At 42.0% G+C, this 144,179-nt stretch overlaps 4 protein-coding genes and 1 non-coding gene across 6 annotated transcripts in view; all 5 read right to left on the bottom strand.

Annotated features, from left to right (window-relative positions):
- GLIPR2 (GLI pathogenesis related 2) overlaps positions 1 to 3,015 on the bottom strand; it is a 23,858-nt gene extending 20,843 nt beyond the window's left edge. Inside the window, exon 1 of the mRNA XM_047767915.1 lies at positions 2,891 to 3,015. Coding sequence (XP_047623871.1) covers positions 2,891 to 2,903 — 13 coding nt within the window. The 5' untranslated portion in view covers positions 2,904 to 3,015. The remainder of the gene's footprint in view (positions 1 to 2,890) is intronic.
- Positions 3,016 to 24,554: 21,539 nt separating this feature from the next.
- On the bottom strand, positions 24,555 to 101,143 carry RECK (reversion inducing cysteine rich protein with kazal motifs). 2 transcript variants are annotated; one of them, XM_047767913.1, is made up of 21 exons: positions 100,946 to 101,143; positions 89,618 to 89,676; positions 84,896 to 84,970; positions 83,714 to 83,750; positions 80,917 to 81,002; positions 79,164 to 79,211; positions 63,632 to 63,665; positions 61,754 to 61,951; positions 56,790 to 57,057; positions 53,328 to 53,507; positions 49,157 to 49,369; positions 47,297 to 47,433; positions 44,068 to 44,208; positions 42,112 to 42,300; positions 39,759 to 39,881; positions 36,741 to 36,912; positions 31,264 to 31,456; positions 29,805 to 30,015; positions 27,741 to 27,814; positions 26,597 to 26,752; positions 24,555 to 26,186 (listed from the first exon to the last, which is right to left on the bottom strand). In XM_047767913.1, exons 1-21 carry the CDS (start codon positions 101,043 to 101,045, stop codon positions 25,965 to 25,967), a joined length of 2,916 nt encoding a protein of 971 aa, XP_047623869.1. In that variant the 5' UTR covers positions 101,046 to 101,143; the 3' UTR covers positions 24,555 to 25,964. The 2 variants fall into 2 exon arrangements, with proteins under 2 accessions (XP_047623869.1, XP_047623870.1); XM_047767914.1 differs by lacking the exon at positions 42,112 to 42,300 and having other exon boundaries at positions 100,946 to 101,125.
- A 20,075-nt stretch (positions 101,144 to 121,218) lies between these two features.
- LOC125121305 (olfactory receptor 13C7-like) lies at positions 121,219 to 122,181 on the bottom strand. The gene has a single exon (XM_047769560.1). It carries the CDS (start codon positions 122,179 to 122,181, stop codon positions 121,219 to 121,221), a length of 963 nt encoding a protein of 320 aa, XP_047625516.1.
- A 6,297-nt stretch (positions 122,182 to 128,478) lies between these two features.
- Positions 128,479 to 128,610, bottom strand: LOC125121746 (small nucleolar RNA SNORA69). The gene has a single exon (XR_007133610.1). It is a non-coding gene; the product is annotated as a small nucleolar RNA SNORA69 (small nucleolar RNA).
- An 11,326-nt stretch (positions 128,611 to 139,936) lies between these two features.
- On the bottom strand, positions 139,937 to 140,896 carry LOC125121304 (olfactory receptor 13C7-like). Its single transcript, XM_047769559.1, has one exon. It carries the CDS (start codon positions 140,894 to 140,896, stop codon positions 139,937 to 139,939), a length of 960 nt encoding a protein of 319 aa, XP_047625515.1.
- Positions 140,897 to 144,179: the final 3,283 nt, after the last annotated feature.

Here is a 144,179-nt window from a genome sequence, read left to right as displayed (position 1 = left end):
CAAGCCTGCCACACAGTAGGAGCTGAATAACTGGTCATGCTTCTTAGGGGCTAGAGGTTTCCACTGAGGCCCAGGCCATTGCCTTTCTCCGCTCAGCTGCAAACTGAAGCCTAGCACAGAGATCAGGGCCAGGAGCCGGACCCGGGAGTCTCTGAGCCCTGGGCCAGGTGACTCCTGGAATGTGGGCTGTGTTGGTTATGTGACACTTTTCCAGCCATGCTTGATACCCCAACAGCTCTGGGGTACATCTGAGGTTGACGATTAAAAAGAGCCAGGCTCCTCTGCAGTGATGAGGAAACTGAGGCCCAGAAGAGGCAGACTCCTTACGAAGGTTTTTATGGAACCACAGAAAGCCCCTGTGTGAATATGCATCTGTGATGCTGCCTGTCCCTTGGGCACAGACAGCCTCAGGCTGGTGGCCTGGAATGGCAAGGTGGGGCCTGTGTCATCCAGAAAAGTCATTTTCTCTTGGGGACCCTTAGGGGAGCCAGATACCATCTGGGGGCTCAGAGTCTTGGAGGGAGACAAATAAAATGCATGTGGCTATGGGCCAGCATTCTGGAAGGTCCCTGGGCATGCAGATGGAGGGGGAGGGCATGGCAACTGCCTGAAACGACTCTAAGCTGCCTTCCACCACCATCCGTCTCTACTCTGCAACTTGTTCTAGAAGCTCTCACCACCTTCCTGCACCTACAGTCACACCACTGATCCTTCTTATTTACACATTAGTCATCAAGTCACCATCTCGAAACCCCCCCCAGTCCCTTAGCTGTCTCTGTCATCTGTTGCCTGAGTAACTGCCACAGCCTCTCCCTGACCACCCCCCCCTCCCCATCTGATTCACCTCCACCCTAGCACGACTCTGGTCCTGCAGCTTCCAGATTGAGCCTTTCCACGGCACCCAGGTCCTACAGAGCAAATCCAAAGCTCCAAGACACTCTGGGATTGAACCCCCTCTTCCAGGAGCCTTCACTGGGTCCCTGGGCCAGAACCTGCACTCTGCTGAGCTCCCACGGCTCTTCACTTGCATCTGTCTTATGGCTTGGATCACTTTCCACCTCTTACTGGAACCATGTGAAACCTGTCTATTCGCCCCGGTCAGCTTTATGATTCATTTCTCAATCCTAAAGAACACTCCGAAAGATGGGGCCATAGCTTCTGTGGCACTGGGTCCACAGCTTGGTCAAGAGCTGATAGGTGTGGGATGGAGGGACAAGTCGGAGGGAAGAAAGGATGGATGGAGGGATGAATGAACAGACAGAAGAATGGGCAAGGAGCAGTTCTTAAAACAGCAAAACAAAACAAAACAAAACTGTTTCTTAGGGAAGAAGCCCGAAACAACTGATTAAAGTGCAGCTTTAGAGAATGTGTGGGTTTTCTCCTATCTATAGAGAAAGGAACCGATTTCCCAAGGAGGGATTTCAAAGTGCCCTTTCACATCTGCCAGGCTCTTGCCCTACCACCACCTGCCATCCTGTTCTTTAACTGCATGACAATTCTTTATGTCCCCTTTCGGTCCTGTGAAAGACCCTGGAGATGATACGGGCCATTCTCACTGTATAAATGAGGCAACTGAGGCACAGAGAGGAAAGGGCTTTGCTCAAGATCACACAGCAAGTGATTAGCAGAGCCAGGGCTGAAAGCCAGACCTGTCACTACAAATAAGGCAGATTAGGACCGATGCCAGAGAAAGCCAGGTACTCCTAACACTGGTATCTCATAAATGCAGATCTCAAGAACAGATTCAAGAAGATCCCCAGCCTTATCCATCTGAGGCTGACAACCTCAGCTTGCCCTGAAGCAGAACTTTTGAACACTGTTCCAAAGCAGTTCATTAAAAGCCTCCTGTGAGGCAGGAACTATGCTGAGATAGACATGCCCCCTCACTGCAAGAAGCCAGGAGTCAGTGGGAAATAAGTCTGTGGCTGGGTAGTGTCCCCATCTGGCTGCTGGGAGGGCTGCAGCAAAGACATCAGGTGGGAAAAGAGGGGAGGGGCTCCCAGCCCAGGAATTGAGCCTAGAAACATGGGGAGGATTTTCAACTTCAGAGAAATTGGAGAGGCAGAGTGGTGGTGGTGGTCAGTGCCAGGAAAGGGAAACCAGGGGAAGGGACCCTGTGCCAGCCTCCGCACAGCTGAGTGCGGGGGAGGAAAGGTTCCATGGAGGCAATGAAGAGTTTGTATCCTTTCACCTGCAGACAATGGGATGGAAAGTGTTAGGGAATGAGAGGCGGAGATCCGTATCTTAGAAAGTTCACCAGGACAGTCACGGCGGTGAGGATGGACCGCGACAGGCCAGAGATAAAGGGGAAGCCCTTGTCTGTACCCAGGTGGAGCCTGACTGAGCCTGGCTTGCAGTCTGACACGGGGAGGTGCTCAGGAGAGGAGGGATGACGACAGAAGGATGCTCAGAGTGTCTTTCGGAGGGGGTGGTGGGCAAGCCGCTTTGCAGCAAGAGATGCTGTCACAGTTCTGTGGCTTTTTCCAACTCTAACTGTCCTGAAACAAAGCAAAAGCCACGCCTGGGCTGGACGCCGAGCGCTAATCCCATCAGCGCCTGGAAACCCTCCCTGACGCAATCTCTGGCTCGCAGACAAGAGGACCCTCCCTCAGTCTTGCCTTCCTTCCCTCTCTCCCAGTGGCCTGCCAGCCACCCGGGTTTCCTGGCTGCCCCGGAAACTGCCCGTGTTGCGCCTCGCGGCCCTTCGCCCCGCGCGCCCCTCCATCCTGCACCCAGAGGTCCCACAGCGCGGCCGGAGCCGTGTCTCCTAGGCTTAGGTGGTCGACTGGCACCCAGGGGGATCCAGGACGCCGCAGCAAGAGTGACAGCGAGCACCCCGGAGCTCCCGTGCTACCCCCGCACCCTGGCCCGGCTGGCCGGGATGGCTTACCTGACTTGCCCATGGCCGGCTCGGCGCGCTCTTCTGCTCCCGCTGAGCTTCGCTGCGCTTTCACCCGCCCAGCGCCGCTCCGGGAGCCGAGGAAGGAGGCAGGGCGGCCGCAGCCCCTCCCCCGGCGCCGCCCGGCCCCCGCCTTATAAGGCAGCGGCGGCTGCAAGGGGAGGCGCCCGGGGCCACCCCGCCGGCTGCCTGGAGGAGGCCCCGGGCGCCCTGCGCTCCGCGTGCCTCCCCGCCTGACTCCGGAGGACTCTTCCCGCGTGGGGATCCCAGGGACCGTCCACGTTCTCCCAGACCGGGAGCCCGGGGCCTTCGGGATCTCTGCCCCGAGCTGCCCCTCTAGGGACGCGGCTTGGGGGTGCAGAGGGAAGCCCCCGCCTCCCACGCAGTTCCCGGTAGATCTCAGCGGCTGACGCTCTCTAGCAGGGCCGCGGGGCTCCCTGTCCTGGTGAGACGAATTGTTTCGACCCGCGTCACCGTGCTCTCCCAGATGCGTTCTGACCCCCACGAACACCTAAGGCCCCGAGTGTGCCGCCTTCCCCTCCCCAGTGACAACGGGGCTCCTCCGAAGGACAGCTCCCTCTTCTCCCCAACACACCCCCTCTGGGGCAAGTTAGGGTTGGAGTTGGGCACCCTCTTACCCTCCTGCGTGGCTGTCCCAGGAAGGCTCCTGCAGCCCGGATCTGACCTGTCCTCGTGTCACACCAAGACAAATCCCCACCCTGAAGTCTGGCCTCAGACCTGTCTCAACTCCCTAACTTCATCTCCTGCTCCAGACAAACTAGACTTTTTTGATATTCCCCAAACATACTCAGAGATGCCCCACCCCAGCTGCCTTCCTTAGGCTGTTCCTCCTCCTGGGCTGCTGGCCCATTTCTGACCATTCAAGTCCTACCCACCCCTCAGTCCCTTCAACTTCCACAGGCCCTGACCTTTGCTGACCTTGGGACAGTGGTCAGTACACACCTGGCACTGGGGAGACATCTTGGTCACAGCCCCACCTCTGTGTGAGAAGAGTGCTTGTGCAAAGACATAGCCTGGGGCACCTGTGTGAAACTCCTCAGCCTAACACTTTCCTGGGGAAGGGGCTCAGTAAAGCCTCATTGAAGGAAGCTAATGTTAAGACCTTTCAATAAGTGGGCACTGAAGTGAACTGACTTGCTGATTACAAGGGTAGAATTTGTAACACGAAGGGCTTCAAATGTCCAGTAGGGCAAGTGCAAGGCTGGCTGCTGCCCTTTACATCAGGAAAAATACACTTACTGTAGTTTCGTACTTTCAAACAGTGATAGAGTGGGCCATGCTGCTGCCCACTCTTAATCCAGAGCCTTCTGGTGCTAAGAGGGGATCTAATCCCCTCTGATCAATTGCCATTTTGCCAACAAATTCCCAATGAAATGACCACATGAACCCACTAGGAGGAATTCCTTATTACCTCTAGAATCTCTAGCAGGTGGTTTCCATTGTAAATAAAACGTGAAGGCAGTGCCTGGGCTGAGATAGGTGAGCACAATGGAGCCACTTTATAGAGAGGGAAGCCCAGGCGGGGACCAAGTTTCACCCACATCTCCTTGTATAGCTTGAGGGCTAGAAGTGAGAGAGAAGTTGAGAGTGGGTAGGGGACAGCAGAAGTTGAGAGTGGGTAGGTGGCATTTCTGGAGTCTGTGTGGGGTGGGATGCAGTGGGCTTATTTATTTATTTAATTTTTTGTTCTTTTACCTTTTCTAGGGCTGCTCCCACAGCATATGGAGGTTCCCAGGCTAGGGGTCTAATCGGAGCTGTAGCTGCAGGCCTATGCCAGCGCCACAGCAATGTGGGATCCGAGCCACGTCTGTGACCTATACCACAGCTCACGGCAATGCCGGATCCTTAACCCACTGAGAGAGGCCAGGGATTGAACCCGCAACTTCATGTTTCCTAGTCGGATTCGTTAACCACTGCGCCACGATGGGAACTCCTTTTTATTTTTATTTATTTATTTATTTTTGGATGCAGTGGGCTTTGGAGTTGGCCTTAGCAGGAGGCATTTGGAAGGGACAGTGTGCTGAATGGGGTTAGGGCAGTGCCAAAGCTGACCCCTACCAAGACCCATGGGCTGGTTGGACGGAGAGTTACTGCCCCGCTGGCCCCAGAGACAAGAGATATGGCAACAAAATCAGAGAGAGTGTTTGACATGTTATTGTTTTTTATTTGTTTCATATCCTATTTAAGAACACCTTACCTACTTGAAGATCATGAAAAGTTTCTATCTTTCTTCTAGGATTTTACAGCCCCCACTTGTGGCATACGGATGCGGCAACGCAGATCCTTAACCCACTGAACCTAGCCAGGATTGAACTGGTGTCTCTGCAGAGACAAGCCAGATCATTAACCCATTGCACTACAGCGGAAACTCCTTACGTTTTGGTAATGGTATGGTGGGAAGTCAGGGTTGCAGTCCTCTCTGTGTCTGTGTCTCTCTTTTCCTATTTGGCATATAAACATGCAGTTGCTCCAATACAATTTCTTGAAAAGATTATTGTTTCCCGATTGGCTCCATGTGTGTGTCTGTGCGTGTGTGTGTACCCTCTATTCTGTTTCCTTGATCTATATACCTATATTTACTAATACCACACTGTCTAGATTACCGCAGCTTTATAATGTCTTGAAATCAGGTAGGGTAAATCCTCCTACCCCCTTTTTTTCTTTTCAAAGTTGTTTTGTTCATTTTAAGTACTTTTTATTTCCATGTAAATTAAAAAATCCTTTTGTCAAAGACTGTTTAAAACAATAAAAAAAATAACCTGCTGGGATTTTGATTGGGATTGCCTTGAATTTATAGATAAACTTGGGGGCGAACTGCCCTCTTAACAATACTGAGCTGGCTGATTCATCAGTATGGTATATCTTTCTGTTTATTTATATCTTCTTTAATCCCTCTTGTTATGTTTCATGGAGTGTTGGTCTATAGTTAGTTTTCTATTCTTGTAATGTCTTTTTCAGATTTGGGTATCGGGGTAACGTTGGCCTTATAAAATAAGTTGGAAAGTGTTCTCTCTTCTGTTTTTTGGAAGGGTTTGTATAGAATTTGTATTATTTATTTTATTTTATTTTTTGTCTTTTTGCCTTTTCTAGGGCCGCTCCTGCGGCATATGGAGGTTCCCAGGCTAGGGGTTGAATCGGAGCTATAGCTGCTGGCCTACGCCACAGCCACAGTAACGGGGGATCCGAGCAGCGTCTGCAACCTACACCACAGCTCATGGAAACGCCAGATCCTTAACCCACTGAGCAAGGTCAGGGATCGAACCTGCAACCTCATGGTTCCCAGTCAGATTTGTTAACCACTGCACCACGAAGGGAACTCCAAGAATTTGTATTATTTCTTAGATATTTGCAGCAAATCTTCGGTGAAGGCATCCAGGCATGGAGGTACTCTTTTGGGTGGCAGAGGGAAGATTTTAAATGATAAATTCAGCTTTATTAATAGATATAGAACATTTTAGATGAGGTATTTCTTTTTGTCTTTTTAGGACTGCACCTGTGGTATATGGGTGTTCCCAGGCTAGGGGTTGAATCGGAGCTATAGCTGCCAGCCTACGCCACAGCCACAGATATCAGAACTAGCTGTGTCTAGGACCTACACCACAACTCATGACAACAGCTGGATCCTTAACCCACTGAATAAAGCCAGTGATCTAACTTGCGTCCTCATGGATGCTAGTCAGGTTTGTTACCTCTGAGTCACCAGAGGAACTCCAGAGCTATTTCTTCTTGAGTGAGCTTTGATAACTTGTATCTTCTAAGGAGTTTGTCTGTTTCATTCATCTAAGTGGTAGAATTTATAGGCATAAAGCTATTGATAATATTGTGTTATCCTTGTCTGATCTGTGGTAGTGTTTCTTCATAATTTCTGACTTGGGGAGTTCCCGCTGTGGCACAATGGATTAGGAATCCAACTGCAGCTGCTGGGATCACTGTGGAGGTGCAGGTTTGATCTCTGGTCCAGAGCGGTGGGTTAAAGGATCTGGCATTGCTGCAGCTGTGGCCTAGGTCACAGCTGTGACTCAGATTCAATCCCTGGCCTGGGAACTTCCATATGCCATGGATGAGGCTGTAAAATTAAAAAAATAAAATAAAATAAAATGACTTCTGATTTGGTATATTGTATCTTCTAGAGGTTTATCAATGAGTTGATCCTCATTATTTGTGGATTCTACATTTACAAATTTACCTACTCACTAAGACTTATTTGTAACCCCCAAATCAATTTCTTTGATGCTTCCATGGTCATTTGAGGACCTGCTTAGAGCAGTGAAAAATTTGAGCTGCCCAACACACAAGTTCCCAGCTGAGGTGGAACAGGAGACACTCGTCTTGTTTCAGCTCCCATATTGTAAACAAACATCCTTTTCATGATCTATTTAGCACATGTTTTTGCATTTGGGGGGGGGGTTAGTTGTTGGTGGTGTGACTTTTCTGCTTAAAATGGCCCCCAAATGAAATGCTGAAGTGCTGTCTAGTGTTCCTTAAGTGCATGTGAGAAGGCTGTGGTGTGCCTTATGCAGGAAATGGATGTGTTAGATGAATTGTAGTGCTGAGGGCCATGAGTCCAACATTGATGAATCAATAATATGTATAAAATAGAATGTCTTTAAACAGAGATGCACATAAAACAAGGTTATTATTGATTGATGGGCAAAAATGTTACCAGAAGCTCGCAGGAACCTAACTGTGGTACTTCCCCTAGGAGCAACAGTTCAGTGTTCTGTAATTCAGTATTTCTGCAACTTTATGAAAAACATGATTAGTGCAAAAAACATGACTAGTGCACTATTGATCTAAAAAACCCCCCAGCTTCTGGCCTAATTGATTTTCTCAATGTTTTCCCATTTACAAGTTTGTTGATTTCTATTTTTATATTATTATTTCCTTCTGCTTTCTTGGGGTTTAATTTGCTTTTCTTTTTCCAGTTTCTTAAGGTGCAAGCTGAGGTCATTAATTTTCAGCCTTTAAAAAAATTTTTTTTGAAGTATATTTAATTTACAATGTTGTGTTAATTTCTACTGTACAGCAAAGTGACTCAGATATACACACACATATTCTTTTTCCATTATGGTTATGGTTATAGGATATTGAATGTAGTTCCCTGTGTTACAGTAGGACCTTGTTGTTTATCCATCCTATATATATTAGTTTGCACCTGCTAATCCCAAACTCCCAATCCTTCCCCTCATCTTCTTTTCTTTTCTGTTTGTTTGTTTGTTTGTTTGTTTTTGCTTTTTAGGGCCACACTCACAGCATAGGGAAGCAATGCAGGATCCAAGCCACATCTGCCACCAACACCATAGCTCACAGCAATGCCAAATCCTTAACCTACTGAGTGAGGCCAGGAATTGAACCCAAAACCTCATGGTTCCTAGTCAGATTTGTTTCTGCTGTGCCACAATGCGAACTCCCCACCTTTTTTTCTAATATAAGTATTTTTAGTGCTATGAATTTTCCTCTAAGACTGTCTTTAGCTGCATGTCACCAAATTTGATATGTTGTTGTTTTCATTTTCATTCAGTTTGAAATAATTTCTAATTTCCCTTGTGACTTGTGCCTTATGGGTTATTTTTAAATGTTATTTACTTTATAAATATTTGGGAAACTTCACTTTAATTCTGAGTGGACAGAGAATATAGTTTAATGATTTCAATCCTTTCTTACACTTACTGAGAATTGTCTTATGGCCCAGAATGTGGCTTATCTTGGTAAATACTCTGTGTACACTTGAAAAAATTGTGTGTTCTGCTACTCTGGGTAGAATGTTCCATAAATGCCAGTAAGGTAAAGTTGACTGATAGCATTATTCAAGCCTTTTATATCCTTACTGAATTTTTGTCTTTTTCTTTTTCTTTTTTTTTTTTTTTTTTGGCAGCATGTGGAAATTCCTGGGCCAGGGATCAAACCTGTACCATAGCAGCAAACCGAGCTGCTGCAGTGACAGTGCCAGATCCTTAACCCACTACACCACAAAGAAATTCCTTTTGTCTACTTTTTTAGAAAATCAAATATTAAGAGAGGCATGTTGAAAGTTTCAGCTATAATTGTAAATTTGTCTATTTCTCCTTTATGTTCTAATCAGTTTTGCCTCATGTACTTTGAACCTTTAAATAAAAAGGTTATACTCCAAATAAGAAGCATAAATATTCACAATTCTTATATTGTTTTGAGAAACTGACTGCTTTATCATTATGCCTGGATCTAACTCTGGCAATATTCCTTCCTGTGAAATCTACTTTGTCTAATATTAGTATAGTCACTATAGCTTTCTTTTATTTATTTATTTTGGCCACGTCCACAACATGTGGAAGTTCCAAAGCCAGGCCACAGCAGTGACAATGCTGAATCCTTAATTGCTAGGCCACCAGGGAACTCCTAGCTTTCTTTTAATTAGTGTTAGTAGGGTCATGTAATATCTATCCTTTAACTTCCCCCCCTTCCTTTCAGCAACTCAGAAGACTACTCTTTTTTGTCTTTTTAAGGCTGCACCTGCAGCATATGGAGGTTCCCAGGCTAGGGGTTGAATCAGAGCTGTAGCTGATGGCCTACACTACAGCCACAGCCACTCCAGATCTGAGCCATGTCTGCAACCTACACCACAGCTCATGGCAATGCTGGATCATTAACCCACTGAGCGAGGCCAGGGATTGAACCTGCGTCCTCATGGATGCTACTCAGGTTCATTTCTGCTGAGCCACAACTGGAACCCCAAGACTACTCTTTTACATAGTAAAACACCATTTTGCTTTTGCATTTTATAGAATTATAGCTTTCCTGGCATAAAGCTTGATTTTGATGTCATTTGAAAGTTATATATATTGACTGGTATAGAAATATGTAAGATAAAATTTGCACACATAGGCAAAAAGATGTATACATTTTGCTTTATTGCAACATTAAATCTCCTGTAACTGAATCTCTGTAAACAAATATAAAAATACAAACTGCCTTTGTCCACTATGTGACTTTGGACAAGTTAATTGACTCAGTTTCCTCTTCTGTAAAATGGGGATAGTAATAGTATCTCCCTCATAGGATGACTGTGAAGATAAATGAGGTCATACAGGTAAAGTCCTTCATAGTGCTTCATATTAAGCACTGTAAAATATTTACCACCACTCCATTCTTTAACTTTTTTTTTTTTTTAGGGCCACACCTGCAGCATATGGAAGTTCCCAGGCTAGGAGCTGAATCAGAGCTACAGCTGCCAGCCTACACCACAGCCACAGCAACGTGGGATATGAGCCCCATCTGTGACCTATGACTGGACCTGTGGCAACCCTGGATCTTTAACCACTAAACAAGGCCAGGGACTGAACTACATCCTCATGGACACTGTTGGGTTCTTAACCTTCTGAGCCACAAGGGGAACTCCCATTCTTTACCTGTTGACATAGCTGTTTTCTTACATTGAAAATGGCCAGCTTGGATTTCCCATGTGACACAGCGGGTTAAGGATTATCATTGCAGTGACTCGGATGGCCAGTTGACGAGATATAGTTGGGTCTTTCTTTTTATCCAGTCTAACAAAATCTGTCTTTTACTTTGTGTTAAGACTATTTATGTTTAATAACATCATTTTCACATTTCTGTGGAGCAAGAACAAAAGTTCACCAAATATTAGGTGTTAAACCATGATAAATCTCTAAAAGTAGAAACTGGTCAAAGTTTTTGTATACAATGTAATAAAACCAAATTTAACAAAAGGTTAACTGAAAAGTTTTGAACTATTTAGAAATTAAAAACAAAAGTTCCTCCTAGAGCACTGAAAGGCAAAATCAAAACTGGTGTTTAGAGATGAATGACAGTTCAAATACTCAGTTAAAAGCCTGGGGCGTGGACTTGAAGTCGTGTGGCCCAAGTCCATGTTCTGGCTCTGCTGCACACTGACTACGATTTTGATCCAAGTGTTTGAAACAAAAACAATAATGCCTATCTTAGAGGAATTTTTTTTTTTTTTTTGTCTTTTTAGGGCCGCATCCAAGGCATGTGGAAGTTCCCAGGCTAGGGGTTGAATCGGAGCTGTAGCTGCCGGCCTACACCACAGCCACAGTAATGCGGGATCTGAGCCATGTCTGCGACCTACACCACAGCTCATGGCAATGCTGGATCCTTAACCCACTGAGCAAGGCCAGGGACTGAACCCACGTCCTCATGGATACTAGTCAGGTTTGCTATTGATGCGCCATGACAGAAACTCCAAGAATTTTTTTTTTTTGGTCTTTTTTTGCTATTTCTTGGGCTGCTCCCGCGGCATATGGAGGTTCCCAGGCTAGGGGTTGAATCGAAGTTGCAGCCACCGGCCTATGCCAGAGCCACAGCAACGCTGGATACGAGCCGCACCTGCAACTATACCACAGCTCAAGGCAACGCTGGATCGTTAACCCATTGAGCAAGGGCAGGGACCAAACCCGCAACCTCATGGTTCCTAGTCGGATTCGTTAACCACTGCGCCACGACGGGAACTCCACAAGGATTTTTTTTTTTTTTTTAATTAAATGAGATGGGGTTCCCATCGTGGCACAGTGGAAACAAATCCGACTAGGAACCAGGAGGTTGTAGGTTTGATCCCTGGCCTTACTCAGTGGGTTAAAGATCCGGTGTTGCCGTGAGCTAAGGTGTAGGTTGCAGACATGGCTCAGATCTGGCATTGCTGTGGCTGAGCTGGCAGCTGTAACTCCGATTAGACCCCTGGCCTGGGAACCTCCACATGCCACGGGTGTGGCCCTAAAAAGCAAAAAAAAAAAAAAAAAAAAAAAAATTAGATGATAATTAAAAGCACTTTTTAAATCTCACTTATTTCTATATCTACACACACAAAAATAAGTATTATTAGGAGTAGCATTTGGTAGTCACAATTCAGATATGTAAAAAGGTAACTGTTTCTCTGTATAGACAAATCCAAATTCTGCTGATGGTAGAAAACTTGCATATTGATAGAAACTTAGTCATATTTACTTCAGTTTCTTGGGGATAAATATCCAAGCAATCCAGAATCTTTCCTGGCCCCCTGTTCACCTCTGGGTCAACTCTTCCAGACTCAGATTCTTGGGCAGGAGCACCTGTTTGGCTGAGCCTGGGTCATGTGTCCTTACACAAGCTTTCAGAAAGAGAACAAAGGAATGTCAGCCCCACTTCAGCTTCCATAGTTAGATACAGGATCTTTTACACTCAACTAGAGACTTCTCCACATGCTGAACAGCCAAACACCAGCAGATATCTACAATTATCTCCCTTTTCAGAAGAGGGAATTTTGTTTCTGTCCCAAATGTTTCCCCAGAATGGGCTACACTCCATGATTCAGCCCTCCTCAGTATCTAAAATCTTATACTATTATGAATTCTCCCCTAAACTATGGCTGAAGATATATATATAAAGTTTTTGGAGCTTCTACTATGGCTCAGCAGGTTAAGAACCCAATTAGTATCCATGAGGATGCAGGTTCGATCCCGAGCCCAGCTCAGTGGGTTAAGGATCTGGCGTTGCTGTGAGCTGTGGTGTAGGTTGTAGATATGGCTCAGATTCTGCATTGCTGTGGTGTAGGCTGGCAGCTGCAGCTCTGATTCGACACCTAGCCTGGGAACTTACATATGCTGCAGGTGCAGCCCTAAAAAGAAAAATAAAAAACACAAGTACAGATACATACAGTGTTTTAAGCCTTTTAGACTTTGGGTCTTGATCCACAGAGTTTTCTGGAACAAAAAGTTCATTGTAATAGCTCAATGAATACCAGGGCATGACAATGAGAAAAGCAGGGGAAAGAAGAACCGTGGCAGAAAATCTCCTTATTTTATTGGGTTATGTTCTTTGTATTATTGTTGTAAGAAAATACATGGGATGCAGACAAAGCTGTACTTAAAGGAAAATACACAGTAAAATAAATATGAGCATAGTTTTTTTAGACCTAAGTTCAAAATACTCCTGCTCTGCCACTCAGCTTTATGACCTTGGAGAAAATTATTTAATCTCCTCAAGCCCTAATTTCATCAACTATAAATGGCATTACTAATATTATTTTATTTGAATTTTTTCTTTTTACAGCCACACTTGCTGCATATGGAAGTTCCTGGGCCAGGGGTCGAATGGGAGCTACAGCTGGGGCCTATGCCATAGCCAAAGCTACATCAGATCCAAGCCATATCTGTGACTTAGGCCACAGCTTGTGGCAACACTGAATCCTTAACCCACTGAGTCACAATGGGAACTCCTACTAATACTATTTATCTCAGAGACAGGCTGTAAGAATTGCATGAGCTAATTCATTTAAAATACTTGTCCACTGGAGTTCCTTGGTGGCCTAGCAGTTAAGGATTTGGTGTTGTCACTGCTGTGGCTTGGTTTCAGTCTCTGGCCAGGGAACTTCCACATGTCATGGGTGTAGCCCAAAATAAAACAAAACGCTTGACCATTATGCTTGTGTGAAAGGAATCTTCAGGATTATCCAAGGATTCCCTGGATATCCAGTAACAATAACACTATTCCAAGTTCATCTCTCATTGTTTCAAATAAGAAAGAAAAGCTGTAGTTAGATGATATCACTGTCAAACTTAGATAAGGAAGAGGAAGGTAGGAAGGTGGAAGGGAGAGAAGAGGCCAGCACATCATGTCCATGGGCTAAACTCTAGATGAGCCTCTTATTGTTCCCCCTTCTTAAGAGAAGGGATGCATCTGCCTCTCTGCCCAGAACTTGGAAATCAGTAAAGAAAGATGCTTCACCATCAAAGGGCTGAGAAAAATGTATAGAGGCTGACTTATTACTTTGATTTAAAAGTAAGGGGACTTCAATGAAAATCCCTTCTTATTATTACTTGTATTGCTGTAGACTGAAAGTTTGTGTCTCAGTGAAATTCATACGTTGACACTTAATCCCCAGGGTGATGGTATTTGGAAGTGGGGCCTTTGGGAGGTGATTCAGTCATGAGGGTGGAGTTCTCATGAATGGGATTAGTGCTCTTAGAAAAGAGACCCCAGAAAGCTCCTCTCTCCTCCTGCCATATGAAGATACAACTAGATGTTGGCAGTGCAGTCTGGAAGAGGGCTTGCCCCAGAATCTGACCATGCTGGTATTCTTATGATCTCAGACTTTCAGCCTTTAGAACTTTGAGAAATGAATTTCTGTTGTTTCAAAGCTACCCAGTCCATGGTATTTTGTTAGAGCAAACCAAACTGACTAAGACATGTATCTTAGAAATCTGAACCATGTTGTCTTTTTAGTTGGATTCGTTTCTACTGCACCACGACGGGAACTCTGCATTTGTTGACTTATAAAAACAATCTACTGGAGTTCCCGTCGTGGCTCAGCAGTTAACGAATCTGACTAGCATCCATGACGTTGCAGGTTTGATCCCTGGCCTTGCTTAGTGGGTTAAGGATCTGGCATTGCCGTGAGCTGTGATGTACTTTGCAGATGAGGCTTGGATCCTGAGTTACTATGGCTGTAGCAGAGGCCAGCAGCTACAGCTCCAATTTGAGACACTTAGCCTGGGTGTGGCCCTAAAAAGCAAGCAAGCAAGCAAACACATAAACAAAAAACAATCTATTACCTAATTTGGGGCCTGGAGGAAGAAGGCTCTCCCTAAAATGGTCTGAAACATGATAGATGGCCAATAAATCTTTAATATTATTTTCCAATTATTTAAAAAGAGAAAAATCAGTAAACACTAGGCAAAAGGAGCTAGACAAGTTACGAAAAAATAAAGAACCATAAACGAATATTGAACTCTAAGGAATGAATGAATGCTAAAATATTTAGGGGTGAAATGCGTCCATGTTTGTAACTTACTTAGAAGTGCATAAAATATAAGATGGATGGATAGAAGGATAGATGGAGAGATAGTGATAAAGCAATTAGCAAAATGTTCATTGTAGAATCTAGATGGTGGGTATATGGATTTTCACTTTCAAATTGTCTATAGGTTTGAAAACTTTCATAATAAAATGTTTAAAATTAATTGAATAAAAGGATTAATATAAAAACAGAAGAGGTAAAAAAAATACATCCTAGAGCTTGAAGACATCAAAGAGATACATTTCTACAAAATCAATCAATAAAGAAGTCTCGAAGGAGAGAAAACTCAAATGTACTACATTAATAATAAAAAGAGGGTGTAACCTCTTTTTTTAGAAGTGTTGAGAAAAATAACATCAGCTCCATTGAGAGAGTTTTTCTGAATTGGGCAATTTTCTAGGTAAATACAAATTATAAATATTTATTTAATTAGAAGAAAAAAATCAAAACGAACTCATAAACCATAAAAAAAGGAAAATATTACTGCTTACCTAAATAGAGCTGGACACAGGTAAGTTTGCAGGTGAGTTCTCTCAAAGCTTTCAGAGACAGATGCTTTCAGTACTATTTATATATCCTGAGGCATAGAAAACCTCCCCCTTTCATTTAATGAGGCTAGAATGATCCTGATTCCACAACCTGAAAAATACATTTATGAATATAAACACCAAAGTCCTAAATAAAATAGCAGCACCTGAATCTAGCAGTACTTTATTAGAATAATACATCACAACCAGATAAAATTGATTTCAAGGATAATTAAGAAATATAGTCACGAGAGTTCCCTTCATGGCTCAGCTGTGTAAAAACCCAACTAGGATCCATGAGGATGCGGATTGGATCCCTAGCCTCGCTCAGTGGGTTAAGGATCTGTTGTTGTAGTGAGCTGGGGTGTAGGTCTCGGACACAGCTGGGATTTTGTTGTTGCTGCAGCTGTGGTGTAGGCCAGCAGGTGTAGCTTCTATTTGACCCTTAGCCTGGGAACTTCCATATGCTGTGGATGTGGCCCTAAAGAGAAAAAGAAAAAAGAAATATAGTCACAATTCATGTCAAAAGACAAATGTTGTTTAAATGGATGTTGAAAATATCTTTGATACAATTCAATATCCATTACTGAATTTTTTTAAAAAAACTCTCTTGTTTTCCCTTAGCAAGCCTCCTGGAACAAACAGTAAAACATCATACTTAAAACAAACATCAGGGAGTTCCCGCAGTGGCGCAGTGGTTAACGAATCCGACTAGGAACCATGAGGTTGCGGGTTTGGTCCCTGGCCTTGCTCAGTGGGTTAAGGATCCGGCACTGCCATGAGCTGTGGTGTAAGTCACAGATGCGGCTTGGATCCCGAGTTGCTGTGGCTCTGAGGTAGGCTGGTGGCTACAGCTCTGATTAGACCCCTAGCCTGGGAACCTCCATATGCCACGGGATCGGCCCAAGAAATAGCAAAAAGACAAAAAAAAAAAAAAACCAACCAACCAACCAAACAAAAAAACAAACATCATGCTTAACAATGCATGTAAAACAATGGGGGACATTCCCACTAAAATAAAAAACAAAAGGTTCCTTGTTAACACAACTGTTACTCAATCAACACTATTTTGGGAGTTCTAGCCAACACTAGGACAACAAATAGAGATAAGAAATGTATAGTGGAAAAAGAAAAGCAAAGTTTTCATTATGGCTTCTCCCTGGAAAAACCTAAGAAAATTCATTAACCTAATATAAAAATATTCAAATGATAGCCAGGACCAAGAATAATATTTTTAAGAATGAGTTTTTTTTTTTTTTTTTTTTTAAACATGGTATCAATACCATGGGAGAAACTGACAACATCGACGAATGACCCCTTTTTTTTCCTCTCTCTTTTGGCCACACCTGTGACATATGGAAGTTCCTGGGCCAGGGATCGAATCTGAGGTGCAACTGTGACCTATGCCACAGCTTCAGCATTGATGGATCCTTAACCCACTGCACCACAGAGGGAACTTGGCAACCAACCTATTTTAAAACCACTGGAGTATATAGACTTATTTCACTAGACACATGACCAAATTCATTTTATTATGAGGATTCTGTGCCTTTCTCACATGTGACAGCCTGGGTTCTTTTGGGAAGAAACTGAATACGCACCCCAAGGAAGGTGCTTGCTCTTGGGCTGCTCCTTGCTGATGGGAAAGGTGAGCTGGATCCTGAGCCAGCTGCCGGCGACCAGAGCCTGGTCCTCTGCTTTGGAGCCATCACAGCCTGGCAGGAGAAAGTTTCTGCCAGGCTGAACTAGTGCAGCCTGTAGCTCTGCTCTAGTGTGAAGCACTATAGGATGAGAGCCGCGTCTGTGGGACTCAGGCAGGGGCAGAGGGCTTTGGGGGTGGAAGGGTGGGGATTCTCGGGGAGCTGGGGAGAAACTCTGGGGCATGTGGGCATGAAGGCAGGCTATGAGAGGAGGATGGAGAAGAACTGAGGAGACTGAGTGAGGTCAGGAAAGGAGGAACACTCAGTGGGACACCTCCAAAGAGCCCTTCCCATCCTGGGTGTGTGCTGGAATGAGTGGGCCAATACTGTCACATCTCCTGTCCTGTCATTGCCCTGGCCTGGTGGGGCATCTTCTTTGGTTCCACTTCCTTCCCTAAATTGACTGTACACTGCTCTCCACTGGGAAGGCTGACCTATGTAGTTGCCACAGGCTCCCTTGTCCTCTGGTTTCTGACCAGGTTCAGCGACAGGAGGAGACCGGAAGGAGAGGAGGAAATGCCTGCTCCATGCAGTGCTTCCCTTGGGTTTTGGTACCCACCTCACTGCTTTAGGCCTCTGGGTGCTAACAGCCCCACCTGACAGCTCATGTCCTGCATACTTCCTGTGGTTTCTGACATCCTGCTCATACCTTTGTAAATAGTCCCTTCCTCAATTTATCCTGACTGGGGTGGGCCACCTGTTTTCCTGCTGGGTGTAGGTCCAGACAGGATCTCACGTTGATGTGGCTGTGGCATAGGCCAGTGGCTGCAGCTCCAATTCCACCCCTAGCCCGGGAACCTCCATATGCCACGGGAAGCAGCCCTAAAAAAGACGAAAGACAAAGAAAAGAAAAGAAAAGAAAACAATACTGGGAGTTCCTGTTGTGGCACAGTGGAAACGAATCTAATATCCATGAGGATGTGGGTTCGATCCCTGGTCTCGCTCAGTGGGTCAGGGATCTGGCATTGCCATGAGATGTGGCGTAGGTCAGACACAGCTTGGATCCAGCGTTGCTGTGGCTGTAGCTCTGATTCGACACCTAGCCTGGGAACCTCCATATGTCGAGGGTGTGGCCCTAAAAAGCAGAAAAAAAAAAAAGAAGAAGAAGAAAGAATACGAAAACAACACAGCAAACTTCACTTAGGAACAATGAAAGAATGGGTGGCACTGGGGGCAGGGGTGTTAGCGTCCCTGTGTGGAGGCTTCCTGCCTCACCCTTACCCCCACCAGCCTAACTTCCTGAGAAGTTTTAAAGTTTGTTTGGAAGCACAAAAGACCCAGAATAGCCAAAGACATCCTGAAAAAGAAAAATGGAGCTGGAGGAATCAGGCTCCCGGACTTCAGGCTATACTACAAAGCAACAGTCATCAAAACCGGATGGTACTGGCACAAAGACAGAAATATAGATCAGTGGAACATGATAGAAAGCCCAGAATTCAACCCACGCACCTACAGCCAACTAATCTATGACAAAGGAGGTAACAATATACAATGGCGAAAGGACAGCTTGTTCAATAATTGGTGCTGGGAAAACTGGACAGCCACATGGAAAAGAATGAAAGTAGAACACTGTCTAACACCATACACAAAAATAAACTCAAAATGGATTAAAGACCTAGATATAAGACCAGACACTATCAAACTCTCAGAGGAAAGCATAGGTCAAACACTCTCTGACATAAACAACAGCAACATCTTCTCAGGTCCACCTTTTAGAGCATTGACAATAAAAACAAAAGTAAACAAATGGGACCTAATCAAACTTCAAAGTTTCTGCACAGCAAAGGAAACCCTAAACAAAACGAAAAGACAACACACAGAATGGGAGAAAAATCTTTGCAAGTGATTCAATTGAAAAGAGATTAATCTCCAAAATTTATAAACACCTTCTGCAGCTCCATACCAAAAAAACAAACAACCCCATCCAAAAATGGGCAGAAGATCTAAACAGACAATTCTCCAAAGAAGACATGCCGATGGCCAAAAAACACATGAAAAGATGCTCAACATCACTCATTATTAGAGAAATGCAAATCAAAACCACTCTGAGGCACCACCTTACACCAGCCAGAATGGCCATCATCAAAAAGTCTACAAACAAAAAGTGCTGGAGAGGGTACGGAGAAAAGGGAACCCTAGTACACTGTTGGTGGGATTGTAAATTGGTGCAACCACTGTGGAAAAGAGTATGGAGATTCCTCAGAAAAGTAAAAATAGAACTGCCATTTGATCCAGCAATCCCACTCCTGGGCATCTATCCAGAGAAAACCATGACTCGAAAAGACAGGGGTACTCCAGTGTTCATTGCAGCACTATTTGCAATAGCCAAGACATGGAAACAACCTAAATGTCCATCGACAGAGGAGTGGATCAAGAAGATATGGTACATATACACAATGGAATATTACTCAGCCGTTAAAAGGAAAGAAATAACAGCATTTGCAGCAACATGGATGGACCTAAAAATTATCATACTAAGTAAAGTCAGTCATACAATGAGACATCAACATCAAATGTTTTCACTGACATGTGGAATCTGAAAAAAGGACAGACTGAACTTCTTTGCAGGACAGATGCTAGCTCACAGACATTGAAAAACTTATGGTCTCTGGAGGAGACAGTTTGGGGGGTAGGGGGATGTGCTTGGGTTATGGGATGGAAATCTTGTGGAATCAGATTGTTATGATCATTATACAACTACAGATGTGATAAATTCATTTGAGAAATAAAAAAAATTAAAAAAAGAAAAAAAAGAAGAAAGAACAAGAAAACAATACAGCGAACTTCACTTAGGAACAATGAAAGAGTGGGTGGCGCTGGGGGCAGGGGTGTTAGCGTCCCTGTGTGGAGGCTTCCTGCCTCACCCTTACCCCCACCAGCCTAACTTCCTGAGAACCCAACTCAGCCTTACACTCAGCACGTGCTGTCCCTGTGCACGCTTTTGCTGTGGGTCAATGAGAAAACAAGGTGGAGGGCACAGTGTAGACTGTCACAGAAAGGGCAGGAGGGCCATGTCTGTTACCTTTATGACCCCTGTTGCTCCTTGGACTTGTCTGTCAGACCCCACCCAGTGACCTGTCTTATCAGTCTGGCCTGACATGGAACCTAGTTCACTCAGTCCACCTCTGGCATCCACCTTCCCGGAGCTCTCCTGCATGGCAGCTCCATCCCTGAGAAGCACAAATGCCACCTAGTTGCTTTGTGCCAGGGAAAGCCCAGACCTGGCCTCAGGCTTGGCTTTGCCTCAACTTGCTTGGTGACCCCTGGGTTAATATTGCTTTCTGGGCCTGTTGCCTTCTGTGTACAAAACAGAAGCCCCCTCTCCAGCTCCATGACTGCTGGACTAGGGAAAGGAATTTCCCTAGGAAGGACCCCTCGGTGTTCCCTTTCCCGGGCCTGGCAAAGCTCACGATGCAGCTGGGAGAGAGAAGAGACGGCAGGGTCTCCAGTCCCTTTGAGAAATAGAGTGTCCTCTGGGAATGTGTGGGTTTGACTCCCAGGGCTAAAGGAAAACCATTCGATCAAGTGGAGGAAAATAAAAGGTTTTCCATGGATCTTGTGGCAAGGCCATCAGTGTTGTTGGTGGGTTTAACTTTCTTCCCAGAGTGGAGCTGAAACAGAGCAGGCTGAACCCTGAGGGAGGAGGGCCAGGCCCAGGGGAAGCCTGGCACCCAGCCTGGCTCCGTTAATATTTCCTCCGTTGAGTCCAGGACGTTCACAGGACAGAAGGAAAGGGAGCATAGCCTGATAATGAGATCATGGGGAGATCTTGAAGGTCCCTTGTGACACTGAAGTTCGATGGCCATAGCTGTACGCACAGGAGCTATCCAGGTGGTCAGTGTAGCTAGGATGGTGAGACCAGAGGCTTGGGTGCCACTCTGGCCTGGCATTCCAGGCTGCACAACCTGACCTGCCTTATACCTCCCCTCACCACCCTTCCCACGTTGTCAGCCTCACTGCTCTACAAGTGGGATGGACCCAGCCTCTCCTGCTCCTCTGTCTTTGCTCAAGCCGTGCCTTCTACTTAGGGTGCCTTGTCTTAAAGAAATCTGGCGGACTCTCCCTATTGCTACCTGGCCTAGCTCAAGTCAAGCCGCAGGAAGCCTTTTGTCTTCTCCTTGTTAGATTTTCTCTCCCTCTCCTTGCACTTCCCACGGCATGGCGTCTGTACAGTTAGATTACCTACTCCCATCTTGTACAGGCAAACTATAGCTGAGGGCAAGGCCACCCAGCTCTTGATTGACAAGCTTTCTTACTAGAAATGAATGTCCCACAGTTAGCACTGAAGACGTGCGAATGACTGTCTGATACCAAGAATGACACTACGACAAGCTCACTGACTCCTTGAGAACTGAGCCTTGCCTGCCTCCCCTTCCCCTACTCTGAGCAAGCATCTAGTGGAGGCTGGAGGCGGCAGAAGAGGCTTTCACATTAGATGCAAGATTGAAGGGGTTTTTTTTTTTTTTTTTGGTCTTTTTGCTTTTCCTAGGGCTGCTCCTGCGGGCATATGGAGGTTCCCAGGCTAGGGGTCGAATCAGAGCTGTAGCCACTGGCCTACGCCAGAGCCATAGCAACGCGGGATCCGAGCCACATCTGTGACCTACACCATAGCTCACGGCAATGCCGGATCCCTAACCCACTAAGCGAGGCCAGGGATCGAACCCACGACCTCATGGTTCCTAGTCGGATTTGTTAACCACGGAGCCACGAAGGGAACTCCTTGAAGTTTTAAAATAACAAAGACAGAGGCCTGAGAAATGAAGCAAGGCTGTTTACATAACTGGAAGAAAGTACTCAAGCTATGAAATCAGACAGAATTAGTGTACCTGTCGTGGCTCAGCAGTAATGAACCTGAATGGTATCTATGAGGACTTGGCCTTGCTCGATGGGTCAAGGATTGGGCGTTGCCGTGAGCTGTGGTGTGGGTCGCATGTGGCTTGGATCTGGCATTGTTGTGGCTGTGGCGTAGGCCAGCACCTGCAGTTCTGATTTGACCCCTAGCCTGAGAACTCCCAGGTGCCTCGGGTAAAGCCCTAAAAAGACAAAATAAATAAATAAACAAATAAAAAATAAAAAATCAGCGTTGTCATGGGGTTCCACTACCTAGCTGGAAACAGGGGTCCACCTAGCACAGCTGGAGGCAGTTACGGTGAAAGCAAAACTTTTTAGATTTATATTCTCACAAATTGAGACTGCCAAAAAACTGGCTTTATCTTGAGGTGAATGCCGTTGGTGGCCTTCGCTTTCTGATGCTTGCCCTCCTGCACCCTGCCTTGGATGGGGCAGTTGCGTGTGCAGCTCCTGACTAGCCAGCTATGGCTAACCTGTTCCCCTTGGCCAAATGTCTGGGGGTGGGAATATGACCCGACTCTGGCCAAGGAGATACAAGGGACAACTGCTGAGGGATTTCTGAGAAATGTTTTCTCAGTCAGAAGAGGTGCTGGTAGCAAAGAAGGCACCGAGGCTCTCACCCCCTTTCTTCTCACTCAGAATGCTGCGCTTGAAGCTCAGCTTGGAACAGAGACAGCCACCAGGTGACCACGACAGAGAGGTACTCTCTTCACCATGGACATCAAATGAGGATTTGGTGGCAAGAATGACAAGCATTTGTTTACAGAAAAATGATGACTTAGGAGAGACCAACTAGTTAGTGTCATCCGGTGACAATGAAGCCTTAAAGCCTGGGTCTTTTGTCCTGAAGTCCTTGGGAAGCCCCTTGATAGAGGTGGTTCTGGAACAGGCATTCAGGAGGCAAGTAGAATCTTCCCAAGCTGGCCTGCTTCTTTTTGCACTGGTTTAAAATTTCTGCCCTCATCACAGAGGAGAGACTGTGATGAGTTATAATATTTGCTTTGGGGATAACAATTACTTTATTATTTGTCATGTTGGAAAACTCCCTTTTTCAATAGTTCAGCCTTAGAAAGCACCCCAGTGGTTGTTCCTGGACTCCGGAGCTGATGGCCTGACACCTCCAGCAGTGTGCCCGGCCTGAGGGTGAGGCACGACTGTGTGCTCACAGGCTGAATTGGTTTGGGGGCTGGCAGCAAACAATTGGAGAAATGCACCCTCTTCAGAGGACACATCCAGCAGAAGGCTTCTTCTAGAAATGGAGTCATTTTCCATGAAAAATCCATTCCATCTGGTTTAGGTGGGGCTGAAGCTACCCTGACTTTCCTTCTCTGTCAGAGGGGTGGGCACATGACCCAGGCCAGGTCTCTGGCCCAAGTACTTCTGTAGGCTGGAGAGGGGGCTAGTTCATCTGTCTTTCTAGTATCTTGGTTTCATTACCTATGGCCGTAGGAGCCTCTGAATCTTTCCGTGGAGTTCACTTCTCATGTAGTTACCTTACCAGCTAAATTATCCCTCTTCTGCAGAGCTGCTCTTTCCTGGAAAAGTTCCAGGGGCATAGGAACCTCATTTCTCTCTCTTCCTCTCAGCCCGCCTTTCTCCCTTAGGATCTCGAGTCAAGGCCTCTACCAGCCTGACATACTTGACCTTGGGCAGAGCCAGCCAGCAGGGGCTCCGTCCTGCTCCAAGGCTAGGCAGCCACTGACACTCTGTCCACCAGACAGCCTGGCTGTGCTCACCAGAGACACCATCTCCCTGAACTGACCAGACCTGGGCTTGTTTCACCCGAAACCATCGTAACCATCGTCAGAGTTCTCATGAGTGTGTCATCAGGGCAGGATCAACCTTTAGATCTTTTCCTCCCTTGATAGTCCTCTTCCCCCAAACCCAAGCACTTCTCTCATTGCTCTTATTTCCTTCCCAGATCATGGAACTTCTTCTACTGCTTTTCTAATAACAAATTGAGTCAGTCCTGGTTGCTGTCCTATTCTGATGAGAAAGGACCTCTGTGATAGATTGTATTATTGTTCAAAATGCCATGGTCCCTCCCCCAGCTCCCTCCCTGCCATCTGCCCCCAATGCGTGCGCGCGCGCGTGCGCGGGCGCACACACATACACACACACACACAGATGATACATCCCTACCTTCTGAAGTCAGGAATGGCTATGTGACTTGCTTGGGTCAGTAAGATGTAGGCAGAAACAACAGTGTCACTTTTGAGCAGAGCCCTAAGGGTCAGTTGTGGTTTTCTGTGTCTCCTTCTTCCCTTCATGAGGACATTGGGTCCTGGAGTGAAGACAGTATAGAGAAGAAGCGAGGCTGAACCAGAGCAGCCCTGTGACAGGAATAAGATGGAGGGTTTGGGCTTTAGCCTCAGCGGATTGATACAGCATTTCAAGACCTGATCAGCAGGCCCTTCACCTCCACAGCGCAAACTTCGCTCTGCCAGAGGACGTACCTTGGGACTGGAATATCAGCCAAGGCGGTGAGGAGTTGAACTGCCCAGTTTGTTCCGGGGTCTTAGAGGACCTGAAGCTCTCTGGGTCCTAAAGGCCAAAAGCCAGGGTCTTCGCATTTGACTTTCTGCCACAGCCTGGCCTCTGGTCATGCCTGGGTCTGCTCTGACCAGCTCTGTTCCAGCTGTTCCCTTTCCCAGCTTTGAAATAACAATACTCACACGACTTCTTATTCCAGAACAAAGGATGTAGCTCACCCAAGAGTGATCAGTGGTTTCATTTTACATGTGCATACTGCTTGGGAGTACACATAATCATATAAAAATTATTTTATTAAAATAGAAAGGCTTTCCAGTATATTGCATTGAAGACATTTTTATAGAAAAAGCAATTGCAACAAACATGCTACATCAGCACTGAGATATTCTGAGAGCTTTAAGTGCCCACTTTAAAACAACATTTTGGTATAATAAGCATATGCCTATATATTTCAGAGGGTACATATAACACTGAAAAAAACACTTCATGTAAAATCTAAGTTTAGGTGCATATAAACAAGAAGTATTACACTGAATAGCTTATTTCAAACTGTGAAACACATTCAAAGTATTTAATTACTTAGACAACATGCAAACATTTTAATACTTAGATTGACATTTTTAAATATATAAACCATACTTCTTTATAATTCTATATCAAAAAAGAAGGTCAGAACACTTATCTATACTGTGCATATCACAAAAAGCAGATGTGTCTTCATGAACGGAAAGTACTGGGTTAACAGATGATTGTCACTTTACAAATATGGCTATTCACCTTCATAATAAAATAGAAAAATCATGTATTATTTACATGAACTACTAATTATTTCACTTTTTGGCAATTATATAAGTAGCAGCAATTGGTTTAAAGGTTGATGTTTAAAAACTCTAAATTTAACTTGGATGATACCAAAGAATAAACATTTGCTTAATATAAAAATGCATAATGCAAGACACTTGGATGCAATATAATTTCTCCCTTTCACAAAAGTCACAGACACACCTGAGGAACCACTGAGACTGTCACTTACAATAGATCATGTAAGTGCCATTTACTTAGCTTGCTTTTACTTAACACGATAGATGGATCCTGAATTATATTTCTGTAAATTAAATTTGCTTGATGATCTACACGGTAATTCCAAAGATGCCTTATCTTTATTTCATAGTCTAATAGCAGTGGCTCTTCACTATGACCCCCTCACTTCTAGACAGGGTAGGGAATTATCTATAAACACACACACACACACACACACACACACACACACACACACACGGCACCTTAATACTGAGAACAACCCTGAAGTGAAGTTTCTGGGATACAAAGCCCATAAAGTGAGTTATCTTTCTCAAAAGTGATCATCTCATTTATCAGTGGCATAGAATTTGTTTCAGAGTGGGGGATCCATCCAATAAGCAAATGTAAATTGTAAATTGTAAGGCAGTGATCCACCAGAAGGAGACATCCTCTTTTCATCAGTCATCTGAAGAAGATATTGTAACGTCTGTAGAAACAAAACAAGACCCCTACTAACATTGGCAATAAAGAAAAATACTGTGTGGTGAATACAGGTGAAAAGTGCTTTGACTTGGCCACTATTCAACTACAGACTGGCAGTCCTGTATGTCTTTTCCCACATAGAAAAATTAGATGGAGGAACATTTTGCACATTTCCTGGCCAGTCAGTTGTGTGTCCAGACCCTGTGCAAGGTGAGGCCCAAGCTGAGGAGGAAGAGGTGGGAGCGGCAGGGCGGCAGGGCCCCGGGGGCGGCCGAGGGAATGCTACTGGAGACCTGCACCTGGGAAATGATGAGGGCAGAGAGAGGGACGTGGGCCGCCAGCGTAGGGCTGTCAGAGTTGATAAGGGATTCAATCTTCTCTGCCTCCTTGTTGCAGGCCTCGATCTGGGAGAGAATAATCAGATTCTTTTAATACAAAACCACAGAACCCATGAAAAGGTCAAGACAGACAAACTGCACACACATCCCACCATTAGGAAGCTGCTTTCCCTCTGTCCTTTTCTTAGCCAAAGTAACGGTTTAATACAGTCTTAATTTATTATACAAATAACAACAGCATCGGTGGAAATCAAATCAGAAAAGAAATGATCCACACTGCCAGTGCCCTTACCCACAATCCTGTTCCCTGCTTGTCCACACTTAGACATTAACTTTTTATGCTTAAACACAGTCATGAGGAGTGACCTTTCAATGCTCACCTACACATAAGGAGGAAAGCAAAAAAAAAAAAAAAAAAAAGAAAGGGAAAGAAAAAGGGATAGGATGGCGGCTGCACAGCACATGCTGACACCCACCTGCAAAGCTTTTGGAGAGTGATCCACAGGAGTGATGAGGATGACAATCTCTGATTCAATGCTGAAGTAGCCAAACACATCACACTGTGGGACAGACACATGCATGCGGATTCTCTGAAGTATTTCCAGAACTGTTATTGGTTTCTTGTTTGTTACCTAGAAAGGGAAAAAAAAATGTCTATTACCTGAACCAAAGAACTCCTTATTACTGCCTAAGTGCCTTGCTACCTTGCCCAAGCCAAAGAAGCTCTTTTAAGCAAAGCACCCCTAAGTGTGGGGCCCACGCAGGGCCTTGCTGGCTGAACTCTAACTATCCATAGATGGAGTTCTCCTGTGGCATAGCGCGTTAAGGATTCGGCTTTGTCACTGCAGCAGCTTGAGTGACTACTGTGGCACGGCTTCAGTCCCTGGCCCAGGAACTTCCACCTGCCACAAGCGTGGCCAAAAATAATAATAATAAATATCCACAGAACCCATTCCAATTTTTCTCCCCCCTGACTGCTAGGTTTTGTGGCTGAGATAAACACTCTTGCCAGGAGCACTATTTTTTTTACGTGACAGTTCTGAGTCGGAGACCATAGGGAAATAACTATAGCCTTTTTGAGAAAATACAAGTATTTTAATTCAAATGGGGATAATTTTCTAAGTAGTGGCAGGTATTGGCTGCTGCATTTCTAGAACTCTGTCTCCACAAGAGTGAGCAGAAAAAGGGATGGTACAGAAAAGAGAAAGGGACAAACTTATCACAGGAAGGTGCTTGGCTCTGGGTGCACCCCTGGAGGAAGGAAGACATTGTGAGGGTAGGCAACCTCAAAACCATCTGGGCATCTACCAGTCTCCAGCTGCCTGGTTCTGCCTCCAGCCCTCACTCTATTCACTAGGCCAGCAGGGGACCTTTTTTAAGAAATGTTCAGAGCAAGATTACTATATGGCCAGGTTGTAGAGGGAAGGAACACAGGACTGGGAACCAGAGAGCCTGAGCTCAAACCCCAGTTCTCTTATCATGAGCAGTACAGCCTTGAGCAAGTTGCTTCCTGCAAATTAATTTCCTCATTTATAAACTGGATGACACATTCTGTCTGTAGGATCATTGACAGGTTTATCAATAAGGTTTCAACAATACATGGCACATGAAACAACTTACCTTGGCAATAGTATCCAGTTTTTCTTTGTCAAATAAAACTCTTAACATCCCAGCACATAATGGGCAACAAGCACCTGTGTAACAGAAACAATGTTATGTGTGTTTTGAATTAGAAATGAAGAGAATTCAAAATAGCTGGTGAGGGAGTTCCCGTCATGGTTCAATGGTTAACAAATCCGACTAGGAACCATGAGGTTGTGGGTTCGATCCCTGGCCTTGCTCAGTGGGTTAAGGATCCAGCGTTGCCGTGAGCTGTGGTGTAGGTCCCAGACGTGGCTCGGATCCTGCGTTGCTATGATTCTGGCGTAGGCCGGCTGCTACAGCTCTGATTCGACCCCTAGCCTGGGTACCTCCATATGCCATGGGAGCGGCCCTAGAAAAGGCAAGAAGACAAAAAAAAAAAAAAAAACAGCTGGTGAAATTACCAGCCCTTCATTTTGCGCTAGGAAAGGTATAGGAGCCTTTCCTGACAGCTGCACTTTTAGATATGTTCCCTTACCACCCTGGAGTCTTATAACCTATATACATTTACCAAAATCCTTCCTCCACCCCTGCTTCCCTCTGGTACCACTTCTCGGATGAGGCAGCTATGGTGTAATGCAAGTACAGTACAGACAGAGAGACGTGGGGCCTAGATCCGGCCCTGCTCAAAACTCACTGTGTGATCCCGGGCAAATATTTCCTGCCTGCAAAACATGGGGGCAAGTGTTTCAGGGATTCCATGAGTGTTTCATCCATATTTAATTTTAAAAATTATTTTTTAAATGTTAAAAAAATAACAAAATATAACATGGTTGGAGTTCCTGTCGTGGCTCAGTGGAAACGAATCTGACTAGTATCCGTGGGGTTCAATCCTTGGCCTTGCTCAGTGGGTTAAGGATCCGGTGTTGCCGTGAGCTGTGGTGTAGGTCAAGGATGTGGCTCGTATCCCGTGTTTCTGTGGCTGTGGCACAGGCCAGCAGCTACAGCTCAATTCTACCCCTAGTCTGGGACCCTCCATATGCCTCGGGTGAGGCCCTCAAAAAGACAAAAACAGGAGTTCCCATCATGGCTCAGCAGTTAATGAACCTTAGCATCAATGAGGACACAGGTTCAATTCCTTGCCTCGCTCAGTGGGTTAAGGATCCAGCGTTGCTGAAATCTGTGGTGTAGGTCACAGACATGGCTCAGATCCCCCATTGCTGTAGCTGTGGCATAGGCCAGCGGCTACAGCTCCGACTGGATCCCTAGCCTGGGAACCTCCATATGCTGTGGGGGCAGCCCAAAGACAAAAAAAAAGAAAAAGAAAAAAAGAGAGAGAGACAAAAACAAAACAAAACAAAGGTTTCCAGGTGGAAAGAGGCTTTGTTTTGCTCACTGCTGTGTCCCCAGGGCCTAGAAGGTGTCTAGCACATAGTAGAAGCTCAAGAAACATTTGCTGAGCTCATGGATGGAGGAATAAACTGGTTAGAGTCCAGATTATTCTGTTCTGTGCAGACCTGAGATACAGTCTCTTCTGCCACCCCTGTTTAACTGAAGAGTATGAGACTGTAAGATAAGATGCTTAAAAATTGTTACCGCTTATATCAGCCTGTATGAAACAAGACTTTCTGGATTATATGCAACCAAAATAATTAGCTGTTAAGGCCAATCGAAGACAACAACTATCTTCCATTTTTCTCAATTTAAAATGTTTTTATTTATCAAAACTACTTCATTCATTCATTAGTTACCAATTCTTTATTCATTAACCTTATAATATGTAAACATTATGCACTTTTATACTTTAATAACTATAATTGTAGCATTTATATGTTGCTGTTTATCTACTGGTGTTTGGGGTAAGACCGAACAAAGCTTTCCATATTGTTTTAAGACCACCAGACCAGATGATGTCTAAGATAAATCCACAGCTTTTTAAGGCTGGCTCAGAGTATGCATCTAATCAGCATCAGGTGGAGTCAAGACTTTTTGAAAAGTTTCAAGAAGCTAGTCAACTCTCTTCTCAGTGACTCACTCTCTGGAGACAGATAAGCAGATCTTCCCAATCCCACCCCTGCCCCACCCCAAGTACCGCCAGCCTACCGGGTGGGATGATGGGTTTGCATTCGGTCGCTGAGAGCGAAGGACACTTCACAGCAGCACACTCAGCAACAGAACTGTATTCAGAGAGGACCCCGACGGCCTGGCAGGGCCCATAGTAGTCGACGGCCACCCGATCCGAGTAGGCAGCACACACACTGCTGTAGGTCTCCCCATTGTGCCCGCAGACGGGCTCTGAGGCTCTGCAGAAGGGCTGAGGGCAAGCAAAGCACGTTTAGTCTATAAATCTCTGCGGTGCACTTTTCCTAACCAAGAGCGCAGAGTAGGTCTCCCCATTTTCGGGAAGGCAAAAAGAGAGTGTAAATTTTTGGACCCTCTAAAGTAAGGTTCTGAGGTTGCTAAACACGAGGTGGGGGTGGGGGGCAATAGAGCAGCCCCGAGATGAATTGAAGAGATTACTTTTCTCAGCTTCTTGGGCACTTGGGTGCTCATTCTATGCTAACTGATATGAGATAAAAATCCTCCCTCCCTCCAGATGTCTATTATTACAGAAGAGCCTGTTTGAAGCAAACAAGACCAATCTTTATGCAAATGCAGAGGCCTTATCATCTTATGCAGGGTATGGGATAAGGAGAGGGAAGAGTGGAGATCTGCAGAGAGAGAAGACAGACTCTGGATCCATGAGGTCGGTCAGGAATATGGAAGAGAAAACCAGAAGCCAGGAGGAGGGAATAAAAAGAAAAGAAGCCTGGGAATGCAGAGTGACTGTATCAGGGCACTTGGAACATGAGCTCTGCAGGGAAAAAGCCCAGGCAGACGAGCTGAAGGGATTTTCTGACAATGAAGACCAGGAAATGAGAAGCCAGCACGTCAGGTGTCAGCTGGCTGTGGGCAGGGAGTGCTGGCCCAAGGCTGGGCTTTCCCCCCGGGGGCAGAGGGGCCAGCACACAGAGCAGCGGAGTGTGTGAAGGCCTCAGCGGGATCGTCCTTGGAGTTATTTTAAAATATGAATACAGATTTCACAACTCTAAAAGACTAGACGATAAACTGATGAAAGACATTAAGTTTTAGAGAAAATTTCCAGTCACTTTTCAGTACTACGGGTGGGACTTCAGTGGGAAGAGTGGAAAAAAGCTCTTTTCTTGGTTGTTTTACCTCACATTCTTCCTGGGCTGCTTTCTAACGAGGGCCCTCAGAACTAGGGGAAGTGAAAAATGCTGCTGACTCATGCCTGGGTTGTGAGACTTCACATTCTTCTCCTAATGGCTGTGGCAAAAGGCCACTCTCTTCTTGCAATAGATGTGCAAAGGCTTATACATGAGCAAGGGGGCCCTCCAGTGTTAGGAGGAAAAGCCAGCTTTGGGATGACCCATTTTTGGTGGAGGACAGAGTGCCCTAGATTTGACAGAGACCCTCAAGGGGTCTCACTGCTGATTCATATAAAAGATCATAAGCCAATTTCATGCTCAGCACACTTGGGTTGTCAGGCAAACAACAGTACCTGGCACGGGCCTTTGTATAAGAGGCTTTTCCCTCTCTGGTACAAAGTACAGAGATTGTTGTGCTCCATGTGGTTTGTGTCACAAACAGGATCTCGGACCTGGTCACAGGTGAGCTGTCTTGGCAAACACTCATACTGGCTACATCCAAATTTATCAAAAGTTGTCAGGCAGACTTGTGGTTTGGGTATGCATCTGAAAAACACAAATGCAGCACCATGAGCCAATGTCGGGAGAGACTATGGGGAAGGCCAAGCACTGATGGGGGGATAAGAGGCCAAGCAGAAAGTGAGAGAGCAATGAGAAACAGTCCCTGTGCCCAAGAGCTTATGGAGAGTGGGGACTTGAGCATGCATGTAAAGCAGGCTATTGGGTAGAAAATCACACACCAAATGAGTCATTCTGACTGGGCAGCGTGGAGACAGCCAAGGAGAGAAGGTAGAACCAGGAGGATGAGGACCTGCCAGACCTAGGGGGCAGCAGGGGAAAGATGTGATGCCTAAGACCCTGTGGTGCTGGGGAAAAGGGGACCCCGAGGGCAGGAGCAAAGGATGCTCGGGGAGGAGGAGGCATGATTTGAGGAGACAGAGGGGCTGCAGCCCGAACTGGAGGCCATCTAGTCAATAATAATGAAGCATTTTTAGGGGCTTACTTTTCAGCTTGGCTAATATGAGTCTATCTTAAGAGAAAGCTTCATAGTATGTGCTAAAAAATGCAGGCTTCTGTGCTCATACGGCTGAGGACCTGATGTTGGCTGGTTGCAAATCACTGTTGGGTTTTCCTTGTAGTACCTGGACCTTGCTTCATTCTCAATCCCTGAACTTCTTGAGAAGGTTAGGGAAAATGGTTTCTTTCTTCTTTAGACTTTTTTGCCTCCCTCCTTTCTATAAAGGGTACTTATAATTTTCTATAAGAATAAAAGACCTATTAAAATGTTAGCTTTCACTAGGTATCTGAAACAACAGGATACACACATGATAGTAAAATAAAATAAGAGGAGAGGAATATAGTAGGTAGCATTATTTAATTTCAAAGGGCATTACTTCTACTCTTTTTAGGGAAAAGTTTCCTGCACTAAAATGACCACCATCACCATCACTATTACCTGTGGTCACCTTGTCTGATGGGATTTAAATGAGAATGCACATAAAAAATTACGAAAACAATCCCATTTACAATCATATCAAAAAGAATAAAATACCTAGGAATAAATATAACTAAGGAGGTAAAAGACATGTACTCAGAAAACCGTAAGACTGATGAAAGAAACTGAAGATGAAGAAAACAGGTGGAAAGATTCATTACCATGCCCATGGATTGGAAGAACTAATATTGTTTAAATGTTCGTATTACCCAAGGCAATCTACAGATTCAATGCAATAAATATTTAAATACCAAGAACATTTTTCATAGATCTAGAACAAATAATTGAAAATTTTGTATGGAAACACACACAAGACTCTGAATAGCCAAAACAATCTTGAGAAAAAAGAACGAAGCTGGAGGTATTATGCTCCTTGATTTCAAACTATACTACAAAGCTACAGTCATCAAAATAATATAGTACTGGCACAAACATAGACACATATATTAATGGAACAGAATACAGAGTCCAGAAATGAACCCATACTTACACAGGCAATTAATCTATAACAAAGGAGGCAAGAATATACATGGGGAAAGATAGCCTCTTCAAAATGGTGCTGGGACAACTCGATGACTATATGCAAAAGGATCAAGCTGAACTAATTTTCAAACTATATACAAAAATAAGTTAAAAATGGATTAAAGGACTTCCCGTGTGGCTCACAACATAACTACTCGGCGTTGCTTCTACAGTGGCTATGGCTCGACCCCTAGCTTGGGAACTTCCATTAAAAAAAAAAGGATTAAAGATTTAAATGTAACATGGATCAGTGGAACAGTACAGACAGCCCAGAAATAAACCCACACACCTATGGTCAATTAATCTTTGACAAAAGAGGCAAGAATATACAACAGGGAAAAGACAGCTTGTTCAGTAAGTGCTGTTGGGAATGCTGAACAGCTGCATGCAAATCAATGAAGTTAGAACACACCCTCACAATATACAAAAATATACTCAAAATGGCTTAAAGATGTACATATAAAACATGATACCAAAAAACTCCCAGAAGAGAACATGGGCAAAACATTCTCTGAGATAAATCATGCCAATATTTTCTTAGGTCAGTCTTTCAAGGCAATAGAACTAAAAGCAAAACTAAACGAATGCGACCTAGTCACATTTACAAGCTTTTGCACAGCAAAGGAAACCATAACAAAACTAAAAGATAAACTATACATTGGGAGAAAAGATTTGCAAACACTCGACCAACAAGGGCTTAATTTCCAAAATATACAAACAGCTCATACAGCTCAATAAAAAAAAAAAAAACAACCCAATCAAAAAATGGGCAGAAGATCTTAAATAGGTATTTCTCCAAAGAAGACATTCAGAAGCTAACAGGCCCATGAAAAGATGCTCAACATTGCTAATTATTAGAGAAATGGAAAACTACAATGAGGTACTACCTCATGCTGGTCAGAACAGCTATCATCAAAAAGTCTGCAAATAACAAATGCTGAAGCAGGTGCAGAGAAAAGGGAACACCCCTACACTGTTGGTGAGAATGTAAACTGGTGTAGCCACTATGGAAAACATCACACAAGTTACTCAAAAAATTAAAAATAGAATTACTATATGATCCATCAAATCCACTTCTGGGTATATAACCAAAGAAAGTGAAAACTAATTAGAAAAGATAGATGCATCCCTATGTTCACTGTAGCATTATTTACCATAGCCAAGATATGAGAGCAACCTAAGTGTCCATCAGTAGAGGAATGGAAAAAGAAGTATGTGTACACGTGTACACACACACACACACACACACACACACACACACTGAAATATTACTCAGCCATGAAAGGAATGAAATCTTGCAACAACATGGATTGGTGTTATGCTAACTGAAACAAGTCAGAGAAAGACAAATACAGTATGATTTCATTTTTTTGTGTGGAATCTAAAAAACAAAACAGATGAACAAACATAACAAAACAGAAACAGAAGCATACATACAGAGAATAAGCAGGTGGTAATCAGAGGGGGAGTGGTGCAGGGAAAAGAGAAAAACTGGTGAGAGGGATTAAGAGGTACAAACTTCCAGCTGCAAAGTAAGCGAGTCATAGGTATGAAGTGTACAGTATAGGGAATACAGTTGACAACTATGTAATATCCTTGTGTGGTGACAGTAACTAAAAACTTATTGTGGTGATCATTTCAAAGTGTATAGAAATACTGAATCACTAGGTTGTGTACCAGGAACTAACACAGAATTGCAGGTTAATTGTACTACAAAAAGAACAAACTTATAGAAAAAGATCTGATTTGTAGTCACCAGAGGGGATGGAAAAATTAGATGAAGGCAGTCAAAAGGTACAAACTCCAGTTATAAGATAAACAAGTACTAGAGATGTAACATACAACATGGTAGATATAATTAACATTGCTCTATAATATATATAAAGTTAAGAGAGTAAAAAAATCCTAAGAATTCCTATCAAAGGAAAAATTTTTTTTCTATTTCTTCAATTTTGCATCTATATGAGATGATAGATGTGCACTAAACTTAGTGTGGTAATCATTTCACGGCGTATGTAAGTCAAATCATTGTGCCATGTACCTTAAACTCCTACAGTGCTTTGTGTCAGTTATTAGCTAAATAAAACTCGAAGAAAGAAATTAGAATGCATGTAGTTATGAATTTATGGGAATTTAAGACATTTGAAGAGAAGTAATAAAAGAGAAGAATATTTAGAACTTCATGATCTATTAACATGGAAGGGATGAACTTATACTATGTTAAAGCACTAATGTTTTGGGGTTTGTATATGGTAGCTGGAGTTACTCCAACTAACAAAAGCATCTTTTCAAGTGCTTAAGAATCATGTGTATTTCTTTTTCTATGTTTATGTCCTTGGTCCATTTTCTATCGGTTCTTGATCTCTGCCTATTTTTACATTAAATTGTTGCTGTTTTTCATTTTGATTTGTAGGGGTTCTTAATATTGATAAGGACATCAGCCCTTTCTTAGCTTGCTATTTTCTGAATACCATGCAGAAAGTTTTCATTTTATTTTGTTTTGGCCACACCTGTGGAATGTGGAAGTTCTAGGATCACAGATCGAACCTGAGCCACAGCAGTGACAATGCTGAGTTCTTAACTGTTAGGTCACCAGGAAACTCCTAGAAAATTTTCATTTTCATGTAGTTACATTTTTCAAACTTATCTTTTATATTTGTTTCATATTATACCCAGCAAGCCTTTTCTACTTGGAGGTGTCATTGTTCCACTATAAAAGCAAGCCAACATTATTCCAGAAAGGTTAGCAAATGGGGAAAATAAGCAAATGAACAAACACGAAAACAACCCTCAATTCTACCTCCCAACACAACTATATTATCCTTCAGCTTATTTCTTTATCTTTTCTTTTCCTTATGTACAGCACCCTGTCTGTTTTCCATAGGAACTTCCTGGGCTTAGTTTTCATGATGTAAACTTTATCAGGGAGGTGACTAATTCTCTTTGCATATTCTTTTTTGACACACGAGAAAACCTTCCCCTCCCTCCAAACTGCACCAGGGTTTTCAGGTTGGAGAAGCAACTGCTTAGTCTCCACAAAAACTTCACATGCCAAAGACTGAGGCACTGGGATGTGTTTTGCTCAGGTCTCTGAGATAGTCGGTGAAAACTCCAGGTCTAGAAGCCTGAAACCTAAGAGAATCAGCAGGACCCTTGCCCTGCAGCCACCACATGCAGAAATGCATCACTAAGGTAAGGTAAACTACACTTTGAGTTCCTGAGGGAACCACAGAGAAAGGAGCCCCTACTAAACAAATGACTCCATATAATACTGAAGTTGCACTTCCAGAGATTCTCATGTGCAATCCCTGCAATGGAGGCAGGTAAGTAGAATATTTCCTATTACATTCAGGCCTAAGGAGCTCATAATAAGAATGCATCCATTTCTCTTGGCTCAGCTGCCGCCTCTCTTTGCCTCACAGTGTGTTTCAGTCTTCAAGAACTGCTCTGGCTCTTGGCACATACCACGTTCTCTCCTTCCTTCCAGCAGCCAAGACCTTTGCTCCTGTTACTCTCTTTGCCTTCACCACCACCTTTCCTCCACTCTGAACCTTGCCTTCAGTCCCTTCCTTTTTCCAGCTGACTATCACATGCTCCAGAGCTTTCCCAGGTCTCCCTGGCTGCATCAACTGCCAACCTCTGGGATCCCAATCACAGCATGTCACCAAGCAACTTTACCAGGATCTTTTTCTCCAGACTCCAACTTTTTCAGGGCAGAGAACATCTTAATTCATCTTTGTATTTTCATTGTCTGGTACAATGATGCCAAGTGGTGACCTTCAGTTGAAAAAGATAAGGAGGTATTTGACTTACCTTTGGTTTTTTGGGCAGGGGTTAGGATTACATGGATCCTTTGAGATGCATGATCCAAACTCAAACTGATGGTCTTGGAGGCCCACACAGCGAGCAATGCAGGCGCTGGGGTAAGTGCGTCCATTCTGCCCACACACGGGGACAAACTGATCTGCACAGTTACAGGGCAGACCTGGAGAGAGAAGAGCCTCAACATTGTACACTTGTGCGTCCCCCTTACCCTCATGTTTCCTTATTAAGGTAAACCACCAATAAGCATGCAGAGGTCTCAGGTTAAAACAGAATTTTAAATTGTCAGAAAAAAAAAAACCTTCCAATCTCTGAGAGTTTTTAAAGGGGCCAAGGTTCCATTTGCCTATACAATGGCTTTCCTTTGTTCCATGTATTGCCACCTAAGTGAGGGCCTCCAGCTCTTGATCCCATGGGTAGAGACCCTTATAAACAAACCTCCAAGTAGGAGAAGTAAAGAATATTTCTCCCGATTTGGTATATAAAATCTGGAATCTGGATTTTTTTTTTTTCTTTTTTAGGGCCACAACAGTGGCATATGGCAATTCCCAGGCTAGGGGTCAAATCGGAGCTACAGCTGCCAGCCTACACCACAGCCACAGCAGAATCTGAGCCGTGTCTGTGATCTACACCACAGTTCCGGATCCTTAACCCACTGAACGAGGCCAGGGATAGAACCCGCGTCCTTATGGATCCTAGTCAGGTTCGTTAACCACTGATCCACGAAGGAAACTCCTGGAATTTGGATGTTTGATTCTGGCTTGGGGGATGTCTAAGATATCGAAGGGTAATACCCAAAACAAGATAAAGAATGAAAGCTCTACACACCTCACATAGATTCCTTCCATCTCCACAGGGAGGGAGAAGAGCAAGAAGGTATTAACTTGGGAAATTATAATTTGAAACTTAGGAATGTCTATGAACATCTCCTCTGAGTCATATTATGAGACTATCTGGGTCCTCCAAAATATGGTACACTTTGGGGCCAATAAAATCTCCTTAGTCTGTTAGCTAAAGAGTCATTAATGTAATTTATCCCTAGACATGAAGAGCTCTCCACTGCAAGGAAAAAGGGTCCTACTAGTTGTAAAGTTCATCTTCCCCAAACACTTAGCTACAAGTAAGTAAATAAATAAAATTCTGGAGTTCCCGTCGTGGTGCAGTGGTTAACGAATCCGACTAGGAACCATGAGGTTGCGGGTCCGATCCCTGCCCTTGCTCAGTGGGTTAACGATCCGGCATTGCCGTGAGCTGTGGTGTAGGTTGCAGACGCGGCTCGGATCCTGTGTTGCTGTGGCTCTGGCATAGGCTGGCAGCTACAGCTCTGATTAGACCCCTAGCCTGGGAAACTCCATATGCCTCGGGAGTGGCCCAAGAAATGGCAAAAAGACAAAATAAATAAATAAATAAATAAATAAATAAATAAATAAAATTCTTTTATGTAAATCTTTAGTTCATTTTTTATCCCTGCATCATCCTACCATTTCTCTAAGCAGAATTAATTGTCCTCATCAGAGCGGAGCAGAGCGGAGCAGATAAAGGCTAAAAGTAAAGGACAACAACAACAAATCAATAAAGCAGCAAAGGCTGGTACTCGCAGGGTGGAGAGAGGATGGGGTGGAGCTAGTCCTGCCTTTACTTCCCCATCAGTCTCCCATTCACTTCTTACTTCTGACCTCCTTTTTATGTCCAAAGAGGCTGGAGATACAAGGTCGGGAAATCCCTGTTCTGTCCACCTCCTACCCCACTCCATGTGTAATGCCGACTCCATGGCAGGAGAATCAAGTTGCTTTACAGCAGCAAGAAATGGGGTAAGAGGAGTTACCTGGTTCCTCTTCGCTCAGAACCAAAGGTATTTCAGATGTGGGAAAAAGCAGATACCAACAGTGCTACTGTTGACAACTGCAGCTCCTTCTCGATAAAAGAACATCTTATCTCACTAGCCTTTTCGCTTATTGTAACTGGTGTGAGTATAACACCAGCAGTATAAAGCATAGGAAAGTTAAGAAAGTAGTATTCTTTTTTATTTGTTTATTTTTGGTTTTTTTTTTGCTTTTTAGGGCTGCACCTGCAGCATATGGAAGTTCCTAGGCTAGGTGTCGAATCAGAACTGCAGCTGCTGGCCTACACCATAGCCACAGCCACAGCAATGCGGGATCCAAGTCAACTGTGACCTACACCATAGCTCACAGCAACGCTGGATCCTTAACCCACTGAGTCGGGGAGGCCAGGGATTGAACCCACATCCTCATGGGTACTAGTTCAGTTTATAATTTGCTGAGCCACACTCTAAGAAAGTGGTATTCTTGATTGATTTTTCATAAAAATTCTTCTTAAGTTCCAAAATTACAATAATTTCCCAAGCTACTTGCCTATATCCTCCCCTCTCTAAGGAGAAATGAATGGAAGGAATTTACGTATGGAATTTACAACCTTTGCCTTTGTCTTGCTTTTGTTATTGATGTTAAACATTCCAAAAATCTCCCAAGCCAGACTTGACACATTTAAATTCTACATTTTATATACTAGATTGGGAGAAACATTCTTTACCTTTTCCACCTATAGGTTTTTTTATAAGGGTCTTCACCTGTATGAACCAGTAAGCTCAGGTAGGTCAAGGAAGGTGGTTAAAAAACAAATAACAGAAAACAAAACATTAGAACAGAAGCAAACTTAGAAAATACTTGGACAATTTAGATCATAGCATTAGGGGAAAATGGGTATTTTATCAGGTAGAAAATTGCATTTAACTAAAACCATTCCAATTATTGGCCCCGTCCTTTCTGACTCATGGAATTCCAGAAGGAGCCCAAGAAACCATTTAATTTAATGCCTTAAATTTATAGAGGAGGAAACAGACTCAGAGAGGAAAGTACCTTGTTCTCAGGTTATGTATTTACTTTATTATGCACATTTGCAGTTAAAGCAAGACCAGAGAAGCTGATTTGCAGGGAAAATGGGTATAAAGGGATGACGGCCCGCTGAGGACAGCTTCTGGGTGACAGTTACCTGTGAAGGTACGACGGTCATCTTCTGAACTGTCCGCACTGAGACAAAGGCGGGTAGAACACACCAAATTGCCAGCAAAACAAGAGCAGATATTACAGTCAATATTAAAGGAAGTTCCATGACCTGAGAGAAAGAGAAATAAAAAGTTCATCTATGTCATGCATTTATAAATAAAAATTTAATAGTTTAAAGAGTTTTAAAATAGAAATTCTTGAAAGATATCTTTTTTTTTTTTTTTTTTTAATCTTTTTAGGGCTGCACTTGTGGCATATGGAAGTTCCCAGGCTAGGGGCTGAATCAGAGCTGCATCTGCTGGCCTATGCCACAGCCACAGCAACGTGGGATCTGAACCGTGTCTGCAACCTACACCACAGCTCACGGAGACGCCAGATCCTAATACCCGCTGAGTGAGGCCAGGGATTGAGCATCCTTGTGGATACTAGTTGGGGTTATCACTGCTGAGCCACAACGGGAACTCCGAAAGATAACTTCTGAATATACAAACTAGGAAGTTAAATTTGTAATATTTATATTTTCAAATTTATCTCCCGCCATATCATAGAAACCCCTACTGTGCACTGGTCTCACCAGACTGCTCCTTATTTTCTGGGAATGTTTCTGGCTACCGCTTTTGCCTCAAGCACTCCTCTCCTCCTTCTGAAACTTCACTTATCTTTCCAGGACCAGCCCTGATGCCATCTTTGGATTGGAGAGTCTCCTGATGCCCTGGAAGGAATGACTAGCTCCTTGAGGTACATGTATGTGGTCTGCTCCTTTGGTGGCTCAAATTCTCTCCCATCTTAGGCAAAGCATGATCTCAATCTCTCATCACTGTTTCAGGTCCACAAGGCACTAGTCTGTTCTTTTGTATAGACTAGGCATTTAATCAGTGAAAGCTGATGGAAGGAATGAATTTGTTTATCTTTAGATGTACCTTACTTTTTAATAGCTAAGTAAAATATAGACTAAGCAATGAATACCTGACTTGCTGGTCTAGGTAGGAAATCTGCAAGCTTTTTGGCCAGGGACACTCTTCTTAAAATAAGACTTCACACAGAAGACTAAAACAAGAAGCACATAAAAGCTGAACTGCTCTGGTTTATGGATAGGGGGGCAGGCACAGAAGTAAGGGTAGCAGAGTGAGCAGGTGTGAGGGGAGCACATTCTGAACAGCAGTGTTTTTTCCACAATTTTTGAGGTCACATTGACACAAACAGTTATTACGGCTATAAGCAAGAGATGGCTAAGGAAGCAGCGAGAAAGAAGACCCTCGACTTTTAGAGAAGGCACTCAAAGCAGGGGGCACCTTTCACAGTGCTCTCTCCCAACCCTTAATCAACAGGGTAGTTCCTGGAGTTCCTGCTGTGACTCAGTGGGTTATGGACCCGACACTGACTCTGTGAGGATGTGGGTTGGATCCCTGGCCTTGCTCAGTGGGTTATGGATCTGGCATTGCCATAAGCTGTGGCGCAGGTTGCAGACAAGGCTGGGATCTGGTGTTTCTGCGACTGTGGTGTAGGCCGTTAGCTGCAGCTCGAATTCACCCAGGAACTTCCATATTCTGCAGATACTGTCCTAAAAAACAAAACGGTGTAGTTCCCATCCCCCAGTTTGCTTTCCATGACATCAAACTCTGAATCTTACTTCTGGCAAAGAGGCACAGGGGAGAAAGACTGTGGAGGAAGGGGTGGGGAGAGGAAGACCTATGTCCCTGCCTGCAGAAGGCTTTGGAGTCAAATAGGCCTGAGACTGATTTCTGCTTTAGTCACTTACTAGCTGGGTGACCTCTGAGCATCAGATTCTTTATAATAGTACCTGTTTCAAAGAGCAACTGGGAGTAAATCATGAGATAATACAAGCCAAGACTTAGCATAGTGCTTGACACACAGTTAAGAGTTCAATAAGTATTAGTTACCATTAGCTTTAAGTCCCTTCTTAATGAAGTTTCCAAGAGAGTTCCCTAGAAGTCTTTGTGTTCTGAAGAGTATAGTTTGAAAAATACTCCCCTGCAGTATCTGATTTATAGACTTTATTCTTTGGTAAAAATCCATCCAATGTTCTCCCTACAAAGTTAATATAACTAATCCCATATTAAAAACAAACAAACAAACAAAAAAACCCAGGGAGTTCCTGTTGTGGCTCAGCAGCAATGAACCCGACTAGTGTTCATGAGGAGGTAGGTTCAATCCCCGGCCTCACTCAGTGGGTTAAGGATCTGGCGTTGCTGTGAGCTGTGGTGTAGGCCAGCAGCTGTAGCTCCAACTTGACCCCTAGCCTGGGAACTTCCATACGCCGCAGGTGTGGCCCTAAAAAGACAAAAAAACAAACAAAAAAAGAAAACAGTTCGACTCACTTTTTCTTTTTCCTCCAACAATACAAGATTTCTGAAGGTCTATACAGTGCATCTCTATGCAGTTTTCTAAGAGTCCACTTTGTCCGCATGAGCAAATTTTGTAACAACCAACTTCCCCTGCTGATGATGGCACCTGGATTAGTGTCCCTTGACGGACAATAAAATCAGAGGCTTCTCCCAATTTGCAACCTGTGCAGACAAAAATTAGCTAGGAAAAATTGTACTGTGCTCTGATATTGTTTTATGACCTCACATACATCTTATAGGTACTGCGTGGCCACTAATGATTATATAATAGAACTTCCAATAAACTAAGGAATTGCTTTGATACACAGGCCAAAAACATATCCTTTCAAAGGGAAATTTCATGTTCTGTGAGATAGTGGTGATTAAAGGGCCCATACCCCAAAGTTAGCTATAGTTCTATGCCAAAAATATTGTAAGATATGTAGTTTTTTATTTCTTTGGGTTTATCAAATATATTTTAAAATCATAGATTTTTAAAAATGGAGTATGGAAACTGACAGTAGTTTCAGAATAATCTTGATCATAAAATTTTACTGATAGAATACAAGCAATATCTTAAATTCAAAGAAAAGTTGCATACTTGAGATTGGACCCATTTCTTTACAACTTTAACAAGACGTATTATGATGTTATAGCTGATATACTGTAGTACAACACAAGTATTATATGGGTACTTTGAGACGTACTTATTTAATTTAACCTTTTGTTCTTTTTTACTTCGCATGTGTTTAAAAATTTGATTCTAACATGAAAAACATTTTCAACTGGGAAATAGATAAAAAGAAGTAAAGTGTTGCCCAAACTACATTCTAAAGAGGCCCACAGGGAGATAAAGATCATAAAAATCCTGTGGGATAAAAATTTTTGAGCCTTGAAATCACATGCATTTCAGCACATTAAATTTATGAAGATAGTTACATATCCTATTGAGAATGCTATTTCTCCATGTATTAAACGAAAGAAAAGAAAAAACATGAACAACATGCAGTACATTTTCTCAAACATTACAACATAGAAAACGAAGTATAAAAAGCTGGCCTAAGGTTATTTTTTCTTTTGTTGTTAAGAACCCTATAACTAAACCGATACAATGTTCTAAGTCAACTACACTACAGGTACAATTAAAAAAAAAAAAGAGGAGTTCCCGTCAAGGCTCAGTGGTTAACGAACCTGACTAATATCCATGAGGACGTGGGTTCGATCCCTGGCCTTGCTCAGTGGGTTAAGGATCCACCACTGCCGTGAGCCATGGTGTAGGTCGCAGACACGGCTCGGATCCTGAGTTGCTGTAGCTGTGGTGTAGGCCTGTAGCTACGGCTCCAATTCAACCCCTAGTCTGGGAACCTCCATGTGCCGCATGTGCGGCCCTAAAAAAGACAAAAAAACAGAGTTCCCCTTCGTGGCTCAGTGGTTAACGAATCCAACTAGGAACCATGAGGTTGCGGGTTCGATCCCTGCCCTTGCTCAGTGGGTTAAGGATCCGGCGTTGCAGTGAGCTGTGGTGTAGGTTGCAGACGTGGCTCGGATCCCGAGTTGCTGTGGCTCTGGTGTAGGCCTGTAGCTACGGCTCCGATTGGACCCCTAGCCTGGGAACCTCCATATGCAGCGGGAGCCGCCCCCAAAATGGCAAAAAGACAAAAAAAAAAAGACAAAAAAACAAAAACAAACAAACAAAGAACCCTATAACTCATTATGAGAGTCTGGTTTTGGCTCTCATGAGATTAGTTCACAATCGAAATGACTATTGAAAATTACATTTGTCTTTGTCTTTTTTTGCTTATGTAAATAACACCTGTTTATTGGTAAAACCTTGAACATTACAGAAAAACATAATTTAGAAAATCATCTCATTCCAAAAATAACTCTTATAAAGAGCGAGCAGTGGCACATACCCATGCCCACCCCATGCCCCACTTATCTACCTCTTACCTTGCACACAAGAGTAGGGAAGACAGGGATCTCCAGCTGGACACCCCTTCCGGTTGACCTCACAGAGTTCATGGGCGGGGCAAGGATTTGGGTTACAGGGATGAGTCACCTCTTCCACAATGTTACCTAAAGTGCTTGGCCCTGCAAAAACCAAAAACAGATCAGTTTAACCCACCCAAAAGAGTAACAAAGTTCTGTACATTGTCTGAATTAATGACATCTGTAAAAAATGGTGAGGACTGATTCTAGGAAGCTTTTAAAACACTCAGATTCCCTAATCATTAGTACATTTAGCATACACATACATTTATTCATTTATTTACTTATTGGGTGCCTACAATATGCCTGGCAAGGTTCTTGGTACTGGAGATAGAGTAGTGAACAAAATAAACAAATCTCTGACACAGAGTTTACATTCTGGTCAGGAAGTAGACAATGAACAGACCTGGTGTGTGATTAAATTAAAAGTCAGATAATGATTAAATAACAAGTAGAGTAAGGGGAAGGAAAGTAAAGGTATATATATATATATATATATATATATATACATATATATATATTTTTTTTTTTTTGGTCTTTTTGTCTTTTCTAGGGCTGCTCCCGTGGCACATAGAGGGTCCCAGGCTAGGGGTCTAATCGGAGCTGTAGCCGCCGGCCTACACCAAAGCCATAGCAACGCCGGATCCTTAACCAACTGAGCAAGGCCAGGGATAGAACCCACAACTTCATGGTTCCTAGTCAGATTCGTTAACCACTGAACCACGATGGGAACTCCAGTAAAGGTGAAATAAGCTGGTCAAACAGGTGCCTATGTATAAGAGGGATAATGTAGCATATTTTACCATAAGTGATAATAATTTACTATGGTAAGTTGGAACCTATACAATGATTATATTTATTAACTTGTTAAATAATGACCAAAGGAGTTCCCATTGTGACTCAGCAGGTTAAGAACCCAACATAGTGTCTGTAAGGAAGCGGGTTTGATCTCTGGCCTCACTCAGAGGGTTAAGAATCTTGCGTTGTTGCAAGCTACAGCAACATAGGCCCAGATGCAGCCCAGATCCAGTGTTGCTGTGGCTGTGGAACAGGCCTGAAGCTGCAGCTGTGATTTGACCTCTAGTCTGGGAACTTCCATATGCTGCATGTGCAGCCATATAAAGACCAAGGAAGAATCTCACTTGATATACAGTTATCCCTCAATATCTATGGGGGATTTGTTCCAGAACCCCATAGAAACCAAAATCTGAGGATGTGCAAATCCTTTATATAAAATGCACAGTATTTGCATATAACCTAAGATCCCTTTCCTATATACTTTGTCACCTCTAGATTATTTATAATATGTAATACAATGTAAATAATATGTAAATAGTTGTAAATACAGTGTAAATGCTATGTAAATAGTTGCCAGATATACAGCAAAATTCAAGTTTTGCTTTTTGGAACTTTCTGTAATTTTTTCCTAAATATTTTTGATTCACAAACACAGAACTTGTGGTTATGGAGGGCCACATATGTGGTCATACGATGCTGAAAGAGTTTTTTTGGAGGTGCCGTACCTGCAGCACGTGGAAATTCCCAGGCCAGGTATTGAACTCACATCACAGTCGTGGCCTGCCCCACAGCTCTGGCAATGCCAGATTCTTAACCTGCTGCATCGTAAGGGAACTTCTGAACAGAATATTGAAATTTATTTATTTTTTGGCTACACCTGAGATATGTGTAGTCCCCAGGCCAGTGATCAAATCTGTGCCATAGGTGTGACCTGAGCCACAGCAGGGACAACTGTGTGGCTTAACCACTAGGTTACAAGGAAACTCTGAGTATTAAAATTTAAACAAAAGTATTTCTTTAAGTTTCCTCCCACTGAAATAGTTTCCTTCTACACATGTGCTGCCTGCTCTAGTAGAGTCCCAGATTGTGAATACATTCATTTCGCTTATTTGATTTTAGGCCAGACTCAGACTCTAAGGCTAAGAGAGGCTCTTGGAGTTTATCTCATCCAGCTCAATCATTTTACAAACAGGGAAGCTGAGACTTGAAGTGATCTTAAAGTCACAGAAGCCTATGCTTCTAGTCTAATGCTCTCTTTTTTGCTACACTGGTCACAAAGGCTAAGGGACATAGTTCATTGGTCTTGAGAAATATAGCAGATATTACTAACTGCAAATCTAGCATCCACTCTTTTCTTCTTACTTACTCTCATAACTCTAATTTTACCTAGGTTGGCAATGGGTCCAAAGGTAAAAAAATCCCAGTTTCCCTTATAATTAGGGGTGGTTTTCCCTTACAATAAGACAGGGTGGCTAGAATTACAGCAGTCATGTTGTGATGATAAAAGCACATGTGGTAACCTTGTTGATGGAAGCCAAGCACTAAGGATGGTGGAGAAAGAAAAAGAAGCCTGGATTCCTGATTATGGAATCATTATAACATCCCTATGGACTATTTACTTCTGGGCTTGCTTTTGCTTCTATCTGCTCTATTATTTGCAGTTGAATTTAATCCTATCTAACACAGGCAAACAAAGCAAGCAGGAGCTGAATTCACTAGCTTTCCAGCCAGCTCACAGCACTAGCGCCCCCTGGTGGCAACCGAAACACTTCTCCTACCCTAACTTAAGCTGTGTGAGTCTTACTTGTTACTCCCTGGTTTCTACCATACGTAGTCACCTCTGGCCAGGAAGCTTAGCTCCAGAATCCCTCAAGGAGATAGCAACTTTTTCCTCTAGCTCTTGGCAGGAGTATTTGGCACAGAGAAAAGTTCTATTTTCATGTACTAACCCAGACCGTCATTCCTCACTCCCTATGTGGTAGGCGAGTCAAGCCAACGTCTGGCTCAGGTCCACTGATATTCTGATGACAAAAAGCTGAAGACTCCCTAGGGGAGATTCCACTTAGTCAAATCACGGCAAGGAGACAGCAATGATGTAGAGCTGGTTATGTGAGTATGCTGGGCCTCTGACTGACCACTTGGAATTCCTGACTGACAATGGTTCACTACCTTCTCAGACTGATGTGATAACTGCTTCTGTGTACATATTTTAAGATGACAATTCCTTCCTGGGCCAAAAAGTCCAAGAAAATAAGATAAGAGCCTGCAATTGAGATACTATCATTAAACCACATGTTCTCAACAGACAGATGTTCATCCAAAGCAAGGATGGCAGAGAGAGAAAAGAGAAGCGTTTGAAATAAAAAAAAAAAGCAAAAAAAAAAGCACTTACTGAGGTAGGTATCCAAAGGTATGCAATTCTCCAGGTCATCTGTAGGTGACAGGAGCTCACAAATACTTTCAGCTGTGTGGTCTTCAGGGAATTTGTTCTGGTCCCCACATTTCTTGAGAATCTCTACACAGTCTGATCTTGAAAAGGAAAATACACACAAATTGAGGGTTCAAAGAATCTCCTCATGTTGTCCAGTTAATATCAGTTCTGTTTCTGAAATTTTCCAGGAGGTGGGTTTTCATAGCTCAGCAATGTTTCACACTTTGTTAGGTGTGAGTATGCCAAAAGAGAACAGGAGTGACAGCACACCTTAGGTTGAGGAGTAAGTAATGTATTACACTATCAAAGCATCCCTAACTTTCTCTGACCTGAAATCAAAGACCTTGCTCAAATTTTACACTCATACTTACTGTTGTTATCATCAATGTGGCTTTTCACTGTCTTTGAAAGGAAATTAGTCTGATTTGCTCTTTGCAAAAATCATACATCCTTTCTCTCAGGACCTTATTCATGCTTGCTTCTTTCTTTCTTCTTCCCTCACTCCCTTCCTTTCTTTCTCTTTTAAAATATCTGTTTAGTTATCAACATTAAGATGTCCGGCCTATAACTGGAAAATCCACGACTTAAAAATTTTCTGTCTTCAACAGGGATTTGACTCCTATACATTTCTGTGATAAGAGTTTCTAGTAATTTCCCACTTGCTTCTTTGTGCTTATCACCCAATCATCTCTCCCCGACTCAGGCCATCCCCAAGTCAGGTCAGAGGCTGGACTCTGTTCAAGGCTGAAATAATCTGCAACCAGTCATTAAGTGTCCAGCAGCACTGAATGAACCACATACCCACAACTAAGCAGCTGAATGTTAATTTTGTTTTGGAAAAGTTTTTTGGAAAAAAAGATGCTTGAAGAGCAGCTGACATATTTTACTATGTAGTTTATGCTTTTGGATTTGCCCCCCATAGCAGCTTTCATCTCTACTTTAACATAGATCTTAAGCAAACCAGTCACAAAATGTTTACTAGGAATAGGACTCAATGACTATATTTACTAACTCTGGTACTCATCAGACATTTCTGGAATACCTCTTACAGGTTAGGATTACGTTAATCCCTGAAGAGGAGAAAAAAAGGAAAGAGGCGATAAAAGAGGCACAGAGAATAAACTCCTCAAGGAGAGCAAAGTCTAACAGAATATAAGACAAGTACACAAATTGAAATATGCAAATAGAACTGTGCTCTGAAGATAATCAATTGTACTTGAACTAAGCTCCATAAGAAAATAAAGGTCTAGGAGTTCCCGTCGTGGCACAGTGGTTAACGAATCCGACTAGGAACCATGAGGTTTCGGGTTCGATCCCTGCCCTTGCTCAGTGGGTTAAAGATCCGGCATTGCCGTGAGCTGTGGTGTAGGTTGCAGACGTGGCTCAGATTCCGCGTTGCTGTGGCTCTGGCATAGGCTGGTGGATACAGCTCCGATTCAACCCCTAGCCTGGGAACCTCCATATGCCGCGGGAGCGGCCCAAGAAATAGCAAAAAGACCAAAAAAAAAAAAAGAAAAGAAAAGAAAGGTCTAGAGGAATTTGTGGTAAGAATAAATCACTATCAGCTGGAGAAATCCAGGATGACTCCATAGGAATGACTGGTATTTGAGAGGGGCTAAGAAGGATGGGCAATGGGCAAGTAGAGATTGGGGGGGAAAGAACATTTTAAGCAGAGGGGGAAAAAGCAGGAAAGCATTTGACATATAGAGGTGATGGGCAAAAGGAAGTGGTGGGAGAGAAAACTCTAAAGACAGGCTGTGGGTGGGGACCATGGAGGGTCTGAACCAAAACTGGAGAGTCATTATTACGAAAGGAACTTACTTGCAAATAATACTTCCCCGGGATTTACTATGACAAGGTTTGATCTGCAGTGAACAAGCTATTGCTTTCCACATTTCTGGCTGGCACTTTTTAATGTCAAGAACAGGTATGCTGATAAATGGCATCTTTATGCTTCCCTTCTCCCACAGCTTCATGTCATTCATGGCTCCTTGATCTGACTGAGCATTGCAACTCCTGAAAAGTTCTGTTGGCCTGAAGGAAAAAAAGGCCAGAAGGAATCAAGAGAATTATTTCCTAGAGAGAAGAAAACCCTGACATGCTAATCAATCAGCAAAATTATTTTTTTCAAAGAAGTACATACAACTCATCAAAGAATGTCAGCTTTAAATGTATGAAGATTCAAAGTAGACACTAGCATTAAGATTTTTTTCTTTTGGAGTTCCCACTGTGGCTCTGCAGTAACAAACCCAACTAGTATTCATGAGGATGTGGGTTCGATCCCTGGCCTTGCTCGGTGGGTTAAGGAACCAGAGTTTCTGTGGCGTTGGCCGGCAGCTGCAGCTTCAATTTGATTCCTAGCCTGGGAACTTCCATGTGCCATGGGTGTAGCCCTAAGAAAGAAAAAAGATTTTTTTTTTTTTATTTTAAATTTTTTTAGAGGTGGCACCTGTGGCACATGGAAGTTCCCTGGCCAGGGGTCGAATTGGAGCTGCAGCTGCCAGCCTACGCCACAGCCACAGCAACTCGGGATCTAGCCATACCTGCAACCTACACCACAGCTTGTGGCAACACCAGATCCTTAACCTACTGAGCTAGGCCAGGGGTTGAACTGCATCCTCAAAGAGACATCATCAAGTCAACCTGCTGAGCCACCATGGGAACTCTACAATTTTTCTTTTTAATATGGATTTTTGTGAGCTAGTTAAACACTTCAAAATACTGTGGACAGGACTGTTACCTCCACCAATGCTATTTCTTTGATTTCACAAAATACGTGATGTGATTTGACAAACATGTGCATTCACACAGGCATATCCACATCAATTAAGGAACATTTCCATCATGTCAGAAAGTTCCTTTGTGTCCCTGTCCAGTCAATGCCTTCCCTGTTGACTGCATTCCAGAGGCCACCAACATTTGTACTTCGATCACCATAGATTAATTCTGCCTGTAAATGCCTGTAAATTCTGTCTGTAAATTCCTTCATAAAAATGGAATCACACTGTATGTACTCTTTTGGGTCTGGTGTCTTTATTTTTCTTTATTTTTTCTTTTTGTCTTTTTAGGGCTGCACCTGCAGCACATGGAGGTTCCCAGGCTAGGAGTCCAAATGGAGCCACAGCTGCTGACTTATACCACAGCCACAGCAACACAGGATCCCAGCCAAGTCTGCGACCTATACCACAGCTCATAGCCATACCAGATCCCCGACCCACTAGGTGAGGCCAGGGATCGAATCCAGGGAACTCCAGGGTCTGCGTCTTTAGCTAAACAATCTTTCTGAGATTTACCCATAGTGCTGTGCATATAAATTATGATTTTTATTATTGAGTAGTATTCCATTAAGAAATGTACCACAATTTATTTACTTCAGCAGTTTCCAAACTTTTTGATCTCAGAATCCACCTACACTCTTGAAATTACTGGGTTCTCAAAAAACTTCTTTTGGGAGTTCCCATCATGGCTCAGTGGTTAGCAAACCCAACTAGTATCCATGAGGACTTGGGTTCGATCCCTGGCCTTGCTCAGTGGGTTAAGGATCTGGCATTGCTGTGAGCTTGGATCTGGTGTAGGGCGCAGATGTGGCTTGGATCTGGCGTTGCTATGGCTGTGGATCAGCTGACAGCTGCAGCTCTGATTTGATCCCTAGCCTGGGAACCTCCATATGCTGCAAGTGTGGCCATAAAAAAAAAAAAATAGACAAGCTTCTATTTATGTGGATTATATCCATCAGTGCTTATCACATTATAAATGAAAACTGAGCTAAGAGCTTTTTCAAGTACTTATTAATTCATTTAAAATGATAATAAATGTATTACATGTTACATGTTATTTTTATGAAAAGTATATTTTCCAAAACAAAAACCAATGAGAAGCATAGGTCTCTTTTAGGTTTTGAAAATCTCTTTAATGTCTGGCATATTTGAAAACAGCTGGATTTTCATATCTGTTTTTGTATGTTAATTTTGTATCCTGTGACTGTTAAATTCAATGATTTAAGGGGAGTTTGTATGCAGATTTGGGGGCCTCTCCTTCTGTGGTTCTTTCTTTTCTGGGATTTTCCACTTCCAGATCCAGTCACTCCGGCAGCTCCAAATCTGATCTCTTAACTTCTGAGCCCAAGACTGCTGCTTTTTGTTTGAATTCTATGCACGGTGCCAGGGGACTGAGGCCCATGAAGGGAAGACTGGATAAATGTGGTCCTCAGTGTGGTTTCTATCTTTCATGAGATGTAGCACCCCCTGTTTGCCACTCTCGAATGCCTTCGATTTTTTTTCTTTTTTCTTTTTAGGGCTGCACCCACAGCATATGGAGGTTCCCAGGCTAGGGGTCCAGTTGGAGCTACAGCTGCTGGCCACAACCACAGCCACAGCAATACAAGATCTGAGCCGTCTCTGTGACCTACACCACAGCTCAGAGCAATGCTGGACCCTCAACCCACTGAGTGAGGCCAGGGATCAAACCTGCAACCTCATGGTTCCTAGTCGGATTCATTTCCAGTATACCACAAAGGGAACTCCTCAAATACCTTCAAAACAATTTTTTTTTTAAATTTTGTGCAGAGCTCATAAATAGTAATTGACATGGATGTTAATCTGATACAAACTATTACCGGAAGCTAGAACTATGTTCAAATTTAACTTCAAACATTTCAAAGATTTCAAATTTGCTCAACCTGTAAGCCAGGGCCTCATTGGCTAACACTAGTTGTAAAGACAGCTCAATTTTCTTAGTCGAAATAATAACCTGAATACATTGCGTGAACATCCTCTGAATTTCCTTCTAGCTCAACTAAATGATTCTCTTCTTTTTTGCCCTTTTGATCTTGAGCTGAAGCTCACAAAACCAGCCACCCCCCTTTCCTTCAGGAACTCTCCCCCTTTGGCTCCTCTGATACAGCATTCTCTAGGCTTCTGGATGTACCTTTTCTGTTTTCTTCACTGCTTCTTCAGCCATTAATTCAGTTCTTGGCCCTTACTTTTCTTACAAGAATTGACATTTCAGGAAACACCTATTCAAATTGCTTCTGTAAAGACAGTTTTTATTTATTTATTTATTTATTTATTTATTTATTTATTTATTTATTCATTACAGCTGGTTTACAGTGTTCTGTAAAGTTTTTGTGTGAAACAGGGGACTCCAAGTGGGAACTTTAATCTGAAGGTCTTTCAAAGCAAACTGTCCACAACAGGTCATTCTGAATGAACTGTTTACAGTGTTTCATTCTGCAGTGAATTATTTGCGTGTGTGTTTTATTTTTGTCTTTTGTTTATATTTTTGTGTTTTTAGGGCCGCACCCCCAGCATATGGAGGTTCCCAGGCTAGGAGTTGAATCAGAGCTGTAGCTGCTGGCCTATATCACAGCCACAGCAACGCCGGATCCTTAACCCACTGAGCAAGGCCAGGGATCGAACCCACAACCTCATGGTTCCTGGTCGGATGTGTTTCCTCTGCACCACGATGGGAACTCCCATTCTGCAGTGAATTATTTCCACTGATGGAACAACAGAAGGAAGAGGGTAAGAATGACATACTGAAGGCAAAGGAGATTCTTTTTCTTTTCTTTTTTTAATGGCCACACCCATGGCATATGTAAATTCCTGGGCCAAGGATTGAATCCAAGCCACATCTGCAGCAACGCTGGATCCTTTAACCCTCTGCAACTGGCCAGGGATCAAACCCGTAGCTCCGCAGCTATCGGAGCTGCTACAGTCAGATTCTTAACCCACTGTGCCACAACGAGAACTCCCAGAGGAGATTCTTTGAATTCCAAAAGTTTGAAGTATCTCTGGATTAGAAGGTACTTTGTTATAGTGCTTCCTTTCCCAGGCGTGATTTATCAGATGGAATATAGTACTTAAAGACAAAATGATAAAAGATATACTATTTTCTTTTAACGAAATCAGAGTAAAATGGTCTTTTCACTTATTTAAAAACAAGACAATTAAGATAAAATACTTTCATTCCTTCTACAGCAATTTGCACCTACCTGTTGTTAAAATTAGTGCAGTAAGTAAGGTTCCTACAACCCAATTGGCAAGGTTCTCGAACATCTGCTAAACAGGTCAACATGGACACTTCCACTGGATTATATTCGCAAAAGCGATCGAAGTCTTGCCAACTCTGTGTATTGCCCCAGCTCATGCTATAAAGCTTAGTGCACAGTTCCCTGAAACAAAAGCACAAGTGCAAAAACATATAGATAAGCCAAATGAATAAATATTTTACTTGCATAAAACTTGGACTCTATAAACTGTGCTTTAGAACATAAATGAGAAAAAAAGTACAAAACCCAAAACATTAAGATCTTCTAGAATTTAGAGTCAGGAAAATAATCTTTTCCATGAAAAGCTTTCTTTTTATCATCCCTTTCCTTTTTGACATGGTTGCTAGAAAGCTCGGCACTAAATTTAACATTCAATTATAGTATTTGTAGATCCTATTCTTGGCACAATTATTTCCCTCTATATTTCTTTCTTTCTTTCTTTCTTTTTTTTTTATCTTTTTGCCATTTCTTGGGCTGCTCCCATGGCATATGGAAGTTCCCAGGGGTCGAATCGGAGCTGTAGCCGGCGGCCTACCCCAGAGCCACAGCAACGTGGGATCCAAGCTGTGTCTGTGACCTACACCACAGCTCACGGCAATGCCGGATCCTTAACCCACTGAGAGAGGCCAGGGATTGAACACACAACCTCATGGTTACTAGTCGGATTCGTTAACCACTGAGCCACGATGGGAACTCCTATTTCCCTCTATATTTCTGATCTCTCTTTTATCTTTACTTAAAGTAAGGTAAGGCATAAGGTTTTGCCTCCACAAAGATGTAGTCCACTATATTTGTGTTCCAATCACAGGAGGCAAAACTGTGACATGGTTCTCAGACTCCTTTCAATAAGCATTATAGACTTAGGGTTTACTAGTTTCTCCGTGAAAAAGTACCCCTAAGTCACTTCTAGTCCTTAAGATATATCACAATAGGCTATACGTAGAGACTTTATGAATTCCAAAGCTGCTATATACTACTGCATACAGCAATATTTACCATATAGACTATATATATATACTATTGTGGCATGTGTGTATTCTTATTTCAGTACTAGATGGCTACAAAACAACTTAAGTGGATGTAATAACTAAAACCATACGATTTCCAAAGTACATCCATACATTATTAGTTTAATTTTCAAAATTTATAAGTGTAATACAAGTGTAAAAAACTATGTAATACAGAATTTTAATACTACTGAAATAAGCAAAGTCACAAGTAAAAATTCTCCACTCCCATCACATTTTGACTCTCATAACTACCCCTATGAGGAAGGGATCTTTACTTCTATAAGTTTGCTCATTCACTCTACCAATGTTTATTGTATTTTGAATGAGGCCTTGTTCAAGGCACTGGATACTCAGTGGTGAATAAAAGAGACAAAGTCCCTGCTCTTGGTGTGTCTTACACATAATGGGGATGAGGAAGCTGAGGTCAAGATTCATTAGGTACCTTGATCTGGAAATCAGTCCTTTCTCTAGTCCTAACTTTCTGTATGACCTTGGAAAGATTAACATCTCTGAGTTAGGTTTTTTAATGTAAACAAGCATTATACAAATCGACACCAGTCGTCTTGTAAGGTTTCATGAGGATGAAACAAGATGAAAGTGAAAGCATTCAGTAAACCATAAAATCTTAGATCAAGGTAAGACATGCAGGGAGCTTCTGCCTTGGCACAGTGGGCTAAGAATCTGATTGCAGTGACTTGGGTCACTGTGAAGTGTGGGTTCAATCCTGGCCCAGCATAGTGGGTTAAAGGATCCAGTGTTTCTACAGCTGTGGCATGAGTAGCAGTTGTGGCTTGGATTCAATCCCTGGCCCAGGAACTTCCATATGCTTTGGCCAGAGAACTTCCATGTGCCTTGCAGGAAGGCATAAAAAGAAAATAAAAAAATAAAATAATAAAATAGAGTATGATTTTTTTTTTAAAGGCTAAGACATGCAGTGTTTCTTACAGAAGTTCTGGGACAACACAGCCATTCCGATCTCCAGTGACTACAGGGCATAAACTCTTCTGTGGCCATTCAAAGAATTACTCAGCATCCCTTCCATATGAACATTTATTAATTCCTTATAATAGTCATATTTTTTCCTAAAGTCTGTCCAATCTAGAAACCACAGAAAAGATTATTTCACTCCTTGTTTTTTTTTTTGTTTGTTTGTTTTTTTGTCTTTTTGCCTTTTCTTGGGCCGCTCCCTCAGCATATGGAGGTTCCCAGGCTAGGGTCTAATTGGAGCTGTAGCCACTGGCCTACACCAGAGCCACAGCAACTTGGGATCCAAGCCGTGCCTGTGACCAACACCACAGTTCATGGCAACGCTGGATCCTTAACCCATTGAGCAAGGCCAGGGATCGAACCCACAACCTCATGGTTCCTAGTCATATTCGTTAACCACAGCGTCATGAAGGGAACTCCTATTTCACTCCTTGTATATCACGTTCATTTCATGATATTCTAGTAATATGTGGTACCTTTTCAACCAAAATATATCTAATAAAGTAAACTTCTGTTTCACCTGTATTCTACCATTACCTTATCTCCATTTATTCTTGTGTTTAACTTGTTTCCTCCACCTTATATTTGTATTGCTAATTTTTTGTCCCTAAGCGTATCACCCAAATGAATGCCAATATACTGCTGTCTAATTTGGGGTACAAGTGTCAACCCAGGTTATTCACTAATGTATACAAAAGGTTGATTAAATTCAAAGTTTCATAATTTAACAAAAAGAACATCCTTTAGATGTCGGGTCAAAATATCTTCTAAATTATAAGCTTACTTAATGATAACTGAAGGATAGAATCCATACTGCGTCATCTTCAAATACTTACTGCCCTGACAATGCTAATCCTCCACACCCCAAAATATAGTGTTTGTAGCTCAATGTACAAAAACAACGTCCCACATACACATGCTCTCTCTCTTCCTCCCCCCATACACACACACTCCGCCCCCCCCCACACACACCCACGATGCTCAATAAATACCTATTGGATGAAAGAATGAAAGATTTTATATTTCCTAAATTCTTTTTTTTTTTCTTTTTCTTTTTACGGCTTCACCTGCAGCATATGGAAGTTGCTGGGCCAGAGGTTGAATCGGAGCTGCAGCTGTGGCCCATGCCACAGCCACACCAACACCAGGTTCAAGCTGCATCTGTGACCTACGGCAGCTCACAACAACACTGGATCCTTAACCCACTAATCGAGGCCAGGGAGCAAACCTGCATCCTCACAGAGACAACAGCAGATCCTTAACCCACCAAACCACAATGGGAACTCCACATCTTCTAAGCTCTTAAGACTACACAATACAAGGATATAACACACATTTGCCACACTTAAAATCATTAATTAAAACGCTATTTTCTACTGGTTTTAATAAAGGAGAATGAGGTACTGACCTACATGTTGAAGTGTTTGCTTTAGAACAACAGTGCAATTTAGCGCCATCAAGGCCTGTAGAAGGAGGAGGGTGCAGAGTGACTCCAGGGTGAACAGACTGTGAGCTTTCAAGGAAACACTGCCACAACGGATCCTGAGGCAAGGGCTGGGTCTTACAACCCTCGATGAGGCCATCAACAATCTCCATTTCTGTTTTCTTAGACATCAAAATTCTCTTGCAGGCATTTTGGCAAGCATGATCTTCGGCTCTGTCACAGCAATATAAACCTACATTTTCAGAATATAAGTGGCTTAGTCAGCTGGGTTTAGGTCAGGCATTGCTCAGACAGAAGAACCTAGTGGTGTACGAGAACCCATTACCACTCTGAGTCATGGCAATAATTGCAGTATCCAGAGCCTACCAAATTCTCTCTCCATTACTTTGCAGTGCAGCAAATAAATGAAAAGCTAAAGGGGGACTAGGCATCCATTACCGGATTCACCACTGTCCACAGTCATCAGATCTCCAGCACCATTCCTATTCCTACATAAATGAAAGGTCCTCTTCCACCCAAGAAGTCCTTATATGCAAGGTAGTTTATGTTCCTGGAAAAGGTATTGCAGATCAAACTGGAATTATTTTATGTTAGAAACAACTACCTAAAAGGGAATATGTTCTTGACATAATGAGAAAGATGACTAATTTAACAGCAATAACCACAAATACTGTATTTCATCATATTTGGAGCTATAAAGCTTTTATAAATCTGTACAAATTAATTTGTAATTTAATAAAACAGCAAACTCTGACAAGATATCATTTGCTTCTGCATCTAAGTTTCTATAAAAAATCACAAAGCAAGCGAATAGAGTTCCCATCGTGGTGCAGCGGAAACAAATCTGACGAGGAACCATGAGGTTGTGGGTTTGATCCCTGGCCTTGCTCAGTGGGTTAAGAATCTGGTGTTGCTGTGGTGTAGGCCGGCAGCTATAGTTCCGATCAGACCCTCAGCCTGGGAACCTCCACATGCCGCTAATGTGGTCCTAAAAAGCAAGAAAAAAAAAAAAAAAAGGAAGAAAGAAAGCAAGAGAACACTTTTGACCAGGCTACAGAATTCAGAAGGGCTTCTTTGAAGTAGTTTTCTTAGGAGTTTGAATTTTTAGGAAACCTATTCAAGCATATCTGTCTATAGTTTTCTTTTCCAGATTTCCTGTGTATTAGTATAGACATTTGAGATGGTTGTTCTTAACCCTCAAAACATTTTTCTGCCCTTTTTTTTTTTGAGTTGCTATCTACCAACTTAGCTTCAGCAGTACCTCTCTATAGCCATAGTGAAGACAGATGCCTTTAAAATTAATGAAGGTCGGAGTTCCCATCGTGGCTCAGTGCTTAACGATTCCGACTAGGAACCATGAGGTTGCAGGTTCGATCCCTGGCCTTGCCCAGTGGGTTAAGGATCCAGTGTTGCCGTGAGCTGTGGTGTAGGTCGCAGATGCGGCTCGGATCCTGCGTTGCTGTGGCTCTGGCGTAGGCCGGTGGCTACAGCTCCGATTCGACCCCTAGCCTGGGAACCTCCATATGCCGCGGGAGCGGCCCAAGAAATGGCAAAAAGAGAAAAAAAAAAAATTAATGAAGGTTACTTATGGCAAATGCTTCACTCTCTGATTATCATCACATAACCCCAAAATGTCATGAGCCTTAGAATTCTGCTTTAGATGGTGGGCAAACAAGGCACAGAGCACTGCTTTTGACTTTACAAAAACAGTCTTTCGATATTCCACTGTAAATCAAAACACTGGTAATCTGGCTTAAGAGTCTTATAAGACTTTTTCCAGTGTGCTTAATTAGTCATTTCTTTGAAGTTTGATCACTTAAGAGTTTAAATGAAGAAAATGGATTAGAGGCTGAGATTTTGAAGATTTCATGAGGAGCTAATTAATTAAGAGACCCTAATTTTTTTAAAGTATTATATTGATGTTTTTATTATAAAAGTAATAACTGTTCATTGGTAAAATTCAAACATTACAGATATATATAATGTGGAAGAAACAGGCAGATAACTAAAAATGTACCTTACTATATACATTAAGTTCTGCAACTTGCTTTTTTTGCTTATTATATATTGGATTTCTGTAAACATATATCTTTTTTCTGTATTGAAGTAAGGTTGATTTACAATATTGTGTTAGTTTCAGGTATATAGCAAAGTGATTCAGTTATATATATATATATTTATATATAATATACATATGTATATATTCTTTTTTGATCCTTTTCCATTATAGGTTATTACAAGATATTGATTGCAGCACTCTGTCCTATACAATAAATCCTTATATCTATTTCATATATGGTAGAGTGCATCTGTTAATCCCATACTCCTAGTTCATCCCTCCCCTTACTTCCCCTTTGGTAAGAATAAGTTATCAAGTAGGTTACTCTAGGTCCATCCATGTTGCTGCAGATGACATTATTTCATTCTTTTTTTATGGCTGAATAATATTTCATTATGCATGTACACATCTTCTTTATCCATTCATCCGCTGATGAGCACTTGGTTGCTTCCACGTCTTGGCTATTGTAAATAGTGTTGTTATGAAGACTGAGGTACATCAAATTAGAGTTCTGTCTTTTCATGTATCTTTTCAAATTAGATATTTTGTCTTTTTGGACCCAGGAGAGGGACTGCTGGATCATATGATAATTCCACTAGTTGTTTTTTTTTTTTTTACATGTGGACATGTGGTTTTTGTTTTGTTTTGTTTTGTCTTTCATCTTTTTAGGGCCACACCTGCGGCATATGGAGGTTCCCAAGCTAGGGGTCTAATTGGAGTCATTGCTGCAGGCCTACGCCACAGCCACAGCAATGCCAGATCCGAGCCACGTCTTCGACCTACACCACAGCTCACGGCAACACTGGATCCTTAACCTACTGAGTGAGGCCATGGATTGAACTTACAACCTCATGGTTCCTAGTCGGATTTGTTTCCAATGCGCCAAGACGGGAACTCTGACATATGTTTTTTTTTTTTTAAATTATTTTATTGAGGTATACTTGATTTACAATGTTGTTAATTTCCACCACGCAGCAAGTGATTCAGGTATACGTATAAACATACATTTTCATATTCTTTTCCATTATGGTTTATCACAGGATATTGAATAGTTTCCTGTGCTATACAGTAGGACCTTGTTGTTTATTTTTATATAATAGTTTGCATCTGCTAATTCCAAACTTCCAATTCATCCCTCCCCATCCTTCCTTCTCCTTGGCCACCATAAGTCTGTTCTCTATGTCTGTGAGTCTGTTGCTATTTTCTAAATAAGCTCATGTGCATCATATTTTAGACTCCACACACAAGTGATATCATATAGTATTTGTCTTTCTCTTTCTGACTTACTTCACTTAGTATGGTAATCTCCAGGTCCAACCATGTTGCTGCAAATGGCATTATTTCATTCTTTCTTATGGCTGAGTAATAATCCATTATATATGTACCACATCTTTTTTATCCATTCATCTGTTGACAGACATTTAGATTGCTTCCATGCCTTGGCTATAGTAAAGAGTGCTGCTATTATGAACACTGAGACATATCAAATCAGTTTTGTCCAGATATATGCCCAGGAGTGGGAATCCTGGTCCAGACAGCAACTCTATTTTCAGTTTTTTGAGGAATTTCCATACTGTTTTTCATAGTGGTAACACTAATCCATATCCCCCCCAACAGTGTAGGAGGGTTCCCTTTTCTCCGCACCCCCTCCAGCCTTTGTTATTTGCAGAATTTTTGATGATGGCTATTCTGATTGGTGTGAGGTGGTAACTCACTGTAGTTTTGATTTGCATTTCTCTAATAATTATCGATGTTGAGCATCTTTTCATGTGCCTGTTGAGTGACTGTACGTCTTCTCTGGAGAAATGTCTATTTAGGTCTTTTGTCCATTTTTCAATTGGGTTTTTTTTTTTCTTGATATTGAGTTGTATGAGCTGTTTGTTTATTTTGGAAATTAAGCCCTTGTCAGTCCCATTGTTTGCCAATATTTTCTCCCAGTCTATACGTTGTTTTTCATTCTATTTATGGTTTCCTTTGCTAGGCAAAAGCTTTTAAGTTTGATTAGGTCCCATCTGTTTATTTTTGCTTTTATTTCTTTTGCCTTGGGATAGCGATCTAAAAAAATACCACTATGATTTATGTCAGAAAATATTTCACCTCTGTCCTCTTCTAGGTGTCATGTCTTTTTACTTTTTTCTTTTTTTTAATGGCTGCACTCACCGTATATGGAAGTTCTTGGGCCAGGGACTGAATCCAAGACGCAGCTGTGACCTACACCACAGCTGTGGCAATGCCAAATCCTTTAACCTGCTGCATGGGGCCAGAGGCTGAACCCGCTCCTCCACAGCGACCTAAGCTGTTGCAGTCAGATTCTTAACCCACTGCACCACAGCAGGAACTCCAACATACATCTTTCTTTATGTTGGTTATATAATGTTGTTATTATACAGATATATAATTTATTTAATCAATTTAAAAATCAATAACCTATTGATAGATGTTTAGGTTACTTCCAATTTTTCTCTATTGCCAGCAATGCTGTAGTAAATACCTTTTATATAGGTAGATGTATTTTTGCAAATTTGTGAGTTTCCTCGAAGGACAAATTCTAAGAAATGGAATTGCTATAGGTTAAAAGGTATGATTATTTGAAGTTCTCTTGGTCATAACCCAACTCCCTCCCTTCAAATATCCATACTAATGAATTCTCCCACTTCAGAAAAGAGTGCCTATTTATTCATGCCCTTGATAACTCTTTCTTGGCATCTTTTACCTGTGACAATAATGTCCAATCTGCCAAATCTAAAGACCAAAGGAAGTTTGGTGTTTGCCAAATAACCCAGACTGTAGACACCATCAAGAATTTACTTCCTTTTACAAATTATTTAACCAAGGATTGAAACGAGAGGAATATGTGCCTTTTACTTACTATCTGTTGGGTTCCTCATTGGATAAGATTGGGTATAATTGTTCACACAGTGTATTAATTGTGGACTAATAGAGGCACAGTAATTTTCCACTGCTTTGATCTGAGAAGGACCAGGAGAAGAGTCTGTTCGAAAAATGGCTTGACAGTATTCTCGGCAGTTTGTGTGATGGCCTGCATAACTGCAACACACTGAACCCACTAGGGGGAAAAAAAAAAAAAAAGAGATGAAATGAAAGCAGTTATATGCTAACATTAAATCACCATAATAATAATGGGACAATATGTGTCTTTTTGAATTTGACAAATAAAACCATGCCATAGAAGACAAGCAGTTAAAAATCAGCACTACTCTAAGCATGGTCTTGGGGACATTCAGGTGCTCACCAATCTAAGTCATAATTTGTCAACTTATAGTCTAGTACAGTGCTTCTCAGGAGGAGCAGTACAGACCCCTGGGAGAATCTGGAGGTATGTGGAAGTATGCATTTTTTTAAATCAAGGAGAACCATTTAAGGTATCTGGGAAGAGCTAGATGAGTGGCTGGGGGTGAGATGCAAAATTTATAATGAAGAAGAGCAAGAGGCCCTCATAAGAGAGGCTAAGGGGGCTTTGGGAGGCTAAAGGCAACTAAAAGGTAGAGGTATAGCAGGAAAAGGTTAAGAAAAAGGCAGGTAGGGAAAATCTCTGATAAGTATTAGGGATGGTTATGGAGGAACCAAAATCAAGTTTCTGGTGAATTCCATAAACCAGGGAATAAGTGGGGAATTCAGGTGGCTTCCAGAAATACGATGATGATAAAATCATAGACTAGTGAGCTAAACTAGGACTAAACTGACAGCAAAACAAGCCTTTTTCCTGGAAGAAGAAACTGTTTCATACGTACTGTGCCACCTAAATTTTGGACTTGAAATTACTACCAAACATACTCTGTTCTTTGCAGGATTGTTCATTTTCAAAACAAGAATAATCATTAACAGCTACATTTATCACTGTCAGCCTCAATAGGGCTAAAACTGGGGGTGGAGGTGAGGGATGCTGAGGACGAAGAGACAAGTGAGAACAGGACAAGGCTTAATGGGCCCATCTTCTGAGTCCCCCATTAAGCTGGCTTCCCTGTAGTATGGGAGGATATAAGATCATGTGCCAAGGACTATCTGGGAGATCTTGACCTAAACCCCAATTAGAAAGGGTAGGAGATAAAGTACAGACAGCGAATGTTTCTTATATGCTAACACACCCACTGCCAAGTTCACCTAAACAACTCTTTACTGATCAGACGTGTTTCGCCTTCGATAACTGCTCTTACTCTTCCCTTCCTCCAATCTCTACTGTTCACATCGTGTCCACCCTTCGAGGCCCAGCTCAGCTAACGACTCCATGAAGTCACCTCCAAGCACCCCTGTAGGACATGATCCCTCCTTCCTCTGAACTCCCACAGCACCTTATCAGTAACGCTATCCCAGAGCCACCACGTCCCAGAGCTCTTTGTGTACAGGTTGTGGTCCCAACAGATGTACATGTGCCCTGCACAGGGCGAGGAGTCAAGGAATGTCTGCTGAATGAAGGAAGGCAGCCCTCAGCAAGCGCTATACTATATTACATTATATCACTGAAAGTGATCCCGTTGCACCAAACGGGGCATGATCTGCCTCTAGAACCTTCAGCACTAATATCTACTTTGTAGATCTGCAATTAGGACATGGGAATTGTTACAATTCATGAATGGCCCAAACACTGCCTGTGAGAACCCTGCTGTGCGCATTCCTCCAGCCGAAGTCATAATGCAGAGTTTGGGCAACATTTAGAACAGCTGCATCATACTCTGCAAACTGTGCTTTGCTCTTTGGCTTGTTGTATAACCATCAACAATGTACTTACTTTCATTTCTGCTAATGCAACTGAAAAGGGCATTCTGCAAATTAAAGAGAAACAAACAAACAGAAATTAACCACACAGAATTTCTAATTTTATTCCACTTTACAGTTATGTGGAACTCAGGATATCAAACTACTTAGTGCTTCTCTAAATCCAAGATTAAAAACAAAGAAACTATGACATGGCATCTTGGTGAAAAGAGAAACCATCTTCTAAGAGAGGATGGAGGTCGCGATTACCACCCCAACCACAAACTGACCACGTTACAGCAAACCAAGTTTACGTAAAGTTGTACCAATGAGCTTATGTGGGGGAAACTACAATGTGGTAATCTCAATTATTTCTTGCAGAATATAAAAAAAGCTTTCGGAAAATAATATAATAAAGGACATTTAGGAAAAGACATATTTCATATTTGCCTTTTAGAGCTGAAAGGACCTTAGAGATCATCTCTAATTGTTCTCAAACATGGCCATGCACTAGAATCACCCAGGCTTCCTAGGCCTTACTCTCGACTACAGAATCAGAATCTGGGAATGAAGCACAGAAACCTAAATTTTAAACAAGTCTTCAAAGACATTTTTTATGTAGCCACCCTGGGGCCAGAGGTGGTAAATCTCTACCATTTTTTTTTTGTCTTTTGTCTTTTTGTTGTTGTTGTTGTTGCTATTTCTTGGGCCGCTCCCGCGGCATATGGAGGTTCCCAGGCTAGGGGTCGAATCGGAGCTGTAGCCACCAGCCTACGCCAGAGCCACAGCAACGTGGGATCCGAGCCGCGTCTGCAACCTACACCACAGCTCACGGCAAAGCCGGATCGTTAACCCACTGAGCAAGGGCAGGGACCGAACCCGCAACCTCATGGTTCCTAGTTGGATTCGTTAACCACTGCGCCACGACGGGAACTCCAAATCTCTACCATTTTACAGTTGAGGAAACCACTTCCTTGGCAGGGGAGAGATTGCCCCAGGTCACAGAACAAGTCAAAAGCAGAATCTAAGACTAGAATCAATGTTTCTAGATCTCTTAGACCATTGTTCAGAAAATATCACACTGTGTTAATGTCACTGTAAGGGAAATAAGCAAACAAGACAAGCAAAAATTTCCTTGTACAAAGTGATCTGGGTGATCAGGGCTGTTGACTAGGATTAATATCACACACTTAGAATGAATGAATTTTTTTCCTTTTCTTTTTATGGCCGCATCTGTATAGAAGTTCTCAGGCTAGGGGTTGAACTGGAGCTGCAGCTGAGGCCTGTGACACAGCCTCAAGCAATACCCAGTCTGAGCTGAATCTGTGAGCTAGGCCACAGCTTAAGGAAATGCCAGTTCCTTAACCCACCGAGCAAGGCCAGAGATGGACCCTCCTTCCCCACAGAGACTACGCTGGGTTCTTAACCCACTGAGCCACAATGGGGACTCTGAGGATGAAATCTTAATAGAAGTAATACAAGCATAAATAAAAGGTAGATGGAAATCAAGTGCACTCTTATTAATGAATAGAAAGAATTTTGGCTTTTAACTGTAGCTAACTTTCAAACTGGTTATATGATTCGGATTTATTAAAGGACCAGCTTTACTAACATTTAAAATCTAGCTTCAAGGATCCACCTATGTCGTCATATGAAGCTGTGCTGCATTTTCTCCACTAAATAATATTCTATTGTAGGAGTAAACCCCATTTGATTTATTCTATTTAAAGCAAAACAAAGCAAAACAAAACACCCAGGCCCCAGAGCTAAGAGCTAATGAATTCACCTAGTATAAATTCTTTCTGTTAGAAATCTCATCAAATGCTATAAAACAGAGAAAAATAAATATTCTTGGTGTTCTTTAATAGTGGTCTTTTTTATATCTCTCTTCATCCATGTTTCTTTGCTTTGGTTTGACTTTTCAGCTATCCATTACAGGCAGCTCTCTATTTTGGTTCAATGGTTTTAGGAACACTTTCAATGAAATGATCTAAATTAATATTAAAAAGCCATATGCTACCAACTTTCCAGTCCCTTTTAAGCAGGTTAATAAAATTCTCATTGCCTTTCTCTTTCTGATATGCTAGGTGTTCCTTTTGGTTTTGATTTTTTTAGACCTTGTTCCTAAAGAAGTATGTTTATTATCTTGGTGGCCATCCTGGGTGGCACAGTCTGATTTCTTTTTTTTTTCTTTTTTTGGTTTTTAGGGCCACCCCTGTGGCATATGCAAGTTCCCAGGCTAGGTGTCGAATCGGAGCTACAGCTGCTGGCCTATGCCACAGCCACAGCCATGCCAGATTTAAGCCGCTCTGTGACCTATACCACAGCTCATGGCAACACTGGATCTTTAACCCACTGATCGAGGCCAGGGATCAAACCTGTGTCCTCATGGATACTGGTCAGATTCATTTCCACTGAGCCGTGATAGGAACTCCCTGATTTCCATTTTTATTCTTCTTCCAGTTACTCTTAAAGTCTCTAGGTCTCTGGCTATCAAGTAGGGGTGATCTTGCTTCGCAGGGGACATTTGGCAATGTCCAGAGGCAATTTTGGTTGGCATAACTCATGGGTTGGGGCAGGGGACTGACATCTGGTGAGAAGAGGAGTCCAGATATGCTTCTAAACATCCTACAATGCACAAGACAGCTCCCCCTACAACAAAGGATTATCCAGCCCAAAATGTCAATAGTGTTAAGGTTAAGAAATCCTGCCCTAGAAACTTACCAATTTGTTTAAGTTCGATTTTTTAAAATTTGATTTTAGAAATATCACTTTGGGTCAGCCTTATGGATCATGTAGCCTCAGAAAGAGGTACCAAAGGACACAAAATCTGACAGAAGCCAGAGACTGAGACCTAGAAAGGAGAAATACTTATGGACATTGAGCTTTCACCCACAAGTGGGTGGGCAAACTACAGCATCTTGCCTGTCTGTTTTTGTAAATAAAGTTTTATTGGAAAACAATCATACCCATTTATTTGCATATTGTATATAGCTACCTCACATGATGTTAGTGGAGTTGAGTGGACAGAGACCATATGGCCTGCAAACCCAAAATACTTGCCACCTGACCCTTTACAGAAAAAATTTGCTGACCCCTGATATGGAAAGGCACAGCTGTCTGACTTGATGTCACAATCAGACTCAGAGATGTTGCCTAAGCATTTCTTGTTTTTCTTACTGTTCCCTGATAGACATTTCATGTGTAAGTTTACTCTAATTTGTTTTGTTTTTATTTTTAGGTCCACACCCACAGCATATGGAAGCTCCCAGGCTAGGAGTTGAATTGGAGCTGCAGCTGCCAACATACACCACAGCCATAGCAATGCAGGATCCAAGTTGCATCTGTGACCTATACCACAGCTGACGGCAATGCTGGATCCTTAACCCACTAAGCGGGGACAGGGATCGAACCTGTGTCTTCATGGATTCTAGTTGGGTTCATTACCACTGAGCTACAGGACTCCATTTACTGGAATTTGCTGAACTAAAACCTTTTATTTCCACATGATGGCACCTTTAATGTTAATAAATACAATTTTTACATATCTTTATTTTTACTAATTTTAGGTTTAAAATAATGTTTCCTTCACTCGAGCATACTGATATTTGATTAATTCACCAATTCTGTTGCTTACTTTACACCCACAATGATTTTATAAACTCTGATCATACCCCTCTTTTTGATAAGATTCCTAACCTTAGGTAATTATACCTAAGATATAAACTATAGGTAACTACCTTTTCGCTGCTTAAATTACGGATGATTAGTTTGACAGGGCTTAAAACATACACGTAATGTGTTACAGCACTGGCTTAGTTTCTTCATTTCTTAAAACAGTCAATCTTGAGGTCTTAGCTAGTCAGTTCTTAAGTCAGATGTCTGAACGCCATCTAGTGGCAAAAGTAGGCAGTAACAAGGTTTATACTTGGGCTTAAACAGAGCCTCTTTTGGATCTTCTGCCACCAAGACTAAACTCTATGTGACTCCATATAACAGCTCCCTCACCCCAATCATCTTACTCTAGACTATATCAAAATTAGAGTGTTAAATGAGGTGAGGATCTACCACAACCTCAGAGACCCAAAGAACAAGTCAGTTTGTGGGAGTTGACAGCATCCCAAGAGTTCTTCAAGTCCCAAAGCCTTCACTACACAGCTGGAGAGACAGAGGAACACAGAAAGGGTAGAGCTGGGGCGAGAACCCAGACTGCTCTCTGTGCCGGTGCTCTTTCATGACACTATCCTGTGAGAAGACTTTGGACTTAATAGTCCAAATTATTCTGAATGTAGCCAATGCCAAGGTTGAATTCCATCTATAGAATAATCTATTTTAAGTCTATTTTTATTTATTTATTTGTCTTTTTATTTTTTTAGGGCCACACCTGCGGCATATGGAGATTCCCCAGCTGGGGTCTAATCTGAGCTGTTGCTGCCAGCCTACGCCAGAGCCACAGCAACGCCAGATCCGAGCTGCGTCTTCGACCTACACCACAGCTCATGGCAACGCCGGATCCTTAACCCACTGAATGAGGCCAGGGATCGAACACGCATCCTCACAGTTCCTAGTTGGATTCATTAACCACTAAGCCATGACGGGAACTCCTAAGTCTATTTTTAAAATGAGCATCTTAAAATATGAAAAAAATCATTTTCTTGATGTTATTATTACTCCCCTTAAAATATATGATCATGAATTCTTTCTTCAGGCAGCTGCTTTCCTTAACCAGTTCCCTACCAATAAGCAGTTCTCTTCACCTAGTATTGAGAGCAGTTAACCTGTGGACAAACCTGGCAGAAAAACTAACATACAGAGTAAATGTCAAGGGAAACTTATGTGATCCTTCAGGCCACAGTGACCTTCCTTCTTGGGGGAAAAGCCTTTGGGTCCATCTGGGAGGTAGACTCTTTCCAACCTCTTGTTCAGAAGTTGGCTCTGCAGATTTACTTTCTTGCCCAGCCACCCACTTTTTCACTTGTGATCCCTTCTAACATTTCTCCATTTGTCTCAATCCTTTCACTATCCATTGCCCTTCTACAACTACTGGCCCCTCGAGCTTCTTTTCCATTCTCATCAATGATGAAAATGAAACAAATATGGAGCATATGAATCTTATAAAAAAACAAAACCAGGTTTGAATCTTGGATGCTTTAGTCACTTCTGAACAAAGACCCAAAAGAGCATATTTTATGAACTGCTATTTGATGTTTCCTATTCCCAAGGCTACTGCTTAAAAGTAATGGGGTTGCTTTGTTCTTAAGGCTTCAATAAATAAAATGTGTTAGCTTTTCACAGATGGACTGAGATTGCTCCCAGTTTGAAGTTTTGCATGAAAAACCTAGATTATCAAATGCTAAGTTGGAGAGACCAAATAATTAACCTTTTAAAAATACGTTTTTATGGGGAAATAACAACTAAAAAAACTCTTTATAAAAAATATGTTTTTAAAGCTTGACAAGATGTTTTCTCCTTGTTTTGGACACTACGGCTTTTTAGTGAAAAAAGAAAAGTCTAAGGACTAGAATATGTAAAGGAGTTTAATACGACATGCATATCACTAAACAAAAGATTCTTCAGTTTCTTCAGCCTCCCAAAAAAGAAATATCATTTCAATAGCTGGATAAAAATGAGCATCCCAAATTGAAATAAGATTAATAGGTCTAGACTGCTCGGAGAAGTTTGCTATTATCACCACAGAGCACCAAACCCAGCTGGAAGCAAATTTTTTGGCAAATTAACATCTGCAGCATAACACAAGGTCTAGAAGAGAGCTTACAAAGAATATGTGTTTGTGGAAAACTGACGGTGGCAATGGCCCCAGTTTTTCACATTATCTTATCTATTTCTCTCACACTAACTCTGGACTTAGTCGTGTGATTTACTTTAGTCAAGTGGACAGAAAGTGTGAAATAAGTAGAGGCCTGCGTATATACTTGCATGATTCCACCCCCTCTCTGGGGCCCCGTCACCACCATGGGAATCTGCCTGAGCTAGGCTACTAGAGGGGCTGGAAGAAACACATGGAGGAGAGCTGGAGAGCTGAGCTGATTTAAGCAAGGACATCCTAAACCAGCCATGCCCTGCGTGACCTGCCAGCTGACCACAGCTGCATTAAGTGAGCCCAGCCAGAAGCAGCTAAGCCTGCCTAGATCAGAACTGCCTAAACCTGTGAGAAATCACAAATTGTTACTGTTTGTTTAGGCTATGGAGTTTTGGGATGGTTTGCTACACATTACTGGGATACAGATACGGTATTCAGCGCTTTCCTCGTTCAAAGAATGCCTAATTCATGGACATTTACACAAGGTTTTCACATAAAACTGCTATTTACTCTGAAACAAAGAACCTTGTGTACCATTCAGAGTGGAAAATTCTTCTGTTAGAAAAAATTCTATCCATGGAGTTCCCGTTGTGGCTCAGCAGAAGCGAACCAGACAAGTACCCACGAGGACACGGGTTCAGTCCCTGGCCCCGCTCAGTGGCTTAAAGGATCAGCACTGCTGTGAGCTGTGGTGTAGGTCGAAGGTGTGGCTCAGATACAGCATTGCTGTGACTGTGGTGCAGGCCAACAGCTATAGCTCCAATTTAACCCTTAGCCTGGGAACTTCCATATGCCGATAGTGCGACCCCAAAAAGAAAAAAAAAAAAAACTATCGATAAAAGTAACTGTAGCACCTATCTATAGGCAACAAATTTTTGTTCATCCTTTAAGTCTTACCTGCTCTGTGAAGACTTCCCCAATACCTTGGGCAGGGTTTTTTCTTCCAGGCTTCAACTTGTCCTGTACAGACATCTAGCAATGTACTTGCCTCACTGTTGTGTGATGGACTATTTGCATTTCTCTATTTCCAAGGACTAGGCTATGAACTTCTCACAGAGAGTGGCTAAATCCTCCCATCTCTGTACTCTGAGAACAGTGCCTAATACACATTAAGTATATCAATTCAATGAATGTTGAAGGAATGAATGAATGACAGATGCAAAGGCAACTGAGACATGGGCTCTGCCCCCAAGAACTCATGAGTTTAGTATTAAAAAGTGACATGTAAACAAAGAGTTACCCTGCATGGTGACAAATGCTATAATAAAGCATGAAAAGTGTTTATAAGTAGCAAATAATTTTTTGTGTGTGGAAGGAAGAGGATTGGGCTGGAAAGATTTTAAAGAGGAACCATATAAGCCAGGTTTGGATAGGGGCTGTAGTATGCTGGGGTGGGGAGACGTTTCACAGGGGTGAGAGTAAAGAGGAGATTTGACTTATAATATTTGCTGATATTTTATGGTATAAATATCCCCATCACGGCTGCTTCCAAGTTAAAAACAGGCTTGCAAAATTCCTGAACGTTTAACAACCAGCTCTCCCTAGCTGGTAGGAGCTGGCGCCAGCCTATTACTGGGCAGGGATGATAAGACGGATTCAGGGAAAGGGAATTCCAGCAGGACAATAGGTGGTACAACTATAATCTGGGACGTTATAAGCCATGAGTTGCTGAAGTGTTAAGGAGGGAAGAGTCAGGTCAGGGGCTAGATCAAGAAAAGATTAGCTATACCAGGCTGAGGAACATGAACTGTATCTTACAGGTGAGTCATTAAAGAGTTTCAAGACAAGGAGTGATAAGACCACGTTGGGTCTTTAAAGAGGTCACCCTAGGAGAAGTGGAAACAGTAAATTAGAGGAGAAATTAGGGATAGGAAAGCTAGTTGGGCAGCTATTATAGTAATTTCCAAGTTGTATAAAGGCCTGAGATAGGCAGTAATTGAGGATATGGAAAGGAGACAAATTTAAAACAATTTCAGGGGCAAATCTTTAGGATTTGATAGCCAGTTTTTCCGTAAGTGGTGGTGACGAAGAGGAAATGAGTAGACGATACTTAGGCTTTTAGTTTGTGTCTGGGAGGATTGCACTGGAACAGTCAAGCAAGAAATATAAGGAAAATGATGAGTTTTTGTCTAGGGATGTGAATATGTGTGGTGTTGTGTAGCAGAAAGGTGGCGGGAAGGAAAGTTAGGGAAGGTAACAGGTGTCTGGCTGATTTGAAATGTTAGTTGAACATCACAAACACACATAACCAGGAGTTCCCACCATGGCTCAGTGGTAATGAAGATGTGGGTTTGATCCCTGGCCCTGCTCAGTGGGTTGGGGATCTGGTGTTGTCAAGAGCTGTGGTGTAGGTCAAAGATGCAGCTTGGATCCCACGTTGCTGTGGCGGAGGCCAGCAGCTGCAGCTCCAATTCGACCCTTAGCTTGGGAACGTCCTTAAAAAAAAAAAAACAAAAAACAAAAAAACAAAACCACACACATACCCAGTAGTGACTCAGGAGCTCAGAAAAAGAGGTTAGCAAAGAAGATTCTGGAGTTATCATATTGGAGCAATTCAAGTTATGGGAACAGATAAGATGGCCTAGGGAGAAAAATCTGGCCATTTGGATTAGACTAGGTCACAATCTAATCAGACTTGATCAGATTTCCCCTCTGGAATTATCTCACTCAGTCAACTTCTGAGAAAAATGGACTGGAGGGGAAATACAGTAGCTCAAGGAGACTAAACAGGAGTTATTCCCTTCCCCAGTACAAAATATGACAAAACAAAACAACATACAACTGGAACATAAAGTTTTACACTACCTTAAGCCAGTACTGCAGGACCTAATAGGTTTCGCTCTTTTTGGAGCTCATCAGCTGCAGGTAACGGCTCAAATCCAGTCTGATATAGCATAACCTGTATGGCATTTTACCATTTACAAAGCCTTCACTCAACCTTCTATTTACTATGTACTGACAATTCTCAGAGTTTCCTCTGTACGAACTAAAAGAAGCTTTACATCCAGGTCCCGAAGGCTCTGCTAGGGCAACGTACCACATGATTCTTTCTGCTAAAAAAAAAAAAAAATTCTACTTGCCACAAAGCCAACTGTCCACAGCCTAGGCTGTCACCCGCCATCTAAGACGGCCTATTTTTGGATCTACTGCAGCACCGAGACAACCCCACTGAGGCACAGGAGCTCTCCAGTTGTCCAGAGAACTCTGCTCGTCCTACATCCCTGCCCTCCCAGCTCTAAATTTTTAGGGCTATTTTTTCATCCCTTTTCCTTTGTGTTTCTGGTAGTGAATCTAGAATCAAGGTTAATTTGAGAGAAAGGAACAAATAAAATTAAAACTCAGAAATCTTTAAAGCAGAATACTGTTACAGTTCCTGTGTAGCCCATATAAACATTCATAAATATGCACCATATACGGGCATCCAGGGGTATGACAGTGTGCGGTAAGCTAACCTGTGTGTTACAGAGGTGTAGAAGAGGAATATATAAATACACACACACACACACACACACACATACATATATATATTTACTTTTATGTGCATAAAATATCTCTAGTGACTTTAGGAACGGGGCTGTGGTGTAAGAGGTAGGAAAGAGACTTTTATTGTACACCATTTTGAATTTTGAACATGTGAATATTCAAAAAATAAATATTCAAAAAATAAAATTTAATTCATACCTGCCTCCCCTCTTATGGATTTAGTTGTATGTTGATAGGATAGTGCTTATAGAACTGAGCCTGGAACTTGCAAGGCTGACAATCTTTCTTTTTTGTGGTTCTTAGAGCCTCTGTTTAATATCCTCAGAGTCTTAATTTTATTCAACATTCTCGCAGAACCAGAGCCCCGGAAAAGAACATTATTTCAGTTTTCTTTAGCAATAGTTTAGTTTAAAACTTAAATGCCTTAAGATTTCTTAACAAAGGCAAATCTTTACAAAAATATCTCCTACTGACTTCCCTTTATAGTTTCTCACCTATGTTATTTCATTAAAAATAACATCAAATAAGTGGACTGAAGAAAAGCTAGGAAAAGTGGTAACTGAAAAATTGCATTTCTGAAAAGAGTGTAAAGAAAAGCACAGAGAAGGATCAGTGAAAGAAGGAACTTAGGTAAAAACAAGTTTGATGACAAATTTGCAGTACTGTATTTCAGTAGCTCATGCAGTAAAAGGTATAATATATTTATGGTCATTATGTTAAGAGAATGGCAGATAAGGTCTAACACAAAAGTATGAAATGGATTTATGAACCTGAAACTAAAATTTATCTCATCATGTTACAGATATTGCCAAGTCTCTGGCAAAACACCAGCCTCATATCATCTTGATATTTATTCTGACATTCAAGAAAATAACTATCAATGACCAAGTTTTGTTTTTAATCACCATTTTGCTGGCTAGAAGAAAATGGTTTTTTGGTTTTTTTTTTTTTTGGTGGCTGGAAGAAAATGTTTTCAGCCAGTTTTTAGACAGACTGTGAAAAAAGAATTACACTAGTTGTCTCACACCTCATGGAAAACATAATAATGTTTTTACTTTAGTTGTAATCAGCCAATTTGTCCTAGTACGGCTAAACTAGCATGGCTCTAGTTTATATTCAGCATCTGTTCTGACTGTTGGTGTCTATGTCATTCCAGTTGTGGAAAATTTTGAATACTGTCCCTGATCTGGTATCACACATCCATGAACCAACTGATCAATATTTCTGGGTGGGTCATGGACCAAAGCTGTGAAAATGGATGGTGAACTTAGAAGTCAGCATGCCCATGACGGCGTTATCAAGCCACTGGTTGATTTTGGTACCTCTAATCAAATGGATGTGATTCTGAAAGAATTACTCCCGAGTACTGAAGGAAGTACACTTTCTTAGGTTTCCGTCAAAATAAGAGAACTGCAGAGATGAGAGATTAGCCAAATCTCCTGTCCTCTGCAGAAATCCCCTCCAAATGTGTTTATCCAGTAAGTTTTTCCTTGAACGCTTCCAGTAATAAGAATTCTCTTTTTCTTGGAATATCTCAATGCAATTTCTCAGTGAACACAGGTGGGGTCCTCCTACTGAAATGTCACATCTGTATGTAGCTCCTTCTCTTTCAGTTCCCTAAAAACTCTCTCTCTTCTCTCTCTCTTTAACTAGCTATGTCTTTTTAGGGCCATACCTGCAGCATATGGAGGTTCCCAGGCTAGGGGTCGAATCAGAGCTGTAGCTGCCGACCGATGCCACAGGCACAGCAACACCAGATCCGAGCAGCGTCTGTGACCTACACCACTGATCATGGCAACTCAGAATCCTCAACCTACTGAGCGAGGCCAGGGATTGAACCTGCATCCTCATGGATACTACTCATTTGATTCCACAAAGCCACGACAGGAACTCCAAAAATGCAATTTTCAAAATTAGCTGTTTTTTTCTACACTTTTCTCTTTCACAGAGCTTTCTTTCACTCTTGAGGTTCAGGGGTTACTTTATGGTTGATGTTGGGAATGATCTCTCCTCGTCTTTAGTCCAGTATTCCTAACTACCTCTGAGATATGGGTTTTTACATTTAAAAAGACCTAACACTCAATATAATTCAATTTATTTAAAATCTCTTCCCATTGTATATGCTGTCTTTGCTGTGTATTTTTTCTCTCTCTTTTTAAACTAGTACATTTTTATCGTTTTATACAACCTGTCTGCATGTTTTAACTCAGTCACTTTTTTTTTTCTTTATTGGCTGCACCATGAAATACGGAGTTCCCAGGTGAGGGATCAGATCTGAGCTGCGGCTGTGATAATGCTGGATCCTTAACCCGCTGTGCGGATCAGATCTGAGCTGCGGCTGTGATAATGCTGGATCCTTAACCCGCTGTGCCAAGCTTGGGATCGAACCCATGTTCCATCGCTCCATAGACAACACTGATCCTGTTGTACCATGGTGGGAACTCCATGTATTTTTATCATTCTCATTTTCTCTTACATCTCAAATAATTGTAGATATTTTAGAACTTCCTTTAGAGAAGGACTTCCAGAAGGGTCACAACAATGGTTTTTGTTGTTTGCAAATACCTTAATTTTGCCTTCTTTCTTGAAAGGTATTTTTGTTAGATATGGAATTCTAGGTTGATGCTTTGTTTTTTTGTTTTTCCAGAACAGTTTAGGTTTCATTCCACTGTCCCCGGCTTCCTCTGCTGCTACTGAAAAATCAGCTGTTGCTCTCCTTTGAAGACAACGTCTTTTTTCTGACTGCTTTTAAAATCTTTGGCTATGAGGTATTATCTGTAATGCATGGATTTTTAAAAAATCATCCTGGGCATTTCTTGAGCTCTTTAAATACTGCTTCTGCCCCATATTCTTTCTTCTTCTTCTAGTATTACAATTAGAACAACTTCTCTATCCTCCATCTCCCCTAAACTCTTTCAGCCTGTCCTTTGATGCTGCTTTTCTATAAATTTATTCATTCTTATCTCCCAATTCACTAACTGTTATATCGCCCATATTCAATCCATCATAAATCCTGTATGAGGGACTCTGCCTTCAAATCTCTGATTTATCCCCAAATTCTCAACTCTATTGCTATCATCTAGCTTTGGGCCTTATTAGTTTTTAGCAAAGTTAGAGGAATTTGGGGGATCTGTAACTTCGCCTGCATACACCTTAGACTTGAAGCTTTGTAAAATATTGAACTTGTTATTTGTTATGTTGGTCTCCTACTACAGAATTTTCATCATCTCCCTTCACTTAATAATGACCTGAGCCCAAACTATCATTTTTCCAGGATCTGGTCCCACTTTGCCTATACAAGCAGATTCTCAGCTCAGAAAAGGCCTATATTTTTGCCCCCTGCATAAGCCATGTGCATTTTTGTTAACATGCTTTTGATCCACAGTCTTCTAACCTAGTCATACCAATTCTTTCAGGCATTTTTCTTGCAAAGTATTCCCTGATAACTCCCAACATGCTCAACTTGCATTCTGATTTCCTTGAGGCCATCCATGTGAGTATAGTACATATTTTAATTAACTTCACTCAGATATAATTCTTCGGTATTTTAGGTTGAGCTACATCTAGCTTAACCATAAGTCTAATCCAAAGTTTGTTTTCTTTCTAATATAATAAAACTGGCTCTCACTATTCAATAATTATTTGTTGATCTGCATAAAAAAGAAACAAGATGATATAAAATCAGACATAAAAATGCTTTGCATTTAACTATCTTAGCTTGGTTGGAACAAAAGAGAGTCTTAAAGGGCATTAAAATTTTTAAACTTTGGAGTTCCCATCATGGCACAGTTGTGGCACAGTGCAGACAAATCTGACTAGGAACAATGAGGTTTTGGGTTCAACCCCTGGCCTCACTCAGTGGGTTAAGGATCCAGTGTTGTTCGTGAGCTGTGGTATAGGTCACAGACGTGGCTTGGATCTGGCATTGCTGCGGCTGTCGCGTGGGCTGGTAGCTGTAGCTCTGATTAGACCCCTAGCCTGGGAACCTCCACATGCGGCAGGTGTGGCCCCAAAAAGAAAAAAAATTTTTTTAAACTTTATTCATGTTAAGTAAATTTCTCAGGAAATCCCCTCAAAGGGGATTCTGTAGCAGCTTATAAGTAAAGATAAAAATTAGCGCCTTTAAATATAACCACTTATTTTCTGAATCTCTGTTCAAACAGCACATCACCATCCTTCAGGGTAAATGTTACCCCTAAAATTGTAAACCTAAAGTACTAGCTTACATGTCTGAAAGTTCACTTCCCAGGACCATTCCAGTATTAAGGAAAAGGTACTAAAAGTTTAGTTTTATAAATTATTCTCAGGTTGGTAAACAACTAATCCAGTTAAAACAGGTTACACTACACCAAAGTCATCCAATTCACTTTTTAACAAATAGCCATAATGTCTATACTAGACTTTAACAATCTAATGAGTAACTGCTATTTGCAGCTTGTAATGCAAAACCCTCTTTCTGTGTTAAAGTGCTCTTGCCTCTCTTTTTTTTGCTAAATAACATTAAAAAAATCAAATTGAGTCTTGAATTATCTTGAGTAATTTACACAGTTTTTTTTTTTTCTTTTTACAGCCACGGCTGTGGCATATGTAAGTTTCCAGGCTAGGGGTTGAATCAGAGCTGTAGCTGCAGGCCTATGCCACAGCCACAGCCACAGCCACAGCCATGCAGGATCCAAGCCACATCTGTGACCTACCCCATGGCTTTTGGTAATGCCAGATCCTTAACCCACTGAGCAAGGCCAGGGATTGAACCTACATCCTCAAGGAGACAATGTCGGGTCCTTAACCTGCTGAGCCACAACAGGAACTCCTTCAGTCAGTTTTATATATATATATATATAAAATGTATCTCACATACATACTACATATATGTTTTTTACATTTACATATATGTGAAAGAACCTTCTTGGCATGTCCATTTTTGGAAGACATTTGCTTAATTCTAGGCCAAGTAAGGGAGGATAGACTGGAAAAAGTAAACTACTCTTAGTATTTCTCTCATAGGACAGTGTTTATCTCTCTTACCTTTCCTGTCCCGTCCTTCATCAACACATAGTGGCAGACTTCCTAGGGCAATGCAGATATCCAGACAAGAGAAGGAAGCACACTAAAATAGTGGAGGACAGGCTACAGGAGATGGACAGTGTCAGACATCATGTGGGAGAAAAGGAATTATCACAGTTAGCCACTTTGTTCAAGAGAAACTAAAACGAGTTATTTCAAAGGTAGAGAGATAAGAAAAAAATGAAAGATCTTTTACTTCTTTGTAGAAAGGCTCCTTTCAACAAGAACAGAGAAGAATTGCAGTTAATTTGGGAATCTGTCTTCGGAGAAACAGATATATCTCAGTAAATAGTACACAGGGACGAAAGATAAAAAAGACTGTTTTCCAATTCAAAACATAATTATAGGCTTTGAGAAAAGAAAAAAAATCAGAACTATAATTCAGAAGCAGTTAACAGAGTTGCTCTTTCTTTCTTCTCCAAGAGAACACTGATTATTAAAAGCAATAGGAATCCTAATGTTTATACATAAAAATGATGAATGAGGCATATGCACTTAAGTATGCTTAATTACAGTCTTACACTATGAAAAGCAATAAAATTATTCATTGTTTAACAATCAAGTTCTAAGAACTGAACAAAGTACCGACGAGGAGTTTTTCACATCAGGAACAATCTCTTGTACATATCTGCATGGTATCAAATACCTCCTATACCTCTGCCCCTCCTCAACCCGCTTTCCCCTCCACTCTACATACCACAGTGCTTGAGACACCCCATTGGGAGACAAGAGTCCTTTGGATTTAATATACCCTTTGTAATTTAGTAGGTACTTTTTTCTCAAATGTAAGATGCTAAGAAAGTGTGAAGCTACTCACACTAGCAATGTGATTTTGTTTCTTCCAATTAGAGGTAGCTGATAAATGGATACCTGGATGGATCAAGGGACAGGCAAAAGAGGATATGGAACCTAAGAAAAAATGTTTTAGAACCTTAGGTACAACCAGTTGCTTTATTATGAAGATGTTATAGGTTAAATCCTCTGTATGTGTGATTTAGGCATTTCTTTCAAATTAAAGCTTAATTTCAAGTTAATTAAAATCACAACATTTCTAGAAAAGGTAATGGCATTTTTTGTCCCAACTATATTTTCTGTAAAGTAAAAGGCAATTTATGTAAGTGTGAACTCATTTTCAAAATTTGAGTGATTTTTATCTATTCTAATTAGTCTATCCAAATTGGTTAGATAAAATGCATACCTCATATTCTTTTCTGCAAACTCTGGAAATATCATTTTTTGAAGATGCCTAAAAGATAACAAATTTCTCCATTAATTTATTACATATGCTATTCAGCAAAGGACAAAAAAGAATGCAAATATAAGTATACATTAATTGCTGGCATAGTAGTCTTTACTTCATCAAGAAAAACTTAATGGTCAAATATTTTAAAGTTCCTAAAATCCAAACAAATTTCATGTAATTTCTTTAAAAACAAACATCAGCTCCAGATATGCTAGAATTTAACTCTAACTTTTATGGCTTTAATCTCATGTAATGACAGAGTCCTTTTGTTATTTCAGAAACTAGATAACTCTGAAGGAAATGTAAATCAGAGGGCTTTTTTTTTTTTTTTTTAGCTGAATTCCATTCTGTAGCAAATTTTCTTGTGCAGCTCTGCTGCAGTGAATTTTCTTGTGAAGCTCTGCCAGTGCATTTATGGTCTGCTTCGTCTTTAACCCTTCATATTCTAAGCCAATGCTCTGAAAAGATCCATCATACTAGAGGGAGCAACCAAAGAGGGAAAGGCAATGCCAGGCAACTAATAAAAGTTATTTTTAAGTAATTTTCTTAAGTTTATGAAGAACATATTATCCTTTCTACAGATGCGGAAACTGACACCTAGAGAAAAAGAAAGTTATTTACCACATTTCAGTATATACTCTCTATAAAAAACAAGCCAAAACAAATCTGCAAAGGGATGGCTGTTCTTCCACATAGTATCAGTCTCTATTTAGCGATGTGGTTCCAAAGCCATAGCTAGTCCCTCCTGCTCTGTCACCTAGGCCCATGCAATTCTGAACAGGCCAGCTGATGAAGGTGGGGAGAGCAAGAAGCAGAATGGACCGACAACTATTCTATGTCCCACTACATGCATTACAGTTAAAATTCTCTACAACTCAGTTTCATCTCAATGCCTGGAGGAGAGCAACAGATAGCCGGGCTGTATGCTGCCCAAAGAGTATGTCTAAGGCTATACAGTCCAGTAGTCTGTATGAAAATGAAGCTGTCAATACGTCTCATATACTCCCATCCAGAGACCAGTCACTCGAAGAAAGTAAGAGAAGGCTTTCCAGCTATAGTTTCAGGGCACCCTAAATTTCCCATTTAGGTCTACTCCCACCACTTGGAATATGAGGAGCCAAGAGACGAGTTTTCCTACAACACTCTGAAGAACCACCATGAAAATACACACAGTGAGAAAGAATTCAGGGGCCTAACTTGAATTGAACCAGAGACATATCAAATCAAAGAGAAGTCATAATTCAATGTAGGAGTCATGCTCACCTCAGGAGCAAAGAAGGAATACAAGAACATATTCAGAGTAAATCCATGATGAAAGAAAGAGGGAAGATGAAAGCAAAATAAACCAACTGTGTCAAATGCTCTCAACCAAGCATGCTTGAAATTTACGCGAGCATTTGGAGTCATTCAGCACTGACAAAGCATGACCACAGGCAAAGTACAAAAGGCCTTGATTCCTACAATATTCTTTCTTTGTGTGGCAGAGAGAAGTTAAGAATAAAAGAAGGTTGAGTGTCTTACATGCAGTAGCCATAACTGAAAAAGTAGCATATCTAAAAGGAAGTGGTCTATGCAAGAAATGCTAAATTTTGTAGCTGTTATGGATCATTTCTCCAAAAGCATGAGGTGGGGTAGGTCCAAGACATATGCGCAGCTAAAACTCAAACTATACTCCACGCTGCTTAAGAGCCTGATTGCCAAGTGTTACCTGCTTGCATGCCTGTCGACACTCCAAGGTAATAGCCAGTTCACAGCAGCCTAAGCCAACCCAGCCATCAGACTTCTTAAATACACCTTAAAAACAAAATGTTCAAATGTTTTGGTCATAAGTAGTGACAAACACAAACAGCATGCCACTGTCACTGAGACTGCTACAAGTCAAAGCAGGTTTCCATAAGAAAACTGGCTTAGACAGCAGGGCCTCAAAAGCAAGAAGGCTCTCCTCCTATACTCATTCTCAGCATAATTATCAGGCCCTTGTTTTTTTACTCCTCTTCCCGCCCACACTAAACTCTCTTTAGCTCATTCTCACTCTTAAGTACATAGCATCTCTCGAGGACATACAGGTTATGGAAAGCAAGGAGAGGCCTTCCTCACCTTTGGACCGTGAACAGAGGCGAGGATTCCAATTTAACTCAATAAGAAAACAAACAAAAACAGGGTATTATTATGTCCAAAATATTAAATACTTAGACTAGCATAAAACCCATCATGCTGTTTTAAAACTGATACTTAATAAACAGACAGGAACATCTCCTGTGAGCCACGACTGATGTTAATGGGCACACTTTATTAGGGGCGAAATGATTATTGTGGTTCAGTTTATGCACAGCAGCTATTTCTCCAAACAAATTATTGTGATACCAAAAGGTGATAAAACTATAAAAAGTGTTGTAACGCAATTTTTAGATCTCTTTTTGATCCCTATGTCAGTGAATAATTCCTAGGATAAAATTAGGAGATATAAGTAATAATTATGAAAAAAGATTTATGTTTGTAGGAAAGCTGCAAATTCCTCCTTATCTCTTTTAAGAAATGCTTTATGCTGCTTCCATGTAATACATAGATCTGCAAATCCACATGGGCATTAAATTAGATTATTTCCATTTGAAAAAAATGTCAGGGTTTCAAGGCAATAGATAACATATTTTCCACATGAAGCGAAGGCTTAATATAACAATTAGAAGCATTCTGCTAAACACAAAACAAAGCAAACAAATGGCTCAGGGATAGACAAAGCTCTCAAAATACAATCATAAACCATTCCAATAGTTAAAACCAGCTAAAAAGACTGCATATCATAAGCCTCTGTATCTCTACATGTTTTAATGGTATAAAGGGCAACAGACTCTCATTTAGCCCTACTGCCTAGTATAATTTCCTCTAAATCTTTGCTGCTTGCTATTCAGAATCACTCACATTCTGGAAAGAATTTTGAATGTAATCACTGTGGGTCATAAACTCTGAACTTTCATACCATAATGCAGTATACTGCTGTTTTCACATACCCAGTGCCTCTCAGGAAATATTAAATTACTCAACAAGCAGTTTTTTTTTCTTTTTTCAGGGTTTCTCCCTCAGCGTACGGAAGTTCCCAGGTCTAACTGGAGCTATAGCTGCTAGCCTACTCCACAACAAGGGATCCGAGCTGCATCTACAACCTACACCACAGCTCACGGCAATGCTGGATCCCCAACCCACTGAGCGAGGCGGGGTATCAAACCCACTGGTATCCCCTCGTGGATACTAGTTGGATTTGTTTTCACTGCACCGCAATGGGAACTCCCTCAACAAGCATTTACATTCACTGAGCCCCTATTATGCACAAGGCCTCTATGAGGCATTATGTGGGGTATGAAATAGCATATGTGATGTATCCCTTAACAAGATTATAGTTTGGTAGGAACAATATATAAAATTACAGGTTACTAGGTAGAGGGATTATTAGGAGAACAGGCAAGAACTCAGGCAACTCTAGGAAGCCAAACAGTACAACTTATTTAAAATGACAACTTCAAATAGTGTGAAAGTCTTTAGAATTCAGAGATACATAAGATATACTCCCTTTTTTCAAGGCACTGGTTTTAGCCAGGACTGGAAAATGTGCTTTAATCCTAGGAGACCGTGAATGCTGGACTAGGGAATTTGGGCCTTATTCGGACAAAGTGAATATTCCCTGAGGAATTTTTTTTTTTTGAAGGGGATAAGGAGGACAGCTATGGCATATTCAAACACCAATTACAAGGTTATTGCAATCATCTACCCCAAGAGTGTAACAACAAAGGCATGAATTAGGAATAGTGAGGACAGATGCAAGATCTTACAAGGGCAGGGTCAATGGAGCTAAAAAGAAACAGCAATCAGAGATAATGACTTGAGGGTTTCCAGTCTAGTGTCATTCACAAGAGAAGCAGTTACGAATCTGGTTTTGAATATGCACTTCAGATGCTGCTTGGATGCAGAGACTCAGGTAGAGATGTCTACAAGTTATGAACAAAGACTTGGATTTGAAAGTGATCTTCCCAGAGCTGATTAGATCACAGTTCTGAGATAGAATTCAGTTACCAGGGTGAGTGTGAAGAAAGAAGGGTAGAGGACCACACGCAGGAATATCCATGGTAATTATGGGGGGAAGGGGAAGATAAGAGATGACAAGGTCACAAAGCCAGGGTGAAGTCACAAGGAGGTAGTGGTCAATAATATCAAGAGTCACAAGGAAGTCAAAGAGAGTTAAGTACTGAGCAAAAGCTGTAAGATCTAGGAACCAAGAGATTCTGGAGATCTTTCAAAGACCAGTTTCAACAGAATGGTAGAAGTGGAGACAGGAGTACTACTAGGATTGAGTGAATGAGGATAAATTATATATCTGAAAATCTGGATGCCTAAAGGAAGGAGAGGACAGAAATTCAAGGGTATATACAGGGTTACGGGATTATGACAGATCTCACATCACAAAACTAGTTTTAGAAAATAAAGTGTGAAATGTTAACACTTCTATTGCTTACCTGGCAAAGATGAATTCATACAGCTCCAAATTTCAACCTAAAATTGTAATCAGCGAAAGGCTTTTATGTAGATAACCAGTTCCTAAATATGACAATGTCTATAGAAATCTGGCACAGCTAATTTGATTATGTTTGTGTCTATACGGTCAATGATCTAGAACTATATGCATATCTTCAGGGAAGAAAAATACAACTGAGAAATGAAAATACTGCTTGTTGTTTTCTCATCCTCCCATCTAAGAGAACTAAGGATGAGTATGGTTACCCAGGATGCTTACTGGAATAACTATTTCTAAGCTCAAAGACAAAAGTGCCTGTTCAGTGACTAAAGGAAAATGTGTCAAACAAAATCGTTTGATCATCAACTTTTTCCCCTTTTAACCCAAACTACTTTACCTAAAGAGGCTCTCTCCTGGCTCGTGAGCACCTTGAACACTGAGGAAGGCCCAAGCATTAGACACGTTTTAAGTTTCATGACTCAGGGAGGCATGCAATGTAACTATAATAACCGTAAAATGGGAAGATGGTAATGACAAGTCACACATTCTCCCTCACCCCAAATTCAACTTTAAAAAAATAAAAATAAACATGATTTAGTCATTACAGTTTTCATAAAATTGTCAAAATATAATAACTAAAATTTCCAAGTTCAGATAAATTAGACTTTAATGAAATTTAAATACTGGAATACATTTATATGTAATATTATTTTTATATCTACATCATAAAAATTTTAAAAAGGTGATAGACAATATTCTATCTAGCAATTTGTGTGCAGATTTTTTTTAAATCTAACATTTCACTTTGACCACAACTTCTAATCACATTGATAATTTCACTACATCTAAAAGGAAATCATGGGAGTTCCCGTCGTGGCGCAGTGGAAACTAATCCGACTAAGAACCATGAGGTTGTGGGTTTGATCCCTGGCCTCGCTTAGTGGGTTAAGGATCCGGCACTGCTGTGAACTATGGTGTAGATCACAGATGTGGCTCGGATCTGGTATTGATGTGGCTCTGTCATAGGCCGGCAGCTATAGCTCTGATTAGACCCCTAGCCTAGGAACCTCCATATGCGCGGGTGCGGCCCTAAAAAAAAGACAAAAGACAAAAAATAAAAGTAAGTCATTAGAGTACTTCATTTAGACAAAAGTTTCCATAGGTTAAGTTAAACAAAACCTACCATTGTTTCAGGGCAATAATCTGGGGCTCGCTGCAACAGGTGTTTTAGTCGGGATTCACTTTTTGAAGAGAATATCTATTTGACAAAAAAAAAAAAAAAGTTTTGTGGCATTTTTTTTCATAAGACATAGAAGAGGTAAATTTATTATACTCTAGATCTACCAGTTGTCTAGAATATTTTTTCTTTGTTTTTTGTTTCTTTGTTTCTTTCTGTCTGACTGTCTGTGTGTCTGTCTGCCTTTTTAGGGGTGCACCAGAGCATATGGAAGTTCTCAGGCTAGGGGTCGAACTGGAGCTGCAGCTGCTGGCCTATGCCACAGCCACAGCAACGCCAGATCCAAGCCACATCTGTGACCCACACCAAAGCTCACAGCAACACCGAATCCTCAACCCACTGAGCAACGCCAGGGATCTAACCCACATCCTCACGGATACTAGTCGGATTTGTTACCACTGAGCCATGGAATTCCATCTAGAATATTTTCCAATTTCCTTTTATAAATGAAAAACATTTGGAAAGATCTAAATTAGGCTGAGGTAATATTTCTTGAACAGTTGGTTAGTTTGGAAAATAATCAAAAAAGTCTAAATATAGAAAATCAAGATCCTTTTCTAAGGATTAAAAATGGAGAAAACCAGGCTATAACCTGTTATAGGGGACAAAAAGAAAAAAGAAAACATGAAAGGAAGAAAAAAAAAAGATAGATTTATTCTAAACTGTTCTACAAATTGTTTTTAGTCAACTGACCACAGTGAAAAAGACTATTGTCATACCCTTGACATCAGTGAAAAACAAATTTGTGACCAGCATTATAGCAAAAACTTCTCCATAGAAGCCCACAAAATAGAGACATAGCTATTTTTAAAAATAAAGATGCTGAGCTGTTGACAAGTTCACTCATCAGGCTAACTGGTTCACTTCCAAATACAACTTTAGTTAATGCAATTACAATTTAACATCTCTGTAAATTACAAATTGTTACATATATTATTATTTACAAATAGTTAAGATTGTAATATCTATGAATGCTAAGGACAATGAAAAAAGATTTATCTTTAGTTAGTTTTAATGGCCATTTTCCTTCAAAACCAACTATTATTATTGAAGAGAGCTAGACCATCACCATTATGCAGCTCCTAGTGAATTAATGCATTAGGACAATTATCAACAATGACTGCCAACATTATACTTATGAGTAAGACTTGCCAAACAAAACAGCAATAAAATCTAACCTGAAATGATCAAGCATCTCTTAGCTTAAGGTAGCTGACCGCCATGTGCGGCTAAAAACTTCAATCAAATAAAATGAAATAAAACATAAATTCATTTCTTCAATCTCTTTAAGCACATTTCAAAAGTTTACTTGGCACATATAGCTAGTGATTTCCCTATTGGATCATAAAGATATAAAAATACTGTCACAAGTTGTATTGGACAGCTCTCCTCTTAAACATACCTATCAATTAGTAAGAAATACAGAGGAAAGAACACATTAAATGGTATCATAAGGATACAAACAGCATAATGCAGACTGTGCAAAACTCCACAGGATAACTCCACAGAAAAACTGCAAGGAAAAACCTACATTAAAAGGTCTTTAAAAGACATGTAACCAACTGCAATGCTTATATCTCACTTGCATCCTGATTTGCGCTTATAAAACAAAACTTATCAGAAAGTATATTTGAAAAATAACTAGATATGAGTATTACATTTTTAAAGAAGTGGTAAGAGTGTTATAGTTAATTTTGTAAATGAATACTTATAATTTATATAGATACAGACTGAAAATTTATGGATCAAATGATATGACAACTGGGATTTTTTTCAACATAAATGTTCCTCAATATAATGGGGGGAGGATTAGATGGGAGTATAAATGAAACACAACTGGCCTTGACTTAATAACGCTAAAGCTGAATATGGTAGAATTTGTTATATTTTTCTTTATGTTTGTATACATTTGAAAATTCCAATTATAAAAAGATTGAAAAGAAGAAAGAGAAAAGAAAAAGACAACAATGAAAGGCAAGAAGGAATAGAAAAGAGATAGGAAGGCAGGCAGGCAGGCAGGCAGGCAAGAGGGTGAGAGGCAGGGAGGGGGGAGGGGAGGGGAGGGAACACAGGACATTGGTAGTAGAAGGTGAAGAGGCAGAGTTTTGACTTATGCATTATTCTATGCACTTGGGGATTCAGCATAAACAAAGCAAACAGAAGTCCCTGCTCCAGAGTATCTTCCCTAACAGTCTTCTTTTTAAAATTGGGGGACTTTCCTCAGATCTCAAACTTCTTGACTTTTATGGCATCTGACATCTTATTGTGTTGACTATCATGTAACACCAGTCCTGACTTCAGATTCAAATTCTAAGTTTTTTTTTGGTCTTTTTGCCATTTCTAGGGCCACTCCTGCAGCATATGGAGGGGTGTAATTGGAGCTGTAGCCACCAGTCTACACCACAGCCACAGCAACGTGGGATCCAAGCCACATCTGTGACCTACACCACAGCTCACGGCAATGCTGGATCCTTAACTCGCTGAGCGAGGCCAGGGATCGAACCCGCAACTCATGGTTGGATTCGTTAACTACTGAGCCACGATGGGAACTCCATCAAATTCTAAAAGTTTTAATTCAACTGTTTTCACACAGTGGTTTTCGCTGATAATTCAGCAATTCACCTCCTTCCATCCTTTTCCTAACCTTCCACAGCCATCAGGGCACTAGTATACACTCCAATTCAAAGCTTAAATATCAGCAGGACTCTACCCTTCCTTCATTTCCTACTGGTTGAAGAAATAATGATTCCTCACTCTTGGTAATTCCTTTCATTTTCAGGAAGCTCTACCAGTTTTAGCACCCTGGCCTCTCTCCACACCACTCACTCATTCGCCTTGCGATTGGAATGACTGACTTACTTGACTGTTGAGTCTGGCAGGGGAAAATGAACATATATAACCCAATCCTCAACTCTCCTCCCCTGGAAGTAAGTCTGATTCTGTAGTTCAGTGTGTATCTGGAGATGAAAGCTACATTCAACATTTGTGTAACTGATAATAAAGGTGGTATTGGGGGTCTTACCTGTCTTGGTCCTGTGCCTCATTTCTCAGTTAAGAACTTGGTCAGGGAAGAATTTTTTTATTAGGGTGGACTGGAGTGTTCACTTAATTTGCTAAGTTATAGAATTTCTAACACTTCAGATTTTAAGAATTAGACCTTGCCTGGTGCACGTGCCTCATAAAAATCATTTACTCTATAGAATGTTAGTGGAAAAAAAACAAGAGGAAACGAAGCGAAATGTCAGGAAAGCAGTGCTTCCATAAGGGAGCAGAGCTTCTGAAAACCTCTGTTATGGTGATACCACTGAGGCCATTTTTGTTTTTAAAAGCTATTTTCCTGGCAGTAAATCTACAGAAAACTTAATTTGCTATAAGTGTTTTGACAAGAATTCTCTAGCAGCTATTTAAGATGAGCTGATTCACTGTCTTGTCTTATACTTAGTCTCCCGTAAAATCTTTCTAGGAGTTCCCTTTGTGGCTCAGTGGTTGACGAACCTGACCAGCATCCATGAGGACGTGGGTTTGATCCCTGGCCTCACTCTGTGGGCTAAGGATCCGGTGTTACTGCAAGCTGTGGTGTAGGTTGAAGACATGGCTCAGATCCCACAGTGCTATGGCTGTGGTGTAGGCCAGCAGCTACAGCTCCGATTCAACCCCTAGCCTTGGAACCTCCATATGCCACAGATGCGGCCCTAAAAAGATAAGTATATAAATAAATAAAATCTTTCTAAATTCATAATATTGTCTGAGGGAAGTTTTAATGCCAGTCAAGTAGCTCTCTCATTTTGAAGAAGTAAAAAAATCCATGTTATTACTTGAAAAACTCAAAAGACGACTGAGGTCATTAATTCTCAAGTGTTAAGGTTAGACCTATATAATCGAGATGATGAAAGAAAGGTAAGGCATTATGAATGAGTATTGTCTCAGTGGAATATCTGAGGCTCAAGCTCAAGGCTCAAGCAGAAAAATTCAAACTACAGAAAAGTTTCAAAAGTAGTATAAGGAACACCCACAGTTTTCATCTAGACTCACCCGTTATTAACATTTGCAACATTTGCTTTAACTTTCTCTACCTATACACATTATTACTATTATTCTGATGAAACACTTTAGAATTCATTACAGGCAAAATCATTCATTCCTAAATGTCACCATGTATCTCCTAAGAACAAGGACACCATCCTACCTAACCACAATACAATCACCAAATTCAGATCACAGCACTGATACAATATTATCACAGTTCATAGTCAAATGTCACCAATTTATCTCAATAATGTTCTTTGTGGCAATTTTTAAAAAAATTCCAGGACCCAATCTAGGATTATACACTGCATTTACTTGTCATGTCCCTTTAGTTTCCGTTAATCTGGACGTTTCTTCGCCTTTGGTCTACCTCTGAAGAGTGTGGGTAGTTGTTCTGAGGAATATCCCTCAATCTCGGTTTGCCCTATCACTTCCTCATGATTCAGGTTATGCATTTGGGGCAGGAATCCCACTGTGTTCCTTTTCAGTGCATCATGTCAGAAGACACACGTTAATCTCTTTCATTACTGGGGATGCGAACCCTGACCACTTGTTTTAAATGCTGTACAACAGATTTTTCTGAAACAGTTATACTAAATAGTTACATAGCTAATACCCTCCATCATTATTATGTAAGCTTACCTGCTCACATACATCACGGCACATTTGGTTATCCTTAGAATGATTACAACACAATGCACCTAGGGAGAAAAAATAAACACCTAATGTTGCCTACTGTTAAATAAACAAGATGATTAAGCTAAGCCAGATGGTTACACAAAGCATTTATGCAACAGATTATTATTATCCATTTTAACTCAACAAAACTTTGCTGCCTACCTATTATAAGCCAAGGGCAGTGCTATGTTTGAAGATATGGGTCTGGCCCTCAAGAATCCTGCAGTCTAACAGGGGAGACTGTCATGTAATAATAATAGCTATTATGTACTGTGTACTTTCTACATGTCAGAATTTTATTGCTTGCTTTACGGATTGTTTCATTCAAACCTCACAATTACCCTATGGGCTATATTCTATTATTAAACCTATAATGGAAGGTTAAATTATAAAAAAAGATACAAATTTGTTTTGGATATGTTAAATATAGGCCTCCATTATCTAAGTGAAATAGAGATTAGGTCAGAAGACTAAAAGGGTTGAGATGGGGTTGGGAGCTTGGGGTGAAGTTGTAGAGGTGGGGAAACAGCCAGTGTGGAAAGAATGGAGGCAACTATAGATGTTTCTCAAATCTGTGTTCTATGAAACACTGTTTCATGAGTTGTTATTTATCTATCCCTCAAGAGAAAATGTTTCATGTTCAACTAAATTGGAAATAAAGGATGAAAAAGTTAAAAGGAGTTCTTTACTGCAGGACTTCATGAAGCCTTTAACATGTTAACATGCACCATTAATCTCCTAAAAAGGGATCTAAGAAGATAGATTTCTCAGAGCACTGAATACTTTTTTCATGCCATTTATTAACATTTCAGATGGCCAATTTGGGAAACACCGCAATAAAGAAAAAATGTGGTCCAGCAGCCTTAAGGGCCCTGAGAAATTAGTAATTTGGTGACAGAGATAATCAGCAAGGGTGTGTTACTATTCTAGAGTGTAGCTGACTGGACAAAAAGATACAGGGGGCATATGTGCCTGTGTGGCACAGCAGGTTGAGGATCAGTGTTGCCCTAGCTGTGGCTCAGGTTGCAACTGTGACACAGGTTCGAAGCCTGGGTAAGGCACTGTAACTTGCCACAGGTGCAGCCAAAAAAAAAAAAAAAAAGATATAGCTGGATTGATCAGGGCCTGTTTAGACTACCAAGTCAAAAGACACAAGGACATGAAAATATTACATTTCAAGCAGCTGGATCTAATCCAATGGTTTAAAATATATTTGTGGAGTTCTCGTGCGGCTCAGTGTGTTAAGGATTCAGCATTGTCACTGTGGTGGCTCAGGTCATTGCCATGGTGCAGGTTTGATCCCTGGCTTGGGAACTTCCACATACTGCAGGTGCAGCCAAAAATGAAAAAAAGGAAAAAAAATATATATTTGCACATAATCTCTTCAATGAAATCTATATAATTTCAGTGTACAAATTAGATGAAAGCTGAGTTTTTTTGACTGAAGGTAGAATTAGTACTGGGGAGAAATGAATGAATAATAAGGGAACAAAAAAGATCCTCTTAGCTCTTATGAACAATGCTCTTGAGTTCAAAACTAGAAATTGTTAGTCCACAAAACAATGACTGGGTATATGATATTAGTGACATCACTATAGTTTAGTTTCATAAAAAACTATTGTATATTGTGGGGCTGGCTTTCTAATACTATGAGAAAAGGTGTCTTAAAGTTCTAAACATTTGACTTAAAAATTCTGAAAAAACAGGATTTCATTAAGCTTCAGAAATTCAAAAAAAATTCCTTGCTGCAGTTACTTTCTTAGAAGCTCTAATTTGAGGGAGAGCCCAAATCACTCAGACTTTCTAACAACACCTCTTCTCCCCTGCCTTGCCACCTCATGCCAACCACCCCTCCAAGATTCTGTTATGTCCCCAGCCTTACCAGAAGGGAGAAGGCAGGTGGGGGAGGAGGGAGATTTCCCATGTGATACTGACGTGCCTTTTCAAAGTGCTCAAGTTGTTGTCACTTTCTACCATCCTCCTACACAAAGGTCATAGGAGGGCAGAAAATTCAGCTGATCAAGAGCAAAGATAACTCAAGATAACATATGGTCCCAATAAGTACAGGCTTAGCAAGAAGTAAACAGTCAGGCAGACAAGAGTCTGACTTGGGCCTAGGATTTTTGGGAAGAAGGTTCTTGGAGCAAAAGTCTATTTAGAACAGAAACATAAAACATGTCATAAAACTCCAATAACAATGGAAGGTTTTATTAAAAACAGAAAAACCTATTTTTTCTGTCTATTTAATGGTGAAGGTCAAACTTAGAGTGACATGAATTCCAAAGTTAAATTTTTAAAATAATTTTTATTAAGAAACCCTAAAATTTGGAAAATAAGAAAAATGATCTAGTATTCCCACTGTCATGCCAGAGCATGTGTTGACATTTTGACATACTTCCTTCTAGTCTTTCCAAAAGCCTTCTGAAATATTTGACAAAATGGGATTAAAGACAGCAGCCTGAAATCTTTGGGTAAAAATGCCCTCCCCCCTCCCAACCAAGCATTCCTCTGCAACAGTACATTTCCTCCCCCGAGAGGACTGCCACCGTCCTAGAACAGACTAGGAGACCTACACTTCATCACATTTTCCATACTCTATTTTTAACCTTAGTCATCATTGAATTAGTGACATCTTTCATTCTCTGAAAAAAAAAAAAAAAACTTATTAGAATCTTAAATGCTGCATATTTTTCCAAGAAATACAGGTCTACAAATAGACATCAATTCATAAGCCTTCATTAAGAATGAGGGCAAAGGATTCAATGCAATTAATGTGGCAATTAAAGGTCTTTTTTTTTTTTTCAGAGCTTTTAAAATGGATTAATTGGGTCATTCAACTATTAGAGTGCAAAAAAAAAAAACAAAAAACAAAAAACAAACAAACAAACAAAACCCTCTCCAAGGCCTAATGCTTTATACAAGAAAAAAGTGAATTCTAGAAATGTTTTGTTTTTATAATTTGATTCTAACCTAATTTCTTGTTATTCAAGAAAAATAGTTTAAAACTCTGGTTTTCACAAGATGGAATTGAACAGTTAAATCAGTTCAAAATAACACTTGATATTGACATGATGAAAATACATAACACAGGTTATTAAAGACATAAGGATGAATGTCATATTTTGCATTCTTATTCCAAGAGTCTGTAGTCATAAAATTAGTAAAAAACAAAACCTGATCACTAAAGACCAAGTACATTGGGTTTAAGAAGGTATTAGCATAACCTAGAAATACACGAGCAAAAACATCCAATAATTAGAAACATCAATGGCTGCTGGTTTGGGCCACAGGTCTATTAAAGATAGGCAAGTAGGCAGGAAGCACATGCTCCAGCCACAAGGGAAAAATGCAAGTTCTAAGACCAACCAGCATCTAAAAAAGCAAATATACACCCTAATCTAAAACTAAAATATTCATAGAATTACAGGACTTTTGAAGTTAAAAGAGATTTTGCCACAGAAGCCTCTCCAAAGCTATAATTCAATTTGGTTAATGAAAAGCCATTCTTGCTTTCTTTTCTAAAGAAAATAAAGATTCCTTCTAATTAAGGTATTCCTAAGGAATTACCAAAGGGTAAAAAACCAAAATCTGAGCTGATCCTGGAAAAAGATCATTCCAAATAAAAAAGATGCTAATTAAAATATACGATTATACTTTCAATCAAATTTTTATCTTCAAAACAGCCTCGAAAGTGACAATAATCACTTTTAAAATATTTAAACAACTTCAACTTTAACTTATAAATGCATTCTTGCAATTATTACTTTATGACTTTAAAAAATATAAGTATTTGTGTATATTCATAAAATATACACAAGAAAGAGCCAAACAGTAAAATGATTATCTATATACCCACCAAATGGATTCAACACTGCTAAAATCTTTTCATATCACTTTATTCATCTAAACACATACACATGATGGTTTTTTTCTGAGTCATTTACAAGCTACAGATATCCTTCTGCATTGCTTGCTCCATTCTGCACTACTGCCAACTGTAAATTAAGCTTCTAGTATCAATATGACTGCCAGCTTAATTTTTTTATATAACCTTCCATGACATCACTTTTTCTAATCAAGGGCCTACAACTGCTTCCTACCATTCCATTTTTAAATTTTTTCCAAGTCTTCTCACCATCCCTTCCCTGATTTTTCATTATTTTTTAACAAGGAAAGCCTAAACATTTACCTTGAATACAGCCTTCTGTCTGAAATGCCCTCTTTCTGCTGACCTAAATTCTAAATTTTAAGCTTTGTTTTTCAAGGCTTAAATCCCATCTCAACTCTTAGTAAACCTTTCTTTTCCAACAACTCCAGGTCATGTTGGTTTTCTGGTTATTTAAGGTCCTACTATTCTAGTCAGAACTGGAAACTTTAACACCTCTTAACTCCTCTCTAATACTTTCATGTGTGTACTGATGATAGTTCCAGATTGAATGGAAACTTCCTGTACCCATTTAGCATAGTGCTCAGCTCAAAAAAAATTATTTATTCATTGGTTAATAAGTAATAATTTCCTACTTATACAATGGATGTACAAACAGTTTATTTCTTTCACTGTACCACTGCCACACCACATTTCACATGGTGACCAAGCCATAATTTAGCAAACGTAACATGGAGTTGTTGACCCAGGTCAAAAGACCATATGCACAGGCACAGAGGTATGTAGCCAGCTGGTAGTGGGCTCTGCAGGTTAAGGTCAAAATGAGCTGGGGCTGGGAAAGTTTTATGCTGTGCAGAAACCTTGAGGAAATGGAGGAAGCTGGCTGGTGGGGAGTGGGAAATGCAAGAGATTCACATAGAGAAGCTCTGAGAGGTAGAAAGACTGTCTCTAAAAGTAGTCTTGGTTCTTGGCAGCTTTCCAGTTCCCAGAGCAGTCCCTGAGGTTGTGCTGTGTTCAACTGCCTATGCTTGGATGTCCATGTGTTCCCTTTAGATGTGACATAACTAGCTCCCTAATCCTGAGCTACCCTGGTTTCTGCTCATTTCAGAGTCAAAAGAACCTTAACATAGACATTCATCACTAGGAAACAACAAACCAAATGATTACCAAGATCCCCCCCAAAGATGCTAACAGCCAGTATTCTCAGATAATTCCCTTCTTTATCCTATGCTGCAGGACTTCTATTTATAAAACAAGAGATCTAAAAGTATGTGTGTTTGGCTCTGAATGGCATATTCCATCATCAGACTGTTTCTCTTAATACTTAATATACTTTTCTTGAAGTCTTCTTCATGTAATCTATGTGCTCTACAGCATCCATCATATTATGTTCTATATACCTGACTAAATCACATGATTTTTTCCCTCAAATACATTCAGATTAAGAATATAAATTGAGGAGTTCCCGTCGTGGCGCAGTGGTTAACGAATTCGACTAGGAACCATGAGGTTGCGGGTTCGGTCCCTGCCCTTGCTCAGTGGGTTAACGATCCGGCGTTGCCATGAGCTGTGGTGTAGGTTGCAGACGCGGCTCGGATCCCGCGTTGCTGTGGCTCTGGCGTAGGCCAGTGGCTACAGCTCCGATTCAACCCCTATCCTGGGAACCTCCATATGCCGCGGGAGCGGCCCAAGAAATAGCAACAACAACAACAATAACAACAACAACAACAAAAGACAAAAAAAAAGAATATAAATTGACATGTACTAATACAACCACATAAAATTAGCAGTGTAGACATTATACACTTTTTGCTGATATTTATGCCTGATTTTCTCACTAAACCATAAAACTCACGAAAGCAGAGACCATGTCTGTTTTTGCTTACCACATTGTATATGGAGTGCCTATTACAGTGTCTGACACTATAAATAGCTTAACAAATATTTGCTGAATGTAATACTGCTGGGTATGAATTTAGTCTAACAAGCAATAAACCAGGGGGAGTTATTCCATCTTAAATATATAAAAAAAATGGAAATTTTGAAGTTCCCATTGTGGCTCAGCAGTTAATGAACCCAACTAGTATCCATGAGGATGGGGGTTCAATCTCTGGCCTCGTTTAGTGGGTTAAGGATCTGGTTTTGCCGTGAGCTGAGATGTGGGTTGCAGATGCGGCTGGGATCTGGTGTTGCTGTGGCTGTGGTATAGGTGGGCAGCTATAGCTCCGATTTGACCCCTGGCCTGGGAACCTCCATATGCTGCCAGTGTGGCCCTAAAAGGACAAAAATAAATAAATAAATAGTGGAAATTTTGATTATCTTCCTGGATCACCTGCCAGCTCTCTAATGTGCTCCTCCTTATCTTCTCAACCTCAGTAAATGGCATCATTTTTCACTAAGTTGCTCAAGGTAAAAATCTGTAATCTTTCATTTCTCCTTCTCTCACTTCCCACATCCAATCCATGAATCTCTCCTTTTCTATCTCCACCACCACTCTAAGTCACCATTATCTAACTCTTGCTTCAACTACTACAATGACCTTCTAGCAGCCCTGCTTTTACTTCTACCCTATTAAAATCACTTTTTTTTCATTCAGCAGCCAGAGTGATCCAAAATAGAAATCATATGCCTTATCAACTATACTTCAATTAAAAATTAATTTAAAAAGAAATTAAAAAAAATATGTCATTTCAAAGTCTATTGGTGGAGTTCCCGACGTAGCTCAGCGGTTAACGAACCCCACTAGCAACCACGAGGACAGGGGTTCAATCCCTGGTCTTGTGCAGTGAGTTAAGGATGTGGTGCTGCCGTGAGCTGTGTTGGTAGGTCACAGGTGCAGCCTGGATCCCATATTGCTGTGGCTGTGGTGTATTCCAGCAGTTACAGCTCCGATTAGACACCTAGCCTGGGAACCTCCATATGCCTTGGGTGCAGTCCTAAAAAGACAAGGAAGGAAAAAAAAAAAGTCTATTCGTTTCTATCTGCACAAAAAATAAAATCCACAATCCTTACGTGGCTTTCTGCACTGTCTATCCCTGGCTTACTCTTACTATGTTGCAACCATACTGACCATCTATTCCTTCCTGCCTTAGGTCCTGGTCACCACCCCAGTCTTTCCTAAGGAAAGCACCTTTGGGCTTCAGATTTCAGTTCAGAACTTTACCTTCTTAAAGAGGCCTGCCCTGTTATCACTATGTAAAGAACCATTTCCCTCTACCCACACAATTCTCTGTGCTATTATCTAGTTTCCTTCATAGTATACTTAACACTATCGGAGATAATTTTATTTATCTGTTTGTTGTCTATCTTTCCTCTGCTAGAATAGAAGCCTCCTGAGAGCAGCAACCCTGCACCCAGAACAGTGCCTGTTCGTAAGCACTCAAATATTTTTTGAGTAAACAAACCCCTGTAGTATGTTTTGCTCTTTTTTTTTCTTTTTTTCTTTTTAGGGCTGCATGTGGAAGTTCCCAGGCTAGAGGTAGAATCAGAGCTACGGCAATGAGAGATCCGAGCCATGTCTGTGACCTGCACCACAGCTCATGTCAATGCCAGATCCTTAACCCAATGAGCAAAGCCAGGGATCAAACCCCCATCCTCATGGATCCTAGTTGGGTTCATTAACCACTGAGCCACAAAGGGAACTCCCTGTTTTGCTCTTTTAAAAAAACCACATTTATAATATATCAAACCACCTCCTTGACATCACCCCACTTTCTTCTAGAAGTAGCAAAAAGTATGATTAATTAAAAGTATGATTACTGAAAGATTGTTTAAATCTATGGCTATAAGACAGGACCTTTTAGTAGCACACCAGAATAAACTATCATATCTGGTCTATCACCAATTCCAGCTCTTTTTACAGTGTGGGCCAACATAATTCTTTCCGAAGAGATCTGCTTCTTATTACCTTCCTCCAAATAGGCGGTTGCTTTTTCTAACTTAAAATTCATTACATTTTTTTTTTTTAGGATTCCACATTGACTATTACATAATTTCTTAAATGTCAACTTATTGAAACCTAGCCTTTAATGCTACATCTTGCCCTCTTCTGCACTATTACAAAACATCTTAAATAGAAACAGAACTACTATCAGGTGCCATAACACACAGATCCTGAGACTGCAGAATAGGGTCCCATCCCATCCTCCAAAGGGAACACTCTAGGTGTTGGGGAGGAGAGTTGGGGGGTTGAAGGGATCAGAAAGTACCCAGAATAGGAAGTGTGGCACTATTCCAATGTAAAGGATGTGGCCAAACTTCACAACAGATCACAATAATTAAGCAAGTCAAATCATCCCTCCTGCACCCCCTCCCCAGTGCCTCTCTCCCCTCCAAGAGGAAAAACATCTCCAAGTCAGAACAGATAAGACTTGTAAAATGCCTTCTATCAGGGGAGACAGGAGTACCCAACCCTGGATGGGGTAAGGAGATGAGAAAGAAGTCTGGGCAGGAATACAAGCCAGGGCTTCATTGAAATACAATTTAATATTGTGTTCTTAATTTCTGTTTAGGATTGAAGAACATTTTCCACATTTTATACAAATCCACAGTGGAAGCCTTTTGTCCATTGTATTACTCAATCCCTTTATGTAAGGAACCAGGCAACATATGCTTAAGAATTTAGTACAAGGGACAAATCTCACTTTTAGATCAAACTAGGAATTTTTCCTTTTACCAAACAATGCAAACTTTATCTTGCCATGGACTTTGAGAACTGGAAGGGCCTTGAAAAATCAGTCATCTAGCCCAGAACTTTCTAAAGAATTTTTTTTTTTTGTCTGCACCTGGAGCACATGCAAGTTCCTGGGCCAGGGACTGAATCCAAGCTTCAGCTGCGACCTAAACCACAGTTATAGCAATGACAGATCCTTAACCCACTGTGCTAGGTGAGTATCGAATCTGTGCCTCAGCAGCAACCCAAGGTGCTGCAGAGACAATGCCAGATCCTTGACCCACTGTGCCAGAACAGGAACTCCAGAAAGAAAAGAATTATCTAAGCAAACAATTTTCATCCTTCCTGTGCATAACAATTTTATTGAGATGTAAATCACGTTAAGATAATTAAACAAGGAGGCCATTAGACTGAGGTGGCTGCAATGCCTTAGGAGCCTACCTAAGCAAACCAAAACCTATGTCTATAATGCCTCAAGGTTAGGAAATCAGAATCCTTAAGGACAATCAACCACAAAGAGCCACCTAGGCTTGCCCATATAAGGTACCTGCTGAAGTTAGAGCCAATCAAATAATTTCCTTGCTTTGCTTCCACTTCTATAAAAGTCTTTCCCCAGGGGCTGTTACTTTCCATTTGGCACTGCCCAATTAAAATCAATTTTTGCTCAAATAAACTCTTAAAATTTTAACATGCCTCAGTTTATTTTTAACAATTACACACCACAAAATTTATCCCTTTAAGCTTTACAATTCAGCTGTTTTTAGTATATTCACAGAATTCTGCTCACCACTATCCAATTTTGAACACTTTTATCACCCGAAAAATAAATCCCATACCTTTTAGCAGTCATTTCCCCATTCTCCCAGCAAGTTTCTTTACCACAGGAATCCTTGCCAATTATTGTGAATCTAATGTATTTTGTTAATTTATAAGAGAAGGGTACAGTGTACAGTGTTTCCCAAACTTATTTAATAGCTAACATTTCAGAGCTTACTAGATGCTATTCTAAATGCTATACAAGTATTACCTCAATTAATTATCACAATAAAATCTATCAGAATTTCTACATACAATAAATGTCGATATTTAAGCACAAAAAGACTAAAGCTAAGTAATTTGTTCAAATAGTCTAAACTATTCTACTCTACAGAGTCTCCCTCAGAACTGACTAGTTGTGGGGTAAGAATGCACAAGCAGTATTCCTTTTTTTTTTTTGCTTTTTTTTGCTTTTAAGGCCGCACCCTCGGCATATGGAAGTTCCCAGGCTAGGGGTCAAATAGGGACTACAGCTGCCGGCCTACACCACAGCCACAGCAACTGCAGGATCTGACCATCAGCGACCTACACTACAGCTCAGGGCAATGCCTGATCCTTAACCCACTGAGTGAGGCCAGGGATCAAACCCACATCCTCATGGATCCTAGCTGAGTTCGTTAACTGTTGAGCCACGAAGGGAACTCCAGGACAACGAGTATTCTATGAATCATAACTCTGGAAGTGCTTTAGTTCAATTTCTTTAACTTAATGAGAAAAATGGGGACCAGAAAGGTAGGCTGATTTAGCCACAAATACAGCATTCTCTCTCCTCTGATTTGTCTAATTGACAGCTAAAGTATAGAACCAAGGTAAAAATAAGGAGCCACAGGTTCTTGACAATTCTCTCCCTTCTTTAAACAGTCTTGTCTCTAAAACAACAATAAAAAACAAGAAACAAACAAAAAAAAAACCAAAACTTTAACTCTGTAAGTTAAACTTTGTTAAGATTGATTTTGCTCTTTCTAGGTGTGTCTCCCTGTAAGCAGTGCCCTTCACCATTTTTTCGTGTATAAATCCCAGCCATCTTTCAATGGCTAGTTAAATTGGGGGAAATCAATTTTCTTCCCACCCTAGGCGGAGGTCATCTCTCTCCCTCTGTGCACTCACAGCCTTTCTTCTCCTCTGGACAATTCCGCCTTGAATTCGAGCTGCTCCCTACCTCCTAGCCAGAGCTGCTGAAGGGCAGGAGTTGGCATCAACTCCTTTAAAAAGCCCAGCACGTGGGAGACACTCAAAAAGCACTCTCCACTCCTGGTCTAATTCCTCCAGAGCAAGAACAAAACTCTCCTCAAGCCTGCCAGCCCGCAAAGAGAGCGTTTACTGATTTGTAATCTGTCTCCTGCCAGAGCTCAGCGCTGTGTTGGAAACACCGCATACCCAGAGCGAACGGCAACAGAATCGGATTTACAAGGCTTGACCCATTCTCTTCTGAGACTTGAGAAGTCAGCCAGCCTGTGGGGGCCCATCAATGCTCGCTGCCCGAGGTCGGCCTTTCTGAACCGAGGGTCAAGTAACAAAAATAACTAGCCAGGGCGGTGGAGCCTCCGAAATCCCATCCAACCCTCGCGACGTTCCTGAGCGAAGGCATTTCACCCTCTTCGGACAGAGACCCGAGCCGGGTGAAGGGATATGAGCCGAGCTGGGGGTCCTCGTTCGGTGGGTGACAGAGCAAGGCCTCGAACCTGGGTCATTACTCCCAGTTGACCAGATCCGCGCGGGGAGAGTAAGGGTGGACAAGGGTTCCGCCCGTCCCGCCTCAGCAACCCCGGCCGCCTGCTGGGACCTCCGGACTCTGGGTTGCCAGAGGCGGGCCGGGTCTGGGGGTCGCACGCACCCCCGCCCCCTGTCCCGCGCCATCTTGGAGCGCAGAGGCGGCCGCTCTGGACCGCCCCGAACAGCTGCTCCAGCAGTTACTTACCCGCACTGCCCGGGGCCAGGCTCCCTATCACCTCCGCGACCCCCGCCACGGCTAGCAGAAGCAGCAGCGTGCCTCGCGGGGAGGCCCGGACCGTCGCCATGTCCGGGCCGGGGGATGTGGAGCCGCGGGATGCTCGGACCCAGCCTGCCAGCCTCCGCCGCCGCAGCCGCAGCTCGCGGAGGCCCCGCCCCGGCGGCCTGGGCCCTTGGTGATTGGCTGCGATGCATCCAAGCCCCGCCCCTCGGCAGCACGGACTCTCCAAAACCTGCTGGGGGCGGGAACCTGCCCGAGACGCCCGCTCTTTGTTAAGGGCCAGCTGTGTGTCGACTTCTTCCTCGGAGTCCCGCTCCCTGCATTCTGCAAGAGGGAGTCAGAGGGTGTGAGAGCTGGAAGAGGCCTTTGAACGCCTCGACCTCCTGAAGTTTGCAGATGGGATCACGGAGGTACAGAGAGGAGAGCAACTGCCCAGAGTCACACTCAGAGTTCGCCTGAGAAAGACTGAACCAAAGGGACCTCTCCCTTTCAAGTACCCACAATGATCCACTTAATATCCTTTCGGCTTCACCCTGAAGAAAGGGTGTCACCGGGGACAACCCTGATACTTGAGGGGCTCTTCCGCAGACAAGGACTCGAAGCATAGATTCACCACCAAAGCTCTTTGGCATGTGTAGCCTTAATGTCTCTTTGATGTATTAAGTACCTATTCCTATCAGGAAAATGTAGGGGGATGAATGCTCTTGTATCTACATATGCAGAGCCTTGAATGTCAGGTTGGATTTAGACTTTAAGAGACAAGGAGGTGGGTCCTCACTCCTTATCCTCACAGATAAGGAATGTTTCAGAGGATTCACTTGCTATCAAAGCATTCTCCTCCCCCCTCAAAGCTTTCTCCTCCCCCCCTTGTCTGACCTCTCTCTTCCTTCCCCCCTCTCTCTTCCAGTCCCGAATTACATAATACCCTTTCCCTTTCCTTTTTGAAAAAGCACAACCGCAGTTACATTTTTAAAATTCCTTGGTATCATTAAATATCTAGTGTTTACATTTTTGTGATTGCCTCATAATTTTCTCTTACAGTTTTTCAAGTTCAAACCAAAGTCCATATATTGAAGTTGGGTGTATGTCTTTTAGGTCTCTACCTATTCTCTCTCTTCTAGGTTTACAAAAGGAAACTATGAATAAGTTAGGATAATCTTTCTAAAACATTTGCTTATGCGTCTCTTAGAGGCCACCTCTTTTCTTACAGGATCAGGTGACATGCACTTATGCAACATGATGTCAGAAGTTCTCAGCATGTAGATCAAATTACCTTTTCTAGCTTCATTCCACATTCTCCCTGCACCCCTGCCACCATCCTTTCAGAACTTCTTACTCTGAACCTCATATTTCCTTCCCCCCTCTGTCACAACCATGTGTCCTCTGCCCAGGATTCCCCAATTCTTATGGGAACCCAACTCAGCTGAGGGAACTAAGATGGTTGCTCTAGGCCCAACTGTGTCCTGAAAAGACTTGAGCAGGAAGTCTTGAGCCTGAGCAGATTCTGTATGAGGTAACCAACACATCTTGATTTGTGTGGGATTGTCTTGGTTTTAAAACTGAAAGTCCCATGTCCCAGGAATCTCATCAGTCACAGGCAAAATGGGACAGTTGGTCTCTTTAGTTCTGTGTACCTCAGAAAATGTCATATGGGAGACCTGAAGGAGGCTTCCAGATGGAAAGATTGGGTCATACGGGTACTAGATCCCACTCCCAAGGTAATTCAATAGGTGAACTGGTTATTAATAAGCTTTGGAGATGGGTCATTAGATCACTGGGTTCCTGTATTTGTTTCCTAGGCTGCTGTTTACAAAGCACCACATACTGCACGGCTTAAATAACAGAAGTCTATTGCCTCAGAGTTCTTGAAGCCAGAAGTCTAAGATCAAAGTGCTGGCAATGTTGGTTCCTTTTGTGAGCTATGACGGAGAATCTGATTCATAACTTTCTCCTAGCTTCTGCTGGTTTGCTGGCACTCTTTGGCACTCTTTGGCTTGTAGACGCATCACCTTGTTCTCTGCCTTCCTGTTTACATGAAATTTTCTTTGTGTGTGTATTCATGTCCAAATTTCTCCTTTTTAAAAGGATGCCAGTCATATTGACTTAAGGGGCCCACCCTACTCCAGTTTGACCTCATAGTAACTTATTACATCTGTGATTCTGAGGTACTGGGGATTATAACCTCAACATAAGAATCTGGGAGGCACATAATTCATCTCATAACAGTCCCTAAAGGAAAGACCATCTACGTGCCCCCTCAGAAGTTATTGACTGAAGGGGAGGCTGAAGAAGGAAGAAAAGGATAAAGGACTGACCAGTTGCTACTGGTCAGAGCATCACATGGTGGCTTAACAGAAGTTTGTTGTCTCTGAGTTTTTGAAGCTAGAAGTCGGAGATCAAAGTGATTCTAAGTCCCCTAACAGTAGGAATGGTTGAGCTCATCTCACAGAGGTGACACCTGAGGTCTTATGTACAAAGTGAATGCTTGAATACTTGGAGATTTCTTAGCTATAGAATCAGAAATGACTTACTTCCAGGTAACTTCATGAAATATAATGGCAGAGTTGCTCTGGAAAAGTAAACCAATGTAGCTGAGGGACCCTGACAGTAAAGACAATTTCTCTACTACTGAGATGTATAATTGCAATAGATGTATTTTAACAACATGACTGAGATTTGAGTTGTGATCCTAAGCCGCTAAGTGGAAGCTGCTTGAGATCCGCCCACCCCAAAGGATGGCTGACCTTATCCCGAGGGAAGTCAGAAAATAGGAAGATTGATGCCCTTCTTGGCCAAGTGTTCTCGGTCTGCTATTTGCTCGGTCCCCTGTGAGGGGATCCCATAAAGCAGATGGGATCTGGGGATTCTGTTGATTACTTCTGATTGAGGCAAGTAGTCTGACACTGGTCTCAGCATGAGCAGGAGGCCTGAACAAATAGGATGTCCATTTTAGGATGACCTTTTTGTTTTGTGACAAAGCCAATAACATATTTCTAGTTTCCCACTGTTCAGACCACCAGAAGCAGGTAGCTTTCCCATGAGACAGAGATATGAGCAGTATAATATGGTGGAAAGAACATGGGGCTCAGACATACCTGCGTCCAAGTTGCACTTCTCTGAGTCTCACTTTTTCCCTTCCCTTTGATCTTAGACTTCTTGTGAATACTAAAGAAGATACTGTATTTAAAATGTCTAACATAGTGCTTGACAGAGAATGATGTTAAATACTCTAGAACAATGAAAGGTAGGGACCACCTTCCACTTGGGCCACAGGACTCCCTGGCTGGATTTACTTCCTACCTTCTCCCCAACTCCCCAGGAGCGAAGAGTCAAAAGCCTAGAATTGCACTGATATGGTACCCATTAAGCACATGTGCCTATTGAGTACTTGAGATATAGCAAGTCCAAATTGAAATGTGCTGGAACAAACTTAAAGAGGATTTAAAGAAATGGAAAGATAGCCCATGCTCCTGGACTGGAAGAATTATTATCATGAAAATGGCCATGCTACCCAAATAAATCTACAGATTTAATGCAATCCCTATCAAACTACCCAAACATTTCACAGAACTAGAACAAACAATCCAAAAATTTATATGGAACCATAAAAGACCCAGAATTCCCAAAGCAATTCTGAGGGAAAAAAAAAAAAAAAAACAAGAAGAAGGCATAACTCTCCTAGACTTCAGACAATATTACAATGCCACAGTCATCAAGACAGTGTGGTACTGGTACAGAAACAGACATACAGATCAATGGAACAGAACAGAGAACCCAGAGATAAACCCAGACACCTACTGTCAATTTATCTTTGAAAAAGAAGGCAAAAATATAAAACGAGGGAAAAGATAGTCTCCTCAGCAAGTGGTACTGGGAAAATTGGACAGCTGCATGTGAATCAATGAAACTAGAATACACCATCACACCATGCATAAAAATAAACTCAAAATGGCTTAAAGACTTAAACATAAGACATGACATCATAAAAGTCCTAGAAGAGAATATAGACAAAACACTCTCTGACATCAACTGTATGAATGTTTTCTTAGGTCAGTCTCCCAATGTAGTAGAAATAAAAACAAAAATAAATCAATGGGAACTAATCAAATTGACAAGCTTTTGCACAGCAAAGGAAACCATAAAAAAGAAAAGAAAAGAAAAAGACAACCTACAGGAAGAGAAAAAATAGTTGCAAATGATGCAACTGACAAGGGCTTAATCTCCGAAATATACAAACAACTCAACAACAACAACAAAAACTCTACCAAAAAATGGGAAGAAGGCCTAAATAGACATTTCTCCAAAGAAGACATACAGATGACCAACAGGCACATGAAAAAATTTTCAACATCACTAATTATAAGAGAAAGGCAAACCAAAACTGCAATGAGGTACCACCTCCCAGTGGTCAGAATGGCTACCATTAATAAGTCTACAAATAACGAATGCTGGAGCTGTGTGGAGAAAAGGGAAAGAACCCGCCTACACTGTTGGTGGGAATGTAAATTGGTACAACTACTATGGAAAATAGTATGGAGGTTCCTCAGAACACTAAATATAGTACTACCATGTGATCCATCCATCTCACTCGTGGGCATATATCCAGACAAAACTTTCATTCAAAAATATACATGCACCCCTATGTTCATTGTAGCACCATTCACAGTAGCCAAGACATGGAAACAACCTAAATGTCCATTGACATATGAATGGGTTAAGAAGATGTGGTACATATATACAATGGAATACTACTCAGCCATAAAAAAACAATGAAATAATGCCATTTGCAGCAACTTGGATGCAACTGCACATTCTCATACTAAGTGAAGTAAGAAAGAAAAGGACAAACACCATATGATATCACTTATATGTGGAATCTAAAATATGGAACAAGTAAACCTATCTACAGAACAGAAATATATTCACAGACATGGAGAACAGACATGTGGTTGTCAAGAGGGAGGGTGAGGGAGTGGGATGGACTGGGAGTTGGGGGTTAGTAGATGCAAATGATCACATTTAAAATGGATAAGAAGTGAGGTCTTACTGTTTGGCACATGGAATATATCCAATCACTTGTGATAGAATATGATGAAAGATAATACGAGAAAAAGAATACATATATGACTGGGTCACTTGTCTGTATAGCAGAAATTGAAAGAACATTGTAAATCAACTATAATAAAAACATTTTAAAAAATTCTCTGGAACCAGAATTGGAAGACTAAGTATGAAAACAGGAATGTAAAATATTACCAAAATTAATTTCACCCTTTTTAAAACTTGCTTTTGTTTTAAAGACTTTTTTTTTTAGAGCACTTTTAGGAAAACTAAGCAGAAGGTATAGAGATTTCCCATATCCCCCCCTGCCTCAACATACAACCTACTTAGACTCCTCCACTGCCAGCATCCCACACCACAGTGTACATTTGTTACAAATGAAGGTCATGCACTGACACATCATTATCACCCAAAGTCCATAGTTTACATCAGCATTCATTTTTGGTGTTAGACATTCTGGAGGTTTTGACAAATTATAACAACATGTAGCCGCCATTATTCTTTTTCCTTTTTAAAATGCGGCTATCAGAAAACTTAAAAATTACAAATGTGGTTCACTTTGGGGTTTACATAATTCTATTCTACAGTGCTGATGTAATTATCTTTCATTCTAAATAAGGGTTAATGCTTAGAGATTACCTTTAAAATAGCACCTTTGGGGGGGGTGTCTTTTTTTAGGGCTGCACCTGTGGCATATGGAAGTTCCCAGGCTAGGGGTCGAATCAGAGCTGTAGCTGCCAGCCTACACCACAATCACAGCAACTGTGGGATCCAAGCCACATCTGGAACCTACACACAACTCACAGCAAGGTGGGATCTTAACCCACTGCATAAGGCCAGGGATGGAACCCAAGTCTTCATGGATGCTAGTTGGGTTCGTTACCTCTGAGCCAAAACAGGAACTCCTAAAGTGGCACTTTTAAAATGTTACCAGTGATTTTGCCCTGAGCTCAAAAACAGCTTTCTGTATTTCAGATAAAGAAAACCTATTACATCTTTTGATTTGTCTTTGTATAATTTCCCCATCATTTTACTTCTGTTGCTTTATATTTAAAGACAGTTCCCTGAAGAAATCATATAGTTGGCTGCTTTTTTCTTTTTAATTTAATCCAACAATATGTCTTTTAATTAGAGTGTCTAGACCATTTTGATTTTAGATAATTACTTATGTGGTTGAGTTTAAATCTATCTTACAATTTGTTTTCTGTTTATTCCATTTGTTCTTTTTTCCACTTGTCCTACCTTCTTGTAGAATAATAAAGTGTTTGGAGTGTTGTCTGTATGATTTCATTTTATCTCTATTGGCTTATCAGCTCACCTTCTTTGTTTCATTTTTCAGTAGGTGCTGTAGGGTTTGCAGTACACAGTTTTTAACTTACTACAGCCTACTTTTAAATAATAATTATCATTTTATGTCAAGTGTGAGAACATGACACCAGTATACTTCCACTCTCCCCTCCCATTTTTTGTGCTGAAATTTTCATACGTTTTGCTTCCACACACTGTTATTATTTTGCTTTAAATGGTCAATTATCTAAACAGGAGATTATAAAATGAGAAGTAATGTGTTTTATATTTACCCATATGTTAAGTATTTCTGATACTCTTCATTCTTTTATGGAGCTCCAAATTTCTCTCTGTTATCTAGGGGAAGAGAAACATTTTAATTAAGAACATGACAGGTTTTGCTGATGTTAATTAACTGGGACCCCGTACATTGTTTTTTGGAGTTTATACATAGTAAATTCCTGAAGATAATCTTTAATGGAAATAACTTTTTTTCTGGGTTTGTTTAGCCTAAACACATTTTCTTATCATAAACGGACCTATCTTGGCAAAGGATAGGTCCATTTTGAATTCTTTAAGACTTTATGGCTTTATTCTTTAAGGCTTCATGTGTATACAGTGGGCCAATTTTTGGAAATATTTCTTAATTTCTTTTATGTTCCCAGTAATTTCTTTACAAAAACTAGACATGAGAGTAAGGCATTCATTTCCTCATTCCTTAATAAAGGGAGGATTATTAGAGTAGAAAAGTAGACAAAGAGGATAATTCCTAGTCTTTTGGATTTAAAAAGAAGACATTTGAAATTCCAGGCAGAGGAGTTCCCATAGTGGTTAACAAATCCGACTAGGAACCATGAGGTTGCAGGTTCGATCCCTGCCCTTGCTCAGTGGATTAAGGATTCGGTGTTGCCATGAGCTGTGGTGTAGGTTGCAGACGTGGCTCGGATCCTGTGTTGCTATGGCTCTGGTGTAGGCCAGTGGCTGTGGCTCCGATTAGACCCCCTGGCCTGGGAACCTCCATATGATGCAGGAGCGGCCCTGGAAAAGGCAAAAAGACCAAAAAAAAAAAAAAAAGAAAAGAAAAGAAATTCCAGGCAGAGACAGCGGTTTTAAGAATAAAATCTTTTGAGCTATCAGAAGGTAACCCCAAAGGCTGAGGGCATAAAATAATTGAACAACAGACTTGTAAGAATACCATGATCAGTCAGATACAGTCTCTCTTCCCACATCAGTTCCCAACAAAATGATGGACCCAGTGGGGGAGGAGGAGAGGTGCTGGAGGAGAAGGGCCCCCTTGAGGGAGGCTGCAGTGGGGTGGGACACAGAACCCCAGAAAGGCTCGAGGATACGAGAGAAACGCTTGTTTTCCATGGAGCTCAGGGAAGGGACACCACCTCCTAAAGATCCCCTGCATTCGGCATGATGGGAATGTGGAGGAGAAATGGTTTCAAGTATGTCCTTTTCCTCGCTCCCCACCTAGAGTGACACAGGAGAGGAGCTGAATGTTTTCTGTGCACATGGAGGGGGGCAAGGCAGGAGGTGAGAGAGAGATAAGGGCTTGGTGAGGCCTCAAGATCAGAATGAGGAGGCTGTGTCTGCATGGTCCCTACAACTGGACACCAGATGAGAATGCAGGTGTCAACAGGGATTGAGGATGACAACTGAGGGCCCGATGTCCTGCCTTCTCCCCCAGTCCCAGTTGGGGGTTTGGCTCTAGGTATTCCTCTTAAAACTAGGAAGGGAGGTGGGGAGCAGCCTTGATTAAGCTGAGATCCCACTGAATTGACTGAGATTTCGTCATTCAGCAGGAAGGGGACTTGCAAAGACAACTAGCTGCCCATCAAAGTTTTGTGCAGCCCTTCTAGAAGCTGTTGCTTGAAAGCAACTGCCCAGCCACAGCAAACATTTTCTAACTACTGTTATGTTCTCTAACTAGGAGTATGGTCTTGCAAAACAAAGGATCCCTTGCCTTTGAGCAGCATCGGTGTATTTGACAGCCCCACTGGCCCTTATAATTGAGATCTCATAGGAGGAAAAGAAGCCCAACACCAAGGCATCCAACACTAACACATAAAATTGAGCTTTGTGACCTCAGTTTGTGATGCTGGTACGATATCCTGCCAGCCACATGGAAGCCCTCTAAAGATATGGGCCTATGAGTGTGAAATTGTCCCCATGCTCTACTCTCCTTGCCTGTTTATTTCAGTAATTTTCAAAGTTAAAACATACTGTTTTTATTTTTTGGTGATGGAATCCTTTTCCCAACAATGTCTTATAGAGTCTTTCCATATCAAATAGGAAAAAAAAGAGCTGTGTTTTATATGTTTATTTTCTAAGTTCAAATTTATAATAATTAAAAATAATTAATTGGTTCAAAGATAATAAATGAGACTTTTTGTTTGTTTGTTTTCATTTTGTTGTTTTTTTCTTTTAGGGCTGCACCCTCAGCATATGGAAGTTCCCAGGCTAGGGTTCAAAACAGAGTTGCAGCTGCCGGCCTATGCCACAGTCACAGCCACGTCAGATCCGAGCCATGCCTGTGACCTACACCATGGCAATTAAGCATCTTTAACCCACTGAGTGGGGCCAGGGAACAGACCCGAGTCCTCGCAGATGCTAGTCAGGTTTGTTACCGTGAGCCACAGTGGGAAATCCTAATAAATGAGATTTTTTTTTTTTTTTTTGTCTTTTGGTCTTTTTAGGGCCACCCCTGTGGCATATGGAGGTTTCCAAGCTAGGAGTCAAATTGGAGCTGTAGCTCCCAGCCTACACCAGAGCTACAGCAACTTGAGATCCAAGTCATGTCTGCGACCTACACCACAGCTCATGGAAATGCCAGATCCTTAACCCGATGAGCGAGGCCAGGGACTGAGCCCAAATCCTCATGGATGCTAGTTGGGTTTGTTAACCACTGAGCCATGACGGGAACTCCCTAAATAGATGAGATTTTAATGAACATGAAAACTTGAAGTCTGGAATTATCTGGATGATAACTGCAGTCACATCAGTTTCAGCTTCTATATCTGCATTTTGTATTGGCTGCCTGCTACAGAGAAAATCTTGATTCACACAGATGCATGGTTTGCAAAGGGTCAGGGTTTTGAACTAGCCTACTTTGCAATCTCAGACTACTCTTGATTCAAATTAAGATAGTACCTTGAAAAAGAAGTACTGAGAAGTTCTTATTTCAGTATTAACTCATGAATATTTGTTGTCCATACCAAAACCTGCCCATGGATATTCACAGCAGCTTTGTTCATTATTGCCAAGACTTGGGAAGTAACCAAGATGTCCTTAGTAGTTACGTGGTTAAATAATCTGTGACATGCCCAGACTATGGAATGCTCTTCGGCACTACAAAGAAATGGGCTATCAAGCCACAAAACGACAAGGAGGAAACTTAAAATATTACTAAGTGAAAGTCAATCTGAAAAGGCTGCCTACGAAATGATTCCAACTCTGACATTCTGAAAAGGCAAAATTATGGGGGCAATAAAAAGATTAGAGGTTGCAAGGGCTTAGCGGAGGAGGGAGGGGTGAAGAAGCAAAGTACAGAGGATTTTTAGAGCAGTTAAACTATTTTGCACAAAAACTGTAACACTGGATATATGGCATTACACATTTGTCCAGCTCCAGAGAATGTACAACACCAAGAATGAACCCTAAACTGTGAACTCTAGTTGATGTGTCAAGGTAGTTTCACTGATTGTAACACCAAGAATGAACCCTAAACTGTGAACTCTAGTTGATGTGTCAAGGTAGTTTCACTGATTGTAAGATAACATTCTGCTGCTGGATGTTGATGGAAGGAGAGGTTGTGTGGGGTCGGGGGTGGTATATGGGCATGCTGTTCTTCTTGCTCAGTTTCGCATGAACCTAAACTTGCTCTAAAAAACAAACTACAGATTTTTAAAATGCCAGTTAGACATAAAAGTAAAAAATATTGATTCACTAATAAGATTGGATAACTGCTCAAATTCCTTATCATCAATGTAGTTAAGAGAAGTAACACCCCCAATTTATGGTTAATCCCAACGCTATAATGTGACATTACTATGTAACCTGTTGTGTTCACTTGTTATTGTGCAATTGGCTGTGACACCAAGATGAGAACATGCATCAAGCAGATGATTCTGAGCTTCGTCTGACACTTAATTGAGAACAGTGCACTTTTGTACTCCCTGGTACAATTATACACATGAGCAGATGAGCACAGGCTTAGATTAAAGAAAAGATCAGTGCAGAACTACACTTTTTCTAATCAAGGACACATTTAAATAGACAAAATAAACATGCAGAAATGTCCGGAAAAGTTTTATTCTGAGGTCTATGCAAAAGGAATCAACTCAACAACACTTTATGCTATTGTGGTAATGGCCTCTTGCGTGTCAAAAATCAAAACATAAGGTTGTGTGTGTCCATGGTCTTACTAGAGATGAAAAGTTGTTTAGAATATATATTTATTAGGAGTTCCCATTGTGGCTCAGTGGTTAACAAACCTGACTAGCATCCATGAAGCTGCGAGTTCCAACCCCGGCCTCTCTCGGTGGGTTAAAGATCCGGCATTGCCGTGAGCTGTGGTGTAGGTTGTAGACGTGGTTCGGCTAGGATCCCGAGTTGCTGTAGCTGTGGTGTATGCCAGCAGCTACAGCTCCTATTCGACCCCTAGCCTGGGAACATCCATATGCCATGGGAGTGGCCCCAAAAAGACAAAAAAAAAAAAAGAGTTTTGTATAATGTACATTTAAATATGTCTATTTTAATTCTGATAACTTCTTTCTCTTCCAAAATAATGAATCATGCACTTTTCCACAGCTGCAATAAATATGTTATTCTGTTCTCTCTCTCTTTTTCTTTTTGTAATCATGATGGCATTTTATGTTTAATTCTAAGTTTATGGCAGCATGTGGTATGATGTATGGATCAAAGGCAAACCTTCATTCAATTGAATGTTGCTGCTGTCCTTCTATTTGTTAAAAAGCGCTTCCTTCTTCAGGCTATTAAGTTTGATCTGACATATGTGTATTAAAATCATATAGCTGGTATTACTTTTCTGGTGTCTCTGATAACCATTGATTTTACAAAACTTAAAAAAAACAAAAGAAAAAAAGCTAGTGAGGAGTTGCCGTCATGGCTCAGTGGTTAACGAATCCGACTGGGAACCATGAGGTTGAGGGTTTGATCCCTGGCCTCCCTCAGTGGGTTAAGGATGCGGCCTTGTCCTGAGCTGTGGTGTAGGTTGCAGACGCAGCTAGGATCCCGCATAGCTGTGTTTCTGGTGTAGGCCGGAGGCTACAGCTCTGATTAGACCCCTAGCCTGGGAACCTCCATATGCCACGGGGGTGCAGCCTTAGAAAAGACAAAAATGAAAAAACAAAAACAAAAGCCAGTGATATATTGCTCAGTAATTGTTACTTTGTAATAAGGTCAAATCTTGTAGGAAGAATCTAACAATCTAACATCTTCACTTTCAAATATACTTGTACTGCTAAAGATGCAGCCTTAAAAAACAAAAACAAAAAAGATACTTGTACTTCTTTGCCAGCCATTTATGCAGTTCAGTAGACTTTAGGGGAATTTAAAACACTAAATTACTTTGTTTCTAATCCCAGGTTTCCTATTGGCTTTATCTAAGACACAATGAAACTTGAATCTGTGGGGGGAAGAGCCCAGGAATGTGTGTATTAAAGAAGTTCTATTTGTTCAAGCTGAGAGCTTTCAACTCAGAATTTACGGTCATTTTTATATTACTTATTCTCTCAATCACTCTGCCTTCCTTTATAATTCCCAGAACATTCATCATTTTTTTCTTGACACAGTCTGTCATGTCTGGAATTATGTTTGTTCCCAATTATTTGATATTTGTTACTATAATAAATAGATATCACTTCTGTTTTGTTGTTTTCATTCTACATTGATGGTACGTAGGGATACAATTGATTTTTGAGATGTTACTTTTACCTCCTTAACTTTTCTGAGCTCATATTACTGATAATATTTTTCTGGCTAATTTTTAGAAACACAATCATTGTGTTTTCTGCAAAAGTTGACAGCTATTTCTTCCTCTGCTATGTTTATGCCTCTTATTTGGCACTGGACCAGATTTCACATCTATTGGCACTTGACTGCCCTTCAGAGCTCTCTGATAGTGGGACTGGCTGGTTTTTGGTCTAGCATGGGAGGAGCCTGAAGTTGTCTCTCTGTGCTAACAAGTGAAAAACCGAACAAACTGATAAATCAACAATTCTAGACCTGGGAGAGAAGAGAGGTCACAGGGTAAGCCACGTCCCCCCAACCTGGAAAGAGTAGCCTCAGTTGCTGGTGCTGGAGAACTTGGCACATAGAGGAGTTGCATCCCTGCTTCTTCCTTCAGTCCTTCTGCCCTGGTCCCAAGTCTTGGCAGCGCCTGCCACTCAAAGTGTGGTCCACAGATCCTCAGCAGCAGAGGCATCACTGAGATGCAGAATCTCTTGTCAGAGATGCAGGATCTCTAACCCTAGCTCAGACTCAATGAATTTCAACCTGCATTTTTTGTAATAGGGAGGAATAAATCTGACTCCAAATTAGATCTGTTTCTTTTACACTAACCTTCAGATTCTATTGCTTTTTCTGAGTTAAGAATGTTGCCTATAGCCCCAAATACACAGAATGGCCCATGACAGCCCATTCTCAAGGCTCTGGCCTTTAGAGGTAGAACACTTTTCCTTTCATATAGAGATAAAAGTTGCGGCATAGAGAATAACACTTGTCTTGTTGGAGGTTTACAAGGACATCAGGACCTGACCTACATGGACAGTTGCAAAAACAAAAGATGCTGACACCAAGAAGTTTGTAACAATGAATCACATCCCTTCCCCTTTTAGTGTAAAGGAAGCCTGAATTCTAACTTGTATAAGATGGTTCTCTGTAACATTAGTCCACTATCTTCTCAGTCTACTGGTTTTCTAAATAAAGTCACTATTTCTTACCTCAAAAACTCGTGTCTTGATTTATTGGTCTATTGAGCAGCATGCAATAGAGCTTGGACTTGGTAGCATTTTCCCAACATCCCCAGGTGACTCAGGAGTACATTAAGGTTGGAGAAGCACTGATCTCAGGAGCTTGCAGAGACGTCCACCAGATGGCAGATTTGCAGCAGGGACCGGTATCCAGAGCCACAACCAGCCACCCAAGTCTCCTTCAAATAGTACCATCAGTGGCCTTAGAAGTTTGGAGCCATTGTTCAGGATCTGCGGAGGGTACGGATGGTGAAGAGAGCCTAGAGGAGACCTGTAATCAATGAGCAGGAGTTTGTGGGCATGAGCCATGAATTCCTCCCCTCTGGGCTTTCCCCAGGTACTTTCACACACATAAGCCCTCATTTTACAGACCAAGGATCTGAAGCCCAGGGAGGGAACTTAGACAAGCGCTCAGCAGTGGCAAATGATGTTGGAGGCAGAATTGGAAGGCAGGTGTCTGCCTACCTGGCCTGGGCTAAGAGCATCTCTAGAGGGATAGGGCAGGGTGGCTCACCCCAGTCTGCGCTGACCTGGGTGGCCTGCCTATCCCTTTCCCTGTCCTTCCCCACCCAGCTGCCTTTTGAACAGCTCTCTCATTTTTTCTCTGGGAGTGCTGTAAGTAGCTTTGTGATAATACAACAATTTGGAATGTTAGTGGACTTTCCCCCATACTCAGGGACCTCAACCTAACCCCCAAGGAAAAAAAGCAGCAGGCTTAAATGGGAACAAACAGGACTAACTGTGGTTCCCAAGGGTCCCTGAGTCCTTGAAAGTCCCTGAGTCTATGGCCAGGACCCAATGTGAGACACTGTCACTTTAGTGCACTTTTATCCTAACCTACTTAGTCTTACTTTTTTAGTTATGAGAACAAAGATTCACTTGCCTACACTCAAGTAAATTTTTTTCTCATTTTTTTTCCTAAGTAAGAATTCATTTGGATTGATTAGTGAAATCACATAAATTTAAGAACTGAAGTCTTTTTTTTTTTTTGTCTTTTTGCCTTTGTCTAGGGCCGCTTCCTCGGCATATGGAGGTTCCCAGGGTAGGGGTCTAATTGGAGCTATAGTCACCAGCCTACGCCAGAGCCACAGCAATGCGGGATCCGAGCCGTGTCTGTGACCTACACCATAGCTCACGGCAATGCCAGATCCTTAACTCACTGACAAAGGCCAGGGATTGAACCCGCAACCTCATAGTTCCTAGTCGGATTCCACTGCGCCACAACGGGAACTCCAAGAGCAGAAGTTTCAATAGAATTGAGGCTGATGGAGCCTGAACTGTGTGTGCTGAGACTAAAAGAAAAAATTTTTAAATATTTTGATGGAAGCAAAGGCTGATGATAATCTGCACAAATTTGGAGATCGCAAAACAAAGGTAGATACAGATAGGTAACAAGGACCTGCTGTATAGCACAGGGTAATCTATTCGATACTTTGTAACAACCTACATGGGAAAAGATTTTGAAAAGGGACGGATATATGTATATGCATAACTGACTTACTGCACTGTATACCTGAAACTAACGCAACGTTTTAAGTCAACTATACTCTAATAAAATTTATTTAAAAAAAAAAAAAGGTAGACACAGAGCCAACACGGAGAATGAGAGAGAAGCAGGGACCCCAACAAAGAGTCTTCCCGTGTCCCCTCGTTCACTTTCTCCTGGGTTCCAGCCACATTCTTCTTCTTGGCAGAGGCTCCACCCACCTCTGGGAGGTGAGGAGGTTAGCGCTGTGCCCACCTCAGTCAAGTGGGGTCCTCATTTTATAGACTTGTAGGGAAGGAGTTTCTGACAGATGCCCTCTCCCTGTGCCAAAGCCCAAAGAGAAGTTCAGTAGAGCTTGGTTTTCTCTTACTCCTCTGCTCCTAGAAAGTCCACAAGAAGTCCGATCGTTGCATGCAATTTGGTAGTCTGAGCAATTCTACATGAAAAGGACTGCTGCCACCATCCACAGTCTGGGAAGGAGCAGACTCTTTTGAGTATAATTGCCAGACAGTGCAGACATACCTTTGGGGGTATCCACAACAAAGGACCTGATATTGAGAGGGATGAAGTAGGCACAGGTAGTTGTAGAAGTCCCAGTAAAGGATCATAGATAGAAAGGGGAATCTAGGGGATGTTGGGAGATGACTGCAAGCTAATAATTGCTCAAGAAAGCCATCAGAATGAGCCAGGCTTGCTAGACTAGTGGAGGCATGAGATGTTGGGTGAGGGATGGGATGGGGCCTGCATTCAGATTTAGACCAAGGGCAGGAGTTTGGGGACTGCTTTTCTGCTGATTTGAATACACACCTTTGAGTAGACACCAAAGAGGAGCTACTACCTCCAGAAAGGAAGAGGGGTCTTTTCCGACCCGTGCTCCCCTCAGAAGATAAAACTGTAGCCCACCAGATTCTCAGGGCAAAGCCTCCTTTCATGCCCGCTTGCATCTCTTACAAGCGCCCTATTTTTTTTTTTTTTTTTTTTTTGCTTTTTAGGGCCACACCCGCGGCATATGGAAGTTCCCAGGCTAGGGGTCAAATCGGATCTACAGCTGCTGGCCTACACCACAGCCACAGCAACATAGAATCTGAGCTGCATCTGCAACCTACACCACAGCTCATGTCAATGCCGGATTCTTAACCCACTGAGTGAGGCCAGGGATCGAATCCACATCCTCATGGATCCTAGTTGGGTTTGTTAACCACTGAGCCATGAAGGGACCTCCACCAGCGTCCTATATTAATAAATCTATTTCTTGCCTATCACTTTGCCTCTCACTGAATTCCTTCTGCATGGAGGCATAAAGAACCTGAACCTCAGTAAGTCCAGACACCGGGTGAGTGATTCTAATTTAAAACTGTGGGTTTAAGTCTCAGTCTGGGTTTTGGCTGGGTTTGAGTCCTGACATATAGATTCAAGTCCCAATCTAGGTTTTGGCTGGGTTCGAGTCCTTACACGGGGGTTCGAGCCCCAATCTGGGTTTTGGCTGGGTTCGAGTCCTGACACATGGGTTCGAGTCCCAATATAGCTTTTGGCTTGGTTTGAGTCCCAATCTGGGTTTGGGCTGGGTTCAAGTCCTGGCACGTGGGTTCAAGTCCCTGTCTGTCTTCTGGCTAGGTTCAGGCTGTTAATGCTGTCAAGTTCAATATCAGCCACAGAGGTTCATATTCTGGTAAATCTAAATATATATGTGGGACTATGATAAAAACCATCTCCTGTATAGGTCCATATTCACATATAGTAAGTCCAGGGGACTGGGAGTTGAGGGGGAAGCACAGGGCAAGGATGACCTGGGGACCATGACACAGGAAGGTGACTCTTACTTCGTTCCATTTCCCCATCCCTAGTTTCCTACCAGGCTTGAGGCTGGGGTTAGAATCACTGCCTCAGAAGATCAGCCTTGAAAGGAACGAAGGGCCTTCTGGTCCCTAAGTAACTTGCAGCAGGTGAGAGAGATGGCAACAGAGAAAGGATATGTGAGGGGCCGTAGCCCCCAACAGCCAGCCCGCTGCCCCTCAGCAATGCCATGTTTTGTCATTTGCCATTTTTTTTGGTTTGTTTGCTTATTAGTTGCTTTGTTTACTTGTTTGGTCTTTTAAATTATGCCTGACATCATCCCTCACAGTATTTGAGGGAACTCAAAATATACCCAAGGCCAAAAAATAAATATAATTGATAAGTGAAGAAATAGGGCAGAAGGAAATTAAATGTAGAAATATTAAATTAAAAAGTCAGGGAGACCCCATCAAAAAATGGGCAGAAGATCTAAACAGACAATTCTCCAAAGAAGACATGCCGATGGCCAAAAAAACACATGAAAAAATGTTCAACATCACTCATTATTAGAGAAATGCAAATCAAAACCACTATCAGGTACCACCTTACACCAGCCAGAATGGCCATCACCAAAAAGTCTACAAACAATAAGTGCTGGAGAGGGTGTGGAGAAAAAGGAACCGTGGTACACTGTTGGTGGGATTGTAAATTGGTGCAACCACTGTGGAAAGCAGGATGGAGATTCCTCAGAAAAGTAAAAATAGAACTGCCATTTGATCCAGCAATCCCACTTCTGGGCATCTATCCAGAGAAAACCATGACTCAAAAAGACAGGTGTACTCCAATGTTCATTGCAGCACTATTTGCAATAGCCAAAACATGGAAACAACCTAAATGTCCACTGACAGAGGAGTGGACAAAGAAGACATGGTACATATACACAATGGAATATTACTCAGCCATTAAAAGGAAAGAAATAATGGCATTTGCAGCAACATGAATGGACCTAGAAATGATCATGCTAAGTGAAGTCAGCCATACAATGAGACACCAACATCAAATGCTTTCACTGACATGTGGAATCTGAAAAAAGGACCGACTGAACTTCTTTGCAGAACAGATGATGACTCACAGACATTGAAAAACTTATGTTCTCCGGAGGAGGTTTGGGGGGTAGGGGAATGTGCTTAGGCTGTGGGATGGAAATCCTGTGAAATCAGATTTTTTTTTTTGTCTTTTTGCCTTTTCTAGGGCCACTCCCACAGCATATGGAGGTTCCCAGGCTAAGGGTTGAATCGGAGCTGTAGCCGCCAGCCTACACCAGAGCCACAGTAATGCGGGATCTGAGCCCTGTCTGCGACCTACACCACAGCTCACAGCAATGCTGGATCGTTAACCCACTGAGCAAGGGCAGGGATCGAACCTGCAACCTCATGGTTCCTAGTCGGATTCGTTAACCACTGCGCCACAATGGGAACTCCTGAAATCAGATTGTTATGATTATTATACAACTACAGATGTGATAAATTCATTTGAGTAATAAAAAAAAGTAAAAAAAAAAGTCAGGGAGGGCTAAAATTACCTCAAAATGCAGACCATCTAGAGGGCTTGTTGGAGTTCCTGCTGTGGAACAGTGAGTTAAGAATCCAACTCCGGTCACCGTAGAGGTGCTAGTTCAGCCCCTGGCCTGGGGCAGTGTCCTTAGTGCTGCCAGTAAAAAAAAAAAAAAAAAAAAAAAAAGGCCTTCTCAACTGCAGAATTGACATGTGATAGAAACACACTTGGAACAAGTTCAAATCTAAGACAAAACTCCAATGTACAAGAGATATTCTCTCTCTCTCTCTTTTTTTCTTTTTTGTCTTTTTGCCACTTCTAGGGCCGCTCCCGTGGCATACGGAGGTTCCCAGACCAGAGGTTGAATCGGAGCTTCAGCTGCTGGCCTACGCCACAGCCACAGCAATGTGGGATCCAAGCTGCATCTGTGACATACATCACAGCTCACCGCAATGCCAGATCCTTAACCCACTGAGCAAGGCCAGGGATCGAACCCTCATCCTTGTGGATAGTAGTCAGGTTCATTAACCACTAAGCCACAGTGGGAACTCTGAGATATTCTTGTGTTTATTTTCTTTATTGAAATTAAGTCTAACATTGAGCCCCCATCTGACCAGGCCGATGAGAATATTCTGTCTCAGTATTTAATAAGAGACATTCTGCCCTCCGAGGGATTTCCCAGAATCAGGAAGCTATACCCAGGGCCCAGAAAATGGTGGACATTTGTTGGTTGCCCTCCCAAGATCAATTGCCTCTCTAGATCTTTCTTAACAACTATAGACTTCCCTTTGCACTGCAGCCATAGACCCAAGTCTGAGACTGATCTGTTCTTTTTCAGAGGAAGGTCCTGCTGGTCTGAGTTACACTGCATAATCTTATGCCACCTGCCAGAGAAATTAGTTTGTGGTTTGCCTCAGTCCAGCCTGAGAAAACCTTGAGAAACCTGTTCTCTGGTTGTGGGAATCAATGGTTTCTATCCTGTAAATGAATGGTGAAAGTGCAGGCCCAGGGCTGATGGCAGCCTTCTTGTGTCCATGAGAAGAATCAGCCTGTGAACAAAGCTGATAAATGGAAGAGTGAAGCATGAAGAGAATCTCAGAGCAAAGGAGCTGGAGCCTGATTAATGTGCCTGAGGTTGTCGCTACTGCTTTTGAATAAACCCACATTCTTAAAGCAGATTGAGTAGAATTTCATCTTTTATGCAATCCTAGATCTCCTGCTCCAACAGGAGGTGGGCTCCAACCTCCATGCTACTGACAACCCAAGAGTCCAAACCCATAGACCCCAGTCTATCATACCTGTGCATAACCAGTGGGAAGCAACTCTTACTAACAGCTGAAGATAGCTGTGGAATTGAGGATTATTATAAGCTTTTGTCTTCCTGCAGATATTTTTTGGATTTCCTTATAGCCTGGACACACTTATGGGAGTGTTTGATAGGTGTTAATGCTGTAGGTCATGTAGCTTGCTTGGGGAAGAAGAGATTGAGAGGTGCTGCCTCTCAGCCATGCAGAGCTGTAGTACCACATGATCAGAGCTGGGGTGCGGGGAGGAGAGTGCAAACATCATTCTGTGCTTCCACACTGGTAAGTTCCATGGTGCAAGGGACGAGCCCTCTTTTCCTGCTGCTAAGACTTGAGAATTCCTACCATGGTGCTATTAGGCAATTCACTGAAATGGCCTGGATGACATTTTTTCTTACCAAACACATGCCTCTAAGATACAACAAAAGCAGGTACAGTAGTCAGCAATTCTAAGAACCCAGTTCTACTAGGACCAGGTTCTATAACTCTTTCCCAATTTTGCACATGGCCATGACTCTTCACAGACTGCACCAACTTCTGGTTGCAAAGGATCCAAGATGTCATTGGCATAAAGTAGCTACGATCTGATGTCACTGCTTATGCACAAAGCCAACAGCTAGCCAGCCTTTCTAAAAATATGAAGCTCTTTCCTTTCTAGGTTCTTAGATAGAAGCTTCCATTGCCTATGGAACAAGGGCAATGAGGCCAGTTTCCTTTTTGGTCTTAGTCACATCGTCCAAAGCATGAACTTTGGAAAACTCCCTTCTCTATGCTGGGTTACACCTCAGTTAGGTGTTTCTGATGTACTAGTTTCTTCATAGCAGCCTTTACGTCTTTGTTCCTGAGGCTATAGATAATGGGGTTGAGCATGGGGGTCACCACCCCATAGAAAAGGGAGGTGAGCTTGTCTGCAAGGTCCTGTTTATCTGTCCCCAGTGGGTCCTTAGACTTGGGCTTGGCATACATAAAGACAATGGTCCCATAGAAGATGACTGCAACTGTGAGGTGGGCAGAGCAGGTGGAGAAAGCCTTTCTTCTCCCCTCGGCTGAAGGGATCCTCAGGATGGCAGCAATGATGAATACATAGGAGAAAACAATAAACAGAACTGGGATGCCCAGGAAAATAATAGTTGTTATCCCCATACTGATCACATTGATGGAGATGTCAGCACAGGCCAGCTTCAGGACAGCCAGGATCTCACAGGTGAAATGGTTGATGACATTGTCCCCACAGAAGGGCAGCTGCATTGCTTGGAGTGTTTGCACTGCAGTATTGATGATACCCGCTGCCCAGGAGCTGGCAGCCATGGGCACATAGGTGGCCTTTGTCATGACCACTGGGTACCTCAGGGGGTTGCAGATGGCCACATAGCGATCAAATGCCATCATGCCCAGAAGCACACACTCTGTGGTTCCCATGGCAAAGGAGAGGAACATCTGCCCAAAACAGGCTGAGAAAGGGATGGTTTTCCTGGGGGTCAGGAAGCTGTCAAGAATGAGGGGCACTGAGGAGGTGGTGTAGCAGATGTCGAGGAAGGATAGGTTCCCCAGGAAGAAGTACATGGGTGTGTGGAGGCGGGGGTCCAGGATGGTCACCAGGATGAGGACCCCGTTGCCCAGCAGGATCACCAGGTACGTGAGCAGGATGAGCACGAAGAACATCTTCTCGAGCTTTGGGTGGGCTGAGAGGCCCAGGAGAATGAAGCCTACCAGGGAGGAGGTCTGATTAGACCTGTCCATGGTACATCTGCTCTGTCACCTGCAGGAAATCAGAAGGTCAGCCTCAGCACTCTCTGACTCTGAAGTGCTGGCTTGCCAGTGAGAAATGCTCTCTCAACTGAGCAGAAGGGAAACAGCTTTAACAATGGATGGTCTCTCTGTGGTTCTAAATAACATTCAGGAGATAAGAGTCTACTTTGTCATCTAAAGCTGCCCTCTGTGTAAGAGACATTTGAAATGCCCCTGTGGTGATTTAATTTACCTGATCAGACATTCATTTCTATCTCTATGTATCATCTGGTTAAACCTTGGCCAGAAAGTTGAGACTAAGTTCACATAATATTTTTCTTCCTTGGTGTCCAGGGCTGATGGAATGATCAGTCCTGAATCTCCAGCTCTCAGCAGGCCTTCTTCTCTTCATGTTACCCTCATAGAAACATCTTCTAACCTTCTCCTTATTCTCCTGAAATAGACAGCCCAGGTCCCATGGCCATCCTATCCACTTAACCCATCCTATCTTCCTTTCACCCATTCATCAGCCAACATGACTCATTCATGCATGACTCTAAAAATCCACAGTTTTTCAAGGAAGGATGCATTGGCTCCAGAATAGACCACAGTTCCAGAGAGGGGGCATAGATGGGTCACTTTGGAAGGGCAGGATAGACAGGAAGGCCATCTGGGGAAGGTGACACTCAATCAGGTCCTTGAAGAGGGTTGAGGGCTGGACTTGGGCAGATGTGTTGTAGAAGGTGGTTGCATTCAAGGCATGTATCAGCCCCCCAGCTACAGTGCTGTCCTGGCCAGTTTGACCCAATGCTCTGGGAAGCCAGGCTGCGTTAATAGAGAGCCCCGGTTCCTGGGTGGCTTTTCATACTGTTGACACTGAAGTCAGGCTAATGCCTTATCCTTGACTTCGAAGATCCCCAGCCTTGGAAAAGGGACCTCCAAACATCTAGTCTACCTGATTTTTTTCTTTGCACATTCAAGCTCTGACTATCCAGTGTTTGCCTGATCCAATCCACCAATGAAGATCTCATTACCTTTTTTAGGAAGCCTATTCTAGCCCCGTAAATATTTTATCATCTGAATATTCTGAATCATCTGAATATTCAGATTATTATTCTGAATATCATATGAATATTCTGTCTCATGGGCAAAATCTCTTTATATTTTCCTAGTTCTAGTTGTGCTTTCTGGGGACACATAGAATATGTCACCCCTTTCTGCCCCATAATAGTCCATCAGAGAGCTAAAGATAGCGATTCCCTTAATTGTCCTCTTTTCCTGGGTCACACCCTGGGCCAAGCAAATCCAAATGTCTGTGATGGAATCCAGGCATCAGGACTTTTTAAAGCTCCCCAGATGGTTTCAATGTCCAGCCATGGTTGAGAACGCTGACCTAACTTTGTGTTCCCAGGTATTCCATTCTGCTATTATAACCTTTTTAAAGCAAACAAACAAACCAACAAGCAGATGAAAAGCATTCTTTAGAGACTTTTATAATTTCTTCCTGGACATTGGCTTGATCAAAAGATTTTCCCAGAATAAATAATGGCCACTGACAGGTTTTTGAGGACAAGCCATCCTCGCCTTCCTTGGGCTTTTCTGAGGCCGTATTACTAGCTGTGTTATCCCTTCTGTCCCTAAATGCAAAGGGCAGGCTACATGACTGCATGTCCATCTCCCCCGACTTCTTCTTCACATATGTGAGGTCTATAGGAACTCTGTCTGTGGCCCTGTACCTCCAAGGTCAGAGTCCCTCTCAGTCCAGGGGATGGATGTCATGAATCCCCTTGAGCAGCTCCTCTTCTACAAGAGAAAGGAAGGCATTTGGTTTATTCATGAGTGGAATCATAGTTCCAACCTCTCACTTTCTATAGTAAGAACAAAGATGAGGAATGCTTCCCTTTATGATCACTTCAGCTCAATTAATTTGATTTGGAAGCACTTCGTGTTTGGAAAGGTTTTCTAAAATATTTTCTTTCAGCGGAGGTGCAAAAATAGCCATAGGAACAGCCATGGGTTGGATGCCCCCTGCTTTTCAGGGCTTCCTAAAATACACCATGTTGGTCATTCTTCAGTTCTGGCTGTTGTTATGCTAACAGACAACTGTAGACCAGGCTTGGGAGGGGCCTAAGGGTCTAAGCAGGTCACCCTTCCCACTCCACTTCCAAAGCAGGCAGACACGCTACTTCTTTGACCAGTATCCTCTGGCCTCAGCTGGAGTCTTCGGATGAAGCAGCCTCTCTGCTTGCTGAGGGGGTTTATTTCTTTTTAAAGCAGTTCCTTGGCTAGGAAATTCTGCCTCACTACAACTTCTACTCGTCTCTGCCATCTGTAGTTCCCATACAAAGTTAGTTCCTCTTCTCCATGCCCTCCAAATATTCATAAATACATTGGTTTTGGCACTAAGATGATAGAGAATCAACTTGTTACTCTTATAGCATTCAAAACAAAAAACAAAAACAAAAACAAAAACCTCATATGGTTGAGGGGCATTGTCTACAATTCCGGAATAATCTTGAGATGTCTTTCAGAATATTATATCCCACCAAGAGAGTCTATACCACTGAGATCACTTCTTCCCCCCGACCCCATTTGAGCCCTTTTCTACTGAACAAGAAAATCTATTCTTAGAAATGAGCTTGTGTTATTAGGAATCTCAGAGTCCTTTTATGAAAATCTCTACTTACCTTTTTATCAGAAATGATATGAAAGAATGATCACTTTCCTAAGGGTTGTAAACAGGCCACATGTCAGAAATAGCCACAGTGGGTCTCAGGCACCCAGAGCAAGAAAGGAGGGTGCTTGTCAGTCCCTGTGATGGGTGAAGGTCCAGACTTCCTCACTCCACTTGCCTCGGTGCTCCAGGAATGATCTCCAAAGAACCGGCCATTGCCTATAGAAAGTAATTTGAGTCTCAGTTTCCTTTGGGGAATGAATGTAATCCCTAAAGTCATTTAAAGTTTGGAAAGTGAGTTGTACGCAGTTTAGAAACTTTGTATCCTTCTGGGATAACATCCCAAAGATACAATTATGCCCAAGGCCCTGGAAGAAGTTTGCTGCCTGCTGCCTCCCTCCCTCCTTTAGTGTCCTACCTCCTTTCTTTGGGCAACATGTTCCTATGAACACATCACCCAGAGTCCAGAGCCTGCTTATCAGACATCCCGCAGCTCACTCAGCACTCAGGTCCTTTCCCTCGGCTATTGCTGGAGTCTGTCACCCCCAGCCTGGACTTGGCAGTGGTTTTGGGGGGAGAGGCAGAGTTTGATTTTGGGATGTCTACTCATCCTCATAGTGGTTAGGCTTCTTGAAGCATCATGTTCTGTTCTTTCTGGATCCTCACTCTGCCTCCAGTTCACCTCTGTCCTTTCAGCTTCCTGTCCTCTGTGCATGCTCAACACCTCACCTGAGTCACTGATAGGAGTGCAACACAGGACAGGAATGGACAGAGAGCCCTGAGGCACTCCATGAGAGACCATCACTGTGGACATTACTTTATTCAGGGGGGAGTGGAGGCAGCCACGTGTAGAAGAGTAGGACAATGGCTCCGTCTTCAGGGCACTCACCTTCTGTGTTGAGAAAGGTAACTTAAAAGTTAATTATGGCTCTTCATGAGCTGGAATGCCATCTTCTTCCCTCAAACATCAGAGCTCCTTGTTCCAGGCCTTGAGACTCCAATTGAATTACCCTTTAGCTTTCCCGGTTCTCTAGCATACAAATGGCAGACTGTGGGACTTCTCAGCCTTCATGACTTTTATCAATACAGTACATTCCACCCCAAAGCAGCAGAATATACATTCTTTTTTAGGTGGACATGGAACTTTCTCCAGGATATATCACATCTTAGCTCACAAAACAAATCTTCACAGGGAGTTCCCTGGTGGTCTAGTGGTTAGGACTGAGAGCTTTCTCTGCTATGGCCTGGGTTTAATTCCTGTCTGGAAAGTGAGATTCCACATCAACCTCTACAGGCTACAGCCAAAAAAAGTCTTCACAAATTTAAGAGGAATGAAATCATTCCAAGTATCTATTTTTTTTCTTTTTATACCTGTACCTGTGGTATATGGAAGTTCCCAGGCCAGCGGTTGAATCAGAGCTGCACTTATGGCTTATGCCACAGCTAAGGCAACACCGATCTAAGCCACATCTGCAACCCAAACCACAGCTTGTGGCAATGCGAGATCCTTAGCCCACTGAGTGAGGCCAGGGATTGAACCCACATTCTCATAGAGGAAATGTCAAGTCCTTAACCTCCTGAGTCACAATATGAACTCCCCAAGCATCTTTTCTGACTATAATCAAATGAAACTAGAAATCAATAGCAGATGTAAAAACTGGAAAATTCAAATATGTGGAAATTAAACAACACACTTGTGAACAACCATTGGGACAAAGAAGAAATAAAAAGAAATTAGAAAATACCTCAAGACACTACCACCTCACACTGATCAGAATGGCCATCATTATAAGTCTATAAATAATAAATGTTGGAGAGGGTGTGGAGAAAAGAGAACCTTCCTACATTGTTGGTGGGAATGTAAATTGGTACAACCACTGTGGAAAACAGTATGGAGTTTCCTCAGAAAGCTAAATATAGAAATACCATATGATTCAGCTTCCTACTCCTGGACACATATTTTGACAAAACTATAATTCAAAAAGATACATGCACCTGCATGTTCATAGAAGCACTATTCAATAGCCAAGGCATGGAAACAACCTAAATGTACATTGACAGATGAATGGACCAAGAAGACATAGTATATATACACAATGGAATACTACTCAGCCATAAAGAGAATGAAATAATGCCATGTACAGCAACATGGATGCAACTAGAGAGTCTCATACTAAGCGAAGTAAGTCAGAAAGAGAAAGACAAATACCATATGATGTCATTTATATGTGGAATCTAAAATATGGCACAATTGACCCTATGTATAAAAGAGAAGCAAACTCATAAACATAGAGAACAGACTTGTAGTTGACAAGAGGGATGGGGGAGGGAGTTGGACAAACTGGGAGTTTGGGGTTAGTAGATGCAAACTATAACATTTTAAATGGATTAGAAATTAGGTCCTATTGTATAGCACAGGGAACTACATCCAATCTTTTGGGATAGAATTCGATGGAAGATAATATGAGAAAAAGATGTGTGTGAATGAATGTATAGATAGATAAATAGATAGATAGACAGATAGATAAATGGTTTACAGTAGAAATTAGCACAACATTGTAAATAAACTATACTTTAACAACGAATAAGGATAAAAAGAAAAAAAAAAAGAAAATACATCAAGACAAACAAAAACAGGAGTTCCCGTCATGGCGCAGTGGTTAACGAATCTGTATTAGGAACCATGAGGTTGCGGGTTCAGTCCCTGCCCTTGCTCAGTGGGTTAACGATCCGGCGTTGCTGTGAGCTGTGGTGTAGGTTGCAGACTCCGCTGGGGTCCCTCGTTGCTGTGGCTCTGGCGTATGCCAGTGGCTACAGCTCCGATTCAACCCCTAGCCTGGGAACCTCCATATGCCGCGGGAGCGGCCCAAGAAATAGCAAAAAGACAAAAAAAAAAAAAAAGACAAACAAAAACAAAACACAATATACCAAAACTTATGGAATGCAGCAAAAGCAGTACTAAGAGATGTGTTGGAGGTTATTGGTTGTATTTGACAACAACTGATCTCCAATGACACTAGAAATCAAGTATTTTGGTTAACTCAAGAATAGTATAAGGAACTTGGATGCTCCTTCCAGTGCATGTTTCTAAAACTTCATGGTGCAAGTGATAAACTCAGACAAAGTAGTACAGAGGAGAATTTACTGAATGTGAAAGACCAAAGGAAAAGACAGATGAACCTATGACAGTGACATGGAGTCTGTGGATTCTGCATTGAATGTGGAACAGAAGAACAGGTAATCACACTCATTGCCTGTGAAGTAGAGCTGAAGAAAAGGTATATCTGGGATTGTGAGTTCAAACAAGACTGATGATGAATCCAGAATGAAGGATGAAGTATGGCTGTTGACCCTTCTATAGCAATGTTTATGTAAAGAGAAGAAGGAAGTTGGAATTGGCTGGGCAAAGAAAAAATGGCAAAAACAAAGGCCTGTCATCAGAGACAACTTATTCTGACATCTAAAACTGATGTGCTCATAATAATGGTTTCATTGTAATTTTGCACTAATGAGAGCTGGATTAAAATACGCTCAGATTACTTAGGCAAGGGTTATACAAATATATGGGCTTTTAAAAAAGGGCAATTTATTGAATCATAGATTGGCTTGGGAAGTATGGTTAATTTTTTTCTCAGAATTATTCGTGTTAATCTATCATGATTTTACCCTCATAAAGGTAAAATAAAAAATGATCGACATTGGAGGTTCCTTTGTGGCACAGTGGGTTAACAATCTGGCATTGCTGTAGTGGTGGTGAAGGCCACACTTCACAGAGTTCGATCCCTGGCCCCAGGAACTTCCATATGGCATGGGCATGGCCAAAAAAAAAAAAAAGAAGAAGAAAGAATAAAGATCAGGGAGTTCCCGTCATGGCTCAGTGGTTAACGAATCCAACTAGGAACGAAGAGGTTGTGGATTCGATCTCTGGCCTTGCTCAGTGGGTTAAGAATCTGGCGTTGCCATGAGTTGTGGTGTAGGTCACAGACGAGGCTCAGATCCTGTGTTGCTGTGGCTCTGGTGTAGGCCAGCAGCTACAGCTCCGACTTGATCCCTAGCCTGAGAACTTCCATATGCCATGGGAGTGGCCCAATAAATGGCGAAAAGACAAAAAAAAAAAAAAAAAGATCAACATAAATCAACTATACTTCAATTAAAAAAATAGATTTTCTTTGAGCAGGATAATATCGGTATTATAGTTATTTGTAATAATATTAATTCTTCCAAGTTGTGAACATGGTATATCTTTCTTTGTGTTTGTGTTGTCTTCAATTTCTTTCATCAGTGTCTTATAGTTTTCTGAATACAAGTATTTTACCTCCTTAGGTAAGTTTATTCCTAAGTATTTCATTTTTTTGATGCAATTGTAAATGAGATTATTTCCTTAACTTCTCTTTCTGATATTTCATTGTTAGTGTACAAAAATGCAACTGATTTCTGCATATTGATTTTGTATCCTACAACTTTACTGAATCCATGGATGAGCTCTAGCAGTTTTCTGACAGCATTTTTAGGATTTTTGATATATAATATCATTTCATCTGCCAACAGTTTTACTTATTCCTTTCCAATTCAGATTACTTTTATTTCTTTTTCATATCTGGTGGCTGTGGCTAGGACTTCCAATACTATGCTGAATAAAGGTGGCAAGAGTGTGTGTATTTGTCTTGTTCCTTACATTAGAGAAAATGCTTTGAATTGAATTTACAGAGTCAATGCAATCCCTATCAAAATACCAATGGCATTTTATATATTTAGAATAAATAAATTTTAAAATTGTATGGAAATACAAAAGACCCTGAATAGCCAAAACAACCTTGAAAAAAGACAGAACTAGAGGAATCATGCTCCCTGACTTCAGACTATGCTACAAAGCACCAGTCATCAAAACAGCATAGAGTTGGCACTAAAACAGACACATAGATCAACGGAACAACATGGACATCCCAGAAATAAACCCATGCACTTGTGGTCAATTAATCTATAACAAAAGAGGAAAGAATATACAATGGAGAAAAGATAATTTCTTTAATAAGCGGTGCTGAGAAAACTGGACAACTACATATGAAAGAATGAAATTAGAACATTTTCTTGCACTCTACACAAAAATAAACTCAAATTGAGTTAAAGACCTAAATGCAAGCCTGGAAAGCTAAAACCGGAAAAAAAAAAATAGGCAGAACACCCTTTGACGTAAATCATAGCAATTCATTTTTGGTTCTGTTTCTTAAGCAAAGGAAACAAAAGCAAAAATAAATAAATTGGATCTAATTAAACTTAAAAGCTTTTGCACAGCAAAGGAAACCAACGGCAAAAACGAAAGAACAACGTACTACATTAGAGAAGATATTTGCAAATGATGTGACTGATAAGAGGTTAATATCCAAAATACATAAACAGTTCATATAACTCAATATCAAATAAGTAAACAAGATAAAAAAATGGGCAGAAGACCTGAAGAGTCATTTTTCCAAAGAAAATCAGATGGCCAACAGGCACATGAAAAGATGCTCAACATCACTAACAATCAGAGAATTGCAAATAAAAACCACAATGAAATATCATCTCACACGTGTCAGAATGGCTATCATCAAAAAGGCCACAAAGCAAAAACGCTGGTGAGGATATGGAGAAAAGGGAAGCTTGTACACTGTTGGTGGGTATCTAAATTGGTGCAGGCGCTGTGGAAAGTAGTATAGAGGTTCCCCCCAAAACTAAAAACAGAGCTATCATATAACACAGCAATCCCAACCCTGGATATATATCTGAAGAAAATTTAGACAGTAATTCAAAAAGATATATGCACACCAATGTTCACAGTAATAGTGTTTATAATAGCGAAGACATGGAAACAACCTAAATGTCCAACAACAGAAGAATGGATAAAGAAGATGTGGTACAGGAGTTCCCTTCGTGGCGCAGTGGTTAACGAATCCGACTAGGAACCATGAAGTTGCGGGTTTGATCCCTGGCCTTGCTCAGTGGGTTGAGGATCCAGTGTTGCTGTGAGCTGTGGTATAGGTTGCAGACGCGGCTCAGATCCCATGTTGCTATGGCTCTGGCATAGGCCGGTGGCTACAGCTCCGATTCGACCCCTAGCCTGGGAACCTCCATATGTCATGGGAGCGGCCCAAGAAATGGCAAAAAGACAAAAAAAAAAAGAAGATGTGGTATATATATAATATATATACCACATAAGCAAGAATGAGATCTTGCAAGAATGAGATCTTGCCATTTGCCACAACATGGTTGGACTTGGAGAGTATTATGCTTAGTGAAATAAGTCAGTCAAGAAAGACAATACTGCATGTTATCATATGTAGGCTCTAAAAAATACAGCAAATGAATATAACACCAAAGAGATTCACAGATCTAGAGAAAAAATTGTGGTTACCAGCTGGGAGAGGGAAAGGGAGGAACAATTTTGAGGTAGAGTGTTAAGAGGTACAAACTACCATGTATAAAATAAATAAGCTATGTGGATATATTGTACAGTGCAATATAGATGATCAATATTTTGTAATAACTACAAATGGAGTATAGTCTTTAAAGATTGTGAATTACTATGTTGTACACCTGAAAATTATGTAATATTGTAAAAACCTATACCTCAATTTAAAAATTCATTAAAAAATCTTTTTAAAAGGGCAATCTAAAATCTTTTCCAAATTTAAAGTTGTGGTTTATAGGCAGTGTGATGCCATGGGCTGTTTTTGCAGAAAGAAAATAGTTGAAAGCATTTTTGGACAGTGTTTCATCAGATGTGGTTGCTACAGATTTTGCTTTCATGTGTTCTTTTCACAGAAGAAAGTCAAAAACCATGGGAAAGGACTGATTGGAACAAAGGTTTGTGTGCAGGAAATAACAGAGTTATGTTAGTAAATTGTGGGAGAAAGCTTAAATGGGGAAGCCATAAACCAACGCATTGTTATTAATCTTTTTCCATTCCAATTATGTAATAAAACTTCAGAGACACACATGTGAACACACACACATAAACCATTCTTAAAAGAGATGCCATTTGCAATATGATGATTTTTTTCCAGAATTGTAAATGGTACAATTACATTAGCAGGTAATATGGATTCCAAACTTCTATTTTCAATTCAAACAGATTTTAAATACGTAAACTTTATATAGCTCTCATGTCTGCTATCCTTATTTTGAAACTTTGTGTGGAAAACAAAGTTGATTTTTCCAGAGTATAACAACAGCTGGTTTCCAAAATACTGGCAATAAAAACATTTAAAGGTACGAGCAAATATTTTTTGGTGAATTTCTATGGCTCTTTTTCCTTACTTCATCTTCTTGTATTTTTTTTTTTTTTTGGCATTTCTTGGGCCGCTCCCACGGCATATGGATGTTCCCAGGCTAGGAGTCTAATCGGAGCTGTAGCCACCGGCCTGCGCCAGAGCCACAGCAACTCGGGATCCGAGCTGCGTCTGCGACCTACACCACAGCTCATGGCAACGCCGGATCCTTAACCCACTGAGCAACGCCAGGGATCGAACCTTCGACCTCATGGGTCCTAGTCGGATTCGTTAACCACTGAGCCAAGACGGGAACTCCCCTTACTTCATCTTCTAATCCTATGTTTTCTCTTAGGATATAAACACAATGCTAACTATATTAATTTATAATTATAGTATATTTCTTATTTGTATTAAAATAGCTGTCATAGCATTAGAAATAATAAAGTGTGATATTTTTGCTAGGTTCAGTTTTACTTGGTGTACTTAAACAATACTTGCATATGGAGTTCCCGTCATGGTTCAGCAGTTAACGAACCCCACTAGCATCCGTAAGGACATGGGTTCGATCCCTAGCCTTCCTTAGTGGTTAAGGATCCAGCGTTGCCGTGAGCTGTGGTGTAGGTTGCAGACACGGCTGGGATCCTATGTTGCTGTGGCTCTGGCGTAGGCCAGTGGCTACAGCTCTGATTGGATCCCTAGCCTGGGAACCTCCATATGACAAGGGTGCGGCCCTAAAAAGACAAACAGACCAAAACAAAAAACAAAAAAAAACCTTGCATATATTCAGAAAACCCAAAACTGATTTTTTTATTTTCTTGCTTTTTACTAACTTTATGTAACATAATTCATGTGATTTACAGTTTTATAATCCATTAAAATATTGTTTTGAGGGTACTGGGTATTGAGTGAGACAGAGAGTAATAACATGAAAGCGGCACCACGCAAACGCAGATCATGTATGGGGGCGCCTTATCCTTTGACGTAATGGGTCAGGCTGGCAGTTCTTACCATTCCAGGCTTGCACAAGTGGACAAAGAACAAGGTGCTTACTGACCCATGGACTACTTTGGGCAGCGATTCATTTGAGACTTCCTGATTGCCTCAGAGCCAAGGAACCAGCTCTGATAATCATCCAGAATGAGGGGGATGTTTATGAAGCTCTTATTGTGGTTGTTCCCATCCTTCAAAGTCCAGCTCTAACACTCTCTCCCTTTTTTTTTTTTTTTGCCTTTTCTAGGGCTGCTCCCGCGGCATATGGAGATTCCCAGGCTAGGGGGTCTATTCAGAGCCATAGCCACTGGCCTACGCCAGAACCATGGCAACTCAGGATTCGAGTCTGTAACCTACACCACAGCTCACGGCAAAGCTGGATCCTCAACCCACTGAGCAAGGCCAGGGATCAAACCCACAACTTCATGGTTTCTAGTCGGATTCGTTAACTACTGCGCCACAACGGGAACTCCTAACACTCTCTCACTTGAAGCCTCCCTGAGGATCAGTCTCAAGTTGTGTTTTTCTCTGGTGGTACTCATGCACATCTAAGAGGAATCAACTTCATTTTCACTGCACTCTCTTTCCACTCTGTCCCATTACAAGGACAGCCAACAGACTGCTGTGTGCTGGTCCGTCTTCACAGCCCTTAGCCGGCAGGAACTTTGTTTGATAGAATCCTCCCAGTTTCCTTTCAACACCCGGTACTAATCAGAGCTCTACAGAAGTGGGAGAGATTTGTTTGGAGTTTGTTTATGATTGGGCCATCCAAACCATTCATTCTCCAGAAATAAATATCTTCAGGGTGAGACGAGCCGTAGAACCTCTATTTTTCTGTTTACATCCCCTGGTTCCTAACCCGACCCATGTCAGTTGCTCCCAAGGTTGCTCCCTCCATTTATATCTTCATCAGCTGCCTTTATTCCCTTCTGCCTTCAGACATGCCCAGGCCTTTGATCTAGAACGGTTGTGGAAAAAGTGCCCATTTGTTTTTGCACGAAAAGCCTTGGACGTTACTTCCTTCTGAATATGCCTGAACCTAGAGTCTGTGTTACATAGTGTCAGAGTCACAGCGATATCTCCCAGCTTATAGATAAAGCAACTGAAACTCAGATAGGAAAAGGAGTTTGATCAAGGTCATAGCCTAGTATATAACGCCAGAGGCAGAACCGAAAGGCAGTGGTCCTCTTGGCCATGCAGTCTGGGATGGGACTTCCTCTTCTGGAACAAAGAAGGGCAAATGAATCAGCCTAGCCTATGGTGGCCTTTGTGGTCTGAGAGAGGCAAAATCCATCTCATGTCTACCTTCTCTGAATAGGCAGCGGACCATACTGGGAGAGGGATAGAGGCAGCTGTTGTCGTAATTTACTTGGGGATGGTTAATGGATCCCTATTCCCTTCTCCTCCTTCTCATAATATTCAGGATCCTCCGAGTTAACCCTCGAGGGAACACGGAACCAGCACTAATTGGGAACAAGCAGACCAGCCCGAGTTTCCTCACTGGGGTCCTCCAAGAATCCTGTTCATTTCTCAACTAGGGGCAGGACTGATGGTGAGCAACCATCTCTCCGTAACTCTCATCCTGACCTTGTTTAGTTTTGCTCTTTTGGTTGCTAGAAACCAAGACCCATTAGGCAAGATCAAGGAAAGTTTTATTGTTGTGGTGGTTCTAAATAGAGATGCATTGCAGGCAATTATGGACTCTTACATAAATCAAAGAACAGATTCTTAACAGGGCAAAATGGAAGGATTGCAGAGATGGAGAGTGTCCTTGATAGCAAGCAGCTCCAGGAAACCTAGAAACGGTTCATGTGTTCACCTCTGAATCTTCTCTATTAACAAGACAGACTCTTCTTTCTTTCTTCCTTCCTTTCTCTCTCTACTTTTTTTTTTTTGTATTTTGTCTTTTTAGGGCCGTACCTGAGGCATATGGAGGTTCCCAGCCACAGGCACAGCCATAGCAATGCGGGATCCAAGCCACATCTGCGACTCGCACCACAGCTCATGGTAACACTGGATCCTTAACCCACTGAGCAAGGCCAGGGATTGAACCCACATCCTCATGGATTCTAGTCCGGTTCGTTAACCACTAAGCCAGGATGGGAACTCTGTCTCTCTCTCCCTCTCTTTTCTAATGAGTTTCATCTGCTAACGGTTTGCCTCCTACCCCATTGACATAACATCAACCCTACCTCCTGGAATCTTTGGTGGGTCCTTTCTTTTCTTTCTGTCTTTATTCTTTGCTTTTTGCTTTTTAGGCCCACACTTGGGGCATATGGAAGTTCCCAGGCTAGGGGTTGTTCAGAGCTATAGCTGCCAGCCTGCAACACAGCCACAGCAACCCCAGATCCAAGCTCGTGTCTGCAACCTACACCACAGCTCACAGCGACACTGGATCCCGTATCCTCATGGATACTAGTTGGATTCGTTTCCCCTGCACCACCATGGGAACTCTACTGGGTCCTTTCTGATTTGGGTCTCACTAAACTGATTTAGTCTCCCTGTTCCCCAACTAAAAATTCCCCAAAGATGAATCTAATTAGCACAGTTCATCTTTTTGCTTCAGTCAGACATATTACCTTCAAATCTATGGCTTAAGTGTTAATTCCTCTTGGGTCAGTTGCTCTGGTCCAGTGACCCATGACCTGTAGGATAACTGGAAGTGTCATTGGGCTGAAGCTGGAACAGTTCCCTTTAGAAGGGAATGTGGATCGGGCAAGCTCTGTGGCATCTTTAGGAGGCAACATGAATTTGGCTCTATAATAGATCATCAGTAATTATCAAATGCTGGAGTTCCCATCATGGTGCAGTGGAAATGAATCCAATTAGGAACCATGAGATTGCAGGTTCAATCCCTGGCCTTGCTCGGTGGGTTAAGGATCCGGTGTTGCTGTGTGCTGTGGTGTAGGTCACAGACACCGCTCGGATCCTGTGTTGCTGTGGATCTGGCGTAGGCCGGCAGCTACATCTCTGATTATGGGAACCTCCGTATGCTGTGAGTGCAGCCCTGAAAAGACAAAAAAACAAACAAACAAACAAACAAAAAAAACACAAAAAACCAAACCAAAAAGACATACAACAAAACAAAACAAAACAATAATTAGCAAATGCTACAGTATCTCACTTCCCATCTCTCAGTCCACCTCTGATTTTAGCCACAGCTGTGTGGACAGTTTGTGCAAGTTAAATTCACCTTGAGCTAAGAATAGCCCACCTCAAAAGTGCACCGTCCATCTTTCAGCGCCTCTGCCCAGGCCCTCTCCAATGGCAGTGGAAACTCACTGTGTGTAGCCCAGAAGAACAAGGTTACAACTGTGGTAGGCAGGATATGAAGAGGCCCACAGGATTTCACTCTCCCTGGTGTACACATCCCATAATCTCCAGGACTGTAAAAATCATGACTTGGAGTTCCCCGTCATGGCTCAGTGGTTAACGAACCTGACTAGGAACCATGAGGTTGCGGGTTCGATCCCTGGCCTTGCTCAGTGGGTTAATGATCCGGTGTTGCCGTGAGCTGTGGTGTAGATCACAGACGCAGCTCGGATCCCACGTTGCTCTGGTGTAGGCCAGCGGCTACAGCTCTGATTAGACCCCTAGCCTGGGAACCTTGATATGCCACAGGAGTGGCCCTAGAAAAAGCAAAAAGACAAAAAAAAAAAGGGAAAAAAAGACAACTTTTATGATTGTGTTATGCCATGTGACATGCCTGGCCTTAACATAGGGGGATTACCCAGGTGGCCCAGACCTAACCGTGAATCCTTTAAAAGCAGGGGTTTTTGTTTTGTTTTGTTTCTAGCTAGTGATTGAAACAGAAGCCAGAGATTTAAAGCACTAAAAGGATGTGATGCACCATTACTGACATGAACATGGCGGGGTGGGGGTGGAGGATATAGCAAAGAAATGGGGACCTTCGTCTTGCAGCTGCAAAGAATTGAGTTTTGCAGCATAAATGAGCTTGAAAGTGGGTTTTTCTTCAGAACCTCCAGATGAGAACTTACTCCAGCTGACACTGGATTTCGGCCATTTGACACCCTGAAAGAAGAACCCAGTCGTGCTATGCTGGATTTCTGACTTACAGAACTGTGAGCTAGTAAGTGGGCCCTGACCTAAGATGCTAAATTGTGGTGATTTGCTATGCAGCAATGGGAAACTGAAATAACTCTGGAGGCAACTAACAACCAGTAAGGAAGGAAAGGGAGCTGGGAATAAACACACCAAGCTCCCATCCTTCATGCAGACAATTCTGAGAGCAGAACTGGTACCCCACTGCCTACAGCAGCCACCTTAATAATGTACCCTCATATTGGCTTTTCCTCCTTTCACGTCTCCCTCTTTGTGCTCCCTCATGCCAGCTTCCTGAGATAACCCCCAAAATATATTACCTGCTTGGTAATATATTACCAAGACGACTATTAGCAGAGGCAGCCCTAGAAAACATGCCCTCAGCATGCAGGCAGCAACAGTGCGAGGTGAGATCAAAGAACCCACCACCCTGCTATTTTTCTTGGGAAAACCCAGAGGCCACCCCGCCTCACTAAAGCAATAAGGAATGCACCGGTGAGGGGGAGACTGACGTCTTTGAACAGTTTGGCCTTGACTGTCCTCCATGGCAGTATTAAGCAAACACTCTCCCCAAGACCCTAGGACACTGCCATGGAGTAGGGATGAGTCCCACCCAGAATGGGATCTGCTAGCCTTCACTCCTCTCTGCCTCTAGGAATCTCTCCTCATTCTTCTCACAGGTGATTTCTCTTCCATCTAATTTGGGGCACAAATAGGTTCCGTAATCGGGGCAGGAAGGAAGGGAAGGAAGGAGAGAGGGAGGGGAGGAGGGAGGGGGGAGGAGGGAGGAGGGGGGAAGAGAAAGAAAGGGAGGGGAGGGAGGGAGGGAGGGAGGGAGGGAGGGGGAGGGAGGAGAGAGAAAGAGGAGGAGAGAGAAAGAGGAAGGGAGGGAGGGAGAGAAAGGGAGGAGAGAGAGAGAAAGGAGGGAGGAGGAGGGGAAGGAGGGAGAGGGAGAGGGAGAGGGAGGGAGGGAGGGAGGAGAAGGAAGGAAGGAAGGAAAGAAAGAAAGAAGGGAGAGAAGAGAGAGGAGGGAGGGAGAGAGAAAGAGAGGGAGGGAAAAGAAGAGAGGAGGGAGGAAGGAGACGAAAGGGAGGGCGGAGAAAGAGGTGAGGGGAAGGAAGGCGAGAGGGAACGAGGAGGGAGAGGGAGGGTAGGGAGGGATTCTGGAGAAGGCCTGCACGGAAAGAAGCAAGTTCTCTAGAGAGCTATCGTGCTGTCTCGTTATCCGGCAGGACCTCAAGCCCTCAGTTAGAGGAGATCGAGGTGCGTAGATACGGGAGGAGGGATGCGTTAATTAATTTCTTCTCTTTATGTTATTTCTTTTCTTCTCTTCATTATTCCCTCACTCAATAATTGTGATCTAGTCTCTCTTTCTTTCTTTCCTTCTTTCTTGTCTCTTTAGGACCTCACCTGTGGCATATGGAAGTTCCCATGGTAGGGGTCCAATCAGAACCATAGCTGCCAACCTATGCCACAGCCACAGCAATGCTAGATCCTTAACTCACTGAGTGAGGCCAGGGATCAAATCTGCATCCTCATGGATACTACTCAGGTTCCTGAGCCACAACAGGAACTCTCCAAATGTGTTCTTTAATGAGTTAGCCTTTTAGGAAAATGAAGGGACCTGATGAATGCCAGCTCTGGCTCTCTGTTTTAGTTTTCTGGACCATCCCCTCTATTGTCCCATTGCACTCCAACCTACAAAAATATATCTGAGGCAAAGACCTGGGGCTGATTTAACATGAAGATAAGATGAGGGAAGAAAGAAAAAGAGGGAACAACCAACCTCTTACATACTACAAAAGTTAAAGGACCAAAATTTGGAAATAACTGCCCTTTAAAAATACAAATTAAAGTGGATTAAAAATAATAGCTATAAAAAATAATAGCTATAATCAGTAGTAAATCCCACGTCTATCTCGGTATGTTCCTTGAGCTTAGGAAGAGTCATGGACATAGAGCTCTGAAAGCGGCACTGGTCCCACAGCCTATCTTGCCTGAGCCACAGATGGTAGGGGTAATGATTCCTGCTGGTCCCCTTATTAGCTGTAGGATTGAGAAAGATTTTTGCATTTGTTTTCCCACAATCTTTCTAGGATTTCATTGCAATGTGGGCATGCTCACGAAGTGTCTGGCATGCATGAGCCATGTCGGTTGCATAGACACAAGTTTGGGAGCTGCTGGCACCCAGTCCTGCAGGACTCTGCTTCTGCTGCAGCAGAGCAGCATGCTTGCCTCTGACTTGCCTGCAGTGACAACAAAGAGGAGAACGTGGTGCATGATGATATTGTTAATGTCCACTAGATCAAAACAAAAGCAGCTGCTCAAGATCAATCCCACTCTTTCTAGTGCTGCCATATGAGAGTAGTTCCTGCCACGGTGCTAAGGGATCACTATTGTATACTGAGGCAGATGACATTTTCCAATGTATTAGATGGAATCAAGGTCTCTGGGATGACACCAAAGCAGAACAGAAGAAACAGTCATTCTACACAGAGAAAAACAGTATACTCAAAGGTCCCAGTACCATCAAAACCCCTGTTTGTTTCCTTTGACTATATTTATCATCTTTTATGGATATTCATCAAATTCTGTTATCAGAGCAAGATTTGGGCAGCAAAAATACAGCTATGATATGATACAGTATAGTTCTGGGTAAAGCCAACAAACTAACCAGCAGCATCAGAAATGAAAAGGCTCTTTCCATTGACAACCTAAGGACCATTTCCCCCATGAGGACAATGAGGATTGTGGAGGTCTTGCACTCTGACAGTCTGAGAATCTGAGCCAGTCACTCAGTTAGGTGTTTCTGACGTACTAGGTTCCTCACAGCTGCCTTCACGTCCTTGTTCCTCAGGCTGTAGATGATGGGGTTGAGCATGGGGGTCACCATCCCATAGAAGAGGGAGGTGAGCTTGTCTGCAAGGTCCTGTTTGTCAGCCCCAAGGGGGTCCTTGGATTTGGGCTTCCCATACATGAAGAGGATGGTTCCATAGAAGACAAGCACGACTGTGAGGTGGGCAGAGCAAGTGGAGAAGGCCTTTTTCCTCCCCTCAGTCGAGGGGATCCTCAGGATGGTAGCGATGATGAACACATAGGAGATAAAGATGAACAGAACTGGTACCCCCAGGAAGATCACATTGGATACCACCATGCTGATGACATTGATGGAGATGTCAGCACAGGCCAGCTTCAGGACAGCCAGGATCTCACAGCTAAAGTGGTTGATGACATTGTCCCCACAGAAGGGTAATTGTACTGCAAGAGAGATCTGTACCAAGGAGTTAGCTCCACCAGCCAACCAGGAGCTGGCTGCCATGGGCACATAGGCAGCCTTTCTCATGACAGTGGGGTACCTCAAGGGGTTGCAGATGGCCACATAGCGATCAAACGCCATCATGCCCAGAAGCACACACTCTGTGGCTCCCATGGCAAAGGAGAGAAACATCTGGATGGCACAGCCTGAGAAAGAGATGGTTTTCCTGGGGGTCAGGAAGCCATCCAGGACAAGGGGCACTGAAGAGGTGGTGTAGCAGATGTCAAGGAAGGAGAGGTTCCCCAGGAAGAAGTACATGGGTGTGTGGAGGCGGGAGTCCAGGATGGTCACCAGGATGAGGACCCCGTTGCCCAGCAGGATCACCAGGTACATGAGCAGGATGAGCACGAAGAACGTCTTCTCCAGCTTTGGGTGGGCTGAGAGGCCCAGGAGGATGAATTGTACCATGGGGGAGGTCTGATTGGATCTATCCATGGTGCATCTGCTCTGTGACCTTCAGGAACTCTCTGAGGTCAACCTCAGCACTCTCTGACTCCAAAAGTGCCTGGGCAGCAGGGCAAAATTCTCCACCTTGATGAGTGACTGGAGAATAGCTCTGACCATTTGGCCCTATCAAAGGGGTGCTAGGAAAAATATTATAGAGATCAGTATTCATTTTTTTTTTTTTTGCCATACTGTGCAGTGGCTTGATATGGGATCTCAGATTCCAGACCAGGGATAGAACCCCAGGCTGAAGTGGTGAAAGCACTGAATCCTAACCACCAGACTACCAAGGAATTCCATTATTCAGTTTCTCTTTCCAGTAAGAATGAAGAATTAATTTGGACTAACTTACCTTTGGATGAGAATTTTAAAAACTGGGCAAATATAAAACATCTGTGTAAAACATTGGCAAGGTAAACATGACAATAAGTAATCATAGGGTGTGATTCTGAGGTGGGGGAAGGGAATTCAGAGAAGTCAGTCCAGCATTTAAGACTATGTTTCTTTTTTTCTTTTTTCTTTTTCTTTTTTTTTTTTTTTTTGTCTTTTGTCATTTTAGGGCCACACCCTTGGCACATGGAGGTTTCCAGGCTAGGGGTCAGATCACAGTTACCAGCCTACACCACAGCCATAGCAATGCCAGATCTGAGCCACGTCTGGGACCTATACCACAGCTCATGGCAACACTTGATCCTTAACTCACTAAGCAAGGCCAGGGATCGAACCCGAGTCCTCATGGATACTAGACAGGTTCATTAACCACTGAGCCGAGAGGGGAACTCGGAGACCATGTTTCAGCTGGGCAATTTCAGCTTCTGGAGGCAGTTACTGAGAGGCTGGGAAATACTACTCACAGCCTCCTGGAGGTGGGAATAGGTTTGGAAGTGCAAGACCCACTATGAAGGGCCCCTAACTAAACTTCTTCCCACTGGTAGGAGACCCCAAGGAAAGCACCATAGGCATAAGAATGAATCAGAAGGAAAGATGCAATTGCAAGTGCTGAAATTCAGCTTCAAATCTTCTCAAGCCCTGAAATTGGAGTGAGGTGGGACCCCAGATTTGTGGTGCTCCCAAATATCTAACAGAAGCAAACATAAATCTACCTTGAAAGAATGCAACATCACCCTGGCTTCTAAGTCATTTCTATAAATAATTTTGCAAATACAACATCTGGGATATATTGCAAAAGAACAAGGCGCACAGGAGACAAGACAGCATAAATGAAAACCAATAGGAAAAGGCAGAAAATCAAGCTTCCCTTTATTTTTTAATTAATTAATTAATTAATTAATTAATTGTCTTTAGCCCTTTCCTAAGAAGAGATAGGAACTCCTCTGCCCTGGGGTTGCCTATGGAGAAAATGAGCCCAGACACAGGGCCAAGGTCTTAACCTCCTGTTGAGCCTTTTGCACATTTGGGGCACAAGTGAGCCTCTCGGGCACTGGGGCCAAGTTGAAGGAGAGTTTGATGGAAGGTCCTTTCTTTTTCTTCACTCTCCATCTGCCTCACCAGGGGCGTTGGCTGCTCCCGGAAATTATTCACAGAGCCCTGGGTCCTGCTTTGTCAGCCCTTCTTTCTGGGAAGGTTGAATCTCTCCTCAGACTTCTAAGAGCTCCCCAAACTAGGATTTATCTGAAGCAGTGGAAAAACTATAGGTAACACCGAGGGTGGGGGGCATTTAGATTTATTTGCTCTATATTTAAAATACTCATGCCCTTCCCACATCTCCATCTCTCCAAGTGCTCTGGGTCATCCAGGCCCTCCTTCAGTGTATGGGCACTTCTTGCCTGGGGAGCTCTGTGACACTCCTCTGGCAGTGCTCAGCATTGTAGCTGTGACCAAGTCAGTACCACAATAATTCAGATCAGATGAGAGACATTTATTGAGCATCTGTGCTGGGCCAGGCATAATTCTAGGTGCTGGGACCACGGCAAAGAAAGGCAGAGGCCAACAACTTCAAAGAGCTCAAAATCTAGCTGGGGAAAGAGTCACGCAAATAGTCACACAAACAAGTAATTACATTTTCCTTCTCATCACCAACCAAAATAATCACGCTAATGCTACTGACAACAGGCCTTAGGATCTATGTCGCAATCTGCTCCTTTTCCAACACGGAAAGCCCTTTGCTGCATCCCTTGTGGTCCTCTGGCCTGCATTTGGCTCCCTGGATGATGTGGGGCACTGTATTCCTGGCGAGGCTCATTTTGCTTTGAAGTAGTTCCTCTTTGATACTGAGCCAAAATCTGCTCCTTTGCAACATTAATCCCTCTTCCACAGACAGCCTTCCAAAGGTCCAGAAACCGCTTGGCTTCAGCATGAAGATAAACAAGAGTCTATCTCTCTTATTCTCCCAGGGCCTTAAAACAGATATATCTCTCATGGGCAAACGTACCATCCAGAAATTGACTACAAGGGCTGGTCCATACTGAGAACAGCCCCCAGCCTGAGGGTGGCTCATGTGCCCAGGACACATTGTTCCCTGTGACAGCTGGGCTGGGGCAGCAAATCAATCCCCGGGCTGAGTTTTTACTCTCTGTCAGCCAGCCCTCTAGCCTCTCCACCAAACCTGTATCATGTGGAGAAAATATTCCCTTCATGTCATTGTCACCAGATCCATAATTGTGGCTCATTATTATTGCTGAATTTTTGATTCTCAACTACAAAAGAAGAGCCCCCACCCATTTTAATCAAGAAGGGACACAGTATGACCAGACTATGAGCTGTGAGGTTCCAGTGCAAGCCCTCTCCCCTCTGCACAAAGAGAGATGAAGCTAGATGACCTCAGGGACTCTTGCAGTTAGATGGACCTATTTGATTCTGTGAGAATAACATCAAATCAGTGAAAGGGCTTCCTATCTCCCCTTTTCAACCCCACTCTGTTACAAGTCTGATGTGCTAATGAAACTTTTGGTGTGATCAGACCCTGTGCTTACCGCTATCAGATGTGTTGAGCTACAAGGATCCTCTTCCTAAGGGTCAGGAAGAAGCCACATGTCAGAAATAGCGATGCCAGGTGGGAAGTGTCAAGGAGAGGGTTCAGAACGTATGACAGGTGAAGGGTCCAGCCAGTCCTGAGCCTTCCACCTGTCTCCTGTGCTCAGGGCACAATCTCCAAAGGACTAGCCATTGCCCTTAGAAGATAATTTAAGTTCCAATCTTTTCCTTGAGACCATTTTAGTCCCTGAAGTCATTTAAAGTTTGGAGAGTAAGTTGTACTCAGTTTAGAAGCTTCGTATCCTTCTGGGATAACATCCCCAAGATGCAATTGTGTCAA

Source organism: Phacochoerus africanus, chromosome 2 (genome assembly GCF_016906955.1).
Source record: "Phacochoerus africanus isolate WHEZ1 chromosome 2, ROS_Pafr_v1, whole genome shotgun sequence".
NCBI classification, from domain to species: Eukaryota; Metazoa; Chordata; class Mammalia; order Artiodactyla; family Suidae; genus Phacochoerus; species Phacochoerus africanus.
This window is presented reverse-complemented; position numbering and strand designations above follow the sequence as displayed.

Excerpts from the sequence above, each read along its gene's own strand:
- LOC125121304 (XM_047769559.1), bottom strand. The coding sequence starts at position 140,896 with ATGGATAGATCCAATCAGACCTCCCCCATGGTACAATTCATCCTCCTG.
- LOC125121305 (XM_047769560.1), bottom strand. The coding sequence starts at position 122,181 with ATGGACAGGTCTAATCAGACCTCCTCCCTGGTAGGCTTCATTCTCCTG.
- RECK (XM_047767913.1), bottom strand. The coding sequence starts at position 101,045 with ATGGCGACGGTCCGGGCCTCCCCGCGAGGCACGCTGCTGCTTCTGCTA. Across the intron at positions 89,677-100,945 it reads CCTGGCCCCGGGCAGTGCGG|GTGCATTGTGTTGTAATCAT; the intron begins GTAAGTAACTGC and ends TTTTCTCCCTAG. Across the intron at positions 30,016-31,263 it reads TATACAAAGGCCCGTGCCAG|CCCTTCTGCAGAGCCTCAGA; the intron begins GTACTGTTGTTT and ends GCTTGCCCTCAG.